The sequence below is a fragment of the Labrus mixtus genome, chromosome 8, assembly GCF_963584025.1.
Source record: "Labrus mixtus chromosome 8, fLabMix1.1, whole genome shotgun sequence".
Taxonomy (NCBI): domain Eukaryota; kingdom Metazoa; phylum Chordata; class Actinopteri; order Labriformes; family Labridae; genus Labrus; species Labrus mixtus.
In genome coordinates this window covers 21,179,007-21,323,185 of record NC_083619.1, presented here as the reverse complement: position 1 = coordinate 21,323,185, position 144,179 = coordinate 21,179,007, and the positions used below count along the sequence as shown (strand labels likewise).

Below are 144,179 nucleotides of genomic sequence, written 5' to 3'. Positions count from 1 at the left end.
CTCAGATCTAATTTATAAACTTATTTGTAATGATTTTGAGGGCACGAAGTAAAGATACCAAAATATGCATAGTGTTCATTTTTGTGACTCTTCTGTTGATTTGAAGCGTACGCTCCCAGTTGCGGAAAGTTCAATGACTCTTGCGTAATAGTCTGTTATGTTCCCCCTCACCATTCCTCGATTACTCTACTGATATGATGTATACAGCTCTGCAGGCTACGCAATTCCCCACAGAGCTGTCAATCATGGCTTTTTAAATGTTTTTATAACCTCAAATCACTTATCAGAACTAAGTTTCTCAGAAAAATGAACACTTGAACATAAACGAGCATGATAACACTTTTTAAGACAGAAACCATGTTTGAGAAAAACTTAACATCCTTTTCTATCTTCATAATTGACCCATGCCTCATCTGTTAACATATTGGAGGCAGAAGTTATGACCTATCAAAGCCAATCATTTGGGGGAGCTCCAGATGTTTTGCCTTCACCTTTGGGGAGCTGTCATGTCATCCTGTTTTTTTATAGTCTTTGTTTCAAATTAGATTTATGTCCACTCTGGCTCCAAATGATGTCACCAGCTAGTTTGTCAGTGTCACTGCCTCAGGGGGTATTTTGGCTGAGATGAGTCGCCCAATCTTTATATACAGTCAATGTTTGCAGTTACTGAAGCCATTAAATTGTTTAATATTTGCTTCATCAATTTCTCCACACCATTCCACAGACGCTGTCACATCTCACACGGTGTCAGCACTGCTATAAAAATCTCCAGTTCTTTTTGGAGATAGATTTGAACATTTGCATCCTTCACATGAAACACTCCCAATTCCACAACACTGCAGGCTACTTTGTTGTGCTGTTGTAGCCAGAAAAATGCTTTGGCACGGTTCACATTTTCTGAGTCAGTTTGGGTCGCAGTGAACTCAGTGGGAGCAGGTGAATAACACAGTCTCATGTTGCTCAAAATAAGAACTGTTATTGGATCAGAATTCATGCATGTCATGTTAGAAAGAGGCTTGAATTACTGTTAACTTTAGACACAATGATCCTCCAGAGGCTCTTCCTCTCCTGTGAGATTATTCGTGCTCCAAACAGTGCTGTGAGAAATCTGTACCATTGAGCAAACAGCAGAGTTTGGGTACCCATATTGGGTTCTTCACTTGTATTCTCTTGTGCTACTTTGTTCTTCTTCTCTGGTACATTTCAGGGGGTAACATTGTATTTTTTAATCTATAAGTAGCTGCACGCTATTGGAAAAAATTGCAATATCTTTTCTATCCAGGATTTGAAAAAAAAATACAGAAATGACAGAAAACCAAACCAGAAATGTAAAATAAAACTATGCACTTATCTACATTTCAATAATAAAATAAAAAGTATGCATATTAGCTATAACTCTGTTTCCGTGCCTATATCTGCTGCAATGTTACAATCTCTGTGTTGGTCACTTCTGTCAAATAAATCCAAAAAGCAGTTTGCAATCTGTTGTACCGCAAGTATGTACGAGTTACTGGATGGTTTTTTGCATTCATTTTCAGCTAAAACTGATCTTTTATTTATTTTAATTTATAAATGACATACATAATACTTTAGTATATTAAGCACACTTTTAGATAGCGAATAAGTCCTGAAACAAAGATGTAAACAAAAACAAAAAAAACAGTCAATATGAGCCACAATTAAAAGGGGGAGAAAAAGTGAGTCCAGGAGTGGATACAATTCAGCAATTGGACTCAACGCCCCACGTATACAGTCTAGTTCTCATCGCAGCGGACGTGGGTTCGACTTCGGTGAATCGGCCCTTTGCTGCACGTCCTCCCCCACTCTCTCCTCCCTACATTTCCTCTCTCTTCAGCAGTCCTATCCAATGAAGGCAAACAGTTGCCTAAAATATACAAATTAAATAACTTAAGAGCAAGAAAGTTCACCGGCTTGTGCATTTACTGCTTGTTACTTCATCTCCTGCAGCTGAGAGCATGCAGCCCCTAAGAGCACAGATACAGCTGCCTTGAATGGCTGTGGTGGTTGAGACTTTGGCCACTAATGTGGTCATTGTGGCAACATCTCGGATGCTATAGACATGGCTTCAGTTAATGTATTGTGACTACTGTTTACTGCGCCTATTGAAATCAGCCATGAGAGCATTGCTATGCCACAGAGAAACTGAATCCCACAATGTTTCTATAAAATTAAGACCTAAGAAATGTGATCACATAGCTTCTGTTCCAGCATCATTACACTCCTTTATTTTAGGATACACTTTTCTGTTTTTGTCTTATACCTGAGGATTTATTACTTTTCTGTTTTATTTTGCTGCCTTTCTCAAGCCCTTTGTGACGTATGAAAAAAATCCCTTCAAAAAATCTCAATTATTATGTTTTATTATTATATTCTCATATAATGTTGGTGTAAATGCAATTTAGGAATACAGCCGCTAAACACACTGCACAGCAAGTAAAGCCAGGCTACATCACTGCACATGTATTCAGCTTGTGCATTAACAGTGGTCATTGTCAGACGCTTTTTAAACTAATATATCACTGCATGAAGAAACAGCCAACACACAGCTATATGTCTACAGCCACAATCAGCAAGAAAACAACGACAAAGGCTTTTTCCTCCCATAGCTATAATCATTTCAGCAGCTAAGGTGTGTCCGACCGGCCACTGCAGCATCCAGTTACATTATACACACCACCTGAAAAAACAAATCAACCTTTCCCTTATGATCAGAAATGTATTCCAAATAACATTTCACAGGGCCCCTTCATCGGTCCTTTCCAGAAGTATGAAACTACAGCCAAGTGAAGTGCAGGTTTTCTAAGCGTAGCATAGAGTTTTGAAACAGGGAAATGGCTCCTTCCATCTGTAACAAAATCAGCCTACCAGCATCTCTGAAGCTCTGTTTATAAAATATTACATATCTAAGTTATCTAAATATTCATTTTGCATGGGGTATGGGTTTGCATGACCATTTCTTGAACAAGCTAGCACAGTAACTCCCATGAATGTCTGCTGGTAGACACTCCTAAAGGAAAACTACAAATTTGTATTTTTACTTTTACCTTTATTATGCAACTTTAGCAAAGATTATACAACGTGATGACCCCTAAACTTTGGTGCTAGTGGACAGATTTAGGACCTATTGAGAAAGTCAGGTGAGATTTTTCTCATTTGTCTCTAGTTTTAATGAAAAGCTAAAGCTAACTAGCTAATGGCTATCTTTGCTAATAGCCTGAATGATCTCAGGTAACCTTTTGCAAGAATTTGTTTATTTCCAAACTTTTCACCTGATTCAGACTTAATACTCGTACATGTTTTTCTACACTGACATATGATTCTACTCAAGCAAAGGGTGTGAAAAAACATATCCCTTTTCACAGCTTCAAATTTTGATGGACTTTTCAGACTTCTTTTAGAGCTTCATTACTTTTCGAGATAAAAGATTGAATCCTTTAAAATGTGTGTTATTTTACAGTATTAGTGTAGTGGAGGTGAGTTTATAGCAAAGTCTCAGGGTTGACTGAATCTGTGGTGGAGGGACCCAATGTGATATCTCTCATGGGTCCCAGAAATCCTGGAGAGACCCCTGTATAAACATCATCACCCTTACCCAGTCACTGTGAATTTTCTTAAATATTTCCTGCATGCGTTCACACATCAGCACACCCAAACTTCTCACAGAAATGTCACTATGGAGATGGCAGGAAAAGATCCAGATAAAGTCAAAATGTTGATGTTTGCCCTCACACATGCAGCTCACCCAGATAACTGCGGTAAATTTTCAGTTTCGTGCATGAATAAAAAGGGCTCATGAGCACCAGAAATTGGATTCCTTTTCAAGTTATTTTCTCTGGTTATTATTAAAATAAGCCACCTCATTGTCCTGTCTCTACATCGTTTAGAGTGCGGTCACTAACAAATATTACGTTTCATTTAGAGACAACTATGGTTTTGTTTAATTACTTCTAAACTCTGGCCAAAATGAGGGTGTGGATCCCTTCCTCTCACTCCATCATGATTACCTACCTATCCCTCCATCCTCTCCTCCTGGCAGACCCAAACATTTACAAGCAGGTGTGGATCTGTGAGAAACTTTGACTAAGCGCAGATGGCAGGAAATTCCAGTGAAATGACAGTTGCTCGGCCCAAACCACAAGACAGTGTGAGCAGAGCCCATGAAGCCGATACAGCAGGCTTCATGGGCTCTGCTCCTCTATGGACCCGACTTGCACTTTTTGGCCTGCTAGCGTCTTGTAACAGGAGCAGCTTCACAAGACGTCTGTTAAACCTCTTCTGCTATGGCCTGAGTCTGGTGTGGAGGGTACTGACTGACTCCAGTCTTTCCAAACAGATTTTGGGTGGTATATCTGGTCAGTGAAACCTTCATCTAATGCTTTTTTATAGCTTCATGTTTTGTGAAACATTAGTATTCCTGCCAATGTATGGTTGAGCAACATCAAGCTACACTTTTCCAGCTCTTCATGCTGCACTCCTTCTTGCGATGGAAAGTTACTCTCTAAACAACTTGCAGACAAGACGGTGTTAATGAGGGCAATTAAGGATCTGAATACCCAGCGAGGTCCAACACAAACAAAAATGAATTTAAAGATCAATTTATTTTCCATCTTGAAGTGCTGCATATTTTTCTTACATTGTTAACTACAATTGGGGCTGAAAAATGCTTTGACTGACATATCACATCTTAAAAAAACAAGGCAGCTTCACGTGCCTGCCCTCCTCTGCAAGGCGGACATGTAGTTTGTCTTACTACAACTAGCGCTGAAACACAGGGCTTCAGGTTAGCTTCAAGGCATCTAAAGAAAGGGAAATTTAGACTTCCAAGTGAGAAATGGAAGGTGAAAATCATACGGAGGGATTACAGCTGTTTTGAATATTACCAGTTTTTATTCAGAATAGTTTAATACAGCTCTGTATCATTGTTTGTTAGCTATTAGCTAATGTTATCATGTTAGCTTTGCTTATTAAAGGGGCAGTACTGACTCCAGTTTAGGAGACAGCCACAGAGAGTGGACCAGCAGCAGCTCTTTTATTACAATCTGCTCATGTTACTGAAAACGTCAGACGAGATGAAGTCATAAAAACTCTAGTAAAGGTAAGCTATGGTAGTTTACACTTACAGGAGATTTGTACAAACAAGAAGCTGCTGTTAAGATTGTAAAGCTCCTACATTAAACTGGGCTAACACAGGGACAGGCTGAAATAATACATCCTCCGGGACTAGCTGGGCTTCATAGGAATGGGTGTATTTGACGTCTTTTGAGACCTGTGAAGTCAAACATAATTTTATTTGTTTCAACTGACTATAGTTTAAAGATAGAATGAAAAGCTGGTGGTCATAAAAAAGTGATGAAGATGCAATATGGTTTTAAAATGGTCTCTATTTCTTACATAAATGCTGCTTATGGTTTTCATGATGTTAAAAGTGAACTTGGTAAGGCGGCAAAATGAGGGATAGTCGTCTCCTCTTATGTACCAGCACATGAGTGAGTGCAAAAGTAAGTTGAAAAAAAATAAATAAAGAGGATACCAAGAAAGCTATGACTGTTACAATCGTTTCTCCACAACCTGTATTTTCTGCCAAAACATCACTTTTCTCTTTCAGTAGGTCCTCCTTTGTAACCCTATCTTGTATATTTCTCGACTCAAACTTTGAAATGCAAATCTGTTTTCCTCTGGGAGTGTGTGAAACGAAGGGAGCCATTCGTGTGTGTCTCCTTCGTTGATTCTGTGAGGCGTCATTAATCTTGACGGATCCCTTCAGCTGCTATATTTGTTTGCTTTTATGTGACTTTAAGGCGGCTCCCAGTAATAATATTTAAACTTAGAGCAACAAACTCTCTCTACATTAAGTTGAGTCCTCTTTTAAGTGTCCAACACTAACTCATGCAAAAAGTAACATTTGCTGCTACTGTGACCTCATGCTTATTAAGACATATACTAAAAAAAAAATTAAAAAAAGTTCAGGACTGTTTCTCTCTGTTACTGTGTTAATTAACCAAAATGAATGTTGTAATATTTTGTATTGCTGTTATACTTATTTAATCAGTCTTCTCTTTTCCTGTGTTGCTTCTGCAACTCCAACCTCCCTCTGAAGACCTCATGGGAAATAAACTCATTAGCTATATTGAATTATTCTTAAGAACAAAAAAACCCCAGCATAATGGTTTAACTTTAAAAAAGGGGGACAAAACGAACTACATTTTTCACAATTTCATGACACACAGCTTTCTTTTAATAATATTAACAGTAGAGCCTGAACAATTAATTCAATTCAATTCAATTCAAAAAACTTTATTTGTCCCCGGGGGGCAATTCAAAGGCACACAGAGCAGTAAATTAACAACAGTGCAAGTAAACGGAAAAAAACGAATTAATCGGCTGATATCAAGTGACTATCGGTATCGGCTAATTTAATCGCAGATTTGCGTTGTTATCACTAGATTTATTCACCAGTCAAATATCATTAGTGTGAGAGCTGGCAGCTTTCTTTATTTTTCTTTATTTATTTATTATTCCTCCGTTTTTTGGCTGGTATCTATGCCTATACTAATTGTGCTAGAAACATGGTTCAAACTGGAAATGGTAACGCTTGGTTCAAAGACGTGTGCTATTCATTTTAATGATGCTACAATGTTCCAGTGATTTAATATTAATGTTTTAAACTATTCGCACAGCGTGTTCCTTGGATGGTACTGATCATTTCCCGTGCTGCAACCTTTGGTCAATTCAGAAGTTTGTCACTCTATATTTTTCTAAATATCCATACTACTGTAACTCATCAAGCCTTAACCCAAATCATACCAAAATTGGTACAGCCATTGGTTAGACACTCCACACCCAACATATCAAATTTCGTAAAGATCGGTTAAACGCCTGTAAAGACAGTAAACGTTTCACTGTAATCAGTACTGTAGGCAAAACATTTTCTATTTCGCTTAATGTCAACAGCCCTCAGGAAGGCATCAGGATGTTGCAGGATTTTTTGTAGAATTTTACGATCAAATTTTGAAATCTGAAGCGTTTAAATTTTAAAAGAGTTTTCCCCATGTGATGTCATTGCCTCATATATTGAAAGTGCATGCTGAATCCTTGTCTTTACTGTGGCGCAGAAGATACTGGGTTCAATTCCCGAGATAACACATAAGCTTCTCACTAACACGCAGACTCCAGTTCATGCGTGTTGTGAGGGCTTTTGCTTTTCTCAACACTAAAATGATTGACTGATTTTAAATGAACTTTTTAAATGTTAAATATTAAATGGAGCAGATCTTAAAAGGCCGATATCTCAAAAACTAAAAGTGCTATAGTATTCAAACTTGGGCATATGGTTACTTGTTGTACAATGCTTAACATACTCATAAATTATCCTATAGCGCCACCATCTGGTCAGTCATCAAAAATGTTGTGTTCAAGGCTCATAACTCGTTTGCTGCAAGTTGTATTCAATTTGTAAGTTCACTTTACTATATTTTTTACATTTATGTTCAACATTTTGAAAACAAAAGTGTTTAAAGTCTATGGGTCTAAAAACAAAAGTTTTTCCAGTGTTTTGTCACTGCCCCATAGTGTGGCATTGTTTGGTGGTGTCTTGTCTTCTCTGAAGCCCGGTGGGTAAAACCACTGCCCAGATAATCTGATGATTATGGGTTCGATTCCTGAGAGTTCCAGACTACCTCACTTATTATGGAAACTTGTTCCTGTGGTGACAACAGTCACCAATAGTTGACCTACAGGTGGTCCTGTAAGTGTTAGCTGCTGCTTGGAAGTGGAAAAAGCTGTCAAACAGACTGTGGTAGCGATGGCTGCCAAGGCCACGGCTGTAATCGTATAGTTGCTTCCGCTCCCAGCTCTGCCAGCTCTGCCAGCTCTCACACTGAAATTTCTTCAGGAATTTCCCATTCTAGTTTCATTTGAGTTTCATGGTATAATACTAGCAGTTCTCTTTCACCAGCAGAGGGCGCTATATGGATTAAAACAAGCATTATCACCCGACAGAGTGTCGAGTGTAGATGCACGTACATGCGCAGTTATTTTACAGTTGAGGAACCATCTTGTCTTCATTGTAAATCTTTTCCACTAGTGTGTGATCACTGCATTTAAAGGATCAATACAATTAATGTATGTATCTATCTCTCCAGATCGAAGATTAGTCTAAGAAAGATATTGAGCGATATATCGGTATCAGATTTTATCTCTCCCTAATATCGGTATCCAACCCAAAATTCCCATATCGGTCCTGCCCTAATCAAGAGCAGTGTAGCGGTATGTTTGACCCATAAATCGTACATTCATTAACATTTTATTTGAATTGACTTGTTTCAAATGATGGACCAATTCTGCTTCTACTTAAATGCACAGAATGTAATTTCTGCCAGTAGGGGTCTCTGTTCCATACGGTTAAAACAGATATACTCAGACTGTATACATTGAGGTTGTCTCAGTTACATCACACATCAGTTTCTGAAGAGATGGCGAGCTTTTCAGCCAATCAAGAAGCAGGCGCTAGAGAGATGAGGCAATCTGATCAAATAACTTGGTTGCGGAAACACGCCAATCTAGCTTGTTAAACTAGCATAATCTAAACGGGAAAAATACAAAGCCGACAGTTTCAGATCAGCAATTTGGCTTTGGGATTTGTCTGAAGAGAAGTCTATAGCGTCGTGGGAAACAGCAACAACATACCTACCTGTAAGTCAAATCAACCCCTTGTTATGCCTATTTATAAACTATCCTTGATATAAAAAAAACCCCAAGTGCAGTTTTTACCAATAAAGAATTGAGCTATAGAAATCAGAGCTGTTCTTTTCACCAAGCTGTAAATAAGATTATTCCTGCAATAAAAATAGACATTTTAATGTTGGACCTAATGGGGATTCATTGGCTTTTGGGGCCAGCCTCAAGAGGACACTTGAGGATCTTTCACACTTCAATATTGCCTTCATTTTCCAACAATGAAGGTTGCAGTTTGACAAGATTGTAACCAATAAAGAAGTATTTTTTCCCGAGTCGAAACAGTGTTGGGAACATTAGGAATATCAGTTCACAACGCAACATAACTTACATCACATGTCTATATGTTTTATGTTTGAATCATAGTGAAACTTTTGCGGATCATTTTGCAGTACTTTTGCTTTCCTTTAAACATTTGGCTACATCTCCATTGCTTTTAAATGCTGGACAACAACTTTTTATGTTATGATTCTAGTACTGCTTTATTTGAAGAATGTAAATGATTATCCTCCCAAAAAATAAACAAATCATTCAGACTGATGAACGCTTCAGCCTGCAGCTAACTATAAAATCTAATCAAATCCAAAGGGCCTTCATACATACACAAATGTTTTTAATACATTTGTTTTCTTTCAAGTATTGTTAGAAAAGCCCCGAACAGGAATCTGGAGTTTATAAGCACCATGTAAAGATAAACTACCCCTCAATGTAATAATTGGTGCATTTATAAAACCACTTATTCACTGGACAAAGAAGAAATGCTCTCAGAACTAAGATGATTTTCCAAGTTAATATGATTTAAAAAGACACTGGCCTACAGTTAATACACCCCAGAAACTATGTTGAAACAGTTACCTCTGATACTTGCAGCGGGTCAGATTACCCAGCTGTGTCACCCTTGGGTGTTGCAAAAGAGCACGCACCTCTAGCCAGGAATAATATTTCTGAACCAAACCAAAATGAGCTCTGCTCGTAGGGCAATCACAGTTAATGTCCGTGAAAGGTATGTGGGGACCGGGCAGATGTTTAAAAAAAAAAAAAAAAAAAAAAGACAAAAAAAAACAAGTGACGAAATATTTCATCAGCATGCTATGAACACAGGCAGGGTTGTCATAAATGTGCAGGTCTAACTAGCATGAGATCGGATGTGACAAATTCAGACTGCGGGCTGTTTTTACAAAGACATGGTTACAAATATTTATGTAAGAGAAAGCAAATTTGTTGTTTTTTTTGCCGCACACTAATACGTCCCATATGATCAGAGTTTCTCAGTGACTTTGAACCTTTAATTAAACATTAGGTCATCTTGTTGTACGTAATGTAAACAGGAGTATTAAAGGGGTATTATAGTAAACTGTGACTTTGAATGACCTCGATTGGCCACCAGAGGGATGAGCAATAATAAGATGTGTCTATCCAAATACTGCTTAATTGTTTAAAGCAATTTCCACAAGTTTCCGTCAGCATCTTTAATGCCAATAAAGATGCAACCACAGCTAAAAAGAGACACAATGACTCACCTGCTTCCAAATTGACCTGCTTTAGAAACTCAAGATATGTGTCTGTTTACTGCCGTTTGTGCCTTTCTGGTTCTGGTAGTCTGCCTGTAATAGGGAAGGCTTAATATTTTTGTAAGAAATTTGCTTTCCTTCAAAAGAGATATGAACCAAAAGGCGATCAGTTTACAGCTTAGATTTACACGAAAACTGGACACTTAAGGTAACACATGTCGGTTTCACATTGGGAGTCTGAAACCGTGCAGTAACAAGGCTCCGCTTTCACTCCGTCTTTGTATTTTTTACATTGAATCCACAACATCATAGTATTGGTGTCACAATGTGTTGATTTACTTTGTAGCACAACGTCAGCAGGAGATGCATACAGCGGGGGCTTCACATGCACACACACACACACTCAGATGTGCAAACACAAACACATGGCTGGTCAAAGCATGACAGGGCCATACGATCCCAACTTGAACTGGCAAGGTAGCTTCTGTTGGGAAGCGTTGCTCTGTCCATATAGAACTTTGTACATGGCAGATGTTTCAAACTTTGCAAAGAAGACAAAAAACAAGAGGCACGTTATTTGCTAGTCCTGCTCAGTCTGAGCTCTGGCCTGTCATAACCTTTTTAACACATTTGTTTCTCTTTACTGACTGTACTCAACTGAGACGATGAAATGGAGAGAGGGGAGGACACACTGACTCTTCTTTAATCATAACGCAACAAACAGACATTTTTAGATTTCTTGTAGTGCACAAAATAAACATTCAAGATAAATTGAAGGTAGAATGCATTTTTTAGGGGGCAAAGCCAGGCTATCCCCCCCCCCCTATTTACAGTCTTTGTGCTAAGCTAACTGTCTGCTGGTTGTAGCTTTTAAAATACTTTATAGATGAGACAGTAGTCAAGTAATTCTCACAGCAAAAAGTAAAACTATTTGCAAAAAAATAGTTTTTTTTTTCATTAAAGCTTCTGAGCTTTTTCCGCTTTGTGTTGATTTCAGCGCCCCCTGTGGACAAAACAGTAGGCCTATCTACTTTTTCTCTTTCTATCTGAACTGTACTGAACTCATCGAGAATCTTTCCCATGGAAAATGTAAAAGTAAAGTTTTTGAAGCATGACATTTATCCCTTCCTCTGACACCTACACCACAACCTATGCCACGACAGCTTTAGACATCAAATATAGTTTTATAGAAACAGTCACTCTCAATGCTGAAGGTCTTGTCTGCTTTTTTCAGGCAATATAGAGGCATCAGTATTAATATCAGCGTGTTTCTCAACTAACCAAAAACTCCTCACAGGAGCTTTAAGTGGACTATACCGTGCTACTGAAAGAGCAGCAACTGAAGACTCTCAAACAAACATCTCAACTCAGCAAAATATGACAACACATTATTTTTCTATATAACTTTATCTTGCATTTCTTGTAGTACTGCAAATCCTAATCGACTTTAAAATATTTCTAAAGACATGAGATTACCCATTAAACTGCAGGTTCCAAACAAACACATTTTACCTAAGTGTGTGTGTGTAACTGTTCCTCTACTGAAAAAGCTTTTAATAATGTAAAGACTCGAGCTTTTTGAGTGGTTTTAATCCGCTATTTTCGAGGTCAGTTTTAACAAAATGTCCACTAACTCACCTGTTTGGGATCTGACCTCAACACGCAGCCGCCTCTCTTTCTATCTTACAAACATACTGTAGGGAAACTGTCAAGCTGTAAAGACGAGCATCAAAATCTGAACGTCTAAACTTTGCTTCTCCTAACCATGTAACCTCATCTTACCCAAATGATGCATACATCTGCTTGTCAAAACATATTTAATCCCTAAATGAAAGCCAAGTGATCTGTAAACTGTGTAAACTGTGTTTTTGGGTTCAAAATTTCACTTGTAGTTAAATATTTTGAAACCGTTGTTTACATTTTTATAAAACCCACGAAAACTGAAATGCTTTTGTTATTTTCTTCCCCTGGTGCAAATTCAAGGCGAATGTACACTGCCAGGCCAAACAAATGGTTCTGATGCGAAACAAATCTTGGCTCACTTTTTTTGTCCTTCTGAGCACTTGAGCAAACAATCCGAGCATCTGGTGAAATAATTGCTGACTCACTGGTGTTGATCAACAACCTGATCTGCCTCCCAAAGGCATATTAGTGTCATTTTGAGCTTTAGGAAACAGTACAGATCTTTTTATTACCTCACATATTTAAGATGCAATGAGGTTAAAAATGATCAAGTTTACTGTGATTCAGCACTTTCTGCACACACCTCTGAGCAAAGGGAACGCAGGCCGAGTCTTGTGCATATAAACCATGATTCCCCAGCTCAGGCTCCGTGCCAGTGATACCATGAGACTAATGATTAAAACAAGCCTTCTCATCTGTTTGACTTCCAGAAAGCCAGATTTCCACCCCCTGCGCAGCACTTTTCATTCCAGCAACATTACATAAATCAGTGCACTGCAGAGGAGTGGAAAGGAAGAATCCCCTAAGTAATGAGAGGGGGAAAAAATATCACAAGGAACCATTTGGGTAAAAGTTTACTACAGTTTGGAGAATATCTAGGCTATTAATTGCCTTCCTCAAATACTTATTGCACAATCAAAACAAGTTCTTGTGTAATCCATGATATAGACATAGAATTAGACCTGATTATAACACTAAGCACAAGTGGCCAACCATGTTAAAATATTTTCCTCTAGCTAAGGAGAATTCCCCCCATTTATCATAAAGTACTGACAGTTCAGTGGTTGTAAAGCATTTCTGCACATCCTGAATCCACCAACAATGCTTCATAATTTATGTCTCGGCTGGATTCACTTTTAGGTTTACAGGCAGCTGTTGACATCTGCACTTATATATATTTCTCAATTTTTCCACCATTCTCATTGTCAATAGAAAAATGATGTAGTTCTAGCTGAGTAAGCAAACTTTTAGATGATCTCAGAAAACAGAGCCTGCAAATTAAACGTTGCCTATTTTTACAAACTGAAATCCCATAGCCTCATCCTCGTAGCGTCTGCAAAGTCTGCATGACAACACGTTTTCTACATTTCAAACACATTCAGAGTACAGGCACGTAATATTAAGAGTGATATTCTTACTTTCTTTTGCGTCCAGTCATGCTTCACTCGGCTTGTCGGTACGTCTGTGCCTCGCGCTGGCTGCACGCGGATTGTGCTTCCCCCTGTCATGAGCTCTCTCTAGCTGCGCGAGCTCACTCTCTGCTTTGCTTTGCTGCGCACGCGCACACGCACAAACACTCAGGCAGAAACTTTATACTCTTAATGAACACAAGATGTGATGAAGCTAATTAAATTAACTCAATGTAAGTATTTTTACTACTCAGCGGTGTTTGTTTTTATCAATGCAAACCACGATATTTCACGCTGCATTTATATGTTCTGTCATGTTGCTACAAAGAGTTCACTGTAACCTTAAACCTACTTTTAGGTAAAACTATCATCTGTGACTTTACAGGGAGATTTTCTCACAATATTCCAACAAAGATTTTCCATACAAATCTCATTTTTTTTTTTTTACTTTAGTAAGATTTTTTCATTTGTTTCTTAATGTCATATTTAGCCTTTATTTTTCAGCAGGTTGGTCCCGTTGAGATAAAGAACCTCTTTCCCCAGAGAAACCTGGCCAAGGCAGTCAGCAGCACAAACACACAGTTACAGACAGAGACACAAAGGGAGACAAAGTAGAATTTACAAAACACTCAAATTTGCATTAAAAGACAACCATCTGGGAGTCAAATCTGGGAGTCAGCAGTTCAAGCTGAAAGCATCGACATCTAGAATCTGCTCACAAGTCTTTCATTTTAGATCTACATCAGACATTTAAGGACACCAGCTCCTTGAGTTTCAAGTCAGTCTGTAACAGATTCCAGGCTGAGAGTGCAGAATACCCAAAAGCCCTTTCTTTCCAAGCATTTGGGACAGAGAGCATAAAGAGGTCCTAAAACTCATCGATAGTGTGGGAGCAGACCAAGATTTTCCTCATATGTAAAGGTGTACAGTGTATGAGCCTATAGGGTGGGTTAATGATGTGTAAACAATTTATACAAGTTTGATAAACGTGCTGCTAAAAAAAATAATTTCAATTGCTGAACCTTTTATCATTGACAAAGTAAGACTTTTTATTGTAAATAACAGGCTTACTTTTGCTCTGCATTTGGCCCTACCCTTGAACTTTTGTGCCATTTATAATCTCAAATTTAAGGATTTCTTTCCTTTGATTTATGACTTCCAAATTTAACAACTTCTAATTTCACGGCTTTTTGCAAAGAGGAAAACATAAAAGTCCCTTTACTCGCGACTACTCAACAGAGATTAAGATTACAACATAAAAAAACCCAAATATTTATAATTTATGACTCGTAACTGCTCAGCATTATTACATGATTCATTAAAGATGTTTCAAGACATTAAATATTTTGCTATGGACAGGCTTTGTTTTGACTTTAAAAAAATAATAAAATGAAACAAATAATAAAATCTTAAATTACTTCCTCCTCATAGAAAACCCCAGGTTCTCAGAGTATGCTCAAGTTGTTTATTTTAAGAATTTAACAGCTGGATAAAAGATGACTCTTACTTTACTCCTGTTTAGTTTGTTAGAGGTTTTCAGATCTCTATCATGAAAGTAATGTCATCGATCAGTGTTTGCTTCAAAACTTGATTAGTAACCCTTGAGTAACCCTGCTCATACATTCAGATTTCAGCTCAGTAAACTCAGCAGACATATTTGAAAGCAGTGAAGATTGATTAAACAGGTGAAGAGAGTGAGAGACAGCGATACAGTAGATTTAAATGCTTTTGATATTTAGAGGTTCTGTAACAGCAAACTTTCTCACGTAGCATTTTGATCTCTTGTTATCAGAGTCAGCTTCATTGTTCAAGCATGTAAATACAAGGACTCGGGCTGGTTTTAAGTTGCTCTCCATGTCTTCACAAACAGATCAATTTAAGACTGATGGCTAAAAACAAATATATGTAAAAAACAATATACATATGATAATGAATGATAATATGATGTACATACCAGTGGGTCGAAAACAGGAAAAGGAACAACAAACAAATGTATATTTTTAATAAAAAAGATTGACGACATGACAGCACCCCAAAGGTGAAGCCAAACATTTTGGAGCTCCCCGTACTGACTGGTGACAGGATAGTTATATATAGTGTCTATAAGCAAGTTAAAACACTTCTGTAAATCATAAAGTATCAAAAAAGATATTTACAGGAGGACCGCTCCGGAGATTCTCCCGACCTAGCCGTTCACATATGCTCCTCACAGCTGGGGACTTTCCCTGTCAGACGGGAGGGGGGTCGGGGGATTTCCTGAGGTAAGACGTGACGTAAATAAACAACACTGAAGTAGCGGCCATAGCAACAGAGTCCACTACAAGATGTTATTATGAGCATATTTGCCTTTATATCAATGCTACGTGTAATCTAATGGAATGACAACATCCACAAAAGAGAGGAGAACAACATACTGACGAACAGAAAACATAATGCAGCCGTTTAATTCAGTGCACGGAGATCGTAGTGGTCGCATGCAGACACTTTAGGCAGTCACTGTTTCTAAACGTCATTCTCTTTCCATTGGCTGAAATTGAAATCTCCGGAGTATATGCTGACATGTTCAGACATCAGCTCACTCGGATTTTCTGCGGAAAAAATACTAGGGGTCTGGCCGGATAAACTCCGGGTAAAGTCTGCGCGAAAAATGCGGCTGTTTGCGTTCACACATAGCCTAAAGTCCCTCCAGGTAGCCAAATCTCCGGAGTTTTTCAGGAGATTTCCGTATGTGTGAAAAAGGTTTATGATGTTGATTCAGGTTCAATAGTTCAATGACTATTCAAACTGGAGTCCTGATAGAGGCATTCAACCCTTACACCTTTACTGTGTTTAGAGTAAATTAATATATATAATGTGTCGTTTTTATAAGGATTAGCTGTGGTGTAGTTGTGCCTGAGCAGTGGGTATACACTTAATTTTTATCCAGAATGTGTTTTTGAGGTGGCCCGTCCAGCAGAGGATAAAAGGCCTCTGTTATAAACAGTGACATGTAACACTCCTCTTACATATTTAGTTAGTGCGCACTAGCCAATTAGAGACAGGGAGTAGGGAGGATCTTCCATTTACCATCACAAAAAAAAAAAAATAGCAGCAAACTACTGAACATTGTCAATTAATCAACATTGTGTACCATAGGGGTTAGAAGTGAGTATACCCTAAGCAGACTTAAAAATAAGTGGGTATACAACATACACCTGTGTATACCCTGCACTACACCATTACCCGTCAGATCATCCTAAATAAATAAGAGAAAATAAAAATGCAAGCCCAACTCTACAGGTTAAATCAAATTCTATTGGGGACTCCACTGAGTGATGTCTCAAAAGGTACATCTCTAATTCGTATCATAATTTTGTTATCGAAATAAAGTATGATGATGTCATCTGTCCTCAGGCGTCTACCTGAAAGTTGTTACTTTTTCTAACAGCACCAAAGTAATCTAAGTAGCCCACAAATGTGTTGCTTAAGTTCTTATGATGTTTGGGTTGATTATATTGGTTGGATTCTTTTTGGTATTGCAGTTTATCTAACTTTAAAGTTTTTATGTTGTTCTTGTTATTTTGGTGTTGTTTGGCTTGTTTTATATTTGGGTTCTTATGCTTTGTCCTTCTGTTTGTTTTGTAAACCTTTGCTTTCTAAAGGTGCTGAATTAAAGTTATCTATCTGTCTGTCAGTCTGTCCACCTACCTACCAACCTACCTGTAGTTACCTACCTTCGGCAGGAACCCTGCATGCATCTGCCAACACAAGATAATATAGTTTTTCAAAACTTCTTCTCCCCGCTGTTTTATTAACATTACAGCTGACAGAGCCTGTAAATAACCTCCTCATCACACTCCCGTCACACTCCTTCTGTCCTTGTTTGTACCGATCACATGAAAACGTTGACACACTGTACCGCAGCCTGTCAAACATCTGGCCCTCTGATCTGTGAAGATTGACATAAATACACAAAAGACACAAACAAGCAGAGGAACCTTTTATCTGTGTATCTGGTTACACAATGCAACTGCAAGTCCGAGTCGTATTTCTGATTCCCGAGATTCTGCACAGGGCTGTAAACAAGTCCTCTGGGATGGTGCTAAAAACCAAACCAGATGGGTGAAAACAATTCACAAAAGAACATATTCTCCATGTGAAATTGGGACATTGTTTGGGGTTTCATCTCCTATAACTGAATACAGAAAACAGCTGGTTTTGGTCTCTGTTGCTTGCCATCCTTTATGTTTATTCTTTGTATTTCTCCTCAGGTGCAATAAAATCATTCAGAAATATATAGGGGTCTTTTTCCACAGTTGTGTTTTTTGCCTTTTGGGCTGAACTTACCATAAAAGAAGAGGCACAGGTATTTCTAAAATCATTAATAGTGATTAAATTAGTTTTATTCTGTTTTATTAAGTACACATGATTTCCACATTTTTCACTTCGATGCTTTAATGTACATATTTTTGAATTAGGACTTTTTACAATAGAAATTGCAGACGTTTTGAGTTTATAATAACACTGTGGTTAGGTTTGAATCCAAAACAATCTGAGGAGCCGCAGTTGATCTAACCAGTTAGGAAATGTTCAGTGTTTTCTCAATTTTATAGTCAAGCACTGAACATTTGGCTTTTCGAGGCCTCATAAAAAAATCTTTCATATGAAATAATCTGAGCAGGAAACTTGATGCTTTGCTGAAGATGTACAATTTGTGAGGATTTATTTTTAATGGCTCTGTGGAAACTAACACAACTGTTGTTCATCACCTGTGCACTAGATGTCCTCAGCGAGTTTCCCACCTCTTTGGATCATCTGACTTTCTTTGCCATCAGCCACCTGCGTGCACACCTGTTGGTGGTTTTCTCCTTTTCTTCCTGTGTGTGGTAAATGTGTAAGTGGATTATTCTGCTGTATCTGCTAGGTTTGTGTTAGCAAGTTCTCAAAATGTTCCTTTATCTTAGCAGCAACACACAGTTTGTTTAATGTAAGATTAGAGCATATCAGAAACACTGGCATTGTATGAAGTTCAACCACACCTTTGCACACATGTGTTTAAAATGAGTCTGATTAGGCCTGTGTGTCACTTGAAATGAACAGAGTGATTATTTATTATGTGAAAATCAGACTCAGTGTCTTAATAGAGTTGTTTGTTATCCCACCATTACAGCTTTCATAGAAGGGAAAGGATCAAATCAGGGGAAATACATGAACAAAACCAGTGTATAGAGGCTGAGAAAAACTTGAATGTCTGTTTAAATAGTTTGTATTCATCTTACGAGATGAGAAGAGCGCCACATGTCCATACAGCAGTTTTGTAAATCATTCACTGGACTTTAAAATTCTTGTTTAGTAAAGGTGGAATTAATCAGTGTCTCTATTCTTTTATTTTCTACACAGCAGTGCCACCTTGTGTTCAGAAGTGGTAATTCATAATTGAAGCGCATTAATTTAGTTTATTTTTAGAGTATAATATTTACAATTAATAGGAATACAAATGTAATCATGTGTATGAATGGTACACAGATTTTGGAGGAGAGTGAGACTTAAATAAAATAACTTAAACACTGTCACAAAATAAAATGATCATGTAAAGGTTGTAGTTTTGATGAATACATTTGCTGTAATCTGCCCTTTTTTTAAACTACTTTTACCATGTAAATGACGTTTCTAGTTTATCTTAGTTGTTTCTTGGACTGGTGGTTTTGTGTAACATTAGCGCCCTCTGTTGGGGCCCTTTAGACTTGGCCTGTGCAACCTGTGTGTCACTGCTAATCTGCACTCCTGTCCCTCCTTGACTTCTAATAAAATCCACCTGATGCTCTGAAATGAGTTTGTTTTTTCTTGGTAAAAGTGTTATTTATCCATGTGTTATGGTTCAAAGTACTTCTGATATCAGTATCTAACCCTTGTGTGATGGTATTGATTTAAGCTCGACCTGTAGTTATGCTTTGCCAGCTAAATCTTGGCTTCATCGTTATTCTGTCTTCTAGCTATTATGCTAATAAAAAATCTTTGTGGAAGTAACATAATAATATTAACTGTTCTCTTTGATCAAATGAGCCCATTGATTGGTTTTGTGTGAAATGTTTTACAAAGAGGAGGGCAGATGATGGAAAATTCTCATAATGTTGATCAGAAAATCATTTTGAGGTAAAACGCTCTAAAAAGAAATGCTGATGTTCTAAATCATATAGTCTGACCAAATGGTAAATCCCTTCTTTTTTTAGTAATTTCAAAAGTGTGTGTGTATGAATGTGTGTGTGTGTGTGTGTGTGTATGTATGAATGTGTGTGTGTGTGTGTGTATGTTTTACAACTTATTTCATAATTGCTGCTGACAAGAGATTATTTATGATGCATTATCAAATACAAATCAATACACAGCATTTGAAAAAGAATACAAATACAACATGTAAAAGAAACATGTGTTTAAAGAAAAGGTATTTACTTTAAAACATATTTTCTCATGACCTCTGATGTGTTACGCTGATAATAAAAGCCGTAGTAGACATTTACTGTTAACTATTCAACATTTTGCCATATTTAGAATATTTCACTACTTTCAAATATATCTATCGCTGCTGATTTGTTTTGTCTACTGCTGCTTAGCAACAACATGTGACAGTTTCTAGAAATAAGGTAGTGGTTTTATTCCGCAATGATTTCCCCAATAACATTTGAGCATACCTGTTACATAACTGCAATGTCCAAACCTGAAGTGCTGTCGTCTTCATTGGTCTGCTTACTGAACATCTGCAACAAAACATGCAAACATTTGAGATTAATGGGTGTTGCATGCAGCAAATGTGAGTCAGGGTCAGAAATCTCAAAAACACGAAGCATACAAACCTGTAATGTCATACAATGTGGACAAAAGAGATGGATAACCTAATCATTTTATCATTTCTCATAGAGAATTATCAGTCATTTTTGAATGTTAACCTAATGGAGCATCCTCTTTGATTGAATCACTTATATTTGTTAGAGTATAACATGCTACTGAGTGGAACATTTGACATATAAAGTTAAACCTCAAATTTAAAAACACAACAAAGACAAAACAGCTGAACATTTAAGAACGTAAACATTAGGAGAATTTCAAAGGTTTGCAAAGACGAAGAGGAAAATTTAAATGAAAGATTGTGGAGGATGAGACAGAGAGGTTAGCTAACAGAAGGTAGAGAAGGTGTTGAAGAAGGATGTGTCAGGGTGTTTCATTTTTACTTACATCTTGTTGTTGTTGTTTTGATATTTCTTGATGTTTCCTCATTACTGATTGGTTATGAAATAACTCTGATGCCAACAACCGTACATGTGGTCAAATCCCTGCAAAAGTGCAGACAAATGTAGTAACGGTTGACGTCAGACCACACTTACTGTCAAAGAAGTTTAGAGCTTACAACATCCTTTACTTCACAGACATTACCCAAGTCCAGACCATTTTATTTATACAGCCACATATAAAAAAAAACAAGGTCAAAAATGTTAACAAGTTTTAGTAACACATTTTTGATGAACCATAAACCAAACAAAAATCAAAAACCCAGAGTAAACATACACACATATCCACACACATTTACACCTGGAGAAGTTTCTCTCAACAGCTTGCCAAGGACACAAAAGCATACAAACCATTACACATCATCCACCTATGATTTTTAAATGTAGGCAGTCCATAATGGGAAAATGGTGACAAAAAAATCGAATGTTGCTTTCAAAGTGTCCATCAGTATTAACTACTCCAATCATACACTTTCAAACGCTGCCGACAAAGCAGCGAGAGCAACTTGGGGTTTAGTGTCTTGCCCAATGTAAAAACATTTATTTTAAGTTTGAATGTAGAGTCAGACTGTCTGATATCAGCAGGCATGTTTAATAAGAGGCAGAGAGAATAAAGAAAGAACCTGCAGCAGCCCTCTGACTTCTGTTGAACTCTTGGGAAAGGAGCTGTTGGGGTTGTATCAAGTCAACTTTGGCTATATTCTTTAATAATTATATTTAATTATTAATAATATAAATAAAATATCATTAAACTATGTTTAATCTTGTTTTGGGGTTAGTCTCCAGATGTACGTCTACACGGGAATATGTGTGTGTGTCTGTTAGTAAAAGGGGGAGAAAAGAGGATAAAAGAGGAGAGTAGAGGAGAGTAGAAATGCGTGCCTGAAGAAACCAGATCACAGTCCGAATCCCGCGCCACAACTCGGAGTAATTCCCTTCATTCACAGAAACAAACCAATGGCCGAATTCAAGTTAATATGGCTTAAACTGACCTTTCTGATCAGAGTAAGAGTAATACCCGGTTATAACGCTGTTACGCTAAACACATATAGGACGCAGCGGTCCGAAACAACACAAGAGTTTTAAACAGGTAAAACTCAGGACGCAGCGGTCCAACAAAGAGAAAAATTACAGTTTCTGCATCAATCAAACAATTGTTAAAAACACTCTCTAAAGCTAATTCTGCCCAGACCTAATTAAGCCTCACTTGTGAATCGCTTTGCCCGCGATTGGTGAAGGAAAAAGGAGTCCGGCGATAAAACAGATCTTGTGTCCGTCTTGGTGCAGAGGCGTCTGATGGCGGCGAGGGTCCCTTACGGCAAGAACGGCTTCGTTGGTTCTCTGTCGAGTGGAAAGATGTCCGTTTATGTCCTTTCATTGCAGGACGGAATAAGACCGTTATATTTCTGATAATCTGTTATAGTCTGACGCTCTCCGAGAAACTGAGATGCGTTCACTGGACAATCCGAGCTCGGGATTCAGAACACTGCCAGTCGCGGATTACCTGCGCGCCAAAACTTAAAACAAAGGAAGATGGTTGCAGAAAACAGGAGGTGAGCTTGTGTCTCCGAACACTTGAAGTCAGCGCGTGGAAAGAGAGAGAGCAATGGAAGTCTTGAAGCTTTGTAGCCTGGCCTGCAGAGGATTCTGGGATAAAGAGTCCTTTTAGGCCTCTTTGTGATCTCAGTGAATAGCTCAAATGAGGTGCAGGCCCAAGTCCATTGTTTGACTGTCCTAAGCCTGCGTGGCCCAACAGAGCCCTGTGGGAGTGTAAGATGGAAAACAAGGTTGAAAGTGTTCAGCGGACAACGAGACCCTTACCATATATACTTATCTATGCTTTATTAAGGCTAATGGTCATGGCTTTCTTTCATCTTTACATTTATTTATTATTCTTCGACAATATTTTTCAAACCTTGTTGCTGCTGCTCTTAGCTGTTGTGTGTATTTCTGTGTTGGACAACTGAGAGCAATTCAATGATTCAATGTGATTGAACACCTTTGCAAATGTGACATATTCTGGTCAAAGAAAGGCAATAACAAGGGGCTGTCTATCAGTTTAGGACAGATAAGAGATCATCTTTAAGACTTATTTAATGCACAGATCACAAGATTAAAAACAACTAAATTACTGCCTGTCATTTTGGAGTTCTTGTTACTTGACCAAACTGGAGTTTATGTTGAGCAACTGATAATCAGCATTAGCTTTAGCATCAGGTGTGATCTCAGTATCTGTCCCCACAGTCTGACCCTTTGATTTACACATTTGTGCTTGGTAGTTAACAATAAGGCATTATTTCATAAAACATGTCATTTCTGACATTATTACAAAGGTAAGGCTTGAAAACTTTCCACCAGATGTCTCTCTGATGATGTAAAGTTGTGGTATCCTGTTGTTGCTTCCTCTTTAAATACACGCACGTGTAAAGCAGAAAGAATATAAAGACCTGCATGTGTTTCCAACTCTTCACTTTATCCATCATGGACAAAACTGTGCTGCTGATTGTGTTGAGTCTGCAGACTCTGCTGCTCATCTCAGCCTTCACTTCTACTGATGCAGCCGCTGTGGTGACAGATGATCAACAAAAACAAGTTCTGCAGCTGGTAAGAGGATCCACAGCCAGTCATTGAGTGTGGGGAGTTTCTTGTGGTTGTTTACTGATAGGGCTGTTTAAGTTAAAATGATAACTTAATAGAGATGTGAAACAAGCATTTTAGGTTATGTTTTAATTTGTATTTAAAATATTTGTATGAGTTTGGAAAATAAACAATAGTGGAGGTCGTTTTCTATGTTCAATCACGATTTGTTTACTCTCTTTTTTAGAAGGAAATTGGAAAAAAGCAAGTAAAGCCCAAATTTCGGTTCAGGGGAGGATGTTTCAGAAAAATAGGAGGATGCAGCTCTTTCAGAGTGGTAAGCCTGATTTCCCTTAAATTAAATGTTCAAATGTCAATGTGCTGATCACCGGAAAAAGAGAGGATGATTGTTGCATTATGACCCTTTCACACATACGCTGCACTCCTGAAAATTCCCCGTAGTTTTCAGGGTGGGATGCATTTGTGAATATAAATATCAATATTTTTCACCCCAGCTTTATCCAGACTTTTCATGCCAGACCCCTAGTAAAAAATGTCAATGAGAAGTTGGGTTGAGCTGTGTACAACAGGTAATACTCAGGAAAAATCACTGAGCGAAGGAATGATGTGTCTGTAATGCTACTGGTGCAAATCAGGTGGGATTTTCATGCATGTAATGAGGCATCTTCATACTCTTTTCTGCTTGCCAACATGTTCTCCTCCACTTGTTTGCTGACACTGTGAATAGGTTTAAATACATGTAGCATTGATATAAAGGAATTAACTGTCATTATTGTGGCTGACTCTAATTGCTTCGTCCGCCATCCTGAATATGTTCAAAATATAACACTGATCTCTGTGTCATCCTTTTTATGTCATATCTTGCCTCTTGATACCCCCCAAACCTGTCCGACAATGAAAATCTCAGGAGAATGTGAAAGGGGTTTTAGCTTCTTATTTTAAATTCGATGCATCTTACTCTCTTTCTCTGTTTAGAAACTTAGTGCCCCAACTCGTAGTGCTCCCGACATCAGCCAGCTTCTTCAGAAGAGACACAGAGCTTAGACATGATGGAAGCAGACAACTTCACTCCTGTTTCCAACGAGCAGAAGTTTAAAAACAAGCTTTTAAGGATCTGCTGTGCTAATTTGAAGATTGGAAATATTACACATTACTGTATGTTGCGTTCAATAAATGTTGGATTATGCTAACTGTGAAAATGTGTATTAAAACAAAAGCTTTGCGATCAGATGTTGTTTTGGGTCGCTTTCTTTCCAATTACAAACACTTGTTTATCCTTTTGTGTGTAGGTATTCTTGACTCTCTTTTATCCTATTTTAAGGTTTATATAAATCCACCAGGATTAAATTATAGCTGCTGCTAAAATATAACAAGATTCATAATATCACAAAGGTCATTGGTGTAAAATCTGAATTCAGAATTTAGACTTGGCCTGTGCAACCTGTGTGTCACTGCTAATCTGCACTCCTGTCCCTCCTTGACTTCTAATAAAATCCACCTGATGCTCTGAAATGAGTTTGTTTTTTCTTGGTAAAAGTGTTATTTATCCATGTGTTATGGTTCAAAGTACTTCTGATATCAGTATCTAACCCTTGTGTGATGGTATTGATTTAAGCTCGACCTGTGGCTATGCTTTGCCAGCTAAATCTTGGCTTCATCGTTATTCTGTCTTCTAGCTATTATGCTAATAAAAAAATCTTTGTGGAAGTAACATAATAGTATTAACTGTTCTCTTTGATCCAATGAGCCCATTGATTGGTTTTGTGTGAAATGTTTTACAAAGAGGAGGGCAGATGATGGAAAATTCTCATAATGTTGATCAGAAAATCATTTTGAGGTAAAACGCTATAAAAAGAAATGCTGATGTTCTAAATCATATAGTCTGACCAAATGGAAAATCACCCTTCTTTTTTTAGTAATTTCAAAAGTGTGTGTGTGTATGAATGTGTGTGTGTGTGTGTGTGTGTGTTTGTGTGTGTGTGACAACTTATTTAATAATTGCTGCTGACAAGAGATTATTTATGATGCATTATCAAATACAAATCAATACACAGCACAGCAAAAGAATACAAATACAACATGTAAAAGAAACATGTACTTCAAGAAAAGGTATTTACTTTAAAACATATTTTCTCATGACCTCTGATGTGTTACGCTGATAATAAAAGCCGTAGTAGACATTTACTGTTAACTATTCAACATTTTGCCATATTTAGAATATTTCACTACTTTCAAATATATCTATCGCTGCTGATTTGTTTTGTCTACTGCTGCTTAGCAACAACATGTGACAGTTTCTAGAAATAAAGTAGTGGTTTTATTCCGCAATGATTTCCCCAATAACATTTGAGCATCCTGTGATGATCAGGTGCTATTACAGTTGACCACAAGGTGGTGATAGTGGTTAATCATAAAAGCTATGAGACAGAGTTAAGTTGGCTAGCCGAGGTAGAAGATGTATGCTAACTACATGTTACCTGCAATAAACAAGAGATTCGTAAACTGACAAAGGACTAATATTCTTTTGCAAACGACGAACAAAACACATACCTGTTACATAACTGCAATGTCCAAACCTGAAGTGCTGTCGTCTTCATTGGTCTGCTTACTGAACATCTGCAACAAAACATGCAAACGTTTGAGATTAATGGGTGTTGCATGCAGCAAATGTGAGTCAGGGTCAGAAATGTCAAAAAGACGAAGCATACAAACCTGTAATGTCATACAATGTGAACAAAAGGGATGGATAACCTAATAATTTTATCATTTCTCATAGAGAATTATCAGTCATTTTTGAATGTTAACCTAATGGAGCATCCTCTTTGATTGAATCACTTATATTTGTTAAAGAGTATGTCTAGTCAAACCGGAGTTTGCTATGTTAGAAAATAAATGAATTTTGATTATTAAGTTTGATTATTTCAAGGAAGGAAAATATAAGATTTGAATCAAAACCAGAAGGGGAAGATTAAATTAGCAGCATAAACATTTAGATTAATTTAATAAATAGGTTATGTTATTGAAAGGTATTGTTTGCTAAAATTGGAAATAAACGGGTAGTAGAGAGTAGAGTTCAGTTGATAAATAAGTTTTAAAGAATCAGACCTAACCGGAAGGGATCAATCCTCACGGCACCGGAGTCATTAGAGCAAACGCACAGACAGCATGAGAAGGGAGGAGAGGCAGACCGACAGGTAGCTCGTGGAAACTAAAAGAAAACCAGCCCGAAGAACTGAAGTGTGCGAAATTGATCATCTACGACAAAACCAAGGAGGCAGCCGGTAAGGTGCTGTAACATTCCATATATTCAAAGTTCCATTCAGTATATTCAAAGTTCCATTCCATATATTCAAAGTTCCATTCCATATATTCAAAGTTCCATTCCATATATTCAAAGTTCCATTCAGTATATTCAAAGTTCCATTCCATATATTCAAAGTTCCATTCCATATATTCAAAGTTCCATTCAGTATATTCAAAGTTCCATTCCATATATTCAAAGTTCCATTCAGTATATTCAAAGTTCCATTCCATATATTCAAAGTTCCATTCAATATATTAATTTCCTGAACGGCTTGCCATACCTGCCTGTTTATGTTTAATGATTTGATTGTTTGTTATTCTCTACTGTGAGATAAATTTAATTGATTAAGGGGATGTTTATAAACTGTCGCGGAAGCACAGGGTGAGGAAAGGCTTTTTGAATTGATTGATTGGGCATATCCTCACGAGTGGGTATGTTAGAATAAGGTGAGGGGTTTGTTAAAAAGACACGAGTTTGCACGAGTGTAAATTGATATATTAAAATGGAGAAAGATGAAAATGTGTTTAAAATACAAAATAAATGTTAAAATACAGAAATATTAAAATGTGTTTCAAATACAAAATAAATGTTAAAATACAGAAATATTAAAATGTGTTTCAAATACAAAATAAATGTTAAGATGCAGAGAGATTAAAATGTGTTTAAAACACAAAATAAATGTTAAGATGCAGAAATATTAAAATGTGTTTAAAACACAAAATAAGTTAAAGAGTGGGCCGAAGGCATTCATTTAATTTAGCGTGTATTCTGCTTGAATGATGGAGGTGCATGGTTTAAATTAAGCACATATTAACTTGCATTTGTTTGGTTGTTTTATTTATTCTTTTCAATAGGTTTTTCACCTTAGCAGCTAAAGCTGACAGCTAAATTGAAAGCCTAAAAATGAAAGGAACTGAAAAAGGAATAGTTTGAGTGGAGTCCAGTCCTTTTTGTGTAGAAGATCATTCCTCTCAAGTTGAGAAGCAGAACGTAAACATTAGGAGAATTTCTATGGTTTGCAAAGACGAAGAGGAACATTTAAATGAAAGATGTAAATCTTAGCGGGAATGTGGAGGATGAGACAGAGAGGTTAGCTAACAGAAGGTAGAGAAGGTGTTGAAGAAAGATGTGTCAGGGTGTTTAATTTTTACTTACATCTTGTTGTTGTGATATTTCTTGATGTTTCCTCATTACTGATTGGTTATGAAATAACTCTGATGCCACACTTTCTGTCAAAGAAGATTAGAGCTTACAACATCCTTTACTTCACCGACATTACCCAAGTCCAGACCATTTTATTTATACAGCCACATATTAAAAAAAAAACAAGGTCAAAAATGTTAACAAGTTTTAGTAACACATTTTTGATGAACCATAAACCAAACAAAAATCAAAAACCCAGAGTAAACATACACACATATCCACACACATTTACACCTGGAGAAGTTTCTCTCAACAGCTTGCCAAGGACACAAAAGCATACAAACCATTACACATCATCCACCTATGATTTTTAAATGTAAACAGTCCATAATGGGAAAATGGTGACAAAAAAATCGAATGTTGCTTTCAAAGTGTCCATCAGTATTAACTACTCCAATCATACACTTTCAAACGCTGCCGACAAAGCAGCGAGAGCAACTTGGGGTTTAGTGTCTTGCCCAATGTAAAAACATTTATTTTAAGTTTGAATGTAAAGTCCTCAGCGGAGTCAGACTGTCTGATATCAGCAGGCATGTTTAATAAGAGGCAGAGAGAATAAAGAAAGAACCTGCAGCAGCCCTCTGACTTCTGTTGAACTCTTGGGAAAGGAGCCCTGTGGGAGTGTAGGATGGAAAACAAGGTTGAAAGTGTTCAGTGGACCAACGAGACCCTTACCATATATACTTATCTATGCTTTATTAAGGCTAATGGTCATGGCTTTCTTTCATCTTTACATTTATTTATTATTCTTCGACAATATTTCTCAAGCCTTGTTGCTGCTGCTCTTAGCTGTTGTGTCTATTTCTGTGTTGGACAACTGAGAGCAATTCAATGATTCAATGTGATTGAACACCTTTGCAAATGTGACATATTCTGGTCAAAGAAAGGCAATAACAAGGGGCTGTCTATCAGTTTAGGACAGATATGAGATCATCTTTAAGACTTATTTAATGCACAGATCACAAGATTAAAAACAACTAAATTACTGCCTGTCATTTTGGAGTTCTTGTTACTTGACCAAACTGGAGTTTATGTTGAGCAACTGATAATCAGCATTAGCTTTAGCATCAGGTGTGATCTCAGTATCTGTCCCCACAGTCTGACCCTTTGATTTACACATTTGTGCTTGGTAGTTAACAATAAGGAATTATTTCATAAAACATGTCATTTCTGACATTATTACAAAGGTAAGGCTTGAAAACTGTCCACCAGATGTCTCTCTGATGATGTAAAGTTGTGGTATCCTGTTGTTGCTTCCTCTTTAAATACACGCACGTGTAAAGCAGAAAGCATATAAAGACCTGCATGTGTTTCCAACTCTTCACTTTATCCATCATGGACAAAACTGTGCTGCTGATTGTGTTGAGTCTGCAGACTCTGCTGCTCATCTCAGCCTTCACTTCTACTGATGCAGCCGCTGTGGTGACAGATGATCAACAAAAACAAGTTCTGCAGCTGGTAAGAGGATCCACAGCCAGTCATTGAGTGTGGGGAGTTTCTTGTGGTTGTTTACTGATAGGGCTGTTTAAGTTAAAATGATAACTTAATAGAGAAGTGAAACAAGCATTTTAGGTTATGTTTTAATTTGTATTTAAAATATTTGTATGAGTTTGGAAAATAAACAATAGTGGAGGTCGTTTTCTGTGTTCAATCTTGTGAACACAGAAAAAATCTATTTATAGTTGATTTATGTTTTGTATGGGAATCATTTGACGAAGACAGTATTGTAGGAAGTTGATCCGTACTTCAGACACATTTTTTTCCACAATGTAATTTCCCCAAATAAAGTTTTATAATGATATAATATTTTTTAAACCAGAAGAAATTTCATTACAAATTAAAAATGTATTGTTACAGCATGTAACGAGAGATTCTGAATGTATTTTTATTTTTTTTGAAGATGGAGGGAAGAGTAAAACACATCAGCAGGAAATCCAGACCCTCATCTAACTGTAGCTGGAGACCAGGAGGGTGTTCACCTTTCAGGCGTGTGAGTAAGAGATCATTCCTCATGCAAATTCAAAGATAACTAACATCATGTAGAGACATTATATACATTAAAACAATGAAAAGAGTCTGTAGAAAAATAAAAAAAACAAGGTTTGATGATTTAAAAAACAAGGGAGATAAAAGGGAGATCTACGACGGAGGATTAGGGCCATGTTAAAAAAATAAAATAAAAATTAGAGATTAAAGCCGTAAATTAACGAGTTCGAGACCAGCCTGCGCAAAATGATGAAAGTAGAACTCTTTGAGTTTGGAAAATAAACAATAGTGGAGGTCGTTTTCTTTGTTCAATCATGATTTGTTTACTCTCTTTTTAGAAGGAAATTGGAAAAAAGCAAGTAAAGCCTAAATTTCGGTTCAGGGGAGGATGTTTCAGAAAAATAGGAGGATGCAGCCCTTTCATAGTGGTAAGCCTGATTTCCCTTAAATTAAATGTTCAAATGTCAATGTGCTCATCACTGGAAAAAGAGAGGATGATTGTTGCATTATGACCCTTTCACACATACGCTGCACTCCTGAAAATTCCCCGTAGTTTTCAGGGTGGGATGCATTTGTGAATATAAATATCAATATTTTTCACCCCAGCTTTATCCAGACTTTTCATGCCAGACCCCTAGTAAAGAATGTCAATGAGAAGTTGGGTTGAGCTGTGTACAACAGGTAATAATCAGGAAAAATCACTGAGCGAAGGAATGATGTGTCTGTAATGCTACTGGTGCAAATCAGGTGGGATTTTCATGCATGTAATGAGGCATCTTCATACTCTTTTCTGCTTGCCAACATGTTCTCCTCCACTTGTTTGATGACACTGTGAATAGGTTTAAATACACGTAGCATTGATATAAAGGAATTAACTGTCATTATTGTGGCTGACTCTAATTGCTTCGTCCGCCATCCTGAATATGTTGAAAATATAACACTGATCTCTGTGTCATCCTTTTTATGTCATATCTTGCCTCTTGATACCCCCCGAACCTGTCCGACAATGAAAATCTCAGGAGAATGTGAAAGGGGTTTTAGCTTCTTATTTTAAATTCAGTGCATCTTACTCTCTTTCTCTGTTTAGAAACCCACTCCGAGTGCTCCCGACTTCAGCCAGCTTCTTCAGAAGAGACACAGAGCTTAGACATGATGGAAGCAGACAACTTCACTCCTGTTTCCAACGAGCAGAAGTTTAAAAAACAAGCTTTTAAGGATCTGCTGTGCTAATTTGAAGATTGGAAATATTACACATTACTGTATGTTGCATTCAATAAATGTTGGATTATGCTAACTGTGAAAATGTGTATTAAAATAAAAGCTTTGCGATCAGATGTTGTTTTGGGTCGCTTTCTTTCCAATTACAAACACTTGTTTATCCTTTTGTGTGTAGGCCTGTGCAACCTGTGTGTCACTGCTAATCTGCACTCCTGTCCCTCCTTGACTTCTAATAAAATCTACCTGTCATTTTTGTGGCTGACTCTAATTGCTTCGTCCTTCATCCTGAATATGGTCAAAATATAACACTGATCTCTGTGTCATCCTTTTTATGTCATATCTTGCCTCTTGATACCCCCCCCCCCCCCCCCCCACGATCGAATACAAATCAATACACAGCACAGCAAAAGAATACAAATACAACATGTAAAAGAAACATGTACTTCAAGAAAAGGTATTTACTTTAAAACATATTTTCTCATGACCTCTGATGTGTTACGATGATAATAAAAGCCGTAGTAGACATTTACTGTTAACTAGTCAACATTTTGCCATATTTAGAATATTTCACTACTTTCGAATATATCTATCGCTGCTGATTTGTTTTGTCTACTGCTGCTTAGCAACAACATGTGACAGTTTCTAGAAATAAGGTAGTGGTTTTATTCTGCAATGATTTCCCCAATAACATTTGAGCATACCTGTTACATAACTGCAATGTCCAAACCTGAAGTGCTGTCGTCTTCATTGGTCTGCTTACTGAACATCTGCAACAAAACATGCACACGTTTGAGATTAATGGGTGTTGCATGCAGCAAATGTGAGTCAGGGTCAGAAATGTCAAAAACACGAAGCATACAAACCTGTAATGTCATACAATGTGGACAAAAGAGATGGATAACCTAATCATTTTATCATTTCTCATAGAGAATTATCAGTCATTTTTGAATGTTAACCTAATGGAGCATCCTCTTTGATTTAATCACTTATATTTGTTAGAGTATAACATGCTACTGAGTGGAACATTTGACATATAAAGTTAAACCTCAAATTTAAAAACACAACAAAGACAAAACAGCTGAACATTTAAGACCGTAAACATTAGGAGAATTTCAAAGGTTTGCAAAGACGAAGAAGAACATTTAAATGAAAGATGTAAATCTTAGCGGGAATGTGGAGGATGAGACAGAGAGGTTAGCTAACAGAAGGTAGAGAAGGTGTTGAAGAAAGATGTGTCAGGGTGTTTAATTTTTACTTACATCTTGTTGTTGTGATATTTCTTGATGTTTCCTCATTACTGATTGGTTATGAAATAACTCTGATGCCACACTTTCTGTCAAAGAAGATTAGAGCTTACAACATCCTTTACTTCACCGACATTACCCAAGTCCAGACCATTTTATTTATACAGCCACATATAAAAAAAAAACAAGGTCAAAAATGTTAATAAGTTTTAGTAACACATTTTTGATGAACCATAAACCAAACAAAAATCAAAAACCCAGAGTAAACATACACACATATCCACACACATTTACACCTGGAGAAGTTTCTCTCAACAGCTTGCCAAGGACACAAAAGCATACAAACCATTACACATCATCCACCTATGATTTTTAAATGTAGGCAGTCCATAATGGGAAGATCTGAATTCATATTCTACTCCTTGATTAAAAAAAACATACTGACTTGCACCTTCCTGTTTGTCTCTTGTCTCTTCTCACAAACCTGCAGGGCTCTAAAATCATTCGATTCTCAGAATCAAAAAACCTGTTAGAGTCTCTCACCCCTCCTAAGTGTTCACATCCAAAGACATCACATTGAAGAAACTGGGGAAGTTGACTCGTAAGACAGTGATCTCACATAGATTTTACTTCACTTTGTTTTCTGAGCTCCAGAAGAAGTTGATGTGTCTCAAAAGATAGAAGTCGAGGATACAAAACATTTCTCAAATCCTGTTCACAAATACGATGTAATAAGACTCTGATGCCTTTTGTCAAATATTCAATTCAATATTGTCTAACTGCAAAGTGCATGAAAACAAAATCACACCGTGAATCTACCGAGAGCTAGAAAGTGAAGTTATGTAATGTATCTGTAAATCTCAGAGGAGGGACTGCAGCAGAGGAAGCAGATTTATCAGTTTAACATACCAGAAGTCAACATTATTGGTTTAATTTGTCCGTGATTGAACAAACATTCTCTAATTTTTCTTGTGCGTGCAGTATCTTGCATCTGCATCCACCCTTTTAATTGCCTTTCCTCCATGTGATTGTTGTGTATGGCTGTGAGAGTATAAAGAACCTGTGTGTTTCTCGGCTGTATCAGTCTTCAGGTCTTCAGTCATGAACAGAACTGTGCTGCTGGTCGTGTTGTGTCTGCAGGTTTTCCTGCTCATCTCAGACTTCACTTCTACTGATGCAGAAACACTGAGGACTGATGCTGAACAGAATCCTGATCCGGTAAGAAAGTCCTCTAAATGTGACGAGCTGCTGATATTTATAAAGTGAAGATCTTTTACAGTTTGCCCAAAATATCAAACATGTTGATAAGAGAATTGAATAGGAGACGATGGCTGGTCATGCTTCAAGATAATAGATTCAGATGATTTACTGTACAACAGGATTATTGGATGACATGATGACTACAGGAAGATGTGCAGGGGGAAGCTGGGTAAGACATTTGTAATGAAATGTTAAGGTAAATTACAAAGTACAGATATTAGGGGTATTGAAATTAATCATTTCACATCGGGATGTGGACGTAGACGATTCTGCATCGCTGCAGTGACAGAACATTATCGATTGTTGAAGACGTTGCTTGTAGATTTCCCGGCTGCGGCTCGACCCAAAATGATTTATTTTGGTTTACAATGTGAAGACATTTATGTTGACGTTGATAAATTCATGTTCATCCGACTGCTTTTCTTCATTGATGAAAAAGTAGCCATGTGCAGTATTGGTTTCATTGTGATTGATGTCAAATCAAATCTTGAGACCAGGGAAGACGGACAGCCCTGACATTGACATGGTTAAGACTTCATAAAAACCTCTAAACAATGTTAAAATTGGAGGTATGATCTTCTGATCATCATGAAATAAATGAAGCCATATTCACATATATCACATTTTGACTGTTAAATATAAACATATAATGCTGTCCTTCTTAAACACATATTTGTTTCTCACTTGACAGGTGGAGAGAGGACATAAGCGCAATGACAGATTTGGAAAGAGACGCAGATTTTGGGGTCAGTGCAGGAGAGACGGTACATGTGTAAGGCCAGGAGCAGAAAATCTGGCTGCTATGCCTCCTCCTCCTCCGCCTCCCAGGTAAGAGATTATTCTCTTACTTTATTCTCAAAGTAACTGTAAAAAGCAAATGGTAACCAATAACTCATTTTTGTAACATAACTCTGTGTTTTTCTTCTCTCTCTATCTCTATCTCTCCTGCTCTCCATCTCCAGACCAGAGTTCAGGTCTGCTGAATGGATGGATGGAGTAAGTGATGGATTTACTTGTCAGTGATAAATATTCTGCTTAGTGAGCTTCAGCCGCAGAAGGGATCACTGGTGACATAGAACTGACCTGCTGCACCACAAAGAAACAACTCTTTTTAAAATCTTCTCTGATGTGTCATCTTGTCCTTTCTCAGACTTCGGCCTCTCGGCGTCCATAGTTTACAATAATTTAACACAATCTTAATCATTGCTACCTCAGCATATCTTTGAGAAAGTTCTATTATGTTTATCAACTACGATGTAGAAGATGACATTTGGGCAAATACCATGTAGAATAAGGTAGTGATTATTTAATGGTATACTTTTATCAGATTACATTACAAATGATGTTAAACTTAATGTAACCCCGGTGGAACTGATTCAAAATAAAAATCTATTTATAGTTGATTTATGTTTTGTATGGGAATCATTTGACGAAGACAGTATTGTCGGAAGTTGATCCGCACTTCAGACACATTTTTTTCCACAATGTAATTTCCCCAAATAAAGTTTTATAATGATATAATCATTTTTAAACCAATTAAACCAGAAGAAATTTCATTACAAATTAAAAATGTATTGTTACAGCATGTAACAAGACATCAATTTGTTTGGAGATTCTGAATGTAATTTAATTTTTTTTTTGAAGATGGAGGGAAGAGTACAACACATCAGCAGAAAATCCAGACCCTCATCTAACTGTAGCTGGAGACCAGGAGGGTGTTCATCTTTAAGGGTTGGGGATCAAGGGGTGCCAGCACCTGTGTTTACTACTCCTCCCCCTCCTCCACCTTATGAGTAAGAGATCATTCCTTATGGCAATTCAAAGATACCTAACATTCACGAGATTAAAGTCGTAAATTTACGAATTTAATCTTGAAATTATTATTTTTTTTTAACGTGGCCCTAATCCTCCATCGTGGAGATCCAACATTTCCTCCTGCATAAGCTTTATTGTTTCAGTGAACGTTTTGTCATCTTTTATGTGAAAGCTACATTATTTGACATTGAATGAAATCATTAACAGTATGTAACTATCAAGAGCAGGTTAAGGACTCTGTTTACAATAAAATCATTTGAAAGAAAGTCACCTGGAAACATTAGTCCCCCCAGAGATACAATTTTGACCTGTCTGATGGGAGCTAATGTTAGCGTCATGTGCTAATGACAGTCAGTGAAGTTGAGAGTCAAAACAAAAGCACAGCTTCTATGTAGGGGTGAGACAAAATATTGACTCGACAATATATCGCTGTCCTGACTTGTGTGATACAAATATTGAATAGAAGGTGCCAAATATGGATATTGTAATTTAAAAAAAAATGCAAATGCAGCACCCTAAACAGATGTCCCTGTTAATTTGACCTATACTGTGTCACCACATGACTCCACACGATGGCACTTATGTCATTAATGAGGGTAACGTGAAGGGAAGTAAACGAGCCTAAAAAGAAGTGGACAGCAGGTAAATGTATGACAGTGTTAAAAAGAAGTTAAGAGATAATGCATGATAAGAGGTGAAACTCGTACCCTATTTTTTTTACTTTTAAGATTCATTTTTGGGCTTTTTAAACCTTTATTGAGAGATAGGACAGTGTATGGAGTCGGAACTCAGGGAGAGAAAATGGGGAATTATATGCGGCAAAGGAGCCACAGGTCGGTCAGATTCGAACCCGGGCTGCCTGCTTTGACTGTAGCCTCTGTTCATGGGGCACACAAACTAACCACTAGACCACCAGCCCATTAAATTTGTACATATTGTTGCTTTAAAAGAAAACATTATGAACAATTTTCACTGCAAAATGCAAAAGAGCAAATATGAAAGGAAGCAACAGTCGATGTAGATGTTTGTTTTTCTTTCTGTAACTTTCTGTTTTTCTTCTCTCTCTCCTTTTTTCCAGAGAAGACTTCATGCCACAGCCGATGTGGTAGATCAGATCCTTATTGATCCACACAGCACTTATGGAGCTACTTTATAAGAAATGAAATGTATTGATTATGTAACGGCTCCGTCATAACCAACGTACTGATCTTATTTTTCTATCTCGTCCATGTAACCTCCAGTATTTGTTATCTTGACCTTCTCTCTGCTAATTAAATGACTCAAAAAAATGACTCTCACTGCTGTGCTGAACAAAGTCAATGTAACAGTGTTTGTCTTCCACCTGCCCACAGATCACAATCAAATGTGCTACTGAATAAAAACAAACATTTGAAGACTTAATTCTGTTTTGCTTGGTTCATGTTTTCTTTGTCCCTGTTCTCCACAGTAAGTGGTGATGAACAACTTACTCCTCTAATATGAGGAAAGATTTTTTGTTTTATTTGTCCTTTTTTTTTTGCATGGTCACCCTGTTTTCACAAGCCGTTTTCACGTAGCCTATGCACTGCTGAAAATATCTAGATCATTTCAGGATATTCTCCTGACCTGACTGTTCATGTATGGATCTCACATCTGAAGACTATCCCTGTCAGACGAGAGGGGGGGGGAGAGGGGGGGTGTCTCCAAGGTCACTTAAAAAACAACGCGGAGTAACAACTGCTATACCATGCTGTAATGACAATATTTGCATTTATATCAATGCTACAATCACAATATGAACAATGGAGCAAACATTTGAGAAAACGTTTTTCTTTTTGTATAAAAAGTAATGATAATTATTTGATGTAGCCTATTTCTCATATTTAGTGGATAAAGGATCATCAGGGGCCTTATTTTGAAGGCGTAAAGTGTGCTGTCAAAAGTGTGTGCAAAGCGATATGAGGTGTGTCCGGCTACATTTTTGCCAACTTATATCTTTGGGCTCTATTGTCAATGGCACTGCTAGTGATGTGTAAGTATTATAAATCAAACTCTCATGAGGGCCTGTGCTGCTGCGTGTGTATCGGATGAACACACAGGAGCGAGCGCACATGGAGGAGAGCTTGGTGTCGTCTTTATTCTGAATACAATGCTTCAGTTTGCAAAGTGGAACAAGATTTTGTGAACAACTTGTTTCAAACGAGCAACAGTGAAACATTTAGCCCCTAAACTAGATTTGCTGATGCAGATGAAGAAGTCAAGTTGGAGGTTTGAAGTCTGATGAACACCATTTGTCTTACTCGTATATGTTATGTCTCTGTAAATCTGCTGGCTTATTTTTATTGATATGATCTGCCAATGGGAAGATCCGAAGAGGGAGTGCCGGGGAGAAAGCAGATATATCTGTTTAACATACCAGAAGGCTATAAGAGTTATCTCGTATCTGAATACACCCTTTTAATAGTTTCCTGTTTCTCCACATATTAAAGTAGTCATTATGTAAAGAGCTTTGTGATTCTCAGCCGTATCAAAGTCTTCAGATCAGTCATGGACAGAACTGTGCTGCTCGTCTTGTTGTGTCTGCAGCTCTTCCTGCTCATCTCAACCTTCACTTCTACTGATAGAGCCAAACTAAGGACAGATTCCGGATCTGGCAAGAAAATCCTCCTCACTTCACGCCTTATTAATATAATAATAATAATAATAATAATAATAATAATAATAATAATAATACATTTATTTTATATAGCTTTTCTAAATACTCAAAGACACTTATTTTGTGTCTTATGAAATGAATCACCATGAGAGCAGATTGTATAACACATTTCAAATTATTTGCAGAAACAACAAATTGACAGTGAACATTTCACCAATTCAACAATATATTTAATAAAATAAGTCTTTAGGCTAATTTATTCTTGCAAATACTTTGTTCTTGAGTGCCTTTTATTTGGAAGATGGGATTGGGCAAGACAGGCAGCAGCAAGAACACAAAGTTTCAGATGGAAATACAAAGAGAGACAAAGTACAATTTACAAAACACTCCATTTTGGATTAAAATAAATGTACAGAGCGATGAGTTTATCATGCTCCTCCTGCTGCTCCTAACTCCTCCTCCTGCTCCTCCTCCTCCTCTTGCTCCTCCTCACTCCTCCTCCTCACTCCTCCTCCTCACTCCTCACTCCTCCTCCTCTTGCTCCTCCTCCTCCTCTTGCTCCTCCTCACTCCTCCTCCTCACTCCTCACTCCTCCTCCTCTTGCTCCTCCTCCCTCCTCCTCCTCCTCTTGCTCCTCCTCCCTCCTCCTCCTCCTGCTCCTCCTCACTCCTCCTCCTCCTCTTGCTCCTCCTCACTCCTCCTGCTCTTCCTCATTCCTCCTCCTCCTCACTCCTCATCCTCACTCCTCCTCCTCCTCCTCCTCCTCCTCCTCACTACAGCGAGGATATAATTCCCCATTTCCCTTCATGTTAATAGAGGAGAAGATTTCTTAGGAGGTCATATTAGGTTCATGGTTCTTTCTTTGGAAATGGTTGATGGTGCAACTACAAGGATTTTAACACAGAAAGATGATCTAATCACTGTCAAAGTGCAGACACATCGAGTTATCATTTCACACTTAGAGCTGTGCGGTTCAATCAGTTTTTCACTGGCAGGTGCCAGGCTGACGACGGCCTCTACAATAAATGAAATAAATTACAGTGAAAAGTAAACAAGAAAAGAAATATCAAAGAAATGTATAAAGCATTTCAATTAAAATACCTAATTCTTCTGAAATGTGAGTAAGATAAGATAAAACAATATTTTTTTGATCCCCAGAGGAGACATTATGGCGTTGCAGCAGCACAAAGACTGAAAAGTAGGCAATACAAATAAAAATAGAAAATAGATCAAATATGGAAAAGGTGAGCCAGAGTTGCTGCAACAGGTTGCCGACTGGTGGTGATGGATACTGTGATATTAAAACCAAGTCCATTGAAACTTTGTTTTTCTTAAAACAGTTCAAAATACACAAGTGTGTTGTTATTGGATAAAAAAAAGGCATGTTTCTGCGGTGTTATTAAGAAATATTACACGTAGAAAATACTTTTAAATATTTGCTGCAGATTGAAAACAATGCTTCCTCAATGAGGGATGTGTTGAGTTTTTTGAGGAACACACTTTAAGAACTCAATTAATTACTAAAATGACTAAATTTACTAAATTTAGTAAATAAGTAGTGTGGCATGTTTTATTAACTGAATATTTATTTTATTGGTGAAATTATAATTAACAAATCCACTTCATCCTCATAGTAAAAAAAATGTAAAGCAGTTAAAACAACAATATTTCTCTAGAATATATTTCAGGAGGAAGTTTCAAATACAAGGGAAATTCAACTGACAACATTTCTCAAAATCTTTGCTAATCCTGGTTTTGCTTCCTCTTTCTCAACATTTAAGTAGTTTGTTGGCAGTCAGTACGTCCGAGTACGAGTTGTGTGTTTGACAGCTTTATCAGTCGTCAGGTCTTCAGTCATGGACAGAACTGTGCTCATGGTCGTGTTGTGTCTGCAGGTTTTCCTGCTCGTATCAACCTTCACTTCATTTGATGCAGCCGCACTGAGGACTGATGCTGAACTGAATCTGGTGAGTAAATCCTTTGACTGTAAGAATCTCAATGTGCTGGAAGGAGTCCTTGGTTTTGTTTTAAGAATCTGCCTGTCCGTCCATCTTTCCATCTATTTACCAAGATAACTGGTCCCCAAGGATCTGTTTCTGGACCACCTTTGTTTTAATCTATGTCCTGATTGCAACATACAAATGAAAAGACAACTCTCTGTGGCTAGGTCTCAGGGCTCGAACTCAACCAGGATAAACAAACTATTGAAGTCATGACTTTTAAAATGTATGAAGAATGAAATGAAATACCCTCAGACTTTTCTGGAATCATCAAACACGAACCCTTAGTGTCATTTCTTACTCGCATCTCAGAATTCTGCGAAATCTGTTTTTCACCTCAAAGACCCCCAAACGACTCAAAAGAAGGCCTGTCTTTACTCTGGCCTGGCTTCAATCGACCCAGAAATCAGCACCTTTCTGCCCCTGTATTTGATAAAAGTCAGAATGACCGCATTCTGGAGGTAAAAGAGGAATTCAATGAATGTGTCTTTGCAGTATGACATTGATTTCTAAAAAAGAAAAAACATCTTTAAGCTCAGAGATTTTTGGTGTAAACTATTATCCTTTCTTCTTTAAGTCAGTGGCTGACTACCTTTATGAAACCCAATGGTGGGTGGCATGCACACGTCACCATTTAAACAGAAGTGACATTTGCTTTTCAACTCCCTCCACTTCCACATAGAATGAACAGTAACTTTTATAAGAGGAGCTATTCAATAAGAACTTGATGGATTTACTGAGTGGTCACTCTCACTTGTGAATTGATTGATTCCTTAGCTGGCTTATCTCTTCCTCCTTACACTTACACCCCCTAATTATTCCCACTGTGTCAGCTAACATCTAAAGACATATCTCAAGATGTATGTATGTTTATTGTTGGAATTGAGAGTTTTGAGTTCAATCATTTGTTGGAAGATAACAATTTTTTTTTTTTTGTAGAACAACACGAGAAATGGCAGCAGTTTGAGAAAATCAAGATCAAACTGCAGGAGAATTCCAGGAGCATGTAGCTTGGTAAGTCTCTGTTTAGTTTTTTTCCTCTTGGGTAGTTTTTAGGGGGAGGTGCCGAGAGCGCGGTTGGCTCAGCACCTTCCCATCTTTTGTTCTTTTTGGCCGGGGTCTCCAGCCCCTTTTGTTTCATTCGTTTTATTATTCATCTTCGGTTATTTACAACAAAAAAAAAAAGCTTGTGGTTTTAAACCTTTAATAAAACTGTGTGGCGTCCTGTATGTTTTCTGGTCTCCTTCCTCTTGAACCTTGTGTTTAATTGTGGCAGTAAGGAGTCTGTAACAGGTTGCCGGCAGCTTTATTATTTGGTTCATCTGGTGAAAAGACCTTTAAAAGTTGTAAAATTACCCACAACTCCTGGAAGTAGCAGGTGCAATAAATGCATCTAATGTACCAACAGTAGTTTTACCTGTTAATACTTTTTTCCTGTTTGTCCTCCTCTCTAGATTAATAGAAAGCTTCAAGTGTCACCACTGATGAAAACACCCTGAGCTCTCCACTTGTTGCTGCTCATCAATGATCACCCAAGAATCATCAAAACATACCTTTGTGAAATACTAAAACTGACTTAATCAGTCAGGGTTTAAAGTGGTTCAATTATTTATTTGACAGTCAAGTCTTCAGGAGAAATAAATGTATGCTACATATTTAGTCATGTTCCTGGTTCAGTGTTTGTTGAATGGATGTCACGGTGGCAGCTCCTGTTTATGTGGATGTAGAGTGACATTCTCCATAAAGTTAGGATAATATGTTGGACCTGAGTTTTTTTTTTTTTTTTTTAATAGTTATTAATAAAATAAGCAGATTAAGACATTTGGAGAGTCATAATAGTTTAACTACACCCTACATTGAGATGGCCTGTCTCTGCATCAAGGTGAAAACTTCTAACGCTCAATGTTTAACACTTTCAATCTCATTTGATTTATTTGTTCAGAGTGTAAAAAAAGAAATAAAGCCGCTTACATTTTGTTTGCTTTAGCCTTGGTTGATGTTGTAGCTTTGTTTGTTTTGCTGTGGTTAAATAAAAAGCTAACATGGAGTGAAACATCTCTTGGGTGCTCTGTTGCTTTGTCGTCAGCTCTCACTTTATTTCTTACATTTGCAAATCAAACCCAGAGGAGGTCTGGTTGGCCCTGTGTTGAACTGAATGTAATAACAGGAAATATCTAAAGGGAGAGAAACAGATGCTATCGCTCTGATCACATCCACCGTCTCCTGGTGTGGTATTAAGATCCACTTGTTGTGTCATAAACATTTTGTTCTGGTGGGGCTGTTTTTATATAAATCATGTTATCCAGAAGGAGTCCTAACAAAACAACTAAGTTGTGTTTGAATTTGCACTTCAGGCCAAACAAACAGTGAAACAGTGAAGAAAGCTGTTTTTTTAAAAATATTTCATCATACATCCTGATTCTTTCAAATGTGATCTGCAGGGCGACCAGACAATAGAAAAGGGAATAACAATTAAACAATTTTAAAAATGAACAGTAACACTTTATGCCCTTGAGCAAGGTCCCGAACTCCACTTAATGTTTCATAAGAGGGATCGTTTCTATGATTCTTAAATGAAAGAATGTCTTCTTGATACAACATGCTATAGCATGACTTTGGGCACTTTAAGTAAAGTGACTGTATGAGGTTATTAACAATTATATGATCCTATTACACCTTTATAAGAATTTACAAGCAGTATTTGGTGGCTGTAAGTAACGTGTAAGACAAAACTACTTCACAGCCATGAACCTTTATAACAAGTTGTAGTAATAATGGTTCTCTCACCTTTACTAGGGGCCAAAGATCCACGCCACAATGTTCACAGATCATCAATCCAAGAACAACATATCTCATCTTCATGAGGGTAGAAGGGTTGAGATAAGAGCGAGGAGGAATACGATTTAATTCTGTTATATTATCCAAATGCAGGTAACTAAATGAAGGCAATCACTTTGCTTTTGTACGTTAACTTAAGAAGAAGGTTTATGGTATACATACGAGAAGTAGTCCAGATAAATTACAACACATATCAAAGTCACCTTAAGAAAGGCCATATGGTCACAGAAAATAGGTTACTCCAGCTGTGAGCAGAAAGGACTGTAGTACTGTGAGAGCTAACACTGTGAAAATAATTTAGAGAATTATCAAAAACGAATATGGATACAGCTGACGATACTCCTGACAGCCGATCGCCCTTCAGGGACATATACAGTTGAAGTTGAGTTTATGGCTAGCTTCAACTTGTCACATCTAACTACGTTAGCCTGAGGCATACAGCTAATGAAAGAATTATCATATGTCAAGATAAGCACACAAACAGCATTAATTCAGATTACTCAGACTGTCCTCTTCCATGTCCGCTTTATTTTAAATCTCTGCTAAATGTCGTCACCACTTCAGCAGATATCTTCTCAATTATCTGTGTTTTCAACCATCCTCATCCTCTCCCTTGTTGCATAGCAAGAACAAAAGTCTTTTAAATATGAATTAAATATATGTATTCAACACAGACAGAAGACGTTTTCATGATATCTGCTTGAGTTTTGATGAGTTGTACATACAGTCTTGAGCTGCACTTTGGGGCCACTAGATGGAGTCAGTCACATTTTTTTAACAGCAGTGTGTCATTTTTGTACTTGCATGCAAAGAATGGTGTTAAAACACAACAGTGCTGTTCAGTGTGTTCAGAGTTAAGTTCATACGGACCTCTTCAAACTTACTAAAGGAAAGAACGTTTTACCTCTCTGTGTATTGAGTGGTTGAACACTGAGTGAAATGTACAGCAGGATGATATTGTTGAGAGAATAAACATATTAAACATCTTATTATCGATGCATCGATATGTTACTACAGTTAAGTGGGAAACAAGGACACATACAAAATACTTCTGTACTCGTTCTGATGGATTTTGAATCCCATGAAGGTAAACTCTATTTTTTACACTGTTGTTGAGACACGCCAGACACACACAGGCTGAAATACAAACACATGCACAAACAGGATCCTATGGACATGCGCTTATCGATGCAGAGTATTACTACTTTTGTTCAATAACATTGAACAACATCTGATTAGATCGTTGAAAAACATACACAGAGCTGGTGGCTCGATTGTTTTTCAAAGGTGTGAGTTGTTGTCTGAAGAATCATTTTCCTTCTAAACCTATCATATGTTTTAATTTAAATCATGTTCAAGATACGTTTATTCCTTTTTTCTAGGCTACGTTAAAAAAAAAAAGCAGAAAAACAACTACTGCCCGTCTTTTTAGCAGAACTATTCTATGATAATTGTATTTTGAATAATAACTTGGATGTAAATGAAGTATTTATATATTTTTGAGTCGGAAGTTTAACTTAAAAAATAACGATCACTGTTCTTTTCATTGCGTGGCAAAAAAAAACTTGAAGCTATTTGCAGTAATTGAATGTCACTGACGTCTTGTCAGTGTGATGTCATCAGTCACACCTAAACATGTAGCCTACAAAAGTGTCCTTGTTGTGACTTTATATCGTATTGGTTATATTCAGGATGTGATTTGGAACATATTCTGCCAGAGGATCAATAAATGTTCTTTTCGATCAAGCCACTGTCACACTGTTTGTTTTTACCGGTCATGGCCGGGAAGTACCTGGAATGATTTCAAACAGGAGGTCAATATGGTAAGAACATTTTGTTTAGAAAAGAAACCATTTAGGAATGTGTTATTTTGCTGCCTTACACTCTCTAATCCCTCCTCTTAACCCACATAAAAGTGAGTCTATAAAGACGTGTGTGTTTGTATCAAAGTCTTCAGGTCTTCAGTCATGGAAAGAACTGTGCTGCTGGTCGTGTTGTGTCTGCAGGTTCTCCTGCTCATCTCAGACTTCACTTCTTCTGATGCAGCCGCTCTTAAGTCAGATGATCAACAACATAAGTCTCTTAATCTGGTAAATACAGGAGATTTTCTTGTGTTGTAAGAGTTTTGATTTATATTTGAATCTTCTCAAAGACGTGTGGAAGTCTAAATGTCAAACATGTTGTAGAGAGACAGAGCTGTGAACATATGTGACATAGTGATTTGGTTCTGTGTTTGATTCGCAGTCTGGGCTCTCTGTGTAGTGTTACTTTGAAATGTGTTACTGCTAAAAAAATATATGATGGTTCTCAGTTAAAAATAACACCTGTCTTTGTTCATATTTTGTCACAGATTAGATACAGAGATCGACGGTATGTGTCCAACTGCATGAGGAGGACTGGTGCATGTTCTGCTTTCGCAAAGGTTAAATTGTTTACAGTATTTTAAGTGCAAAAGCCTTAAATAGAGAACTACTAAAGCTCTTAAGCTGATTTGGAATTGAACACAGTCCTTCTATCTTAGAAATAATATGTGTTTTTATTCACAGGTACACCCTGACTTGAAAAACAACACAAAGACCGCACAGGTAAACTAGATGATAACAAAATAGACAACAAATAAGTGAGGTCAAGTGTGTAATACCAGTCATGTGCAGTTAATTATTTTAAAGATAAACATTAAAATAAGATGATCCCACCTGCTCTGGATTTTACCGAGTCCTTGTGTGTCCCATGCTGCTGGTTGTGCTGCCTTCAGGTACCAAATCTGTAGACAGAAAAAAATACCAATAACCAATCAGACGGTGAAGTTACTGTTGTGTTTTTTGTTTTCTTGTTTTTAAAATGTGCTGAATAAACTCTTTTTGAAACTCTCCCTTTCTCTGTGGGTTTCAGAGTCTACATGTCATAGACCTTGAAGTGTTAAAGGTTTGTGTTTTCGCTTTTGGAAATGTTAAATGTTTTTTTAAATAACTGATAATCAAAATGAAAACACGTAATGAACGGCTCCATTGATTTCTTGACTGATTAACTTCGAGCATCATGTGTGAGAATTGTTTTTTCAGCTTTTAATTTCCCTGATTTGTGTTTTTCTGTTTTCAGCATCAGTGATCAGCTCAATAACTTTCATGCAAGACTGGAGATCAAAGATTCAAGACGCCAGGCAGCACTAATTATATCTCCTCTTCAAGAAAACTAAAAGCTATTCCTGCTTTATTCTCAACTCTAGCTTGCATTACTCTAGCACATCATGATATATAATATATTGTGTCATATAGAAATGTGTTTTTGCAGCTTTGTAGCAACCTCGTCATGAGTTTTTAACTGAATGAGAAATGAGAAGAAAAATAAACTACATTGAAGCTACTGTGAGGAGTTTTTAATTGATTATGAAACAAACTGTCATTAATAAGTCTCTTTATGACCTAAACAAGAAAAAGATACCGTCGGCCACAAAATTGACTATTTCTATACAAAAATTTTTTAAAGGTCACATTTTATGCAAAATACTCTTCACCATGGTTTTCAAACACTCCTGTCTTCATGACATCATAAAGGGCAGTAACCCCTTCCCCAGGTGGAGGACACTCCCACAGCTAGGTGTTTGTTCTACCCTCTGAGTCTGCCTTTCCACTGTAAGCAATCAAGCATGGAGTGAAAAAACCTGAGCCACCCAATCCCTTCCAGAGAGGGGCGCTGTCACACAGCTCATTAAATTTAAAGCTACAGACACAGAAACAGCCTGTACTGAGCAGGGCTGAAATAGAGGGGTTTATAGGCATGATCAAATACAGGATCAGAGTGGATTTTTGGCAGGAAACTTCAAAGACATGTTTTGGGGAGCTCTGAGACTTATTTAAACTGGTTGAAAAGGAAGATAATATGGGACCTTTAATGTCTGAAGGTAGATGTCAGATGAAGGGTTAAGCTGTCACAGCAAAGATTCTGGAAGAGTGATATATTTGACAGAAAACAAAAATAATTAACAGATGAATATTTTCATAAACTAAAAGTTCCTCACTGGAGCTTTTACAATATCCAGAAAACATGTTCTCAAAGATAGTTAGTCTTCTTTAAAGCTAAATACTGTTTTTTAAATGTTTGCTAAAACAAGCTAACAAGCTAACCCAGATTTATTTTTTTACAACAAAGTTTCTGTCAAATATCTGCTTTTTGGAGGACGATGAAATAATCATTCATTTTATGTGCTGTTGATGTCTTTACACGAAAAGCTGCCTTTGTGAACTTTTTTTGTGAAATAATGGGTTTGAAATATGAACAGGGGGATAACATTTCTTTTAGGCCTCTGTCATGTAATGATGGAAACGAGTGGTGGGTTCTGGAGCCGTTGTCAACCAAGGCACTAGTCAGGCTACACAATATGCAAACACAAACTCATAATGTACACAACATGCTTTTACCATTATTACCATGAAATAGTATGTTGTACTTTAAAGATGTGTTGCTTTGTATAATCTGTATAATCTACACAACAGTCTCCAGTTACTTATGCCCACATGAGTTTAACTGCTAACAAATACATTGATAAAATAAATAAGTCTTAAAAAGAAAAAGTGCTATCCCATCCATCCATCTATATTCTTCCGCTTATCTGAGGTCGGGTCGCGGTGGTAGCAGGCGCAGCAAGTCAACCCAGACTTCACTCTCCCCAGCAACGTTTTCCAGCTCCTCCTGGAGGATTCCAAGGCTTTCCCAGGCTAGACGGGATATATAATCCCTCCAGCGCATTCTGGGTATGCCCGGGGGTCTCCTCGCAGTTGGCCGTGCCTGGAAAACCTCTAAAGGGAGGCGTCCAGGAGGCATCCTTAACAGATGCCCAAACCACCTCAACTGGCTCCTTTCGACATGGAGGAGCAGCGGCTCTACTCCGAGCTCCCCCCGAATGTCAGAGCTCCTCACCCTATCTCTAAGGCTGAGCCCAGCCACCATCCGGAGGAAGCTCATTTCGGCCGCTTGTATCCGCGATCTTATTCTTTCTGTCACTACCCATAGCTCATGACCATAGGTGAGGTTGGAACAAAGATCGACCGGTAAATCGAGAGCTTTGCCTTCAGCCTCAGCTCCCGCTTCGCCACAACGGTCCGGCACAACGCCTGCATTACTGCTGACGCCGCGCCAATCCGTCTGTCGATCTCACGCTCCATCCTACCCTCACTCGTGAACAAGACCCCGAGATATTTGAACTCCTCCACTTGGGGCAAGGACTCACTCCCCACCAGGAGTGAGCAATCCACCTTTTTCTGGCAGAGAACCATGGCCTCTGACTTGGAGGTGCTAACCCTCATCCCAGCAGCTTCGCACTTGGCTTCAAACCGCCCTAATGCCTGCTGGAGGTCCCAGCATTTGGAGGCCAACAAAACCACGTCATCTGCAAAAAGCAGATATTAAATTTTGAGGCCGCCGAACTGGAAACCCTCCTCCCCCCGGCTGCTCCTTGAGATCCTGTCCATGAATATCACAAACAGGACCGGTGACAAGGGGCAACCCTGGCGGTGGCCAACACTCACTGGGAACGTGTCTGACTTTGTGCCGAGGATGCGGACACAGCTCCCACTTTGGTCATACAGGGACCGGATGGCTTGTACCAACGGCCCCGGGCCCCATAGTCCCGCAGTGCCCCCCACATGAACCCCAGAGGGACACGGTCAAAAGCCTTCTCCAAATCCACAAAACACATGTAGACTGGATGGGCAAATTCCCATGCTCCCCCAAGAAGCCCTGCGGGGTAAAGAGCTGGTCCACTGTCCCACGGCCAGGACGGAATCCACATTGTTCCCCCTGTATCCGAGGTTCGACAATCGGCCGGAGCCTCCTTTCCAGCACCCTAGAGTAAGCTTTCCCCGGAAGGCTGAGAAGTGTGATACCCCGATAATTGGAGCACACCCCCATTTGAAAATGGGTCCCACCACACCAGTCTGCCACTCCCCAGGCACTGTCCCAGATTTCCACGCGACACTGTAAAGGCGCATCAGCCAAGACATTCCTGTGGTTTTAATTGCAGTGAGGTTATTAACATGGGTGTGGATGTAAACTTAGAAACATGTCCAAGCTTCTTCAAAATCTTGAATATTGGCTAAAGCCTTCAGTCGGTTCATGTTTCTTTTGTAAACTGCTGCACTCAAACGTCTCCTATAACACCAAAGTTTGACAAAGTTCTGATTTCACTTGCAGGAGGTTTGATGTTTGGTTTAAAGTGTCTTGTTGCTCTGCTGGTGAAGTGTTTTTGTGTCAGTGTAGACATGCTCATGCTTGTATAAAAAGCAACATATTTTCCTCAATAAACACATTAGCAAATGGTTTTGTTCTGTCAGTCTGTGTTTTTTTTCTTCTTCCTCCTTCTATGTTTTCTTTCTGAGTCATCTTTCTCAGAAGTGTGTTTAAAATATCTCTGTGTGTGCAGCTACAAAACTCAGCTGGAGTTAAACAGTCAGACTCTCAGACCGAAGAGGAACAGCCGTGATTGAAGGTAGGACTGACTGCTGGAGGGATTATTTTGGTGTATTCACACTACAGTCAATCCTGTAGTTTATATACTGGTTTACTACAGTAACATTTACATGTACATGTGATTTTAGATGGGATTAAATCTGACTTTTGGACAACTGCCAATGTACATTTTTTAACTTTGGGTAAAGGAGACTCCTCGACTAACTAGATCAATGTGAGAACAGGTTGGAGCACTTTTTTTTAGCATTTCTGTTTTGCTTTATCTGATGCATGGGATAGTAAGCAGGACAGTTAACAAACTGATGAAAATAGTAAAGACCTTGAATTCAGTAGTTTTACAAAAGTAGGATAAAGGATCATTTGATGATTGTATGCACATGTTTCTCTGCTGATCGCTACTGATTTGTTGATTGATATAATATTTGTTGATTGTCTGTCTTTTGGTCTCTGTCTGAAACTTTAATGCTGCTGTCATGGCCAGGACTCTCTTGAAAAAGAGATCTTGTATATCATTGAGAATATTGTCCTGGTAAAAAAAAAAAGGTTACAAAATTAAATGTTTATAGTAGAGAAACATGTCCAGTAATTAATAAACATGTAAAAAATATACTGTAGAATCAATGACTACAAATATAAATAAGGTATGTTGTCGAGTGTTTTCAGGTGTTGCAGTTCCTTAGAGAACTATTCTGTATGGGCACGTTTTTTTTATCTAAACAACAACTTCAACTTTTTGTGGTTGTTAATTCCTGCAGAGGATACATATCTAACAGAAAAGGAACAGTTCAGGTCAGGACATGATGTCTACATGCCAACACAGGAAGTAGACACTGACGTTATCACAGAACAATAATTGGCCGATAGTCACAAAATGTCTTGCAGATGTCAGTGGTTCAGCACAGTTAAGAGATATCCTGCTTGTTTTGTGCAATTCAGGGAACGACCCATGAGGGAAGAGGAGGGTTGGTGGTTAAGAAAAGTGGGTTTGAGCTGGTCAATACTTTGTGTTGTTATTTTGTTTTCTACATAATCGTATTAACAATGATTCCACTGCATGTATTGTTACTGGCAGTCGTTACTCGTGGATGTTCTTCTGCAATTCTTGCCAAAATAAAGAGAAAAAAAAAGAAAAAAGGAAATGTGTTAAACTAGAAAAACTAAAGATGGTTTAATTACAATTTAATCATAACTATAAGCACATTCATTGAGAAAATGTACTTCCTTTCTTTAAACCAGACTACTGTAGTTTTGTGTTGTAAGGTTGTGAATCTTTAAAGGTGACAGACAACTAATTCCATATTTCTTCCTTCACAGTTTCATCTCATGACAATGGAAGTCTCGGAGGACTTTGACTACTATGACCACGAAAACATCAGTTTCAACTTCAGCTATGAAGACTACCCCGCCCTCTGTAGGAAGGGTGACATCCGTTCCTTTGCCGGCATCTTTCTCCCCATCATGTACACTGTGTGTCTGGTGGTTGGCGTGGCAGGAAACGCTTTAGTCGTTGGCGTCTACGCCTACCACAAACACCTCAAGACTATGACAGACACCTTCCTGACCCACTTGGCTGTGGCTGACCTGCTACTGCTCTTCACACTGCCATTCTGGGCTGTTGATGCGGCAAGGGGCTGGGATCTGGGCGAGGTCGTTTGTAAGATTGTGTCTGCCTGCTACACAGTCAACTTCACCTGCTGCATGCTGCTGCTGGCTTGCATTAGCCTGGATCGCTACTTCGCATTAGCTAGAGCGCAAGGGAATGACCAAAGAGGGCGGCTGGAGAGGATGTTCAGCAGGAGACACTGCTGGAAGGTGTGTTTGGTTGTTTGGATGACAGCTGTCTTCCTCGGTCTTCCTGATTTGATCCTCTCAGAAGTAAGATGGTCGTCCGGTAGGAGCATCTGCCTGGCTGTCTACCCTCCGTCAATGGCAGGAGGCGGGAAAGCTGCTGTGGAGATGGTAGAGGTGATGCTGGGATTCCTGCTTCCACTCACCATCATGATGATCTGTTACTGCAGAGTGGGCTGGGCGCTTAAAGACCTCCCCGTTGAGAGCAGAGGAAAGAAGTGGAAAGCTCTGCGTGTTCTCCTGATAGTCGTCGGGATGTTTGTGGTCACCCAGCTTCCGTATAACGTGTTGAAGGCGTATCGAGCGATGGACTCGGTCTACATCTTAGTGACCCACTGTGGGACGAGTAAAGTGTTGGATCAGGCGGCGCAGGTGACAGAGAGCTTGGCCCTCACTCACTGCTGCCTCAACCCCATCCTCTACGCCTTCATGGGATCGTCCTTCAGGCAGCACATGATGAAAGTGGCCAAGAAAATTGGAGAGAGGAGGAGGAAGAGGAGGAAGGAAAATCCTAAAGTGGAGGAAGGAGTGGAGATGTCATTTAACTCCCATAGCGCATCCCAAGAGACAAACACCTTCTCAATATGAGATAGGTATAGGATGTGTCCTTGAATCACTTTTTATAGCAGCATGAGTAGAAATCATTTAGCTGTAGTTATTTTTCACAAGTGTTAACGATCCCACCACATCTAAAACAGAACAATTTGACTGTTTTCTCCTCCCAGTTTATTAAAAAAGACACTGAGCGAAGTTCGGTGTCAATCAATCAGTCCATCAGGCAACTTTATCAATCCCTCTAGGGGCATCTTTGGAACAGATGGAGCATAGATGGCACAAATAAAACACAGCAGTGGACAAAAGAATTGACTCATAAGAGGTAAAATATGAAATAAAATCTAAAATAAATACTGAAATTGAGCAGACAGATTGGGGCTGATAAAGATAAAAGGACCAGTCTTGAAAAGGATAAGAAGCACATAAAAAATCTATTAAAAAATCTGATTGTGGAGGGGAATAATTTGAACAATTAAAAAGTTTAACAAGCAGGTCAAACATAACAATGTCCTGTTTGCAACAGAGAAAACTAATTTAAAAGGGACACGGATTATTGGACTGACTCTCTCCCCTCACCCCACAATAACCTCACTTTCACATTAAATCTGAGTTGAATTTGTCATAGACTGACCGCAGGCTGTTGATGATATCCTGATCCAGAAGAAACATGGCATTTATCTTCTGCAAGCAAAAAATTAAATAAATTAAATGTTTTTCTTAAAAGTTTAATTTCAAGAAGCCACAGTATCATTGCAGGATTGTTAACTAGCTCAAATCCCCCCCCCCCCCCCCCCCCACCCCCTGCCCCACCACCCCCCTGCCCCACCCCCACCAGACCTAATAACAACAGCCATTCCTCTATGATGTGTGCTTGTGTTCAGATGTTTATTATGTTCCAAGCCAAAGGTTGGAATGAAGAAATGTCCCACATACTGTCCAAAATCAGAGCAGGTAATTTAGACTCACTGCAGAATGAGTTTAATGGCTCTGCAGAAACAGACATCACCACCACATCTATTGGGCTTTCAGTGTAAGCATGCATATTTTTGTACAAGTCTTTGAAATAATTTTTAAGATGCTACTACTCGTACTTGTTAAAATTCAAAGTTTGTTTTGGTTAATCCTGGAGAAAACTGGATCTTTCCAGGATTTCACAAGAAACATTTGAAACTTTCCAGCTGTCCACACAGTACAAAGTACAAAGAAACTGGAACTTGATACCTTGCAAAGACAAACAAGTATAGTCTATTTGTAAAGCTGTGAAAGAGTACTTGCTCTTTAGCAAACATTTTAGTTACTGTATCTATAAACTATGCTGCTAATCCAGCCTGTTCTTATCCTCAAGTTTATGAATAAATACTTCTTATCAACTGCACCAGCTTAAACCAGACGTACTACACATGCCTACACCCACACCTTAAAGTGAGGATGCAGGATTTATTTTATAGGATCCAGAAATAATTCTCCAAATAAACATGTATTTGCTGTCAGCTGGAGGACCTTTTTATTTCCCTAAAATTAAGAGACAACTGAATTACATGAAACATTTTGGTCTAAATGTGGTGTCATTTTCAGTCTTGTGCCTAATCTTTTAAGATAAGATTTATCTCCCTTTCGTGAGGGAAAGTCAGGGTTTTGTTGTATTCCAAAATCCTCTGAACATCTGAGACAAATTTCCTGCATACGTACTTCACAGTTCACATCTGAGCACACAGTAAAGCCTGCAAAACAGACTTCAAAACAACATTTCAAGAGGTGATAAGGGACTATTGACAAAAAACTTCTCTTTAGTAGTTGCATTTATCATATGTATTACTTCATTACTTCATTCTATGTCACAATATGTGCAGCACTGTGACACCTGGTAGAAGATCATGCATTCCTGAGTCTCTGCTAGGACTGCAGCATTGATAAGGATGTTTCACCATCAATGAAAGTGCAGTTTCATTGTAAGTGGTAACCTCACTGAATGGTTCCCAGTGGAATCTGGTTTCCCCATTTTCTTCCTCATCACCATTGACTAGATTATGTGAAAAGATCACCTCATACAAGCCCAGAGGGCCCATTTTTATTTGGTTGCTTCTGTTGTTTTCCTGTCTCCCAGCTGGTACAGATCAAGTGATTCATAAAGTGTTGCTGCAGGTCAGGATCTGGAACTTCAGTCTCATGTGGAAACCGTTTGAAGTTTTCCATCTGTTAACTGAACATTTTAGTCTGCCAAAAAGAAAAAGGTGTTTCAACTTAGAGATAAACTGTAAGGTATTGTTTAGTGAAACAAGTCTTCTGTGTATGTAGAAGTCATTCTCTAAATCACTTATTTGTCAGAAATGAATAGTTTCAAATCAAGACCAATGTTTTTATTGAAAAACCTTCAAGAAATTTGCAAATTAAAAGTACAGAAAAAAGTAATTTCTTGTGTGAAATACTATACCTATACAAAAATGGCACTTATGGTTCTCGACTTTGGATTTTTCAGATCAAAAACATATTCAATTTTAGATAATAAATTAAGGCAGTCAACTAGCATCAGCTTAAACAAACTAGAACAAACAAAAAATTGTTTTAAATTAAGTAAAAAATATTTCCCAATCAAATGTATACCTTTCATTATAAGATATATGGATAAAAAAAACTCAACGAGGCCAAGAACAGCAGTGCCACAATAATTTAAAAAAGAAAACTTTCCGGCATTTCACGAGAGAACAAATTTACAAAATGTAAACAAAATATTCACCTTTAAATACAATACACCTCTTTTATAAAAATGTAATTAACTCTCAATGTAAAGAAAGTGACATATGTACATAACCTTGTACATGTTGTGAATTATTGTCAAAATAAACTCAAGCACGACAGTCACAAGCTGTTCATTAACAACAGAAAATAAAAACGGTCCAAATCTCTGGTTTCCAACCGATACAAAACAATATAAAAGGTATTTACATGTATAACAGAAGTAGGAGACTAAGGGATTTGTGCTGGCTGCCTTCCACTCAGGCATCTAATCCCTCACGAACAATGTAGATATCCACTCAGGAAACCATAAAAGAAAATACTAAACATAAGGAATCTGGCCTGCATGAATGTCTCGATCTTCTTTTTTCAGGCACTTTGTTTGATGTTGGCTCAGGGGAAAAAGGCCAGTACATTAAAATAAAGTTGTATGGCAAATAGTTTTAGATGGATTTTAGAGATGATAATTTAATGTATGATTTATCATCTGTGAAACTGGAACAGAAAAGGGCTTGGAGTGTGTCGTATTAGCATACAGTACAGGCTCTGTTTGACATCAGTAATCGAGGATCTGCACATCAAAAAGGTCACACACTCCCTCGTTGTCATCCAGGTTGAAGTTGTAGTACATACCTGTTTGAGGATACAGGAGAAACAATGTGGAAATAGACCTTGAAAACATGTTTAAGGCAAAGACAGACAGAAAGACTGTAGGTAAAGTTTTTAGACAAGCCTGCAACAGAGCTCCAGGGAAGACAACAATGGTCAACCAGTTTGGTTGACAAACTGTTGATTGGATTGCATTTAAATTTTACATATAGAACATTTGATCCTTGACTTTTCTGAAAGTGTCAGAAAAACTGTGAAATGTTTGACCTTTAGGGCCACCATAGTTTAGAAATCCAATATTAAACCTCCAAATCAGCTTGCAGATTAATCGTTGCTGTAATAGAAATATAGTTGTTGTTGATATTTCAGACTTGAAATCTGAGTTAACTAAGTCAGTACTTTTAAATCTTGAGCATAAAAGCCAAAAAGACTGAGCAGGAGATAAAGTGAAGGTAAGCTAAAGCAGGTTTAGACGCTCACCATCAGTAGACATTAGCTCATCAATCAGGTCAACAGCTCCTACAAGACAGAAAAAAGTAAGTCATATTATTGTGAAACTTTAACTTTTAAAACCTATGTAACATAAACTCAAATTAAGTAGTATATAGAGGGATTTGATTATTAATCAGCAGTAATATTCACAGCTCCAAGTACTGAAGCTAACCTTAAACAAGCTGAGAGTATAGAATAAACTCTGCTTTTTGTTTTGTGGAACTGTGTTTATGTCCCTGTGCCATACCTTCTCTGTCATCCTTCATGTGGTCTCCGGCAGCGCTAAGCTTCAGCAGGCTGCTCACTTCCAGAACAGGTTGGAAATCCGGGTCCTCCAGGTCCAGCTGATGCTGCTCAAATATGATTGATGACCGACTGTGACACTCTGCAGTGAGCATGGGACATCAATGAGAGCACTAAGATATACAGTAAAGCAAGCTGAACAAAACGTACCCGTACACACAGGGTCTGATTAGTGTGAGGATTTAAGTTTGCCTTTGCACGATTAATAACTCAACTACTGTATTCACACTGAAGCATCAGCTCAATACCTGTGAACCAATAATTGTCCAACAAATGTTCACCTTTGACCAGACTTAAGCTATAGCCTCTTGGCCAAACCCCTTTGTGAAGAGTCATCTGTACCATAATTGTGATACATAACAGTCAATAATCCACCAGTTTATATTCACTGTGCTGCTGCTGTGTTATTTCCTCATTTTCTTCAGGAAGACAATATGACTTCATGTTTCACAGCATCTTATCCAGTTTTATATTTGCTTGCGTATATACTGAGAATAACAGTGACTAATTTATTTCTTATAAACCTAAAACCAGATTAGGAAGTGGTGAGTTTGTCAAAGATACTGGAAGACTATTATGTAGATTTGTAAGGCTTATCCATGTTAAACAGATAACTACAGTGTTTCCCCTACCATTATATTAGGGGGGCGGCCCGCCCCCCTTATATAATGGTATTGCACAGACTATGTAAACTCTGATGACTGACACAGCGCTCTACCTTTGCTTCAAGCAACATGATAGTCACATGCAAGCTGGAAGGTTTTTTTTTTACATTTCCTTGATTGCAGGAAAGGCGAACATCTGACATTTTTTAGTCAGCTGATAGACGGCAAGCTTCTCAAATAAATACTCAACTAATTCATGTGATTTATTCAATGACAGCAGTTTTTTTTTAACAATGTATCCTCAGGTTTAATTTCCTGATTTCCAATTCTAGGTTACTGGATTTTTCTTAATACAATGTTATGTTAATGTATCTCTGCTTATAAGTGTACTTCTTTTTTATCCTATATATTCGTAAAGAATGCTTGTTCTGGGTGGGGTGTCTCCATTAGCGTGTTGTGAGTTTGTCTGCCATCTCTCCTCTCATTTAAGTAAAACATGCAGTGTGTGTTTACCGAAAAACTTCACTGTGGACTCCTGACTCTTATGGTACACAAACTAAAAGTAATAAATGTCAGCTATAAGTGGGAGCAATATCCTGTGACTCATTGGGTGGAGGATGTTAGTCAGCATGATTCTTGCAGAAGCTTTGAGGAACGAAAATGAAAGCGTCTCAGCGTGACAGAGCTGGGGTTAGTGTAGGACAAGGTTTCTTGCTGTTTATTTAACATAAAAGGGATTATTTTTTAATTGGGGCCTATTTTTGGTTGTTATTTTTAACCATTTTTGGAAAAAAAGATAAAACCAATTTTTTATTTATTTTCACAAGTTTAACAAGCTCCCACAGGGTTACCGTAAATACTTCTATTCTTTCTGATATTGTGGCGTATTTTCCTGTTTGTAGAAAACATTTGAATGATACTTCAGACTTCAGTAGTTTATTATGATTTTTTTCCCCAAAAAGATTTGTTTTGCGCTTTGTTGTTTGTTTGTTTTTTGCTAATATTTGCATTTTATAAAATATTTCTACATTTGTGAAATGTTTATTTGGTTGCATTGTGATGAATGGTTTTGCTTTTCCTGAAAGTGTATTTTTCAAATTTGTGAAATGTTTTAATTTAATTTATTTCTCATTTAATGACATGTTCTTTATGTTTCATTAAATGTTCTTGTGTTTTGTGAATATTTTCGCGTTTCCTTTTATTTTTGGTTTGATTAAATATTTTAACATTTTCTTCTATTCTTCTGTGATTTGTGATTTTTTTTTGCGTTTTGTAAAATGTGTTTAATGAAATGTTTGCTTGGTATGATATGTTTCAGCATTTCCTGTAACATTCTTTGGTGAAATGTTATGGTGTTTCATGAAATTACTTTTTTACTTTTTTAAAAGATTTCGCATTTCATTCAATATGTTTGGCCTTTAGGGCCACCATAGTTTAGAAATCCAATATTAAACAGCCAAACCAGCTAGCAGACTAATCGGAGCTGCCACCAATATATTGTTGTTGTTGATATTTCAGTATTTAAATCTGAATTAATTAAGTGAGTATTTTTAAATCTTGACCACACTAGCCAACAAGACTGAGAAGGAGAAAAGGTGAAAGAGCCATTGATTGTGTTACCAAGCAACAAAATAATTTAGGCTAGCAAGCTACTTTTTAGCATAAACAAACACTTTCAATAGACATCTCTATAAACTAAGTCTCCACAGCATTTCCTCATCCAGACTTGTTAAGCATTCAACTCCTGTTTTCTTCTCAGTGCCCAGCATAACTAACAAGTCTGTTGTCCTCCTCTCTTCTTATGTTTTTTACATCTGCTTGTTCATGAGATCAAGTGAAATCATATGAGATCATATAAGTTTGTACATTGCTTCCTCTGGCACACAGGATGATCTTACCATCCTGCAGTGTGAGTTCACTAGTCAGTCACTTTGAAGTACCTTACAGAGGAACAAAAATCTCAACGTTTGTTTCCTTACCCATCTGTACATCTGGAGGGCTGGACGATGGCGTCAACACTTCATCGTGTTCTGGCAGCACCATCTGGTGGTCTGAGCAGAGAGAGTCCTGGCTGCAGTAGGAAGAGGTGGTGTTGGAGGTAGAGTACTGTGATGAGGTGAGAGGGAACCTTTGCAGGCTGGCGGGGGTACTGGGTGGAGTTGGCATTGGACAGATGTCGTCAGTGGGGGGCACAGAGAAGACCACAGGTACTGCAGAGTCTGAATCTTTGTTGATGAGCATGACCTGGATCGGAGCCGAGTGACTGCGAAGGTTCACCTGGTACTTCTTCTGACCACTATGACCCTAAGGAGAAAGATTAAGGACATAGGTTTATCATTATTACACCAGCTAGAACTTCACATGTTCATATGCACAATGAATCACATGAAGCAACAAATCGCAACAAATCACAACAAAAATATCAGTCAATGTTACAATAAACAAAAGCACAACTGATTATTTTAGACATATTTAAACATATTTGGCCTACAACTGCAATCTTTTGGTTCAAATTCACTGCTCTCATGGAATCATTCCCAGCCTTTGCATAAAAAAAAACTCTGTTGTTGTGTTCACACCATGTTTGTACTGCCCTCAACTGGTTGCAGGTTTTATGTCTTCAAATAAAAAAAGATCCATTAATTTAGTCTGGGATCTCGGCCCAAGTCTGTATCAAAAGCTTGGCCCGAAACCACTGAGCCACTGTTTTTAAAGCACATAACCAACAGCCTGTACAGAATAAGCAAAAGCATCTCAATTAACTTTGAAGAATTGACCCACCATTTCAGGTAGGGGTACTTCCAGCTGAGTCCCAGCAGGAGCCACCACCGCAAGAAGAGTGTCTCCGCTGAAGGCACTGCAGATGTCTTCATGAGTCACAAATTTATAAGTGGAGAAGAGTTAAGGAAACAGGGAGCAAGTTTTCTTAAAGGTAGTGAAATGGAGACAACAAAGTAGAAAAACAAGAATGAGTATTATGGAAGTCAGGATTAACCTGGCTGCTACAGCACAATGGAGACTGACAATAGCAATTATATTCATAATCCTCCCTTTGTAGGGTTTTCTCTGTTCAACAAGCAAAGACTGTGAAAGGGGATAAAGGAGGGATTTTTTCCCAGGTCTGTAAGAATGAATGAGGCCCAAATTGGACTCGAGTAACAAACTGTTGTAAGAAACAAGATCCAATTTTTTTTTTTAACTCTAACTTCATGACATGTTACATAAACGTACAAATAGTTCACTCCAATTTAAAGATAAGTAAAGAAGTAAAAAGAGATTAAACTAAAACAGTACACTGAACAAATATTGTTAAATTAATACAAGAAAAAAAATCTCTGTTTGATCCCAGTTGTCATAAAAAGGATATGTACTAGTGAGGGGCTCGTGGTTCAGTTGCTTGATGTTCTCCTCCAGCCATGCCTTCTGGTTGTCGAGTTCTTTCTCTTGGGCATCCAGCTCAGAAATTTGGCCCTTCAAAACCTTCACCTGCTCCTGCACCTCCTGAGTTTGGCTGCCTGAGTTCTCTCCCCTGGGAAGGTTACACATGAAAAGGCGAAAATGTGAGGTGTCAATTCAGGTATAAACTAGTCATGTTTTGTTCTCCTCAACACAATTTGCTCTATATTTGCCATTTTGGCAAGTCAACGGCCAAATTTAAGATTTCTGCATGAATTCTTCAGCTGATGAGCTTAATGTTGGGGAAAAAGTTGTTTTTTGTGTCATAGCAAGTGAGAAATTCACAACTTTCAAAACAATACTGAAGGCATTTTAATGTCAAAAAGTTGAAAAAAAATAGAAAATAATTTTTCAAACCTCCACTGGATTATGTTCTTGTTTTTCTTTTCAATCAACCCCACTCCTTCCAGCACGTTGGTGATGTCGTATATCCTCCTTTTCTGCCTCACTGCTAAGCTGTCTGCAGCCTGTTGATTCACACAGACATTAAGTGGCCCACTCAGTTGCAGCTTTATATGAACTCTTGTTGACAAGATGAATCACTTTTAATAGGAAACCTAATTTTTTTTTTTTGCAAACATGTTGTGAGGTGGAATAAAAAAAGAGACTTGAAATCAAGGATTAGGCAAATTAAGCTGCACAAACAGAAAATCAGAGCCTTTGGCAGAAGGGGACAGTTACACAATAGCAGAGGAGGAAGGAGGTTGGAAGAGGGTGTAAGGAGCCTGCTGTGTAAACATTACCCAGCTTTAGCGCGCAAGGAGAGAGGGAAAACTACTTATCAGACAGTGAGATGAAAAGAAGGTAAATTTGTGGAGGACACTTCATGTAGGTCTAGCAAAGTCACATCGAGAGGTCAAAACATTAGAGCTCAGTAAGAGCTGTTTACAGAAAGCTATTTGAACTCATGGCAGGATGTAAACTTACATAAGTCCACAATTAAGATTAACAAAGACAAGTAAATTATCTGTCAGCGTCTTCACCATGTTTTTCTCCAACCTGACACTGTAAAACATTTCCATCAAGCCCTAGTAAGCTCCAAAGGGATCAGGACCCTCTTTGCTTGTCAGCCAGACTGGTGTCAAACTGAACAGAGATAAAATGTTGTGGTTTCCCATCTTACACGGCCTCTGGGGATCTCCCAGGTCATTAAAAGAGGGTATCAAGGGACTTGGCAATTCAATTCACTGTGATTATATTAGGCTAATACTCTTTTAATTATCTTTAAAGAGGCTCAATAATATATGCTCAAAACACTCAATTATAATTATGTTGCAGTTTAGGCCACATGCCTTTTGACATTTTTTTTTTTTACTACCTAAAATCTTTAAATAGGAGATAATTCAGAAATAATGTATCCGGGAACACTCACATCACTTTAAATCCACAGTATGAGTTTAATTAATGTGTAAAACCTAACAGCGGCAAGCTACATTAGACTCTGACAACTAGTAAAGCTCCTTCACTGCTTGTAAGTTGATGTTTTTAACCCACAAACGAGGAGGCTAGGGGGTAATGGCGGCCAGCTAGTCCACCTGTTCAGAAGATCAATGCACCTGACTGGCTCCCTGGCAGTCCTTTGTTCACTTTCTTGAAGGAACCCGTTCAAATGTGCCCCCACAGTAAAACCCCACACACATCAACACGACGCCTGCCAACGTTGTTTCACTGACCACTTTCAAATCAAGGACGCCATCCTTCGCTTCTTGAAGCAGACTGACGAACTTCATTGTCAGGAGACCCAAACTTTTCTCATGGCGACTCGGTGTTGAGCGTACAGTCTCCGTCGTCTCACACTCCATCTTCTTTCTGTGAAAGATATTAGTACTTCTTTTTTTTTTTAAACTAGCTTTCTGTGTTCACCTACTATAACAGACTTTCCCTTAACTTTCACATAACTTCTCTCGTGTCCTCAGAAGCACGACGGCGGTACCTGTAGGGTAAATCAACGGACGTTACGTTAGGGTACAGTTGCCACGGCAACTCTTTTTCCTAACGTGCCCTGACTGTCAGCGATGCCCCTCCTCAACCCGAAATTGACCCCGCCCTCCCCTCTTTAACCGGACTCAGTAAACAATCATCTATTTACCGGTAGAATCTTAATCGTATATTCAGATCAATAAATCTTATCATGTGATATAGTGATTCTGTTGTAATATTCTGTTTAAATTAGTATCTCATACTGTTGACAAATTTGGTCAAATTCTGTTGTCTTGAGACAAAAAATAGCTGACTTTATGTAAAAAACAAAAAATAAAAATAAAAAATAGTTGAAAAATGTAGTTGAGATCGATGTGTATCGAAGTGGAAAGGAATACACTGCATTTACTCCAATAATGTAAAAAAGTTGTACTCCACTGGTAATTCAATGCTTCTGTGCACTTTTTTCCTCTAAGTTTTAGAAAGGGATTATCACTCTTTGATCAATTGTTATCCTTTCCGATATAGATTATCTCTTTCCAATTTTTCGTATGAAATGTCACTGTTGTAGATTAAGAAAAAGTAGGGTATTCATACTTGTAATTAGTTATTTAAATAATAAAAGTATTACCTTGAATAGAGGCATTTTCCACAAGCACTTTTTTGTAGTTTGTCTTTTGTTTATTTTAAGTATTGTTTTGAATTAGTAACAGTATTTTTTCATTGCAATACTGTTACTTTAGCAAAGGCGATTTTTTAAACCCCTCTTATGGTAAAATTTGCAGTGTCAAGAGTTAATTCATTGTTATCACATCACTTGTTATGTACTACTCGCTCCTCATTTGAATGAGAGATTGTAATGTAATTTTTAAGATGGATTTATCTAGAAATGCAGGTGACTGCAAAAAAGTGAAAAAAAAACTGAGGTAGATGTTTCCATTTTGTTTCTACATCCTTCAGCTTTTCAAAAAACGTTTTGTTTTTAAGATCTCTTATATTTAAAAAAAAATGTTGATACCTTTTTATATTGCTTCGTTTATCAAATCAAGTTTTTTGATTACTAGTTCCAACAAACCCCAGATTCTAATCCTGAATTTGTGATAACACAATTTTATAGATAACATTTAAAAAAAATACTCTTCAAAGAATTTATTAGAAAAATCATGATATATTAAAATAAATATAATTAACAAAAAAGACTTTGTACAACCATTATGGGTTGCTTATATCTTTACTTTGCCGTAGCTCCTTGAAGAAACATATCTCGTGTTAGAAGTCTTTTAGTACACTTGTAAGACGTTTCATTTTCTCTTCCATAATCCTCTTGTTAATTTCTGTCTCCTCCAGTAGCTGACGCATTTCCCTCTCCACTTCAAAAACCTGAAGAGGAGACATAAAAACAGATCAATATAGTAATCAGTACAGAGTCCTTGAACTAGTTTGTTTTCATATTTGAGCTGTTTAAGACGTTTAAAGCTTTAAGGATAAAAAAAAAAGAAGACTAGGAAAGATGATGGATGTAAGACAAGTTAAAGCACAGTTTCAGACAGGAAATTTTCAAACTGAAAATTAGCATGACAGGTTTTTTATTTCCTCACATTCACCTTTTTCATTTTAAAGAAATATCTTAGTTATATACAGATTTTGGGAGATTAACAGAGGACCATGGGAGATCAATGATCAGCTGTGTCAAAAGTATTTTTAATGACAAATCTTTGAGAAGTCAAAAAGCTCCAACAACACTTGTAGTATGAAGATCAACTTTATTAACAAATTAGACATGCGTTTCGGCTTGTTGCCTTCATCAGGGTCATCCAGTGTTGCTGGAGCTTTTTGAACTCTTCAAGTCATTCACTCTTCATGCACCTTGGTAGTTGGTGAAGTTGTGCCAGAAAATCCTCTGCTTCTTCAATGACAAATCTTTGTCATTATACAAATTAAGAATCTGAGTGTCTTAAACAACAGAGTCCTGAAACCATTAGTAACCACATAAATGTAGTTTTGAGCTCAATGAAGCAACATGACATTAGACTTATGTTCAATATCAGGCACGACTATTTCAATCAGAGTCATGATCTATATTTACTTAAAACAGATTAACACTTCATCCTTTTGAGTGAGAGTCTGTTAGTCTCTGTTACTTGTAGGGAAACCAGGCATTAGTGAAGTGTCTGTGTTTTACCTTCTGATTGGCGTGCTCAATCTGTTTCTGCTTTTCGTTCGCCAGTCGTAGCAGCTCGGCTTGATGAGCAGCTTGGATTGATTCCAATTGTCTTCGAAATGCATCATCAACACATCGTAACTTCTCCGATGCAGTTCTGCCAGACAGACGACAAAAAACAAACATCTAGTAAAGCATCTTGAAGATGTTGTCGGTGTTTATATGACAAGCATGTGCATATGAGGTCAGCCCCATTCTTCACATCTATTTGATTTCATTTATTTATATATTAGCACTCACTACTGCTTCTGTTTTAACTCACACATATGGGTCATGATTTGAACCAAATTACATAGGTATTATTTCATTACAGCTATTAGTCTTTCAAGTTATTTCTCTTCTTGGATGGAAATGGAATAGTTTTTATTTTATTTTGTTAGCTTTTACAGACCCAAACTTCTCAAGGATTTGGAAACGAAGTATTGTATTATCTTTCTTGACCAAGATTATAACTTCTGCTGGGTAAGGGAGAGCTGCAGAGCTGTTCTAAACTGTTTCCAGGAGGTGAACAGTGACAGGACAAGCATGTGTTCACATACTCCCATACACATTAAGATAAAGAATGAAAAAAAAACACTTTATTTAAAGTACCAACACATTTCTATGTACTTTTTGTAAAAAGATAAAATACCACTCAATGTTTTTTAATGCTCCACTAGTGTATGCCCTCGTCTCTATTGGGTTATGTAAACATTATCATTTCATTCTTGATCAAATGGTGAGAATACTGTACTTTTGTGCTTCTGTTGCTTTATCTCTCTCCTCCAGGAGCAATTGTTCCTTGGAATCAAAGTTCTCCTTCATGCGCTTCACCTGGCTCTCCAGCCGAGTGAGCAGCCCCGCCTTTTCCTGCCACTTCTTACTGGAATCACTAAGCAAAAGACAGAAAAATTCAACTTCAGTAGAGAACTGTGATAAGCAGCATGAATCATGAATGTTTGGGTTTCATTGGAAGCTCTATAGAAGTACAACTTTATTTTATCCTATCAAGTGAAAATCCTGTTTTTATATCAACAACAGTCTTATATATACTAAACATGCAGAATTTTATGCCGGCATGTCTATGTTTCTTATGAAATACTTGCCTGTAAACAGTTTTGACCTCCGCTAACTCTTCCTCTTTATCCTCCAGCTGCTGTTTTAACTCCTCTTTGCGTAGGCTCAGATGCTCCACCTGCTCCCTCAGCTCAGCTTGCCGAGCGGTTTCCTCCTCCAGCTGCTGCTGGAACCTCTTCTGGGCCTTCACTGCCTCCTCACGCAGCCTACGGATCTGATCATCACGCTCCTGTAGGGCCTGAGACAGCAGGAGCGCATACGAGAAATTACTCCAGTGTGAGGCAAATAAAAGCAGGATAAGATCGAAATGTTACCAAATACACATCAACATGCATGTAGAAATCCCATTGAAGAGAACATAAATAGGAACATTTAATTACTAGCTCATAAGAATGATGAGATTGTTGGTTTACTTTACTAAAAACACACACTGACTTTAGTAATCAGTTGTTGAATACCTCTTTGAGTTTGCGGATGGTCTCTGTCTGGTCATCTATGATTTTGGATTTGATTTTTAGGGCATCAATATCTCTCTCGCTGTGTTTCTTCTGAGTGTCCAACTCAGTGCTCAAAAGCTCGATCCTGGCCTCCAGGCGTCCACGATCCTGAGCCAAGGACGCTCCTACAAAAAATATTTATAAAAGTGTAGAATTGGTTTAATTGGCTTAAAATTAAACTATACTATTCCTTAGTATCTTTTCTTGTTCATTTTTTAAATCAATAAAAAATATTTGGTGAAATTCTTCTTTCATGTCTGTTTTGTTTTTCTCTATCTCATTATAAGGCCTTAAGGATCCTGATTTTTTAGTTTGAGTGTGTTTCTTCCAAATAGCCACTAGATGGCAGACTTTACTTGAAACAGCAGCAAGTAAATAATAAAATATTCTTCATGCTAACTCTCAAGTCAAACCATAAAAATGTAAAATGTTGCTATCTTTTCCCACAGCCAATAAGAAGCTTTCCCCTGGTTAATGCATTCTCCAGTTAGATGAATCCAACGGAAGACCTGTGAAAGTGTTTGTTGATTTTTATATGTCTCATGCAGTATGAGGTTAATTTAAAGTAAAGGAAAAGTTTCCCCATGGATGTTTTTCCACCTTGCTGAGCGAGCTCCTGACCCCAGATCCTCCTCTCTGCTCTCAGGCCATCTATCACCGACTCCTGAGCTGTGAGTTGAGACAACAGTCGAGACTTGTCTTTCTTCAGCAACTCCAGCTGCAGGCTGAGACGCCGGTCCTGCTCAACCTCTGCTTCCAAAGAATGCATGCGGCTCTGTCAGAGGGATAGACAGAGAGACAGTATTAATGATCATCGCTCATCTGTCCCAGATGGAAAGGCAGCAGGACAATTGTGCATTCCTGATGAATCCTGCAGGCTGGGTATGAACCTTTTTTTCAAGGGCAAAGAGTAATGCAGTGATTATCTCTACACATCTACCTGATCAGAAAAATCAATCTTAAAGGAGATAAAGGCAGCACTTAAAAAATCAGTTTGATCTTTCTCTCTTAGACTCAACTGTTGTACCTTTAGATCAGTCACAGCGTCTCTCTTGGCTTTGATGAGCTCAGAGATGCGATTCTTCTGTTCTTTGACCATGGCTGTAAGCTCCTGCACCAGAGAGCCTGATTTCTTTTCCCTCTCCTGGGACTTGGCTAGTGTCGCCTTGACCCCGACAAGCTCTGCAGTCATCTGATCACAGGACTCCTTCACCTACAGAGGCAGAGAGAGGATGTGGAGCTGAATGTGGATGAAATATCCGGGATTTTTAGAGTGAAGGACTCCAAACATTTACTGGCTTGACAATTTTATCATTACAGGTCTGACAGAAAATCTTGGAGAGCTATAGGTTTAAATAAAGACATATTACAATGACTTATTGTTTTTGTTTGTCTTGTCGATTTGTGTCTTATTTAAGGTTTCTAAAAGTCAAATGTTACACACAGTACAGTAGAATACTGTGAAAGCTGCAATAATCAAGACTAGATTACATTTCATGCACAGGAAGAAAAAAACCTTTCACCAAAACGAAAAAGTGATTGATAAAAATCCAATCTTTTTGTAAAGCTTTCTTCCTGTGGCAATCACAGACTACTTCTCCAGTGATGATCTTATTCAATCTCAGCTTTCATCATGCTGAAAAAATCCACAGTCTAACTAGATTGGGTTCAATTCCAGTTCAATCATTTCCATTTCCTACAGGACACAGTCATACATTTTGAGATGGTCTGTGTAAAAGTGGAAAGATTTCAAATTTAGGACAAATATGCATTGATTACAGGTCATCTGTATGCCATGTTTCCATGTTTAAAACAGACCTCAGAGAAGCGAGCGGCCTCGATGGTTAGCGCTATGCGGAACTCGTCCTCCAGAGCAGCGTAATGTTTCCTTCCTTCCGCCAGTTTCTCCTGCAGCTCCGCCTCCCTGTGAGCCAGTCTCTGTTCAACTAATGCAACTTCTTTGGACACTGCCTCATGGAAATCTGCCCCACCAGGCTGCAACCGCAACTCCAGCTGTTTTCTGTGAAACAAGGCAAACACGGATGGTGCATTATAATACGTGAATCAAACTATACAAATCCTAACACTAATTTACACTGAATGTTAAAAGAGATTAAAAAACCTTATAAAAACAAAATGGTATGCCAATCAAAAGCTTTGTCTTTCTCATCGACTGAATAAAACATGGCTGAGTCTCAATGATGTCACCCATTGGTTTCTTAAGAGACGTTTTGAGCCCAGCGATGGTGGTCGCCATATTGGAAAAGCTATCTCCGCCTAACTTTTGATCATTCTACCAACAGGCAAAGAGGTGGAGTTGAGGTGGGCCTTTAAGTGACAAGACTTGAATGTATGCACTTATCCTTCATATAATCCATACAGATGAGTCATAAAGAATTCACCCCATTTCAGTTTTTTAACAAATAAAGAAATGTCTCTGGATCAAAATAGTTTTTTATACCATGCTGTAAACATGTTTGATTCTGCTGTTAAAATGGACATTTCAATATGGGCTCTAATGGAGTTTCCTTTGTTTCTGGAGCCAGCCTCAAGTGGAGACTCGAGGAACTACAGTTTTTGCACTCACCTGAGGTTGCTGCTTCGTGTTTCCTGTCATTAATGTTTTAATGTTGAGCTTGTGTGTAGAACAGGTTGACTTGTCTAACTCAGGCTGCTGGGGCTTCAAGTGATAAACCTTGGAATACAATTTCTAGGAAATAAATGTCTCTTCTTACTGAGAGTCTGTTATGAAGAGATGTGTTTGTGATCAGTATGAAAAGGAGAAAGTTTACGGTAGGCAATAAAGTTTCATGGTTCATTTGGGCACGTCTTTTGATTAATCGCATTGCTTGGTAAATTTGCATAGCGGTTTAATACTCAAAACATGGCAATGAAGCTTCACCCGAACTATCTGGTTGTAGTTTCAACAAATTTTTGACAGACAATGCTTGTATCATACACAAACAAGCCTACAAGTGTCACCACGTTTTGATTCTAATACTATTTGGTGCACATAAATACAGCACATCACTATTTTCCTACTAAACCCTTTACACTTAAAACCAGTCTGCTTTACCCAAAATCAAATGTTGTACATGTTTACTCTGTTTGTTTACCCAAAGGCCCAACTAGGGACACAAGTTGGAAATTAGCAATAGCTATATACAGTACTCTTTATGCAGCACATCAGTTTCATGCTTTGTATTGAAACTACGTTAAATTGCATCGTCTTCTATTAAATAAATTCAAATTCAAACCTGTGCTCTTGTTCTCTGCATGCCAGCAGTTCATGCAGCTGCTGTAGTTTGTCTTTATGTTGACACACTGAGGCTCTCTGGATGTCCAACTCTCTCTTCAGAGCGGCTGCCTTGTTCTCCAGCTCCTGCTGTCGCTTCACCTTAAGAAAGAGACAACGTTTTACAGGAGCCTGTCACATACTGTTAGAGCCAAACGACCCTGTTTTGCCTTATATTTCCCTGTCTACATTTATTCATTATGCAGGAAGGTAAACAATATTATGAAAAAATTATGGGTTCACAGGAATTTAATGTGTTCAGTTATAGGTAACAGAGAATGCATATGTTTACCCCTGTATGACTCTATATAAACTAGCTGTACCAATATGGTGAAACGTGTGCTCTCAGGCATACTAAACCAGCTTCTCTACCTCCTCAGCCTGCCTGCGAGCCCTGAGTGCTTCTCCATGGGAGTTGCTTTCCTCCAGTCTGCACAGTGAAGTCTTGTGTTGTTCTTCACTGCTGCGGGCCTTCTCCAGCTGCTGGGTTAGAGACTGACACTTTCCCTCCAGCTCCTCAACACGAGTCTGCAGCTCAGATCGCCCCGATCGCTCCTTTAGCAACATTTCTTTCAGTCTGAATGGGGAGAAAGCATCTTTTTTTATTGTGTATGTAAATTGGTATGTAACCACAGCCAACTATGGGATAACCCTTTATGTTTTATGTCCCACTATTAAAATGTTACAGCTTTTAAAATTGAGTGAGTCTAACATAAGAGATAGTCAAAATGTTATCTCAAGGGCGAGAAAATGGAAATGTGGAGAGAGTGAGAAAGGGGGAACAGCAACACATACAAGGGCATCCTGGGGAGAAGAGAAAAAAAAACAAGCCAGGAGAATTCAGGACGCACATTACAACTCTGAAACCCAAAGAGCGTGAGACCACCTACAGTACGATGAGTCACATCTCTGTAATCTATCTCCTGATTAGCGAGGGAGTTAATAGAAGCAGGCACGTTCTGTGTCATTAGAAAGTGACAGTTAAGATTGATTCATGTAATAATGCTGACATATGCTTGTCACCAGGCTCTAATTACAGCCATAATGCAGATTTATCTAAGCAGGGTGTGACGCAACCAAGAATAATGTGCATTATAGCTGCACATGGCTCTATCTGTGCCGGGCAGGAGGAAGAACCCACACAGAGAAATGCTTTCACACATGTGTAGGGAAAGAGATAGGCATATTTAATTATGGATAATTACAGCCTCTGGAATTTAAATATAAAGCATTAAAAGCAGGAAGGATGCGTAGGCTAATGATCTTTATACTAAGTAGCGTTATTATCACAGACAACTGCAGGCATGCTTTAAGGGTAATGGAGCCAGATGATTTCATGAGACTTTACGGGACCAGTGATAATGATAATTTTTATGGTTGGATGGATACTCATTGTTCAAGAATGAAACAGGCAGTAGGACCGGGTCTCAAGAGAGCCAAAACAAAGGATGAAGAGAGTAGAAAATGGGTGAGAATCCATTATGCATTTGACAACTAAAATCCACAGAGACATGTTCACTTTTTCCTCATAACATCTGCTTCAGAGATACTGAGCTGATTCCTGTGGAGTTTGAGCGTTCAAAGTGGTAACGTATGTGTCCTCTTGCCTGTCAGTGGTGTGCAGGGCCATGCTTTGAAGGTCCTTCTCCTCGCTGACCTTTGTCTGCAGGCATTTGAGATCTTCTGTTAGTTTCCTCACAGCCTGCTCAGCCTTCCAACGCCTCTCCCTCTCCTGGTCTCGCTCCTCCACAATAGTCTGAATGGTACACATATGTTAGCATGGGGATAGATATAGGTGAACTAATTAGCCATCTATGACCTGCTCCTCAGCTCTGCTGGATGCTAGTGGCTAAAGGTTACTTAAGCCACTACAAAAACACATGGGAACAAAGACACAAAGTAGGTCCACTCCCCTCCAGTATGTGAACATGACCTTTTCCATATTAGATTCAATTATTGAAAATAGAAGCTGCCATTCATTCGGCAGGTGACCTATCCATGCAGTACCCTGTAGGTTTCCTCGTCCTCAGTGGATTTTGTTCTCATGTCGCTGGAGGTCTTGGCAGCTTTCAAAGGTACCCTCCTTGTTGGACCCCCTGCACTGCCAGCCTTCTTTGTGGTCCCCATAGCAGACTTTAAACTCCTCTGTTTATGATTCTCCTGATCGCTGCACATAAAACAAAACACAAGTATTGAGCCAGCTGTGAAATTGATTAAAGCCCTCTAGCTAATGTCTGGCTCTATAAAGGTCAAAGCAGATTACTTCTGCAGGTAGGAAAAGTTGGAACAACTTTGAATTGAATTCAGACCTAATATAAGAAAATCACCTTGCTTTAGATAAGGACAGTCTGGAAATTACTTAAGTTAAATTACTGATTCCTGAGAGCGTGTCATCAGCAGCTGATGAAGTAAGATGAGGGGGTTGACCACAAAGGCATGGCCATTAATCACAGGAATGAGTAGACAGTTGTAATTTCTAACAGAGAGTAGGAAAGTTAACGACATGGCTGAGAAAGGAAAATGTAGCACTTTTAACCCTTTAGCTGAAAGGGATAAAGATTTCCGTAAAAACGGTCCTGATATATTATTATGAAGTGTGCTGAATGAAAATAAAAATACCAATTACCACATTGTGCTTTTATTTAAAGCTTTTTCAACTCCCACATTTTAAAAACTTTTTTGTTAGATGACTTTTGCAAGTATATAAATGTGATAGTAACATCTTAAGCTACACTCCGTGCTTGTAATTTAGTATCTTATAGCACCTTAAATCATTAACATTTTGGAAATTTGCTTGGTATGTATTTTAATATTACAGAATTAGGTTGTGTATAAATAACAGTGACATGAAAAAGTTTATTTCCAGAGTCATTAACCTGCCAGATGAAATATCTTTTAGTGCAGAATCACCTGTCTGATCTGCAGCTCTTCGTCTCCTTGGAGTTCGTCTTTGATTTAACGTTGCTATGATGTTTTGGGATCCTGGTGCGTCTCCTGTTTTCCTTCCCGCTGTCGCACTCACTCTCTGATGTGCGATCTGTGTCCCTCTTCGCCTTCCGTACCGTCACCACGGGATGAGCAGGAACACTGGATTTGTCATCTGCAGGAGCCTGGGTAAATATTGCGAAAAAAGTAATAATATTTCACAGGAAAAATACATTTTCATTAGTCTATATGTTGGAAGAAATACAAACAAATGACTAAATATAAAGACTGCAGCTAAATCTTAACATTAACACCTGCAGTAACAAAGGTAAAATTTTGGTTTATACAACAAATACTTAATCTACATAGATTCTTATCGGCACCAATGAAGAAGCTTAAGAATAGTGTTCTCTTAATTGTGGAATTTATGTAACATTACCATTTATATTTTTGTAAGTGGTTTATAAAATATTTAGAGGATCCTTAGCCACTCTAGGCGTAATACTATTAGTACCTGACTAACATGTTCAGTACATATATTTTATATATTATCACACAAAAATACTTCTTCATAAATAAGTTATCGGCTGTATTTGGTGTTGAACATGCACCTGCTGGATGAGCTGGGACACCTGGTGCTCCAGTTTCCTGATGCGTTGTTCATTAACAGGGTCTGCTGGATCAGCCTCAGTGGAACGAAACGGCTGGGAGCTCTGACGATCCGGTTGTGTGACTGGATCTGTGATAGCTTCAGAGGCAATCCTCTGTCGAAACTGGGTCAGCACCTTATCAATGCAGGGCGTGGTGAGAGCAACATCCCCTCTACCCTGCAATGAAAACTTCAATTACCCTTTTTACATTTCACTGGAAACATTTTCTAACATCTGGCTTTTCCACCGTGGCTGTGTTACGCTCCACTGCAGCTGGTTGATTGACTCATAGGAAAAACAGATGGATATTGCCATCTGGTGCAATACATTGATAAACTTATTGATAAACAGATAAGATTTCACTATGATGGTATAATAACCCTAAATTTCAAAATACTCCAGCAATTCAGTTAGAAATGGGAATTTGCTATATACATGAACTACATGGGCTTCAGTGTGATCAATGATCAGCACTATCACAGCAAGAAGGCAAAAAGTAATTCAGTCTTCACTTTCGATGATAAAAGACCCTTCTTTTTCTAATAGCACTTTCAGAAAATGAGAGGATGGCCTTGGCATTGGAAAATGACTCAACTTTTACCCTATGTGACTATGAAATTCTAACATCTAAATGTACAACTGTGGAACAAGACCAGGACTTGTTGGAGTCTCTATAAGACTTTTTTAGATACAAAATACATTTGAACAATAAAGATATAACCATTATTTACCTTCCGTGTCTTTAGCGTTTTCAAGTATTCAAGGAGTACTAAGTCATAATGATTTTCTGCACACTCTCATAGATTCTTCCCAATTTGCTTGGACTACTTTACAAGATTGCCTTTGTATTCCCTTATTAAAACACCGACTTTTAGTAAAGTTTGTCTTTTTAATGCATCTAAAATGCCTTTTTTTTTTTTTTTTTACATATGAAAGTAGTAAATAAGCTGTGTTTGGAATCTTCTTGGAATAAGTGTTCACAGTTTTATGCTGTTGTGTTGGCTAGGCGTCTCTTGCTGAATATTTACTTCATCAAAAGGGACTCCCTGGACAAATAAGAGTTGCTCATTGGTAAATAGGCATCGCTACTTACTGCTTCGTTGTTACTGGTATCTGAGGACAGTAGGAGGTCTACATAGTCCTCCAGTCCTGGGATATCACAGGGACTCCCTAAACCTTGATGGGAAGGATTTCCCAGCCGGTCCAGGCCATCCAGAGCAGAGATCTGTGGCAACGACTGCATAACAATCTCCCTGTAACCTGCAGTGAGACAGACACACACAAAGATTTAAGTGAGTGACTGTCCACAAACACCATTATTCAGTATAATCACATAAGGAGTTTATGACCTGGATAAAACATCTGGTGTTATTGTGGTTATGTTGCATCAAATCAAATAAACAGCCTCTCCTCAGCGCTCAACATCCTCACATGCACTATTGATGCGGCTCATCTGATGAGAAATGAGCACCGCTAATATAGATGTATCCACTCATATTGACAGTGTGGGTTGTAAGAATGCTTTTAAGTATGCCCACATGGATTTAAACACGCACTTTCAACACTTACTGCTGTGCATTAATCATGAACATGAAGATAAGGATAATGAGGGCACAGCAATACTTAAAGGAAAACACTGGACACGTTTTCACATTTATAAAACCTGTCGTCAAGCCAATTATGAAGAGACAAGAACACAAGACCCATAGAGAGATAAATGTACCACGGATAAACGGATGTAATCACTTCTGACTCTTCTGTTAATTGTCAATATTTACAAGAAAAATATGGGTCCTTAAGTTTTAACTGTTCTCAAAGAATCTCCCCTTTTCTTACCTGATGACCTACACACAGGGTTGTCTTTGCCATACTCTCTCAAAGAGACCTCTCTTAAATTTTGCAATCCCAGAAGACACTGCAGGAGGTGGTCGATGCTGTCCACATTGTTGCCATGGAGACTGAGGTGCTTTAACTTAAAGTCCGTGGCATGAAGATACAACAAGCCTAAATGAGACGACTGACATGTCAATCACCAGTTGGGTTATATGAGCATTTTTTTATCTTCAATGTAAAGCACATTGAGCTTACCTGTAATAAAATGTGCTTTATGAATAAACTTTCGATTCTATTCTATATATAAAAATAAAAACTGTTCAGGTGCTATTAAACTCACCTGTGAGGTTGTTTATCTGGTTATAGGACAAGTTTAAACTTGTTAGGTTCACAAGGCCGCTCAGTCCTGAGGTAAAGGGAGGAGACGTAAACAACTGAGTGATTTTAAAGCCCATCATGTCAGCGTAAACACAAAACACAGTAATGAAGAATAATGACTTAGAGAACACCCATTAAGCTGCAGCACTAAGTCTCAAACTATAAGGGTGACTAACGACTCACCTTCAACCTTGTCGATTAAGTTACATGATAAATTTAGAGTCCTCAGGGAAGTGAGGGAACCTAGACCCTCAATCGTAGAAATGCAATTGGAGGAGAGGTCTAAGTGCCGCAGGTGCCAAGCTGAGGTCAGACCCTCGATCCTTGAGATGTGATTGCAGTGCAGATTAAGGGATGTTACAGTGGGACTAATGGGGACTTCCAGCAAACTGAAAAAGAAAACAATGAAGTGAGATGAGAAACTCAACACAAAATGTATTTGTACACAGCCCCGTACACCGCCCCATTACCACTGAAACAAAGTATTTCTTTATCAAAGATTAAGATTTACTTTTATTCATCCTCGCAAGGGGAAATTTCAGTTTTTACACTCTCTAAGTCATGAACACACACACATAGGCTGAAATATACACACACATGCAGAAACAGGATCCTATGGACATGCACTAATGGAGAGAAGCCAGAGTGACGGAGCGTCCCACAGCGGGCGCTCCTGAGCTGATGGCGGGGAGGGGGTTTGGTGCCTTGCTCAAGGGCACCTCGGCAGTGCTCAGGAAGCGATCTGGCACCTCTCCAGCGACCAGACCAACTTCCATATTTGGTCTGCTCCGGTTCCCAACCCAAGTCCCTACAGACTGAGCCACTGCCGCCCAAACAAATCAAATGCCGATCAAAACATCTTTTTGTAAAATAATAAATATTTATGGCAATAATTAAACAATGGACATAATTGTGAAAGTCCCACAAATCGAAAAAAATGCTCTTCAAAACGTTTAAACTTTAGGAAATTAAATATGGATAGATGAGATTTTATGTAGAAAATTGGAAAAAAAATGCTGTATTTGATACAAAATATTAAAGCATGACGTATGTATATGTGTTTGTCATGGGTTGAATTTAATATCTTGTCGGGGTTTTCTTTGCAGATTATTGAGGGGAACGTATACAAAGTGTTCAAATCTCTGTTGGGGAACAGAATTAACAAGATTATTACAAAGGTTTGCTGTGAACAGAAGAAACAGACCTATAGATGTGAACTTTCCTCACACAACACTTAGTGATGGAGCATTTTCGGTTTGCAAATGATTGGATATATTAAAGCATTGAAACAACTCAAGGAACGGAAATGTTATAGTGATGTAAACGAAAACAGCTGTAGTGAGTAATAACAACTTTTACCTTGTTATATTCTTGTCTATAAGACTCAGCTCCTTGTCTCCCATAACGACGACATCCAGCTGACGTTATTTTACTTATCAACTGTTTGTTCTGTAGACTATTTTATTCTCAAGACTCAAAGTTAGCACACACAAGAAAGAGATAAAAATCAAACACGCTGATAAAAACTAAACACCTCTGACATCGCGCTACTAACACTTTGATGCAGCCAGCTAGCATGTTAGCAAGAGTTTATCAGCGTTCAGGCAAACTCAGTCCGAACAGTTAAACGTGCGGCTTTAAAGCAGAATAAGCAAGAGATTACATTATTATTATTTCTAATAGCTAAAACAGGAATCACAAGTTGATAGAAGCATTTGTTGTTGCTGCCTGCGACGAGTTGAATCGACCGCTTCCAGTATCCAAGTTCCTGTTTACATGACGTAGTTAACGGTGACATCCGGGAAAGTTTTACTTCCTGCATCCGGGCTATTAGCGTGTTCATTATACATTTACATTACAGTAGGTCCATAATATAATATAGATACGTGTTTCAGAAGGGGGACGTAAGAAATCGATGTACTCTAACTGCTTATTACCACATTTTTGTATGATTTATTTAGTTTGTTCAAAGTAAAATTTACAATGTATACAAATTATTTCAGAACATGGCATAGGCCTTGGTCAGAAATTGTAAGTCAGATGGGTTGTTTGTATTTTAAAAGGGTCACCCCAGTTATTGAGTATTGCACTTATGTCACTTTAGAAATACATAAACAGTAAATGGTAAAAATAGAAGCATCAGAGGCTGATATTAATATTCAGATCTATTTATGTTCCTGATGTCGAGCAAGCTCCAAAAATGATGGACGTCCGTGGATCCTACATTTTCTGAGATGCCGCTCAAATATGATTTTCAAACACCCTTCCTTCTCTGTAGACTAAATACTCTTCTTGTGAGACAGTTTTATTTTAACATACATGAATCCTTTGGTTCATGTGTGGCACTTGCAAATCTTCAGCTACTTTCTCCTGAGCTCTGTTTTGGTTTAGAAAGCTGACAGATCAATTTTCAGGGCGGTAGTGCCTGATGCTTTCATTGTGTGATCTTTATAAACAGTAGAAGTTACTATCTTGTCTTAGATTAGATTTTTCTTCCCTCCACTGCAGTTTCCAATTTCAAGAGTGAAGTTATCTAACTGGCTTTAAACTACATTTACTGTATATAATTAAGATTACATTTAGAAAAGACAACAAAAACATCCAAATCATACACCATGTTAGCATTTATAGAATACATTAATATTGTTATTGTGTTTATTCAGACACATAATTTGTGTACCAGCTTGTTTGCATCCACTGTTGACTGTGTTGACATTGTCATCATGGCGTTGTGTATGTTTACTTCCCTAAGAAAAGCACATATTTGCTGGCTTTTTTTTTTCTTCAGTTTTTAACATCTTCCTGCTTGATTCCCTTTTAAATCCCAGCTGCTTCTCTCTGCAATCTTATACGAAAATGTGGTAATTACTGAAGTTTGCTGTTTAAGACCAACAAACAAGTTGTAAGGGAAAAACAAGAAATGCCTGTCAAACAAGAGTTTTTGGTTTATGATAGAACGCTGCATTTATCACAAAGAGAACTGAAAATAATTGTCTTCCATTATGAAACCTCTTTTACTTTAAAGTAAACCTCATTATAATACCGTCAACACTTTCCATCTGCTAAAGTGACCAAGAGGAAATGTTCCCACCAAACTTTTAAAAACAAAAACAATGACAATTGGAATTTGCAGCCTCCAATAAAAGTTAGAAAACATGTCACACAAATTTCAGAAACACTTATGCACATCATCAAATATGAGACATATCGTATCTATCCAGTAGTAGTATCCAGGATAAAGGGTGTAAGAAGTTTGAAAATAAAAATCGGGACATTGCTACAATAAAAGTAAAATTGGTTATGAAGAGGTAAAGCCAACAAATCTGCTGACTGAAGACTTTGCAATTTTTGAATTATTCAAAGTGCAACATAATAAGTATAATTATTACTTCTTTTATGTTTTCTTTCCTTATGAGATACAATTCATTAAACTTTTCACATTACCTCAGTCTTTGACTTATGGGCCTGTAAAACGAGTCTTGCTGCAGGTTGTGCGTCTTCACTCGACTGGGGCTAATCACAGATGTATTAGAAAAGATCCTGACCCCTATTATACTCCTAATTTCTCCAGCAGCTACAGGCTCGTGATTGATTTAGTTCATCACAAGTTAAACATTGTCCATATTAGAGGAGCTGAATGACTGATCATAGTACTCACAGGCTTCTAGCCAGCAATTATACCTACAACCCAGCCAGCGACCCTCCTTAACCTGTGCAAATGATGATCTGGTGCTAATGAAGTGAGTGAATTACAAATGCCATCTGCTTCACCACCACTTATCTCTCATAGGCCGGAGTTTTCAAGGGCACTGTGTTAAAAAAGAGATGAATAATCTCACAGCTAATTAGAGCAGGATTAATGTAAAGGAATGCTATAATTAAACTGGAGTGTTACTCTGTCTTTATTTCTGCCTGCTATTCCTCATTTGTTAGGAAAATAATTTAAGGAGAAAAAATCACAGAAGTTAAACTTCAATTTTACTCCTCAGTCTGTTGGATTTAAGTACAATTAGCCTGCCACTGCAGTACAGATTTAAGGTACTTTCAAGTTGAATGAATTAGAACTCCTCTTATATGAACCATCATCCTGGTGGAAACAAACTTCTGCACTGGTAAATAAAGCCTTTAGATCCTTAGCTTTACTTCTTACTAATACCCCATTGTAATTTCCCTTTTTAATGGAAGTTCTGCATAAAACAGTACTGCATTAAAAGTATTATTCCAGACTTCTTAATACATAGTTAAATTATCACTCCTACATTAATGTGGGGTAGCATTTAAGGGTTGGTTGAAACTATATGTTTGGGATTATTTCTTTAGTAAATCAATTGTTGAGATAATACTTCAGATAAAAGCAAAACCTGTAATATCATGTCATCTGAAGCTGTAGTGAAGCAAAGTACAGTGTAAAGATTATGCACCAAATGGCAAAAAAAAAAAACAGAACAAGTACCTCAAATCTGTATCTACTGTAAGCGCAGTACTTTGAAACAGAGACAAAAACGTCTGCACACTGAATGTCCTTCAAATAAATTTTATCAGGAGCAAGAGTAGCGTACAAAACAACAACGGGCGCGTTTCAGCATTAGGCTTTCATCAGCGTTTCAAAAGGGACATTTAGTGTGCTGACTTTTTTGTTTCTGTTTAAGTCTTGCAGTCGTGCACCTGAAACTTTATTCATTGTCGAGTGTGCTCCTTTTTTGCTGCTGTAGTACTTTGAAAACATGTTACATTTTTTGTATCAAATATGATAGCAGTCCATCCAAAAGTTTTTTGAGAAACGTAATTCCAAACAATAAATGACACCCTCATGGTTTCACTCGAGGAAAAGACATAAATCCTGTAAATAAATCAGTATTACTTTTCTGACAACTACAAAGGACGTTACAGAAATTAACCAAAAAATCTGTCCATTAGTTGTTGGAATATGTTGGTCTGGATTAAAGTTCTGGACTGAGTAAATAAAGAAAGACATTTGTATTTATAGAGTAATGTTGCAAGAAAATCCAAATCTGCTTTGAAAGTAGAAGAAAAGTTTAAAGTCAAGTTAGGTGGCAACTTTCAAAATCTGCTGCTCATGCAATGTTACTAATAAAAAGTTCAGTTAGTTTTGATAACTTTCAGTGTAGTAAGGTTGTTGTTTTTAACAGAGAAGAAGACTGAACACTCAGGCAGGCAGGGTGTTTTTTTTTCCTTTTTTGGGAGGAGGAACAGGTTTATTTCAAAATCTGATATCATCCATAGCTGTACAACAGATGTAATGAATACAAATGATCCATAACAGCCACATTTTTTTTAACATGCTGATAATAAAAAATAATCAACTTATTTTAACCATACACAGAGTTTAACACAAGCAACTTATAATGTTTTAACAAATGAAATGCTTACAATACCATGTGGAGGCAATGTGAATAAATTACATACTGTACAAATCAGCCAAATGTACAGATAAAGCAAAAACACATCAATGTGAAAGAAATGGTGTTCCTCTTACATTCATATTTAGCTCTCTGCCGGCTTCACAGCTGGTCACAGTTTTCACAGAAACAAAAAAAAACATTTGCAGTACAACAAAAGAGTTCCTGGTTGATCTGATTGATCATGTTACTGTATTTTTATTCACAATACAGACCTGTTTATATCATATTAAGCACACAATTTATTGTCCATGTTTTTCAAAGAGGCAATACGTTTGAATGGGGGATACTGATTTCTCTGTGCAGTGGATCTTGCAGTAGTCTGGAGATAATTTCCTAACCAGCATTTGGATGAAGAAGTGCCGTGTTCTAATCAGGCAAACTAGCAACACACAAGTTTGAGAAACTCGTCTTCAGCTGCCAGTCGCTCCCGTCATAGCTTTCTTAATTTCAAATACACCCTCTTGATGAAGAAGGTTTTGCTGGTATCAGTACTCCCAACTTCTTGTACAGTAGGTAGGCTTTACCAACTTGAATAAAGAAGAAAAGAACAGAAAGAAGTGGTGAATATTTCTTTTTTTTAAGCCAAGTTTCATTCAAAGTTTAATTTTTAGGTGCTTTATTTGAATGTTCTTCAGACTCCAGTGGAACACAGAAAAGGTGTTGAGGCTGTGACTAACATAAAAAAACAATACTCCATTACCTGCTACCTACAGTTCATTATACCATCATCCTAACGATCTCGTTCAGAGAGGAAGAGAATGATTTCTGTTATCGGGCACTTGAGGACAGCAGGAAAGGAAATGTCAGCCAAGAGGCAAATTAAATCTCAAAGCTATTTGTTCATACAAAGACAAATCACTGAATTTAAATGTTCTTTGATGGAAAGTGCAAATGAGACAAACTCCTATCTCCGCAGCTTGTCAGACTGTCGTCACTGATAACCTGAGAAGCTGCTTTTCCTTACGCTCGCAGATACAGAGAATGACAAGGCATTAAGAGAAGAGGAGTTTCTGGCTCTGCTTGATCGTGGAAAACACTCATTTACTCTTTTAAGCTCATGTTGCTGTGGGGGTATAAAGAGGTGCATCTGTTGCCAGACAGTCTATCCTACAATGTATGATTTATTGACATAAATATATAATGAAGATATGCTGTGACAAGCAGAGATGAATTAGTTACCTTTCTCAGTTGTCAATGTCTGATATGTGGTTCTCTATCTGCAATTCAAAGATAGAAACATCGATGAGATACACATTTGAATCCATTCCTACAACTGGCCACTAAGATAGAGTCCTTTTCCTATTTTAACTTATTTTCCTGTGGCGCTAGTTAGCTGAGGTTAGCATATCGACTTAAAACAGTTAGCATGGCGCTGACCAAGTGAGAAAATCTGCCAATAATGAAAAATTACATGAAAACCTGACTATTTCTTGGATGGGAGTGACTTTTGACTCTGTACCTGACTATTTCGCTTTATATTTGCTGTAGACATGAGAGTGGTATAAATATTGTAATTTTTTCACCCAAAAAGGAAAATTTCACAAATTGTTGGACTACTACATTTGTGCCAAGCATAATGACTTTATTCTTGTCAAATAACACATGCACTAGGTGCTCCGTTTCTGTAAATAAAAGCACTTAAGTGACTGACCACACACCCGTCACACTCAGCGGTGTAATAGGAGGCATGCAATTAAACAAGACTGAGAGACGTTTACACACACTCTGCTCTCTCTGTCAGCCTGCTCACTACTTGTTCTGACTGTAAATGGCTGCTTGGCTTGCTCACCATTTCACTGGTGCCTTCATCTTCATAGTCGTCTTCGCCACCGTCTGTCATCTCCCCCGCCTCCACTTCGGCTGCCCCCTCCACATCCTCTTCACCAGAGTGGTCCACTGCGTTGCCATGGAGACACTCACACACCTCCTCTTGTTTCCTCTGCATATCTGAGGAAAAGAGAGAGGGATGGAGAGAGAACTGGTAGTTAAAGTCTGAGCATTATTCGTCTCTTTTTTGAGGTCATTCATAAAGTTTTCATGTTTTCTGTATCAATCTGCCATGTGTGGGACTTTCATTTCAAAACCCTTCCCCGTGTGTGTGTGTGTGTGTGTGTGTGTGTGTGTGTGTGTGTGTGTGTGTGTGTGTGTGTGTGTGTGTGTGTGTGTGTGTGTGTGTATCTGTTTGCATGCAGACAAATCCTCCCCTCCCCGTGCTGTCAAATCTTACCGCCGTCAGAGCGATGTTGCCTCTCAATCTTCTCCAGCCTTCCAAGCAGCGAGTCGATCTTGGTTTTGATCTGTGACAGCTCCTTTTTGATTGTTAGGAGCTGGTCCGTCTTCACTGGAAGCATACATTAATAAAGAAAGAAAGCATAATTAATGTGATGGCTGACAAGGAGACAGCAGACACCATACTTCTAACGTTGTCTGACAGCAAAGTTCACTGCCAGATATTTGGCTGAGGCACAAAAAGTGAAAGGATTGAGGAGTTGAAGAAGTTTTAGGAATGGATTTTTATTGAATGTTGGGGGTAGAAATTGAGTAGAAACTGTGAATGAAATGAGCAGTGCAAGACAACGGTCTCACAATTTACCAGTTTTACACAACCTTGATTATATATGAGCATCTTTGGCCATCAATCCTATTATTTAAAATAATAAAAATGTGCCCATTTACTTAAAAGGACTACTTAAAAATGTTTTAAATATGCTAATCAATATTGCGGCCTAGAGATAAATGCTGAAAGTGCTAGGAGTTTGTCTTTAAAAGCCACAGACAGAGCCAGGCTAGCTGTTTCCCATTACATCCAGTCTTTGTGCTAAGCTAGGCTAACCAGCAGTGATCATTCAAATAAAAGACAAAGATGAGAAGGAAATCAATCTGAACTTTCTAAAAAGGGGCATATAAGCACATTTCCTAAAATGCTAATGTTGTCCTTTAATTAGCATTGATTCATTTGCTGGGCCACTATGGGACAGCATTTGAAGTCAACATTAAACATTTATCATACTGAAAGATACTGAGCAGCAGGATCAGACTGTTCCCATTCAGCAAAACAAGGAAGGCAGTAAAATTACTAGTTGGAGATGAACCTTGAAATAACATGGTTTGGAAATCTAGATTAAGACCTGCTGTATAATCTGAATTATAAAAGAGAACATAAGATAGATGATAAAAGTAACCTCACAAACAGATTTTACAGAAGTAACCAAGCTAACTAACCAAGCGGACATGCATCTTATTCACTCTGAGCAATGTGTAGTGAATAATTGATCACAAGAACATTCATCAGTCATATTCCAAGACAAAAGGTGATACCGTTTTTTTTTAAATGTGAAGACGTGCTGTGTTTCTTTGATCTCTCAATTTTGGTTAGATTCATTAAAAAAAATATAAATGACTGAATACATTTTTTTTTTATATTGCTACTATAAATCTGGCTGACAGTGTTTATTTGCCCTACTACTGGAAGCCATTTTTCCAGTGATTACAGTACATTACTTAGAATAAAACATATAGGCCCCAATTTAAATTAAACAAGGATAATAAGAAGTCATTAAAAAAAAAAAAACAGAACAGGAAAAAGTGAAGGAACAAAAAGGGATATAGACAACATACGTTTAGGGGCAGCTATTGAACAACCGACGTTCAGCACTCGAGGGGAGGAAGAGGAGGATGAGGAAGAGGATGAACAGGCTCTGACAGGAAAGGAGGATTTGGCTCTGCGTGTTGAAGGGACAACTAGCCGGGAACGTTTGATAGGGATCACAGCCCGGGTCGGAGGCACGACACGACCGTGGTACTCAAAGAGTCTGAAAACACATAAAGGATAAAGCAATTCTAACAAAAAAATGATGCAGTAGGAAAAAAAATAACACATTTTTAAGAAGAAGGAGGAAGTTTTGTTTATTACAGACATTTTGTGTCATCAGGTTGTTTTGTATTTTGTATTTTTAAGGGGGGGGGGGGGGGGGGGGGAGGCTGGCAAAAAGCACTTACAAACCACTTTATAGACAAGCTGCAAAAGATGTTTGAATGAAAGTGGTACATATTGTACAACGCCACAGCCGTTCAATCAAATCTTTTCTCTGTTTCCTATGACACACCAAATTGCCAAAATAGCAATAATGACTCAAAGCTGAGGGATTGGACTCGCAGTGATATTCCAAAGTAGAGGAAGTAAACAAAGCAATGAAAATGTCAGAAGGAAGATCCATTTTTTGCCTCACTGGTGCAAATGACCAGCCGGGGGACTATCTGACATTCTGTACTCGCATATGTGGATAAAAGCATCATTAGTAAGCCCAGCGGAGGGAAATAAAAACCTCCCCAATATGACATTCATTATGCCTATGATAATGTAGTTACTTTGCTTCTGATGGAAATGGGGCCATTCTGCTCTAAACTCATCTTGTGCCAAGTAATAAAAATTAAAGGAGGGTTCATGTGAAGCGCATAATATCAGGAAAAAGCAAGCTTTCTGAGCAATATGGGAAGTTACACATTACAGCCAGTTTGATGTTTTATTTTCCACCTATTGGTTTTACATACCTGCTGTAGAAATCATCTCTGTAGTAGTCATAGTCAAACTCGTAGCCACTGTGAACACAAGAGAGACTTTGTATTAATATTATCTTTCAGTCTTTTATGTGTATTGTTTCAACAAGGAAAGTCCTGACACAATAAAACAGGCAAGAATGAGAGAAAATTAAAACAATAAAAAGCTGCTGACATGAACTAGATTTTACCACTAAAAACTTAAGAATGCTCTTTTATCCATATTGTAAGGCTGCAGCCAGCAGCCAGTTAGCTCGTGTTAGCCAGAAAAAGCTAGCCTGGCTTTTTCCAACAAATACCTATCATCAACTCTAAAGCTTGTTAAACATCTCACTGAATGCTTTTTGTTTATTCTGCTCAAAGCAAATTGTGAAAACAAAACCTTGCAATTAATGGTGAGGCTAGTTTATGAACTGTGGTATTCCCGGGCTAAGAACCGAGAGTTAGCTAAACAGATTTAACGCCTTACCAATAGGCAAAATACATGTATTCAAGGTAATATCCTCAAGCTGGTATGAGTTTACTCTGACACAGACTACAGTATGCCCATTAAACTACAACATCACACTTTTAAACATGCTGTTTAAAAGCAAGGCTAAGCTAACTAGCCTAGCTTCAAAGTTACCATCAAGATATGAGGGTAATATGAATTGATCTAAGTGATAGAGGGTATTTAAAGAAATCTCCTAGTATTGCCTACAATGTAAAGCAGCTATTAGCCAAATAACTAAAAAGCTAAAAATAGAGGCTCTAGTGGGGAATTGTCCGTTTCCCCCCAGAAGAACCAGGTCTACCAGTGAGGACGAGGAGAACATATTTTACAGAAAGCAAGAGCAGCGAGAAAAAGTAGGTCAGCAAAGCAATATTTTGCTGTCATGGTGTGATAACACATGTTTTACACAGACCTGTAGAGGGACGAGAGAGGCCTCTTGGAGCCGATCTTAGGCCTGTATGGTTTTGGCTCTCCTGCCATGTTGATGTCTGGAATCAAAACACAAATCACAGTAATGTTTTGTTACAGAATGACCAAAGTAACACGACAGCTAGAATGAAATTACTTGAAAACATGGATGTAGCAATAATGTTTCTTGAACAACACCTAAACATCATTTTGATATCTAATGGCAAATACCTGGAAGAGCTGTCAGAGTTGTTTAATTGTAGCTTAATAAAAAACACTTGGTCCAAAATTTAATTTTGTTTGGAGGTTAAATCCTGAATTAATTATAAAGATGTTATTTTTTTACTTTGGGTTCAATGAAATATAGACATAGGAATGGATCACATTTGGGTTGAGTGGAAGAATTTTATCTGATACATTTTGTTATCGTTAGTTTATTTGAATAATGCATTGAATGTGTTTTCAGACACATTCAATGCATTATTCAGAGAAAATTTGATTTAGCATAAAAATTGGGAGGGAAATAGTAGATCATAAGTATTTCAGTAAGTTAGCTTTCATTTTTGCATTGTTTGAACTAGAATTTTTGCTAATGAAATAAAACTGTTTGTAGGTATTTGTATGTTATTCAAGTCAGCTTTCAACAGCTGCCTGCACAATCTGGTAGCTCTAACTGGATTTCAGAGTAAATTCTGCTTCCCTTGCAAAGCAACACACAACAACATCAAATCCAAAGTGAAAGAAGTACACCACATCCAAAGAAGTCACTCATCCTCCTATTTGTGTTCCAGCCTCCTCCAGGAGCACTGCAGTGCGGCTTGACAGCATGATTTTTAAGAAGGGGAGGTGCCGGAGCTACATACAGCATGCTTCTGTGTTGGAAAGCAAATCAACTTTTGTTCGACGTTAGTAATGCCTTTTTTACTTTCCAAAGCAACCAGATAGTTTGGTGTTGTCTGGACACAGGACTCCAATGTGAACTTGACTCCACTTGAATTAAATATGGACATGGCTCTTCTGAAAGGTATGATTTGAGGATAAAGTCTGATTGCCTGCGGTCTGATCAAAGCGGAAGTTTATCGATTGACCTCAAATATTTCAACACAAACCCAAGAGAAAGAGAAAGGGGACAGAATGTATCTCTCCCTCTGAATTGAAAACATAAAACTCTACCTCAATTGTCATGTTTTTTCTTTAGACAAAAGAAAAGTATAAAACTCCACATACCAACTTTCGGTGTCACAACTTTTGGGAGTTGAGTGACACCCCCTATTAGAGGATTTTCCTTTGAGGAGGATGAGAGTGCAAGGTGGGATTAGAGGAAGAGCGTTGCTGACAAATGCTTGAGAGCTGATTCCTCTGAACCACTTCGCTGACACAAACACATCAAATAGACTTCATTCAGTCTGTCTAATAAATACCACCTTGGGTAACCTCGCTGGATTTTTTTTTCCACAAATCTTAAGAGGAATGGATTTCACGAGGGAAACTTTTCTTCAGGGCTGAGTCTTTGCAACAAAAGCCTGCAGTCATTGTTCACAGAAGGTGTCTTAATAGGCTATGCAAGAGGAGGCTTAAATTAGGAGTTTTTACATTACCTCATTATTACATTTTCATGAGAACTTCTGCAACAAAACAAAAGTAGCAACAACACATATCTCAAACCAGACTGTCAATTATAGTGACAAAGCAAGTGTCGCCGCCCATTGGTTACAGGGGGCTTCTGAATCCTGTTGGTAGCTGAGAGGCTGAAAATGTTTTAAGAGCCTTTAAACAACAGCGACATCAGTTGCTTAAAACACTGTTCTTAACATTTTCTGTTTAATTAATTCAAGCAGCAAAAAGAAATCCACTTCAAAAGCATTAGCAAACCTCTGTAACTAATCTGCACACAGCACACGGCTCTACACATGATTGACAGTCGGTTCTACCTGCCAAGCTCCACACAGCAATACACCAGTCTGGTATCGCTGCGTTTAGTCTGCCTGCTTTATTTCTCCTCAAACTCAATCAGCCTTGAGTGCTGCTCAAGGTCATACACGAAAAACATAAACAAATATCAAACACTGCCTTCCCATACACATGCACGGACGCTCACACTGACAAAGCAGGATCCCTGTCTGACGGATGAGTCACCCTCGACGGCTTCATAAAGTTGTGTGGATAAAACAGCAGCTTTGAATCAACTGCCTGAGGGATGATGCAGCAGCAAATGTCATGACAGGAGCTCAAGTCAAGTCAGTCACAGGAAGCGTCGCAGCCTGAACCTTTTTTTCCCCCCCTGCCACAACTGGCTATGATGATAAATGTGAAATTGCGTCCAGCTCACCTGATTTGATTAGTTTGAGGTTTTAAAGCTACAGCATGCATGATAGCAGCGTGGTTGCTTTAAGTGACGAGTTGTTGGCTGCCGTCTGTTTGCAAACTCGGCTAATTAGGTCACAGAACGGAACATCTGCTTGTTTTGCTGTGCCTTTAGGGGATTTTTCACAGATCCATAAAATCCACCGGAAGTCTTGATGCACTCATTATCTTATTTATACGGTACCATTCATTTAATAATCAATGGATTGCAATACCTGGCTTGTTAGCTTGCAGTGTTTCTCATTACACGTCGATTTTCTTTGTCAGCCAGGGCAGAGCAAGGATTTACGTTAGCTTGGTTCTTTTAGGAATCACAGCGGACTGAAATGACAAAAAGGTGTTTTTTTTTTTTTTAAATAAGTGTGTCATTCACCCACCACTCTCACAGTAGATTGAAGCGAGTGAACAGCGAGTTTGCCACACTCACACCCTCATAGCTTCTTTACTTTGATAAATTTGCCTGCGAATGAAAAGGGCCCATAGACTGTATAAAAACATGAACGACATGACAGTACACAAAAGTGAAGCCAACACATTTGGACCCCCCCCCCTACTGACTGAAGCTGCACTTTAGGTCATCAGCTCCGCGCCCCTCCATGTTAACAGACAATACGACAAGACAATTTAAAATAGACTTCAAATACTTTATTTTCAGACATATTTCCGTCATAAAAGATAGTCCTTATCATGCTGATATGTCTGAGAGTTCCTTTTTCGGAGAGGTTTAGTTTTTATTAGTCATTTGATACTAAAATAGGAGTAGAACGCCAAGATTGACTGCTGAGAAATTCAGCTCCTGTAGTGCTTTGCAACAGACATGCAGAGTAGAATAGGATGGAGACAGGAAGCATAAAAAAACACCAAAGTCATTGAACTTTCTGTAACCACGAGTGTTAGTTATCTGTGTGTTTTGGTTTGCAGAGTGGCAGAACATCCATACTGCGCCTACTCCAGCTGATTACTGCTGTGCCGCCTCAGTGCATCACCGGTGCAATATGTCAGCGCCAATCACAGGGATCACTTTGGCACAACTTTTGTTCACTGTTGTCATCCGTCTCAATATACAGTCACTGAATGAGGTTGATTGTGTAGCTTCAATCACACGAGCGTCTGCCAAAACTTTTCTCCTCCTAAAGTGCCACCCTCGCGCCCCAAATCTATTCACATCTCGCTCGAGGTAACCAACGCGGCGGCAACAGACATACCAAACTAGAGGATTCAAAAAGGCAGTCGGAGAACGAACATGTGACGGTAAGGTAGCTATGGCTACAGTTTAAATGAATTTATCTCAAGCAGTAAATGCACGATATGTGTCACTGCATTACACAAGACCTCTGATTTTGTCTCTCAGACATTTTCTCACACATGTTCCCACTCAAGCAGCTGCATCTGTATGTGGTTTTTCCAATATTTTGTCCGCAGATTACCCATGTTTATACCTCTCTCCTTTCCCTCCTCAATCCCTCTCTAATGGACTAATGGATCGGAGATATATGGGTAACTCTCAGGTGCACAGGGACAGCTGTGTCATTATCATTATCATTATCAAGAGGCTGCAGGAAGACATGAGGAATATTTCATGTTGGAAAGTGTTCTCTCCTTTGCGTCCCTGCTGGGGTCGTCAAAGAGAGTGGCGCACTAATAAGCACTCTCACACAAACACCCCAAACCCTACATAGTCCTGACAGACACACAGAGTCTCTGATTACAGTTGTTATACAAGTCATATACAAAACAATGCATGAAGATGTGTATGTGTGTGTGTGTGTGTGTGTGTGTGTGTGTGTGTGTGTGTGTGTGTGTGTGTGTGTGTGTGTGTGTGTGTGTGTGTGTGTGTGTGTGGGACTGACTTGTTTGTATGTGTATCTAGGTTGGGGCTGGAGAAAAAAGAGGCTGTGTTGCTAAGCAATAGCCAGTTAGGTCTTGGTTGATATGTAAACTGTGGGCAGCATCACACTGAGGAGGAAGATAAAAAAAGTTACTTTATGCTGGAGCCATTATGAGCATGTTGGCTGCAGAAGAATCACACAGACATATTCACAGAGTAGAGAAAAACAGACAGACACAGGTTACGTTAAAGCACTGCTTCATCCTCTCAGCTCGGAAAAGGCTTCTTTTTTTTTTTTTTTTTTTTCTTATGGACGATTTGAATTCACTGCAGTCAGACAATGTTGTGAGGATGGTCTACTGTGAAGTGCTGGTTGAAATGTAAAAAATCATAATCATAATCTTAGACACAGGATGTAAATTCTGCCTCCAAGGGGGCTCTCAATCAAAACAAGAACATAATATGACGATCATAATATGACGATCATAATATGACGTTGTTGCTAGCCATGATTCCTGGGAGTTCTCTCTGCGACTCCAATCCCACCACCACGGATGAAAACAAACTCCAAATTGACCGGAGTCAAGATGACTGAAACCGACCTGCGGAAGAGAATATGTTTACAGACGAGCTAATGTGTCCAAGTATATTATAATTAACATGAAGGTTTTTTATCACAGCAGTATATACAGCAGCAACAGTACGGCAGCTTGCAGTAGCAGCTCCCGCTCCTTATGCAGCAGATTGATCTTCTATAACATCCGGTGTTTCCATGGCAACAATCAACATGTGTCTGTTACGGCAGCTCCGGCGTGGCGGCTGCCGAGATAAGCCACGTCCCGTTAAAACTAATCTTTTACATTTTCAATTTAAGAAGACAAAATGATAGTTGTTGTTTTGCAATAATTTTGGTTTTCGAATTGATAACAAGCAAATAACGATGACAAAAGTGGACAATTCTGGTTATGAAAGTTATCATTTTTAAGTTCAATGTTAACTCAGCTTCTCTATCGTCTATGCGTCCCTTCAGCTGTAACATTCTCCAGCATGTCCTTTACAACAAAGTTACTAACTTTGTCACTGAGAATCTACTTATCATAGTTTACATCAATAATTGTGTCTGTATGGAAAACAACATTTCCCTGGTTCTCAGAGCTCCCGTTGTTTGTCATCCAACAGATGAGGAGAAATCTGATGATATAATGGCAGGGGAAACACACTGTCCTTCATCAACTTTTATGCACTATGAAACCTTCACCAGTCTTGTTTATGAGTCACACCAGGAGCTCAAGGTGCTGATATCACTCTGTCTCTCCTCATCTGCGTAGCAGATAAAAGCATCAATCTCAGACTTTACTGCATCATTTATTAATTACATTTCCTCCGTGGTAAGGTTGTGGCTGAGTTCAGTTTCAGCTTTATCCATCCACTGCTGGATCCTTTAGAAATACCATCATCCCACCTTAGGTCCTCGGACACAGATTGACTTCATTCATATTAACGTGTGCTAAATTATGCTTTAGCTCATAGCGTCCTTGAGCACTTTGTCCGTGGAGCTGTGCACAAGACATTTCAGCCAGAGCTGGACTTGGATACACAAACACTTTGAATTAGGATTGATAAAGCTGAACAACTGGGTAGCTTGTGTTCAGCTTCATTTTAGCAAGCGCACACTATGTATTTTAGTCCAAGCAACTTTCCATGCAATTTGGCATTTTAACAGTTTCTTACTTGCCTAATGGCTGTTCAGTCAGTGCACTAAAAGTGCAAATAAAAAAGATTCCCATTCAGTATTTAAGAGGGCGCTCTGACTCCATAGTTTGCATTCTTTCAGTAGTCTGCAGCACATGAAGCTGACAGTAATAATGTTACATATTCTTCTTTTAGTAAATGCTTATGAAGCAGGCGAGCAGCCTATGTAATGAAGCAGCCTTCTAAGGAATAAACAGGCCTCCTTTGTTTTGGAGAGTTGTGTTTATTAAAGCTCAGCTGTGTCTCCACTTCAAATCATCTTGTTGATCACGGTCTCCGTAAATATAATTCACCAAATCCAGTTCAATTTAGCTGAAGAAAGAAGATGAACTAATCCCTACACATAATCTTTGGCAGGCAGAGGCTCACTAACTGGCACAGAACAAACTTTGAGAGCACATCCTGAGAGCTGCAGGTGAGCGGTGTTTGATGAAGAGATCATCCAGGCGCCCGTGTGAATACAAATGTGCGACTAAAAAGACATCCTGCGTGACAGTGATCGCAGATTCAATCTAAGCTGTGTACCAGCGCCCTGTAAATCTGACAGGCAGGACTTGAATAATCTGTGATCTCGGCTCAAGGGCACCGCGGACTCTGCTTTTTATTACACCTGAGTGTGTTTTCTCATGCAGTGCAGGGTGAGTGACAGGCCGAGAGGAGACCGTGTGGATATGCATTTTGTGAGTGAAGGTATAAGGATAATGATTTACTGCTCTCCTTATCTTCTGTCAGTGTAATACCAAATATACACAATTCATTTATAGATATGAACTCTTAGAATGAAGTCACAAAGACAGACTTTTACCAAGGCAAACATTTTTGATAAAAGCCTGAATTGATATGCTGCACAAAGATATAGGGGCAAAAGACTAGTATCGAAACAATGACTCATTTTTCACGAGTTCCATTTCAGACTTAACATTTAGCAATCCAGAGAGCAGAGACAGAATGATTTTTTTCCTCTTCTATATCGACATTAGCAGGAAATTAAAACCACAAATTACAAGACAATGTTTTTCCTCTTTTGGGGTAATTTTTGCCACTGCTCAGGAAAGGCCATTGATTTTTCCCTTGGCCTTATACACAGTAAGCCTTGGCTGCTTACACTTGAACATTTTAATCCGTCATCCTTTATATTTGTGGGAAACTGTCAAACTTATATTAGACTGACCTTAATCAAAGTAATAAGGCTAACACCCCCGACTGCTCTCAAAGATCTTTGTGAAACGTTCCTCTGCATAAGCACACCGTGAAAACAGGTGATGAAACTTTGTAGGGCAAAGGGACATTATTGGTATGAGGGGTCTCTTTACTGAACACGTATCCTTTCATTAGGGCACAAGTATCCTGGTTTTATTTCAGATTGTAACTTCATTTTACTCAAATAGGATCATTGCACGTCAGGAACAATATCAAAATAAAATGTTATATCTGTGAGAACCCTGCTTTGTAGCCTAATTAGTGTATTTTTAATTATCAGGTCAATCAAACAACAACATGGGGTCAGCTTGCATATAGCTAGTCGCAGAGACTCTGTAAGGAGAAGGTTGGGTCGCATTGCAGGTTGCAATGACAGTAACAGTCAATTAACAAAGTGGCCTACAACTTGCGTGCGTCGGTGTCTGCGTTGCTCTGCAATACTCCACCTAACGAACGCTCGTTGGCAATGCAATTCTATATGCTAGTTATAGCGCCAGTTTCCAGTTCTGCATCATTCTCTGCTTGTTTGTGGACAGGAAACCATGGCAACTTAAACTGAGTGTATTTTGTTGGAGCTGGAGCTGATAAACATTGAGCAGCAATTTGTTATACTGCAATTATTGCAAAGAGGAAAAGTGAAGAGACTTCGGTGGAGATGAAATGTGCGGCCGCTGAATCAGTTGATGTAGACGACATTGGGATATTTTTGCGCTTGTTTGACCACTGAGAGATTTGGAGTAATGTTGTAAATGCAGGAAATATGATGTCACCCAGCAGACCAATCACAGGGCTTGTGGTCTGTGGGGTTTTGACGCATAGTTAGATCACTTTGTCAACTCTCCATTAGCTTAATGTACTTAAATGTTTAGACGGTGTTTAGAGTAAACCCAGGCCACACAGCGTCTATAGAGTGAAGTATGTTCGACTGATTCCCATCATTAGAGCCTTGAGGCTTTAACAGTTTTGTTATGGTTGAAGGGGACTCTCAGATTAATTACACAGCCGCCTGTCCTTCTTTAATGACTTCCTTGTACTTTGCTCTTTCGCCCTCTTAAGGAAAATGGTAATTTGGCAGAACATAAATTTGGCAGCCGGTCCCCAAGCTCCTAATAAAATGATTTTAATAAGACCTGCCGACTGTGGTCCATTAGGGAGAAGTTGATGTGAGACTGTTAAATCTGGGGGTTGACAATGTTTCATATATCACATTGGGATTGTTAACTATAAAGGAGGTGAATGTTAAGATGCAGAATAGCATTTCAAAAGTGATACATCTTAACATCAAACGTTGATTTTTGCATGAAATCATAATGAGCATATTGCCTGAAGTGACCATCATTTAGTCTTTCATCACTCCTGAGCTGTTAATACATTTTTTATTCCTTTTCCATTTTGGCTTTTTTTTTTTTTTTTTTCTTATGATGAAACTATCTGGCCCTTTAGTGCAACACTTTGAAACATTTTAAGCCCCTCGAGTCGGTTCGTCACTTCAGCCACACCATGAACTGGTTAATCTGGGCGAGCGGCTGGGAAAACCAAACCGAGCAGCCGACACCTGCTTCAAACCACTTGTACCGAACGTCTGGGCTCATAACCTGACCTCACGGTCCCCGAGGTGACTGTGGAAACACTGAGCAGAAAACACAAGAGCTGAGTGACAACTGGGAGCCACAGCACGACACAAACTGCACGGCATTTAGTATCACTGAATGATCGTTTTAAACCTAGGACTTCTAGATGAATGATTGTGAAAACTTAAGGCACTGTTAGACAGGATCTGGAAGGCAGAACAACGGTCTATTTGAAAAAAAATAAACTCTGATCATTTATCAAAACATGGAGATTTAAAAAAAAAAAAAATGTATGATTCATTAGTGTTATACATTTTAATTTAAGACCTCATCCACATCTCCTTCAGTGCCCTCTCATGTCCACAGGTGCACAGCACACCTGCAGCTGCACCACCTACTGAACAGCATCAGTGAAAGCAACCAGACTGTTTTTTTTTTTTTTTTTTTTTAAACTCACTACCACCATTTTCATTTCGTAGACCTCAGCTACCAAGTAGATTGAAATAAATGTTATGTCCATGGGCTGCAATCTCCTGCTTCCAATCAAGTGAGAAAAATCTGTTAAGTAAATGGATTTCTGATTAGGCATGTTATCATGTAAGTCTGGCTGTGAAAATGATTTCCCCCCTGAACGGCCTGCATCAGTAGGCTAACCTACATTTCATTTCGTATTCATGACACAAGCTACGACACAATTTTCCACGGTGAAACAAAACAAAAAAAAAAGTACAATAATTTACAAATGTAGACACAAATCCCATCACGTATAGTGAGAGGCGCAGAGGATCAACGGACAGGCAACACGAATTCACTGCAAAGTTGACAGCATACAAACATATTTCACGTGTATTTTGGACTATAACGAGCAGCAAGTTTCTCAAAAAAAATCATCCCTGTAAAGGAAGACAATTATAGAAAAGCGATAAGAGTTTGAAGTAAATAAAACAGGCCACACAAATGAATCAACTTTAAGTCGGAACTACCGCTTCATTAACTTGTGCGACATAAACACTTTGGTCGTCATCACTGACTGACGGCTCTTTTACTCACATCTGTGGTTTCGACGCCTGCCTTTGAACATGGTCATACCAAGCGGGGAAATAAAAGGATGTCAATTCTTCTGTAGCCGAGACGACTTCGACTTCACTTTCTGCCTTTCTCTCTCTCTCTCCCCAAAAACCAGTCCCACTGCCGGTGAGCACCTCCAGCTCCTGACTCAGAGCAGAGCCGCTTCAGACTGTACCATTAGTCAAACTATTCCAGGGGGAGCTCTCTCTTTAAATTCTCCTCCCAGCTCCAAATACAGGAGCAGAATCTGTAATGAAAATACAATGCTAAAGCTTACGCATGATAGTTTTAAACGAATCTTACTCCAATTAAATAAAAGCATTTGCTCAGCAGTTTAAAGTGGAGCAGGGGAAGCATGAATTAAAAGCTCCTGTGAGAAGTTTTGAGCTGGTTATGAAACACACGGAAATCTATATAGCCAGCTTTTTTTTTTTAAAAAGCAAGCAGGACTATGACCTTCCTTTTTTAGTTTGCCTATTTTATGTTGCTGACATCTCTGCGGTGGGGTTGCTGTCAGACAAAGTGATCAACCAGTGCTGACACATCCTTTGTTCACTTTTTCAATGGCAAGGATTTTCAAAGAGCGTTTCATTTGACTTAAAGAAATGCGGATACGATTTAGTCTGAAATAAACACTACTTAAATTACTACTGAAATGTACAGGATATAATATGCATAGAGATAAAAAGGTGCTGTGTAATCCACAGGGGGCGCCAAAGTCAACACAAACAAAGTAGTGTGTTTGTCACTGGAGCTTTGTATGGATAGGAGAATGCTGCTCACACAATGTGAAGTGTTTGATTTAAATAACTTGATGTTTTCATATCTAAATTGTTCTGTTTCGTATCATCTATATGGTAAAGAAATACAGTCATTATTTCATTCACTGGCCTCAACGTGTATAATGTCAGAAAACCTAAATGAGATAGGCTATATAGAGCTCAAAAAGAGCACATAAAAACCTCATCAGAGTCTTGATTCATTCAGTCATCAGTCCTAAGCCAAGGCAATAATTTATCTCAAAATAGATAAACGTTTTTTTTTTTTATCAACTTGGATATCAATAACGTAATAAATAGACAAATGTTCAAGTATTTTAACAGTAAGTTATTGTTATTCTGCATTAAATACAGACAGAGGATATGACCTCAGTGGCACCCATGGCAGCTGCCATATCTTTATTTGTGTTTTAAATGTTAGTTTCTTAAAACAATAGAAATACACTGTGCTCTATACTTTTAAGTTACAAGTTAACAAACAGTATCTGTCTGATTATTACTATTCACACTTTCATAAAATATGAACTACTAAGTTAGGACGGTAATGGAATAAGTAGAAATAGTTTTGTTTGGACAGTTGTTGAAAGTGAAACCATTTTCATTTGTTACATTTCTTGCACATACACTGGGCTGCATAAAATCCAGATAACTGAAAAGAAAGGAATGTGTCAGATGTGCTCTGAGTGTCAGGAGAGGTGAGGAAGCCACAGGCTGTCAGACTGCTTGTGTAAAGTGGGTTTATCAAAGCTGTAACTGAGAGTGTGCATTGAAATCAATGTGCAAGAACCAAAACATAAACCAGTAAGACTAGAGGACTCTGCACAAGACTTCAGAGGAGAGGAAGAACTAACCTATTCACACATTTCACTTTTTACAAATGTGAAAATGGTTTTATAAGCAACTTTTAAATACAACAAAAATGTAAACATTGAACTGATGGATGGATTTACTACTTACATACATGTAAGTATAACATGTAATATAATATATAATAATATAATAATAATATACACTTGTTGTTTTTTATCCTGAGATTATTTGATCCATTTGTTTATTAAAGTGTTTAACACGGTATTACATAACTTAATATTTTAGAGTTTTTAATTGTAGCCATTAGTTTGATCATATGAAGATAATTCTCCAACGAAAGATTATTTGCATGATTTTTAGGTAAGATAACACAAACAGAGTAAAGCAAATTAATTAATTTGTAAACAGAAATAATTTGGTTCATGGGATTAAATGTGCATTTGCTGAGAAGACATAATGAAAGAGAGAGAGGAAGGAAAGTGCTGTGTATCATACTATTATAAAGTCAAGATGAAAATGTCTCACATTAAAGGCCGTCTTGCTTTATGATCCTCTCACACTCACAAGCACAATCTCTCACTTTTGTATCAAATTAACAACAAAGTGTGAGAGGCGAATGATTCCTGTTTGATATCCATGATTCAGCTTAAAAATACATCCTGCTTTCTATTCGGATAAAACCTGCATAATGTCTAGTTTGACCTCGCATGTCTTTTGTACTTTTTCTTTCATCCAAAGGAAAGGCAAATCAGCTTCTTTTTGTCACCGTCTTTTTTTTAATTAAAAGTGGATGGGCTGTGGATTTAAGAGACGGACTGACATGAAGAGCACTCGAGGGGGAGGGAGAAGCTGCTGATTCCCCAGCTGTTTCAGCGACTGAGCTCTGCTGTGTGAGGCCTTGTAATTGTAATATCTAATTACACTGACACAGGGTTCTCAGCTGTCTCACATTCACTCTGATGTCTTAATCGTCTCTGAGCTTCTTTTCTCTTGGAAATAAAGAAACTGAAAGCTTTTCAAAGATAAAGACTGAGTGTGACACATTCATTATTTCAAGGCCTAGTCGCTGAAATCAAATGCCAGTATCCTCAAACCCCTGTTTCACTTTGACATCTTTGGAGGAATATTAAAAATGCATCTTTAAATATTTGATGTAGGCAGAGAAACGGTCATAAACCATGCTCTATGTACTTGCTCTTTTGGGTTTGGCTTTATCCTCATTTTAACCACCGGCATGAGTGGCAGCGGCAGCTTAATCACCGTCATAACTTTACATAAAACAGCCCAAGTGTCAACAGTTTCCAAGCTGCACAAACAGCACAGCCACACTCTGAATAAAAACAACTTTTAATGCCACATAAACAGAAAAGTGTGATTGAATATTCAGCACAACATGCAGACTATTCCTGCATGAGTTTGACTACTGAGGATATGAATGAATCATACATGCATGTCCCAGTTATGATGGCGCTGCCCCCACTGCTTTCCTTTCAGCACCATCTAGTGTTCATGCAGATGAAAAATTCATGAATGCAGTTAAAAAGAAACCCCCCAAAAAACTGCCTTTAGACAGAGCAGAAATGTGGTAATATTTCAGAGTAATCATTTTTTGGCATTCAATGATTATTAAGTTAATATTTACATAAAGGAAGAAGTGGCAAGAGATAAACTTTAATTCTGCTTTAAGGCTTTACAATTTGAATCCAAACGTGTTCCCACATTTATTTTTATTGATTGGTTAATTTCTATATTTTGAATGTGTTGCTAAAATAAGACGAGATTAGTGAATTCATATGGAAAACAATAAAAACAACTGAACAGTAATATTCACTAAAGTAAATAGCACATGTTTAAAAAGAAGTAAAATAAAGTTAAAACTCCATTTCTTTCTCCTCCCTTATACTCAAACAGATATATAGTTTTCTCTCTTATATTGACGTTTGGAATGACAGACCTGCAAACAGAATATGCTTAACTTGTTCCTACATAAAGGCCTTTCCAAAAAGTTGTCTCTCACTCAGATTTTTCAAACAATTTTTAAGCCTTGTCCTCAATATCCTACGAATAAATCATAGAAGAGATCAGCTTTTGCAGCTTTGAGTATCATCATGCATGGAGACCTTGAATTAATGAGGTGTATTGTCGTAAGATTTTCAAGCAAAGTGACATGAATTATTAGATTAGATTAGATCTGTCCTCCATTGTCACATCCAGGTGAGTTAATCCATTTACTCTTTAAACATCCAGAGAACTCTGTATTAATATGTGTCTGTATTTACCATGTCCACACTTTTAAACACCAATGTGTAGTTCCTCCTCAACAAGGGGGTTCAAGTGTTTTCAATACCTGGTGCTCTGCAGTGAGTGTTTCAGCCACAGAGAGACGCTCAAAGACCAGCAGACAGCACTCACACATGAACGCTCTAACACACTTTGAACAGAAGCCGATTAGGAAGCAGATCACATCACGCTCTGATTGTAAAAAATGACCCTTAAAAATATCAATACATCTTTGTCCAGATTTTATCCATAACAGCAGAAAGTAGAAATGCTGAGTCGGAGAAATAACAAAAATGAAACCCTCCTAATCCCCAGCAGATATCTTCATCAGCATCTAAGTAGCTGCTGTCTGAGGCCAATACCAGACGGATTGAATGTCACTTTTATTTGCATGAACTACTTCTAAGCCATTGTCATCGGCAATCCAGTCATGTCAAAAGGAATTAAACCGAGTAAAGCAATCTCTGGAGCTTCGGTCTGTCGCAGGCGATTCAATCTACTCAGGCGTGAGACGTCCTGGTCGCTCGGCAGGCCGAACTGCATGATGGGTACTTAGGACTTTACAGGTTTACGTCTGACCCTCCTGTCACATGTCGTGCTTTTAAACAACCACAAAGGACCAAAAAGGAGTCATGCTTCCTTTTGTGTGCAATTCAATAAAAAAAAGGACTGTGTTCGAGGAAATATCAAGAATTCATATCCCGCGCAGGCTGCACTCACCTCTGGCGTTATAGTCCCTGAGCCTAATCAAATACAAAGTTCATGTTTAAAAGATGATGACCAAGAGGGTTAAATTTCACCGAGGCAGCAGAATAAAGGCAAAAAAAAGAAGATTACTAAAGCAGAGGGAGATATAACCGTACTGAAGGCAGCTTTCATATACCTCTGACACTTATGGTGCAAATCATTAGACTGGATTTATTGTGTGTGTGTGCATGTGTGTCCACAGACAATATAAGAAGCTAAGCCGTTAGAGATGCAATATGCAATGCCATGCAAAGGAATATTTCATTTGGCTTCTGTATAAGGCAATTCTCTGTGTCTTTAGAGATCTCATTGCTTTTGTTAAAAGACACATGCTCACCTGATACGTCCTTTTCTTTTTCTCTGCAAACCCCGTAGTTGTTGCTGTTGTTGTTGTTATTGTGTTTCTCAGGAATTCAAATATTGTTGTGGTTTTTAGGTGCAGATGAGCCTCTTTAATTGGATGCACTGATGCAGACAGGACATGTGAGATTGTGTAGACAGCAGTGTGAATATTCCTGGTGCTTTGAAATATCAAACACTGCAGTGTTTACGAGCTTTACGTGTCAGTGATCAGGTCCCAGTAATGAGCAGCGTTAACATGCAACCTTACACTAAGGTCATATGTTACCCTGAGTTCCATATCTTAACACTTTTAACTATTAACTCTGTTCACAGTAAGAGCTCATTTTCAAGGATTACAAACATGACCCTGTGGTGCTTACAAATATACAGTACAAAATGTTCTTAATGAAAGTTGGATCAGACCAGTAGTGGTACACTTGTAACCCATGGGGTATACAAAAACATTGTACCGGTAAGTAGCTCAATTTGTAAGAAAAAACTTGGAAATGAGACTGCCTTAACTCAGCTGTTACACCTGCTTACAACATTTCGCCAATGTTTATGAATTCATTGAGACTAGTTTACAAGCCACTGTCACCATAAAAAGATGGACGACATGATAGCTCTGTAAAAGTGAAAATATTCGCTCCCCCTACTGACTGGCTGCAGTGTAAGTCATAAGCTCCGCCTCCTCCATATTAACAGGCGGGACATGGGTCGAACTAGAACATCCTAATGAATGTCTAATCATTTTTTCTGTCTTTAATGTTGGTTCTATATCCTGCCGATTAAAGTGTTCATTTTTCTGAATAGTTTACGTTTAATCTGTAATTTTATGCTTAAAAAGGAATATGACACCATGATTGGCAGCTCTGTTGATAAATGTTCCTCCTGCAACGCTGTGTTACAATTCACTTTACAATTCACTGAGCAGACGCTTTTATCCAAGGCGACGTACATCAGAGAGTACAACACTAATCCATTCATACACCGCCACTGAGGCAGCAATACAGGGTTAAGTGTCTTGCCCAAGGACAGATCAGACATGTTGCTCAGCTGCTGATGGAACCCTCGACCTTCCGGTTGAGAAGTGACGACTCTACCAACTGAGCTACAGCGGCTGTGGGAGCAGTCTAGAAGCAGAGTAGAGGAAGAATAACAAGAGGAAACATAACGAACACTTACACAACAGTCATTGCCTATACTTAGTTTGAACCAACACAACAATCTGTTCTGATGTGGACTGGGCAGAGCAGACAGATCTTTGCCATTTTATTAATAAATTGAAGGTAAGTTTTGGTTAGAAGAAGGGGTGGGATAAACAGTTCACTAACAATGTAAAAGTCAGTTTAACAAAATCTGATTGCTTTAAAACAAAGATCCTCAACTAGTGTGTCTTTTTAAATGAGCAAAAATATGATATGATATGTTTCTTTTGTTTCAAAATGAAACAGCAGAAACTGACAGAAGAAACATAAACCCTGTTTATGTGCTTATGTTTTCAGTTGTATTCAGGAAAGTTATTTCAGTCTCATTGTGAGACAGATTAGGCTGCTTTAAGGTTTTAAAAATGACAGCAGTTTAGCAAGATTAACTTAAATACTGGTACTTTATTTGAAGACATGTGAAATGTGAGTAATTCCCCTATGTCCCTTATTGAGCCGAAATTTGTGAAAGCAAAACCAAACACACTGAGGTTTCAGGTTGAATCTTCGAAGCAGAAGCTCGGCCTGAAATTTGTGATGGATGTTCCCAGTGAAATAAAGTTTCAAACCTCTCTGACAGCGTATCATTCTTGCCACATCTGACGTTTTATCTTGACAGATGTTTCCACATTTTCGGGTTGATGTTATTCTACCTATTTATAGAAATAATTCAATAGTACCAACAATAAGAAAACAAGTTGTAAATCTGTAAGAAACTCGAGGATGAAAAGTTCATTGGTGCAGCTTTTAAAACAAAGCTATACCTTTGTTCAGACCAGCAGCTTCAGTCCAGTTTCACTAAAGATACTGAAAGAGTATCTGTCATCAATTTCTACCATAATAGTGATAATTTAATTATGTATCAAATCAGTGTAAACACAACTCAGCCAAGCAGTCTCACCACTCCCACAGCAAAAATGCATGAACCTGAGCAAACACAAGGTGGAATTACAGATGTGACCCCTGAGAGCTCTGATTCATATTTAATGAGAGAGCAGGGCTCAGGGAAGACTTTTATTTTCTATGAGAGGAGGCTGTGGACTAATCAATAAGTAATATAAGGAAGATTTACAGGGATCCGCTGAAGGCCCTCAGGACCAGACTGTTTCCTCCTAGTTTTTCACTGTCTGTCTAACTTTAAGTATGTCTGTCTGTCTGTCTGTGTGTCTGTGTGTCTGTGTGTGTGTCTGTCTGTGTTTCTGTGTGTGTGTCTGTCTGTCTGTGTTTCTGTGTGTGTGTCTGTCTGTCTGTCTGTCTAACTTTAAGTATGTCTCTCTGTCTGTCTGTGTGTCTGTCTGTGTGTCTGTCTGTCTGTCTGTCTGTCTGTCCGTCTTGTTTTTATGTCCTTGAGCAGCTTTACATCATTTTGGATCGATGTATTTCAGCTACAATTTTCTTGTTTTTTCTGATCAAATGTAACTTTAATTTTGCCCTGAAGATTCTGCTCAGAACTTGAGTCTATAATCACTGAGAACCAGATGGCAGCCTGAGGTCTGCCGGCAATATTGATCAAACTGAGACTTGAACATTTTTCGTTTGAAGCAACACACTTAAAAGTCTCCAACAGATTCTTCTGTGAGTTATTTACAATCTTAAATAAAATGATCTTTTATTAATGATATTGATCCTTCTTTTATGACACCTCCCTGGCTTTAAATGTGTTTCATGTTTAGTTTCTATCGCTTTAAGATTTTATTTTATGTGTTCTATACACAATGCAGTGCTCTCTTTTTTTCCCCCAGAAATAGAATAAAAAACACTACTTCATTTCTAACACTTAAGATTAAAATGAACAAACTACAGTTTAACTATCTGCTGTTATATTGGGTTTTTTCATCCACTTTTAGTTTTTCTCATTAGCATTACTGCAGGGCAGAGAGGGTTGCTTTAATTTATTGATTTAGTGCCTTCGAACTACAGGTTTAAATCTATCTGGAATGAGCAGCATGTATGTCTCCTCTCATCTGTTCCATGGGCTTAAGCAATATGTCAATATGTCACCGCTGTCAGAAGGTGTTTTTATGCACATGTGGAGATTGTAACATGGAACTGCTGCTGTTGTGTCATGTGATGTTGTGCGTATTTTTTAAAGGAGTATGTTTTTTTTTTGTATTACCTGTGTAACTGCAGGATGGAGTCTAAAATAAATATATCTTATCCTATCTTTACATCCAAGTCTGTGCAGACTACAAGTAAGGACTTTAAATAGAGGTAATCACTGATGATTGCATTTAACACGTTGTATCCATAGTCTGTATAAAACACTGATGTAGTCTTAGTGTTGTCACCCATTGGATTCTGAAGAAGCAGGCGCCAGGTTGGGAACGCTCTCTCAAGCTAATATTCAATCAATCTAATTGACAGGCAAAGAGGGGGAGTTACAGCTACAACACGGCCACCTGTCACTCAACTTAGCCATGTCCCTTTCTATGCAATTGTATCTGTAACTATTATTAACCTGAATATCATCCAACAGACAAGAAATTCATCCCTTTTGTCTTTAAGAATAAAGAAATGAGCTATAGAGACAAAAAAGTGTTTTTTGGACCAGGCTGTAAAACTGTATATTTCTGCTGTAAAAAAAAAAGGCATTTTAATATCGCTTTAGGTACCAGACTTAAGTTGACACTGGAGAAACAGCAACTGGCTTCATTTTTCAATGCTGGAGGCTGCCCCCTGGTTGTAACAGAGGAGTACATATAGGACTGACAGTTAGCAAGAACGGGCCACACTTGAGGGTACAGTGACCTTTGACCACAAAAAATGTGATAACTTCATTTTGGAGTCCAAGAGAATATTTTAGCAAATTTGCTGAAATTCTCTCAAGCTGATTCAGAGACATCTTGTTCACCAGAATGAGAGACATACAGACAGACCCAAACACGAAGCCTCTGGCCTCAGCTGCTTCTGGTGTTAAAGCTTAAAAAAGGCACCGGAAAACTGACTCCAGCTTTTCAAGAAGAGGTCTGAAAATTCTCCTATACATTGTTCATCATAAATGACTTTGACGGATTTAAATCCTTGAACGTCATATAACGAACTGATAATCTGCACGAGGTCGATGATGAGCTGTTTCCCTGCAGATCTCTTGCCAGCTTGATCCTCTTCTTATCATTAGTTTATTGTCATTGATGACCTTTTAGTATCCATCTTACAACCTAAACTGATACTAGAGAACAACCCAGAACAATACAGGGGTGTTTCTATCTCTTGTCACATGATTAGAAAACAAGTGACAGAATGTGGGCGGTGTCATATTATAAAAAAAAAGTCCAGTGTGTTGAGGCTGTAAAATAAAGAAGCTCCCTTACTACACTCTTGGTAAACTCTAGTTTCCTTTTTTGGTCCTCTTCTATGCAAATATTACAGCCACATATTCACACTGTCTTCTGCAGCATGATATCAGAGTGAAGAGCACATTTAAACAGGTTTACCCAGTGATTGTCCGGCGATGACCCTGGTGTTCTCCCCTGCCACGGCGGCCCTGGCGTTCCTCTCGCTGGCGTACTGGACGAAGGCGTAACCCTTGTGCACCGAGCAGCCCAAGATCTTGCCGTATTTGGCGAAGAAGGCCTCGATGTCGCCCTTGGTTACCACGGCCGTGTTTAGGTTGCCAATGAAGACTCGGGAGTTGAGGGAGCGCGGGTCATTCTTGTTGGTCACGTTGCTGGTCTGGGTCTTCCCAGTCATCCTAGTCCTGCAGCAATGCCTGCTGGGAGACACAGTTGCACAGTGCTCAGAAAGCCAGGAAGGTTAGACTGTGGAGCTAAAACACAGAAAGACAAACAGAGTGCAGCAGAAGGAGGTAAACACCAGTGTGAGCAAGAAATGGTGGAGATAATAACAAGGTTTTCCACTTATCTTTGTTTTTACTAATCCACTTTAAACCTCACTGGATGGTCAGAACAAAGACAAATGCTTTCTTATCTCTAAAAAGCATTTGTAGACTTTTTTTAACTGCTCCAATGTGCCGCTAACAGGTTTGATTTATGGTTTACAAAAACAGGAGGGCTACAATTTATGTGAAGAACGTGAGGCTGAGGCTAGTCATTTTCTAAAATGGATATCCTCAGTAATTACTTCTAACATGAAAGTCAGAAAACGGTGCAAAACATGTATCACAATTTCTCAGACAGTGCATGGGATGTCTTCAAAATTTAGCTACAGCTAGTGATGTTTTTTTAATTAATTACAATTAATGATTTATATTTATTTCTCTCCAGTAATAGATATTTGCTCAGTCCTAAAAAAAAAAAGGTGAAAATATCCACCATAACAACATATCAGCAATGTTTTCAAATGTACAACCCTAAATTCAGAAAAGTTAAATCCTTGTGTTAAATGTAAATAAAACAGAATGATTTGCATTGTAATCCCATATTTAATATAAAATAACACAAAGATAACATAACAAATGATAATTTAATTGACTCCTTCACACAGACAGAATCCAAAGAAAATACTGGAGCACACTAATCACTGATGGCATTTATTGCATTTATAAGTGATTTGTGTTCTCCAGTATTTTCTTTTTATTCTGCCTGTGTGAAAAAGTCCATTGAAATCTATATAAGGTCCTTCTCTGAGAGCGCCGACCTCCACCTGTGGAGGGGTTGAAGCGCAAGAGTTTCTTTCTACTTTTCCACGTAACATAACATAACACATATTGAAACTGAGAAATGTTATTACTTTTTAAAAATAATACAGAATTTGCACTTTTTTCAATGTGAATATTATTTATATGTGTAAAGACCAAAGGCATCCACTTCATAAGTTGTTGGAAAAGCATGCAAATAATTCAAACATTTGAGAAGTTGGGACTGAATATTTTTTTTAACTTTACAAATCATTCTGTGTGACTCATTAAATTATAAATCCCGACTTTTCTTCTTCTACAACGGACTACCGCCGCCTGCTGGCATGGAGAGTTATTTCCTCTCACGCATGTGCAGAACATACGTGCTGGTTGGCCATCAGCTGTAGTCTTTGCGGTGTGTTCATGTGCAACTTTTTGGCCAAGAAAAAAGGTGACGTAAGGCTACACCACAGGCGGCCTTTGTTGCCACTAGTTCTCTGCTGTCTGCTTGGTGTGTCAGGGCTTTAAACTGCTGGTTCAAGTTGTACACCTAAAAGATCTTTGAGACAAATGCAACAGATCAATATCAATATTTCAACCTTTTGAATCGAACAACATGGGCCGTTTTCTCTTACAAAGGCTTATAATTTGTTTTCTGTATGAAGCTTGATTAATTGATGAAATTACAAACAATGCTATGTGCTGTTATAGATGAAAAAGGCAGCCGAAGTCTACTTTAAAAGAAAAGGATTGTGTCTGCAGGAATGGAAAAACTCTGTCAAGGTGTTTTTGATTCAGAAGTGTCAGTCTCACAATATATGAGAACTGTCTTCTCACATCTGGAAATAGAACCTAACAGCGAGAGGTCACACGGCTCCTCACTCACTGTTACACCTCTTTTCTTCCTTCATGTGCAATTCCTTGCCATGTGGGTCAGACATCTTTCAGGTGTTCTAAGTGTTAACAAGTGTTTGGCAGTAGTCTAAGAGGTCCTATTTGAGTAGTGCATTCTTTTCTATTTTCTCTTAACTACATTTCAGAGCTTATGATTGAACGTTTTTCAGCTCGAGTCAGAATAGTTAATTCACGGATTAATTCTTTTAATGAAACTTTTAAACCAACTTGTTAAGCCCAACTTTTTTTTTTTTACATAAACAGAAGTGCACAAAAATATGACTAAATGAGGTATAATCTTTTTTTTTTATTCACTCATGTACTGTTAATCCTCGCTGAATCCCCTTAGATTCCTCTTCTGGTCCTCTGCTCTGATAACTGTGTATTGGCTAGAATCTGGCAATGCCGAATGTTTTGCGGTAATGGGGTTAAAAATCAATATTCTCTTGAATACAACAGTTAGTTCTGACCAAATAGGCTGATTGATTGGACAAGTAGTATTCCATGAGCAGCCATGAGTGATGATATATTAAACACTCCCCTTTTTATTGATTCAATAAGGAACTATGAACTACTTTAGTTCCTAAAACCCCATTTAGAGGAACATTTAAGCTCCTGCTTCAGAGTAGGTACAGTGTCAGCACCAGACTTGGAGTGACATAAGTGCAAAGTGAATGGTCCATACATCAATGTATGTTGATTGGTCGAACAAATACGACAATCCAGTACCACTAACCGCCATTTTTAATCCCACAGTTAACATGAGCAAATAACAGTAAATAACAGTCATCAAATTTCCTGCCAGCTTGCTCCTGCTACATTGGGTATTCATTTTACAGCGAAGCAGTGCCATGAGAAGATGAAAAATAATAATAATAATAATAATAATGTTGGCTACGTCACTTTAAGGTTCATATCAGCCAGCATCATAGTGGTATGAATGCAGACTGAAAATCAGTTCTGATGGTGTGCAGTGCTCAGGGAACTCCCAAGTGGATAGTTCCTCTTCAAAAAGTCCCCAGAACTGTTTGTGGGGCTGCACACACACAGGCGCCCCGAGCAATTGGAGGTACTGAACCTTCCTCAAGGGCACCTTGGCAGCAACCAATCCCAACTTCCATAGCTGATCCATAATGGTAATGGACCTGAAGACCTTCTAGTTTCTAGCCAAACCTCTACAGACTGGGCAATTGCCGTCTCCTTCTTAATTTGCATTTAGGTCAAGATTCAGAATATTTCTTTCACCTCTGTTACAGCATCATCACAAATTACAAAAACCTCAGGTTGAAGCTCCTTAACTGTTATAAAAAAAAACAGGTAAACAGAAAAAAGAAAAGGCCAGACACTCAAGCAGGCACTCAATCACTCAAACCAATTTCCAGACCTCCTGCACTGTTTGTTGTTTGTGTAACAGTCCTCTGGAGGGGGATCAGGAAGTGTCACCATGGCGATGCGTCCACTCACAGAAGGAAGGATGTATCTTTCAGTTTGTTGCGCCTTCAAACTCCCTGCAGGTGTGTGTGTGTGTGTGTGTGTGTGTGTGTGTGTGTGTGTGTGTGTGTCAAAGTGTATCTGTGTGTCTGTGTGTATTTTCCCACTGAGGGGCTTTTAAATTTAGATTCAACAAACTGTTCACACATTACTACCTCAGGAGGATCTCTCATGAGGCCGGCGGAGAAGAAATCTGTAAAAATGTTCAGCAGCAGTCTCAGTGGTGTTAAACCCTGTCACCTTAAAGAAAAATATTGTGCTGTATGTTTGAGCTGAAAAAGGTTTTTACATTCCAGTTATAATCAAATGCAACGTGTTAGACCACCTGTGTTTGTCTATTTCCATCATAATTAAATCAAGTCATTGATGAAATGAAGATAAACATATTTTCTTCCAGGGTATTTGCAGCATTTTCAGTTTGTTTTCTTTGCTATTGAGTTATTTATATTAATGTTAATCTGACCAAACACATGTTGGACATTTCCCCTTTTTTTAATGATTTCATTAGGATTCATATTTTCTTACCAAGTCCTCAAACATTTTTTTTACATGTTCTATAGATAAAGGCTTCTGCTAATAATTAGTTTTTTTATCAGTTAATCTGCTGGTTGATTGTTTTGCCTACAAAATGTCAGAAAACAGTATAAATGTTGTTTGTTATTTCCCAGAGCTCAAGGTTAATCTAGGCACAGGCAAAGAGGTCGCGTTGAGGTAAGCAAAGTGAATGTCTTGGTTGTTGGAACGCGACTATCTAGCTTGCTATTCCAAACAATGCAATAAACTGGACAAAGCCAACAGTTACAGTAAAGCCTGGCTCACACTGTGGGATAATCAGGCCGAATTTCAGCTCCGATTCTTCCTTCCCGACAATCGCAGGGTTTTTACTTTTCTGTACAGATCATCAGTGCAGCACTTTTCTGAAACTTGCATCCATCTACAATTGTATCAACTTTTCTACATCCTACAACAAGTTCCACTTCCTTCTCTTTCACCAACCGTCGTTCTTTTTTTTTTTTTTTTTAAATGAAACTTTATCAATAATTGTCAACGCTCCGTCCCGATTTCACTCGTAGGCTACAGTGTGAGCTCTCCGGCCGACCGTGCCCGACAATCGGGTCGTACAGTGTGAGCACGTCAATCGCAAGGTCTGCTCGGGCGTCGTAAACAATTCAGTTGTACAGTGTGAGCTGACATGCCACCCCGACTTTTACACGATCGGGGGGAGAAATCGCACAGTGTGAGCCAGGCTTAAGGGTCCATAACGGGCTTTAGCCAAAATGAAGCTTAGCCTCTTAGCTAACAGCTTCAATGCAGCCGCCTGTCAGTCAAGTCAGCCACGTCCCTCATTATGTCTAATGAGGCATAAGTCTTACCTTATTTCAATCAGGAGAGACAAGTGAATTAATAAAATGATTTATTACAATGAATAACATGGAAATGTGTCTTGCCAGAATGACTTGTGCTCTTGGACTCCATGGGGTGATGTGTTTGGAGACAGACAATCCTGAGCGTCGACAGATCAAATCCCCCCATTGAGTCCAGACACTGGTGGTGGTGAAGCTGATGACCTGTAGAGACGGGATGTGTGAAGATTTGATGGAAGATGATTCTGCGAAGACTGGCGGTGGAGGGGAGGTGGAGGGGCGCAGCGAAACATCAGCATGAAGGAACTAAGGCAGAAAAAGAATAATATTGAAAAAGGCGAGCAGAGCGATGATAGGTTGAAAATGAGGGAGGAACGCCGTGCCATTGGTTAGATGGGTACCGCTCACGAGACAGCTGATTATCCAATGACAGCCCAAGACAATGACAGCTCGAGGATGACAGCGGAAACGTGAGTGAGCGTGCGAAAAGGGATGAATGAGAAAGACCCGATCGTGAAGGCGGTTATAGAGTCTTCCTGACTTAACGCTAGAGCTTCATATAATGAAAACAGAAAAGTTATAAAATATGTCATCCCCTGTAAAGTGTGTACCAATAAAGAAGTGAGCTATTGAAACCTATAATTTTTTTTTTGTACCAGGCTGTAAAAATTATTATTTGTGCTCGAAAAAACTCATTGCATGTGTGTTTGGAAACAGCTTGTTTAATTGACAAAAGGTTTCATTTTAAATCAAGGTGGCTCTAAACATGTGAATGTATTTTAATCTGAGAAAGTTCTTTATGGCTCAGGCTTAAACCCATCAAATAAGTAAGTGCACAAAAATAAAGGAAAATCCTATAATGTGTACAGGTATTTTCTAAATATATTTCACCCACACTCACAAACAAAAATACACTAACTCATTCACAGTGGATCCTCTCTTAGGCAAACTTCCAATCACAATTTTCCCCATCCTACCTGATCTTCACTTCCATTCGTTGCCTCCACCTCCACATTATTCGGTCTAAATCTTCCCTGCTGTTCTTTAAAAAAAAAATCATTTTCTCCTCACAGACGGAAAGTTAATCTTACTCTGCTGCAGAGCCCATAATGTGAAGATACCATCATTGAGTTCTTTGCAGCTGATTAACTTAATAAATCAACAGAGCTGCGAACTAAAAAGCCCAACAATCCAATCGCATTCACTCCATCTCCACCTTTGAACGGTCGCACAGTCTCTTCACCCGGCCAGGTAAATGGCAGCTGGATGTGAAGTGCGCTCAATGACCTCTATGCAGCAAATGCACAGAGGTCAGGCCATTAGACGCTTGATTGAGCGAGCAAAGCTACGTTCTTCAATGGTAGAAAATGTGATGCCCATGCTGAGCTGGAAACGATGTGGAAACGTAAATAGGCTTTGGTTGTAGAATATAAGTCCAAATGTATGAATGAAGACCATGAACAATGTTTTGCAACACCGAACACACTTGTCTACATCAGACACATCATTCAAAACTCAAAGCCTGTGTGTATTAACTGCTAAACCATGCCACTGAAACAGCAAACTCAATAAGCAATCACCTGAACTCAGGACGCACATGTGAAGAAACCTGGCTGCAACCAATCAGATTACACAGTTTGCTCTTTAGTGTGCACAATGAGGGAGGAGGATTTTGGAGAAAGAGTGAAGAAGTGGAGGAAGAGGAGAAGAAGCTACAGGAGAATGATAGGAGACAGGATATGTTATTGCAACTTTTGTTTACAGTACAGAATATGTCATCTTTAGTATTTTTCCCTATTGCATTTGTGTTAATGTTAACAACATGCTACAAATGAAAATGCCGAAAACATGCAGTTTAAATAATTTTATATTTAGCATCATTAGAAAAGTAGAAATGTTGGGGCGCCGTTGACCCAGCAGTTAGATCACACCAAATGGAGCTTTAGTCGTCCGAGCGGGCAGCCGGGGTTCAAGTCCAACCTGTGGCTCCTTTCTTGCACTTCATTCTCCAATCACAATTGAGATGAGGGATTTGTTTACTGATCATCATTTTAGCAGAGCTTATATATTTTTGAATGCTTTTGCAATAGATGAAGGATGCTTTGTATGGTTTTCTTTTTCAGTTTTTGTGTGTGAGGAGTTTTGACAAACAGGGCTCTAATTTCAGGAACTGTGTTCATGCAGTCGAGGAATACTATAGCAAGGAACAGTGTGAGCACTCAGGTCGGGCTTTTCGAATGGAACCATATAGTATGAGCACATCATTTGTGAGCTTTGATTGTGCATTGCAAATGCTTCACTTGTAAAGTGTGTGTTGAAATTCCACCACAAACATTTATACAATCGTACAGTGCAGCCTTAAGCAGTTTGAAAAGAGAAAACTTTCCCCAAAGCCGGCAATTTAAGTATCATTATGGAACATTAAGAAACAGTATCTGTGTCAGTTTGAATTTCAAGGCTGCTGCAAACTTACTTGTAGACACAGAACATTAGCTCGGGTAATGGTTCATAGTTTTCTACAAAGTCATTTAACTTGTCAGGCTTGTATTAGAAGCTGACAGCATCAATTGGTCACTGAGCAACCACTGAACTCCTTCTTTAAATAGCCACAGGCTGCAACTGGTTTATAAAACAACTGCAGGCAATCTTTAGCCCATTGAAGCCCTCATAAGCTCTCTGCTTTCTTCCTCCACATACTGTATATCATTGTCAATTATCACCCCAGAGTTGCTCAAGGATTATCTTGTTAATTGCCCTAAATTACATGATTATAATGAAAACGGTCACAAGATAACGTTTTACATTATTCCTCCAGCTCATTCAGAACTGAAAAAAAGAGACTCACAAGGCCACTCTTTTACAATATTCATGAGTCTCTAAGATTCTTGAAGCCTTTATAAAAGAACATGTGGCATAACTGCTTGCAAACGCTGGTGGAAAACGACCCAGACCAGAAAACACACTCGCACAGAATTCAAAGCAGCCTGATAGGAAAAGGCAGGATGAAGACAGCTGAGTTTGGATTCATCTTGGCATTCTTAGTGCTCTGGAAATTTATGCTAAATAACATCTTCATGCATCACTGAGGCCGTGGACGCGTCCCAACTCATCACTGGCATGTTTTTCCATACAAATACTTTTTGTTTTTCCCTTGAAAGTCTTTCCTAAAAAGAGAAGTGAGTGCCTGACAGTGATTTTCTGCAGCTTCCTCCTGCGTTGTAAAGGTTCCAAGTGTAAGTATTTCATGGATCCTCTTTGCTCCTTTCACACCGTCTGTCAGGGGCTTCAGAGTCTGAATTCTCCTGAGATAAAGAAGCGAGGAAGTGGTGAAAGTAATCATTTTAGCACTTCCTCTCTCCCTGATCTCTCCTCGCTGACTTGCACTCAAAAATGAAAACTCCTCATCCAAAGTGACAAATGCATTCGGGATGTGAAGGCTGTATTCAGGCCAAACTAGCTCTCCTCTATTCAAATGTTGCTTTGCAGTAGTTTACCTACAGCACATTGACAGTGTACAACCAAAAGCTGAGAACCTCAGCTGTCTTCAGAAGTGTGAAATATGTCTGAGGGTTCATTTGAAGACGTCTTCACAGCCTGCCTGCGGACACATCGGCACGTCACCATTATCAGGCTCAAGAGACCAACGTCTCCAAACTATGTCTCAACTTTTAGTGCCTCACTGGGAAAAATATGTCTGCTCAGAGAATGAAGTATGGGTCTATAATAAGCCTTTTTTTTCCTCTTTGTGCCTCATTCTTTTTGAATGACAGCCAAACGCATTACAGGGGAATAAATGTGGACTGAAATCTAATTACATTTTTATACAGTCTAAATTTACGAACTGTGCTGCAGTGTAGGTATGTCTTATTTCCCCCCTTTTCTCTTGTTTTGTGAGCTCATATAGAGCATAAAAAGTGAAAATTTATTTTAACACTGCTGTGAATAATATGAAAGTTAATAGTGATAAAAATCACTCACTGACTGACCGAATGGGAGATTTTACAAAAAACAAATTACCTGAATGCTAAAACGTCTTAGTTGTCTGTATGTAAATGGCTTGAGGTTAATAGATGGTGCTAAATCACACTACAATGGTGAAAAACTATTGATTAAAAAACGTTGTATTCTCATTCACATCAGTGTTAATAGATTGCTTACTTGGTTTAAGGTGTAAAGATTGATATTATCCCCTTTTTCAGTGCATGAATAAGAAACTTTTGACAGATTTAGCTTAGCAAATAAATGAAGTAGGGAAAGTTAATAACATGAAGCTCTGTTCATAGTTAAAACATCAGCCAACATGGACCTCCTTATATCTAGAATCAACACTTTTGATCGCGTTTGTTAAAAAACAAGTTTTTGTTTAATGGAGAGCCAGAGAGCCATGCTAACTGCTGAACACCTGGACTCTTTATGCCAACAACAAAGGCACCGAACTAAAAACTAAGCCTGCTCCATGGTAACCCCTCTCTCTAATATCTGCTAAGCACGTGTGAAGCTTAAAAAACTGATATATCAAAACTGTGCAGTGAATAATATAAAAACTGAAAATAGTAATACAATGACTAACTGACAGCACAAGTGGCAGATTTAATGGAAGAATAAGTGATTGTTGCCGATTTGAAACACATTTCCATTTTCTTTCATAAAGAAGAAGCCATCATAGATGTTTAATCATATACTGTTTAAAAAAATAATTTATTCAAATTGCTCGAGGAGCTTAGAAGCTAATTGTAAGCTAAATGGCTAAATGATTTTTAATTACATAACAACTATGAATCTAAATCAAATGATAAAAGTTAATTGTTTTGCTCTACTTACTGCACAGAGATGAAAATATTAAGACTGAGAGCAGTCAGGAGCAGTTTAGCTTATAGCTACACTAAAAACAGTATGAAAATTCTAATTTACATATAGCTCTGTCGTAAGGTAACCGACTAAAACACTCACTCCTTATGCACTCTGATCACATTTTTCTCCAAACGTTAATCCCTAAGAACACTGTGTAAAACAAGTCCTTGTTTGCCTAAACTGTCATGCTAGGCTAACTGCGAGGCTAACTGTAGTCTTGATGCTATCGCTAAGCTAGAGCAACACACTATACCTCTGGCTTTAGCTTTGTATAACACAGGAGCACCGTGGTGTTGTCAATCTTTACATCAAGCATTTTTCCATTTTGTCATATTCTTTATAACTACTGATAAATATTAATACAGAATAAATTTAGATAATAAACCTTTTTACATTTCTAAACAGTGAACACTTTAGAGCTGTGCTGCAGCCCAGGGATGCGTTATTTTCTCTCTTTCTGTATTTTTGTGGGCACGAGTGCAGCATAAAAGTGAGGGCATATCAAAATACTACAGTGAATAATAATAAAGCAGAAAAGCCCTCAATGAAGGAGCCACTGGGACATTTTACAGCAGGAAATAATGATTGTAGCTGGCCTGGCTGCTGTAGCCTTCCAATTGTCATTTTGTAACAAGAAAACAAATCTTTAAAAAAACAAAAAAGGTAGACCATACACCAGGACAAAGAACCAACCATAAAATATCCAGTTAATAATGCATGAGGGCTGAAGAGTCAAACAACTACAGCTAACTGGCAGGATATGTCATCACTGAATCAATGAACTAAAGTCAAGTCATCACAGACAAATAGTAAAAGATTTGCTATAAAAAGGCATTGCACAGACATCCAAGGGTTAACACGAGGTGGTGCGTTAATAACAATGCTGTGCAGGCACCAATGTCCTCTTTAATAACAGTTTCTCGCCCTTGTTCATTTTTGTTGCCTGCTCCCATGCAGCCATAAATTACTCAGCTAATGCCCCAACAGCGGCAGCTATTGCTGAATCATTCAAAGACCTCAATTAGCAATTAAGGGCTTAATGAATAGAGGTCCTGGCTGGGCCATTCTGCTCCCCACCCAGAGCAGCCCAGCGGAATCTAATCTCTCCTGTAGGACTTGTACAGTAAATACCAGCTAACGGTGCAGAGAGAATAGAGAATAGTCTATTTCTGCACACATATAACGAGCCTAGCGGTGGTGAGGCCTGTTTACCGCATTGTAATGTTCCTGGAATTTCTCTAAAGAATGTTTGCTGCGGATCTCAACGAGGAAGAATGACCGCCAAGCACTCTATTCTCATTTTCCCCCTCTGTTCCCGCACCCCATTACCTTCTGCATAATACCTGTCCTGAGTTTAAATTGGAGAAAGAGAGAAGAGAATGGCAACAAAAGGACAGAGACAGAGAAGCAGAGAGGGAAATAAAGGGGTGAGATGGAAGGAGGGAATGAGAGAAGTTCAAAAAAGAAAGAGAGAGACATTTGCAATGCCAATCATCTTCAAGGAGCTCAGAGCTGGTCCTCGGACCAGAATATCAAAGATGGGAAACGCAGACATACATCATGTGGTAGGTAGGCAGGTAGGTAGAGCTGCTTTATAAATTATTACTATGAATCCATCCTTTTATATTTCCGTGCTATCAGCCTTTTATCATTTATATATTTTTCATACCTTTAATGAAGCCACTTTTTGAACTGGAAGGCTGTGCTCCCCCTGTGTGAGCTGTGTGGTTATACAGAGCTCCTGTATGGAGAACACATTCCAATTTCCATCAGCTTTATCTCTCCTCTTCCCTCCCCCCTTCAAAGTGAATTTATGGGCGATTCTGTGAAGCGTTGCGACTGAGGGCAGACGACCAACGGGCTTAAAATGAGTTGTACCGTAATCTGATTTGAAGCAACCTATAGCCCAGACCGTTGATGACAGCAGGCAGATAAAAGCACAATGTGACCTATACAGTGAGACGGGAAGATGCCGTATCTCTGCAATACATTTAAGATTGCATCTTGCAAAAGCAGAAGGGCTGATTATCTCTGAAATCAAAGCGTGCTATGTGCGTGCTTTCATACACCTAATCTTTGAGGTCAGTGTGCATCATTTGTGCAACTTACAGCTGTGTTCTCTGCTTTTGTGAACAGTTACTAAAGTGATACACAGAACAACTTACTGAGTTTGGATTCATCTATGCTTTGAAGGCAAACAGCTCCTTAGATGTTGCTTTGTTGGTTCCACGGGGACATATTGTTTAAAGTGAACATTTTTAACCCTGTTTTCTCTCTGCCAGCAGCCTGTGCCAGCGATTTTGCCTCAGAAATCCCTTGTTGCATCATCATGCATCACGTTGTTGCCTTTTGAGCGTTCTTAAAGTTTATTTATTTTATTTCATCTGGATGCTTTCCCTGTTTCCCACTATGAGCAGGGATTACTCCTGCATCAATATGTGCCTTCGAAGGAAAAAAAAAGAGAGAAGAAGACTCCACCTGCTGTTGTAGCAGGGGAGTCCACAGCAATGCTCGGGGGCATACGTATGAACATGTGCCATGCTTTCTCATATCTCCTGGCACTGACAAATTTCTCCATTTCCTTAATTCTCCTCTTGTGTGACTGCCAAATATAGCATTCGCTCCACTAGGCTAAAGTAAGTGGGTCACTAGAGCTGCGAGCAATTAGCTGGTTTCCTGCTTTAAAGCACGAGCAGGCTGTAGAGTGACATGCAGAGTCATATGGCGCCGATGGTTTGAAGGGTCAAAGGTGAAAATGGGCGAGAGAGTTTAATATGCATGAAACTTAATGAGTTCAACATGGAGAATTTCAAAAACAACACAGCTAAGAATTGATTATGCTTTCATTTTGTGAACAATTTGCAATTCAAATGGTTAAATCTGCTCTGCTCTGCTTTTAAACATTGAACGCTGGTAGTGCTTTCAGTTTCTAGTATTACAGAAACTGATTCAGTAAACATAGTGACAGTAGAGTGAATCCATGTTACATCAAGACGGATAAACAACGCACATTTGAAACCAACATTGACTGTATAGGACCTAGAAAGATCCAGACAAAGATAAAAGGTTTCTAGTCTCACAGATCCATTGTCTCCCTTGTATCTTTTCACACATTTCATAGCAGTTACACCTGACAATATAACGCAATCCAAACCAATATCCATGCAACACACGTGACATTGTTAAAGCTCACAGTGTCTTATTTAAGCTGGGACTGTGTCAGAGAGTAAGTGTATGGTACATTTGAGTCAATATGTTACATTGTTGTTTAGAAAACAATGCAACAGCTGCTACAGTACATACTGTACTTCCGAGCCTTCTGTGTAAGCTAGATTGCAGGTTTGTTTTTTCTAAAAGAAAAAGATGCTGCACAATTCAAGAAATCTCATGAAAAGACAGACACTTGTTTTTAACTCCCTCTTCGTCATGTTAGTCCAACCTGTCTGTGGTTCAAACCCCTTAGCTCAGGGGTGGGCAACTGGCAACATGCGGCCCCCATCAACCCTCAATGTGGCCCTCAGGTCAATTTTTACATATCAATTAATTGGAAAAATGAAGAAAACATGACAAAATCTGCCATGAAATCATGAAAACCAGAAATATGTCCATAATAATATTTGATCACTGGTATATGTTGAGTTAAATTTGAGACATAATTAACTGTAATCGTTTTTTTGTATGCTACAATTTGGCCCTCTGGCAGTGAGAATTAAATGAATGTGGCTCCTTGCTGTGAACGAAGTTGCACATCCCTGCCTTAGCTCATTGGCTTCCACTAACAGTAAAAGTGTTAAACATATACTGTAGTTAATAGAAAAGGCGGGTAAATAAGTTCCTCAATCTGCAGGACTCTGTAGATTTTGCAAACCTTACTCACATAAAAATAAATAGTGTATTGATTGGGGACTGTTTTCAGCCTTGGATTAATACATGATTGGTGGTCTGATAGTGAGTATTTTAAGTAGCAGTGATGGATGCTTTGGATTGACCAAAAATAGACTGTCAGAGTATTTGTAGTCATTAGAGAAAAGCTTATTATTGTCATTTGACATTTAAATGACATTTAATTTACAACATCAGTTGTCATTTCCCCGTTGTATTTGTTTAGGCCTTAACTGGACTGCAACCCGATTTATGATCTTAAAGCAGATGGTGTACTTTAAAGAGGGACAAAGCTCTTAAGGGAGGAGGTTTGGGTGGAAAAGTGGATCAAACAAACAGACATTGAGAATGTACAAGGGTTTGTGTCCCGTGTGAAACAAAACATTAATTTAATTTTACACAAACCTCAATAATCTATCCATAAATCTGACCAAACTTCTGCGTTTGATTTGACACAGAGCGCAACTAGACCATAAGAGATGCAGAAAGTATACATAAATGTTCATGGATATTAATTGAATATGCACCTTGAATACTTATTTAAACTGACCTGAGACGTGGGAACAGTTCTCTACACTCTGTAAGGTTAACCCATAGTACTACCTTTCTGGAAGGTGGAGAGTCTCTAAGGCTGGCCTAAACAGCCTCTTCCAGATTGTACTGTAAGTAAATGTGTATGCAGATGCATTTGTATTTGAATGAGATATTATACTGCCACGTTGTTCATGCATTCTTTTTTAGGGGCTGCCTTTTAAGTACAGCATATGTTTGAATCTTTTAGAGGTGGTTCTTTTCCTGTTCTCTTTGTCTATTGATTGTGAATCCTTCATCACGTCTGTCTTATCTGTATTTTAGTTTTGTAGTCAATTTGATGTGCTACACAAAAACTTGTGTGACAAAAGAAAGACAGAACTCAAAGAGCAGTCTCCTGCATGAAACGGAAAATATCTTTCTGGCAGGAAGCCCAACAGGCCACCGAACCACCATTGAATTGTGTTGGGAAAATACAATGTAGTAATCAAGTCTAACTTTACAGAGGATTGCACAAACCTGTGTGAGACAACTGTGGGATATCACAAATGACAGCTCTTAAATTAAGTCTGATAATGAAAAACTCCCCGTTAGAAAACTTTAATATCATAAAAAAGGGCTTTGATAGTGTTAAAACAGGGGTGAGAAACTGAGGTTTATTCGGTGCAGCTGGCCCATCACAGCTGGTGGTTTTGTTGTTTAATGAGACAACAAATACACTAAATATCATCAACACCAATTTATAATCCAACTGGTATGTTGAACTATCCTATAAATGCCTCTATTACCGTTTCTGCTGTGTTACTCCACAAGATCGTGGGTTTAAATTCAGTTAGGAAAATATAAACAATAACCAAACTATTCCTGCAAGTTAACAAAAATCCAGCAACCTTAAGTTCATTTTAGGTGTAGCCTGCTACATCTGGGTATTTGTAATCATTATCCTGACTATGTACAATATAAACTCTGTCCAATAATATATTCATGTAATTAAAGCTACATTCAAAGAATACAGTGTTTCATTATTTTTGGTTTGACAGCAATGTGTCCATTCAGCTCTCCTGCTGGTAGTTTATGTAGCTATGTTTGGTATATTTAACTCTTATTTTGTTAAATTACAACACAGCTGTTGTACAAATATATTTCAATATAACATTGAATCCACTTTTGGTTTGAATAAGATTGAGTACATCTTTTTTTTTCCACAACTTTAAATAATACAGGGAGTCCTTCTGTGAAAGTGTTATCATTTAGCTCTTTATCTAGGGTTCAACCTCTGTTTTAACCTCTTGAATAAAGGGAAGCGAGCTTGAAATAGCTCAGAATAAGACGCGTGTGGTGGAGAGGGCAGGGGTTAGTGAGAAGAGACTCTCTAGACTTCCAGGCAAGAATCAGCTCGCTCCAGCTGCCAGAGCAATAAAGCACTGGCAGCTGTCCATGGTGCTGAAATCAGGCACAATCTCTTTGAAGGGAGAATAAAAAAAAAGAGCTGGCCGTGGTGCTGAGATACCGACGCTGCCGGGCTAATGGCAGGCATCACAACGAAACGGAGCATCAGGTGCATGCATAGGCTGTGGCAGTAGTTTATCTAAACTGCTGAAGAAATGACAGAAAATGTTTTGAATACGACTAACGCAGGCGTGGAAGTTCGCCTATGAATCCAAGAATAGAAGATCAAATAAGAAGTGGTGGGTATTGCAAAATACATAATGTAACAAAGAACTTTTCTATGAGAAGTTGCTAACATACATGTGGATGTCTTGCAAGTTTTTCACCCTGGAGAAACACTGTTTTTTACTCTGTGCAGTCTTTTTTTGTCTGCTGCCTCCTGTGTGTGTGTGTGTTTCTCTTTGGTTATCTTCCACATGCAGGGATATAAAAAGAAAACCGAGAGAAGCAGCTCCCCTAATCTGTTCTTTGACCTAAAGTCTGAAAGCTGGAGCAGCTAAAAAATGTTTTTCATCCGTATCTTTCAGAAGATGGACTCTGTGGTGCGTGGCTTTGAGGCGGCCCCCACGTCCTACACCTGCTAAGGGTCAATGATCATCCCAGAGCCCACGGGTGCAGAAGGCTGAGCGGGGACAGATTACTGACCGAACCCAAAATGCTGGAAACTTTATGCCTAACCTTCCTTCCTATGCTCTCCCCTCTGGGCTCATATGTGATTCAATGCATGCACATATAGGCTGGCGTTTCCAGAACCAGTCTCCCACTTCATCCCCCAGCAGAGATAAGTATTGTTTGCGTAGCAGCACATTTCATGCTCGACTTCCCCCACCTGTTCCCTGACCTGCAAAGTCTGAAGGCTGGAGTAGCTGTCAAATGAATTCACTTGTATCTGTTGAGAGTGATTGAAAGGTTTTTTGCTTTTTTTTTAAAAGACCACAAAAACAAACTTTGGAGAAGGATGAACCCAGAGGTGAACCCTGCAGTCTTTTTTGGGAGGAACTGCTAATTTGAGGAGATTTTTTGTGTTTTTTTTAATTTGTCGCCTGTGGGTTTGCGGCTAACTTCTGGCGGCATGTCAAGGTCAAAATATTCATCAAAATCTATCAGCTTGATTTGCATAATGAGCTGCTGCAAAAATTGCCAAGGCCTTAAACAACTCCCTCCCCCAACCCTCTCCTCCCCCCCCCCCCCCCCCCCCCCCCCCACCTTCCTCCCCATTGACTCATTCAGCAGGTTTGAGTTTCCAAGCTTCTGTGTGTGTGTTTGTGGTGTATCCGCCAGTTATCACACTCACATATGATACAAGGTTTGTGTGTGTTTGTGTGTGTGTGTGTGTGTGTAGCAGGAGAAAGAGGGCGGAGGAGCACAGCTGTGTCTGGTTCAATTGGCAGGAATCTGTTGTTGCTCCTGTTTTGTTTTGCACAGCAGTGATTTGCATTCATTATACTTGTTTGAAATGTTTCTAATTTTTGTCTCTGAAAGGCAACTTTGAGGGACAAATATCCTGCTTTCTTTCATCACTTTTAATCAGTCATTAAAAGCAACATGACTATAGATGGTTATTTGTACTTCTGCTGAGTATTAATGACATTTCTACATGTATTGAAAGATCTATAAAACTATTTGAAAATTAAGCACAAATCCAGTTCAGTCCGAGCTGTTCGTTTTGAAAAACAAAAAAAGTTTCCATCGCTCGTTGAGGCTGCATTAAGAAGTACAAAGGAAATGCCAAAACAGACTCCAGGAAAGTTGAATTCCTCACCTATTAGAAAAGCAAAATCCTCAAAGAAGAAAATCAAAACTGTTATTTTTGCGCCCTCGGAGACGCACAGTCTCCAACACCAGAGAAACACTGCAAGATCAGAGAAAAGCACCAAAACAGCTCCAAAACAAGCCATGATAACGGAGAAAAAGCCTGAAAATAAGCAAAAGGTTTGGGATGATTACACCTGAGCTCGCAAAGAGGCTGCTTCGGGTGGAGAAGAGAAAGAGAGAAAGGAAAGGGGGGAAAATATCAAGAGCGTCCACAGGCACGTAGGGAGATTTCTCAGTGGATGTCGCCGGAGCAACAACACTCAGCATCCAAAGATTTAAATCACTGCATGCAGAAAACGAGAAAACAGTTTCCCCATGTCGCAACACCAAGACAAGAAAGCAAGAAAAAGAGGACAAAAATATGCGTGAGAAAATGTCAGTGGAAAATGTACTCACCGAGAGGGAGTAAAAGGTTTCAATTAAAAAGAAATGAGGCGTATAGAGGTGGTGGTTGGTGGTGTGCAGGCTGGTATGCACCGAGGCTCTGCGTCCAAGCTTTTGCGCTCGCAGTCGCTGCCGGTGGTTGGGTCACGTGACTCGGGATTGGCCAGAGTTTCTGAATCAGTCTGAGATTCACAGGCGCAGGCATTCAGCGATGTAATTGATACGAGCTTCTCTTGTAATTTAAACGATTTTTCTTCTCTGTGCTATACGAGTTTCTGAAAATAGTGTCCGGGTACTATCCTGTGAAACTGAATGTATCAGTCATCAGAGGCTCCATAAAGGGTACAACATGGATTATTTGTAATCTTCACTACATAACTAAATTAATAAATGGATTCAATTGGATTTTTGTGTTACTGTAAACACCTCTGTTTGAAATGAAAGGCTCAAATTGACTGTTATTGGAGGATAGGATAACAAAACAGTGAACTTTTTTTCAACCAGAATTCAAATTTATAATATGTGAATTTCACCTCTTCTTTTTTTTTTTTCAAATTTCCTTTTTCGTTTAGATGTTTGTTTAAAAAAAAAAAAAAAAACTATTAAATAAAGTCCAATTCAAAATTCATGAAGAAAATACCTTAAATAACAATAACAAAACAATGCATTTGTCTACACATAATTTATTATTTTGGCATTTTAAAATTGGTTCTAATGGGAATCTTTTTTTGTTTTGCATTGCCAATATCAAGTGGACACTCAAGGAACTGTTTTTTTTTTTTAATGTATTCCTTACAACCTTAGCCCACCAGGTTCTTGGAGCAAGAAGATTTCTCCTGAGGGTCTTCACAGGCTAAAAATAAAAGCAAACACAAGGGGAACAAGAAATTGCAGTTTCCCTGGTGACCATGTGAGTCTTGATCCAAAAGTCAGTCAATTCCCAGAGAGCTCCATGATACAATATCCCAGTTTAGAGTGGACATAAACATGTTTTCATCAGGTTAAAAAACTGGTCTAGTCTATTTAATTTGTTCTCTTTTGAATCACCGGTTAAGATTCAAAGTTTTGTATATAGTCACTGCCGCCTGAGCCACATTTGGCTGCTAGTTTTGAGTCTCTTTATGTGACCTTTCTTCCATCCTTTTGAGAGATTTGTCTGAAAACTAAATTATCCCTTGATTCACAATTCGTTGTTCTTACAGACTAACATTTAATTTTTTTCTTGGTGATTATTACCATACTTTTATTATTATGACTGTTAGCAGGTATCCATGTAAGTGCTCACATATCTGGCTTGTAAGCAGATAAATTAGACTTGGGCCTACTGTGTTCAGTTTGTTAGCACCATCGTATCCTTCATGTATGTTATGGTCACTTCTAACTCCAAAAGAAGATGAAAAAAGAATAGCTAAAATGCAATACAAGTTAGTGAAATGCAGTTATATGATGTGAATGCATGCAGAGAGATAGAGATAGAAAGAGAGAAAGAGAGAGCGAGAGAGAGAGAGAGAGAGAGAAGAGCTCAGGGTGCCAGCAGTCTAAGCCTATAGCATAATAACCATATGAGTCCAAGCCTTAGCCAGCCCTAACATGGGCTTAATCAAAAAAGGAGCGTTCTCTTCTTCTACATCCAAATGCAACAAAAATAAGTTTTGCATCCCTCCAAACTATTACCTCAATTCCATTTTCTTTTTTAGAAATGTGGTTTAAAATGTTGCTCTACTCCAATAATTACATTGGTTCTCATGAGACGGCACTCACCTATGCATTAACTGTCATCAGGGAACATTGGTGTAATGCAAAATAGCTATCTGATCAGATTGTACAGTAGTAAAGCAAATAGTTCAGCTTGGCTCAGTCTGATGTTTCTTATATTGAGTTACAGCCAACTGTAAACAGACTTGAAATGCTGGTAATAATCCCCCTCTGCACTGGAGATGTGAAGTAGGTCAAAGTGAAAGCAGAAGTCAGTAAATTTGTATCTAAAGTGTGTTCACAACAAACCTTTTGAGATACAACTTTGCCTTTTCCTGAGTTTTCTCTCCCAAATAAGTTTGGCTGACCAGGGGTTCATTAAAAACCTCTCTGATGATCTAAAGTCTGTGTTTCTTTTTAGTCTTCATGTTCCCATTTCTCCAAAAATTACTTTGGTAGCTCAGCGAAGTCCCAAATACCAGAAATGACACCCAAAGCTAACTAACAAAATAAAAGGGAATATCGTGTCACAATTAAGTCAAACAGCATTTTTCATCTTATGGCTCCGAGTAGCTCATTATTCTATTTACATAAATTCGGTCCCCTTTGCTAATTATCCTGGTCGCTGAAGGCTGTTATCTCCCACTGAATGATTGAAGAAGGTTTCAATGTATCATCACAACTCAAACGTCTGGGTTCTCTCTCATTAAAAACGACTTAAAGGAAAAATCAACTGAGTTTCTATTGAGCCTTAAAGAACATTGATCCATAGTGAGAATATCAGCACTCAGGGCCGTTTTTAAAAAGAGATTAAAGCTCAGTTAAAGTCAAGCAATGAGTTCAAATAGAGCCCAAAGGTGAAAGGAAATACTGAGTGAGCATTTTTTAAACAAAACACTAAGGTAACTCCAGGATATGAAAGGTGCACTTTTAGTCAGAAATCTTAGACTCCCGCCTGTTGGCTTGTCATCATGTTTCATTTGATCCCGCTCTGTAAGGTTGACAGCCGCAGGGTTCCTGCCTGTTCTTGACGGAAACTCAAATGGTCGTGCTGTCAGGGAGGAGCAGAAGTCTTTGCTGTAGCTGCAGCGTCTGCTGGGCATATGAGCAAAGGGTCTGTACGGATCAATGACTTCTCAAGGGGCTGATAGGCACAGACAGACAGATGCAAGGGCAGCATGCTCCCTACCAGGCCTCTTTGTCTCCTCTTCACAAGGACAAATTGTTTGATAGATTTTGGCAAACATCATGGGATATACGTCAGATGTGTTTTTGTGCTCTGGTGGGTTTATAAGGTGTGACTCTTGATGGTGTTCAAATCCCATGGTGTGTTAAAATGCTGTTGCTTTTTATTTTGCTGTGACAGACAACTTGTCCTTGAACTGGCCGAAGCTGACTGCATTTTAACTTCTTTTTTCCTCCTTTATTGGTGAGATAACAGGAGAAAAAGTGACAAAGGAAAAGAGAAAAACACGATTAAACAACACACAGTGACAGGCATGCTAACAAATACAGTTCCAGTAATGTATTGATCATGTTAGACAAGTTCAATGAGAAAGAGAAAGACAGAAAAAAACAAATATAATAAAATAAATGCAGTTTTTGTAGGAAGTGGAGATGCACTTTAAACTTCAAACCGTGCCTTGTTATGGATTCAGTGTTTGCCAATGATGATTTACTCTACCAGCTTTATTGTTTATGTGTGTAAAGTCCTCTTTTAAATTATACCATTAGAACCTGAAACATCCAGCTAGTTGTTACATAAACATATGTTGTGCCACCTAATTTAATGCTTCCAGTTTATTATGTTTCTCTTTCATTCAGGAGACTGCTAAATGTGCCAAAACAAAACAAAAAACCCTGCTTTGAACGCAATATTTGAGCCTGAACCATTGAGCTGAAAGAAGCACTTTCATGGCCTTAACTTAATCAAGTCTTGTGTTATTTTCAGGCCCTAACCGTTTCCACCAAAAGGTTGTGTCTGGTTTGGCTTATACACCAGAATTTCTTGGTTAGGTTTAAAGTAAAGTCATGTTTGGGCTGACATAATGTCCTCAGTGGGGGCTGACTATAGCAATGTCCCAAAACAGTAGATTGTTGTTATTGGACATAATTATGTTGATGTAAAGTACACTAACTCGTGTTGCCCTTTTTGATCGCCTCGTTGCTGATGACTTATGACAGATTTTGATGAATGGTTCATTTTGTGATTCCTTTATTTATGTAAATTGTTTTATGTTGGAAACCCTGTACTTGTGCTGCTGCCTGTCTTGGCCAGGACACTCTTGTAAAAGAGATTTTTAATCTCAATGAGACTTTTTCCTGGTTAAATAAAGGTTAAAAAAAAAAGAAAAAAAAGAAAACAGTAAAAAGTTATTGCTAAAAAAGAAACAGTGTTTCTACTAAAAAATCTGTAAGACAAACAAGCAAAGCAAAGCAGGTAAACAGTCTCTGATAACAGACATGGTGGTTTACTCAAGAGCTACATTGAACAGAAATGTTTTCATATATAGGCACATTCTCCACCTCACACTTTTCACTAAACACTTCACAGTGTTTTTTTAAACAACAGACACAATACTCAGTGTTATGACACCATTCGAAATAACTGAAAGCCTGTGTGTCGATGGCTTAACATTGTTTATGTGTGGAGCTGAAACAAACAGGACCCTCGTTTCAGGGTCTGTGTGTGTGCAATAGTGAAACACTGTAACTCTGTTAGAGGTCTCTTGACGTTTTATTTTGTGTTAAGGAAGAGATTAGGGTTATAAAAACACTTTTGGTGACGAGAAGACCCACTGGCATCAATCACACAACAGTGTGTGTCACTGAGCCGACAGTCTCCTTTGACAAGTTGTAAATCAAATCATCTTTAATAAAAGTTGTTTTTTCAGGCTGAGAGGAGGGTGCACATTCCCTTTGCTCATGAATGGATGTTTCTGAAACAATATGTGTGTGGAACAAGATACTCTTGATTTGCTTAGTTGATATAAACTGTATGTATGCACTTCTATTATATGTGGGTTTGTTTTGATTTGACTTCTTAAGAGGGGACATTTTTCGATTTGTATTTTTTTGTTAAATCGTGCTCCAGTCTTCTTTATTCCAGGTAATGGGATTGAGTCCATCTGAGGTAAGGTGGCACTGATTACAAAGCTCCTCCCCCAAGTCAGCAGGTAACAAGTGTAGGGAGTCTTTGCTGTTATACCTCAATTCTCAACTGCAATTTGCTCTTGCTTCTCAGGCTGCTAGTCTGACTGTGAGTAAATCAGCGGAACAGAAAAAGGAAGACAAGCTAACCACTGGCTACACCGAGGCACTGGAAAGAGTGCCAACCCCGAGAGGCTATGTCGCTGTCAGATGAAGGCCGATGCTTTCCAAGATTACACTGAACCTAAACTTTGAAATTTAACTTTAAAACAAGTGAGTACTTTCATAGAATTTAAAAATAAGTGATACACACACTAAATGATGGATGATGAGCTGGATCAACTTATGCTGGAGCTTGTTTCAGCGGTGCATGTCGGCCCTGTTAGGGAAATACGTGGCCTGCTATTTCTGCATCAACTCATCACAGTTCTCTGAGATGTCAGTTCAGCTAAATCACAGCAGTTCCCCCTTCTCAGTGTCATGAAAGTCTCTGAGCAGATGCCATAGGACCATGGATTTCTGTATCTATTCATCTCCATCCACCTCCCTCCACCCCAGTGCACATGGTGATTTCTCTGGCTGGTATCCCAACGCTTTGTGTGCAGAGTCCAACGATATCTGGCACACAGCTCATCTTAGCTGATACTCTGGCTGACACTCCCAGCTCCCAGCTCCCAGCCATGCAGGAGAAGGAGGTGATTGCAGACAAGGTGTGTGTATGTGTGTGTGTGTGTGTGTGTGTGTGTGTGTGTGTGTGTGTGTGTGTGTGTGTGTGTGTGTGATTTTCAGGCTGAGTCTCTTTCTCATAACACCTGATACAACAGGATTTATCCTGCGCCTCAGGTCGAGTCATGAGTCTGCACTCTGATGGAGCGAGAGCTGTAATTATAGTGGGGGACGGGACATGTAATGCAACGTTAATGGCAAAGGGACTGCTGCTTCGCCCACAACAGAACCCTTTTCAAACACGGATAGTGCATTAGCAGCAGGGATTCACCGTCCGCACACTGATTGAAGCTATTTAATACAATTTAGGGTATGTAGAAAGAGAAGTGAAAGGAAGTGGTTGAGTGATGTGTATATGTACAACGAATGAGCTTTGTCCTGGTATAATGCTGCCAGTATTATTGAAGACTCTCTCATGGGGATAAAAATGTGCATTTTAATGGTGTCTAAGTTACAGCTCTGAGGAAATTTTGAGTGCTTGTTCTCTCCTGTTTTTTTTCTTCTTCTCTTCCCTGCCCCATATTTTAGGCATTTCTTTGCATGCGCTGCCATTTCCCACAGAAATTACAGAAAACAAAGTAATTTAAATGTCTGCAGGATTCATGAAAACACCATTTGTGCAGCTTATTCAAAAATAATGATTTCGACAAAAGGTCATTCACGGGTGCAGTGGCTGTTTGTGTATTTTGCGTGTTTCCCCGGCAGATCATGTGTTTGTGCATCTGCCGCGTGCGCGCGTCTGATGAAGCGTAACCTTTTAATGTGTGTACACATTGACATTTCCCCAAGATCTGTTGCATTCCTCTGTGAAACTAAAACCCTTGACATTTTTTTTAGGCTCACATTTCCCTGAGCTGCTGGCCCTGTCAGCTCTCACATCACGCAAAGCCGCCGTCAACAACATAATCACATCGGCCTCGCTACCTCAGCTGCTCCCTGTCAGATATGAATTAAACGTTCATGTTTTTTTCAAAACAACAACAAGACAAGTGTCCCACCATGTCTGTGTTCATGTGTTTAATTCTGACATATCTTGAGCTCATTGTCTATGAGTTTTTTACATCCTGGTCAACCTCAGTCAAAGGCTGTGTAGATTTTGAACTAAACCTCAATGATCTGGTCTCTGCATTCATTAATGTTTATGGACAGACTCTGGCTGAAATTTAAAAGCAATTCTGACTTTTTAAAATCACACATCCGGGCTATGGTGCTGACTCTTAAATGAGCCTTAACACCTAATGACTATGTGGGTTTTAGTCCATCTGTTCATTTGGCTCCTCAATATGGCCGCCCATATGCTGTGATTCTTTGTATCATACTGTGAGTTAACCTGGCAAACTTCCCCTCGTGATAGTATTATTCTTTTTGAAAATAAGAGAAAAAGTGAAGCTTCACTCATTTATATGGAAAAGTCTGAAACACAAAATGCTTCTGCTTAATGAATCTTATATTTGTAAAACTGCTCTGTGCTGCAATATTTTAATCTGAAAAATGGATCAAATCACTGCCTGTAAATCAAAAGTCCCTTTTATTGTAACAAACTAACCAAGAAAGTTCACCAGCCTCTGGTTTCCTGAAACTCTTACAGTTTAGCATTTTTCAGCTTATTGTCTTTACTGCATTGATTCAACTTAAAGGCTTTTATCAAAGTGTTTTCCTTTTTCCTGTTTTATTGTTCAGCCAAAACCTGCTGCCCACTGATTGCTCAGCTACAAAAATAATGCTTGTGTAGGGGTATATACACAAGAAAATTAACCTTTCTTTTTAGGAGCTGGTCAAGACCAAAATAGAGCTAAAACAGTAGTGAATGTTGGACTTATTATGCCAGGTCGTGTCATGTATTATCCTTGTATTGTTCACTCACTCATTGATGGAGTTTCTCTCTCTGTGTTGTATTGTGTGGCTGGATGCCCTTGTGGCTCCATAGTTACTGTGTGGTTTGGATTTTAATTATCTGTCAATTCTATCTATGCAGTTTTTAATCACTCGTGACGTTTGCAGTCCTGTTTGTTCAATATTTAAACTTGTATGTGTGAGCTATGGGATACACCTGAATTTCCCCCAGGGGATGAATAAAGTATATATCGATCGATCGATCTAGCTATCTTTTATGTTATAGCTTCTTTTTGGTCTCACCCTTATTTATTTCACCCGTTCCTTCACAAACAAACAAACAAACTGACATCCATAAAGTGTGGTATTGACTCTCAGTCAGAGGGCTCAAAAGCAGTCAGTGACATGGATGTACTGTACAACAAGAAAAGGCCAAACAAAAGGCTTACCTTGATTTAGAGAGTCCATGAAGAGAAGACAGGGATCAAGACATACAGGAAAACAAGGTAAGAAACACTGAGAGCACGACAAGGAAGCAAACATATTTGAAATACGTCTGGAAGACGAAAGTGACCGAGACACTTACACGTAGAGTCATTGCTCTGGAAAGGTGAGGGTAATCAGGCACAGGTGCAATCAAGAGGGCGGGGCTCACAAATCACACGTGCAAGAAGTAAAGCTACACATATGAGAGGGAGAACATATATATATATATATATAATGCACAACTTAACAATACACATCTGATGGTTAAAACCTGAATTTTATTATTATTCTTTTTTTGTTTTTTTGTTTAAAAATGTTTCAACTTCGTATCTTAAGGTTAGTTTCACAATTCTACTTTTTGATTTTGTGAATTTTTTATTCTTCATCATACTGGTACAAAACCAAGCAACCAAAGAGAACTGAAACATATTTGTATTTAAATTTTCACTCTCATTCAGTGACTGTAGTGGCAATCTAACAACAAAAAGTGCCACTGGAGGGAATTGAAGTCATTTCCAACTCATGGTGGAAAAAAAAGGGAATGTCCGCCAGGAATTATGTTTGCAGTATTTATTTTTGGCGACAACACACCGGCCCCTAATTGTTTCTGTATGATAACATAACAATTTAACACAATATAAACAATGGAGCCAATGTCAGCTCCCCGGAGAAAGTGTCCAAATCTCTCCCCCTTTTTTAAAAAAAATAAAGTCAAATTTATTTATAAAGCACATTTAAAAACAGCTACAGCTGACCAAAGTGCTGTACAATACATTAAAAAAGAAAAAACAATTTCAGTCTTCTTTTAAGTCAGTCAGTCACTTTGATGTATTTGTCCTTTAAGAGAATTACAGTCTTTATTCAGCCTCCTGCAGAAGACAGATCTTTGTAATCGGCCTCTCCAGTACGTTGCATTTGGTCTGGACTTTAACAGGTCGCACCAGTCCTTGTCCATCAGGAAAGGTCTGCAGCACCTTCCCCAACAACCAGGATCCACGAGGGGCAGTAGAGTCCGCCACAATGATGATGTCTCCTGTGACAAAGCTTCTCCTGTCCTTTGACCATCGTTGCCGTTCCTGTAACAATGGCAAGTATTCCTGAATCCATCTCCGCCAAAAGAGGTCTGCCCGAAATTGAACTTGCGTCCATCGTCGTTTGGTGTACAAGTCACCTTTTTCAAAAACCCTTGGTGGTAGAGCAGGTTTGCCTTTCAACAATAGAATGCGATTTGGAGTCAAAGGTTCAAGATCATTTGAATCCTCAGAGATCTTTGTAATGGGGCGATCATTTAAAATAGCTTCGACTTCACAAAAGAGTCTGCAATCCCTCATCGTCCACATTTTGTTGATGAAGTACTGAATTCAGCACCTTTCTGACCATGCGAATGATCCTTTCCCATGATCCACCATGATGTGATGCTGCAGGGGTGTTGAAGCTCCACTTCACTCCATAAGAAAGCAAAGAGTCTTGAATTTTCTTTTTGATTCAGGGCAGATAGAGCCTCTCTCAGCTCACGTTCTGCTCCCACAAAGTTAGTTCCGTTATCTGACCTGATGTGTGATACTTGTCCTCTTCTTGAAATGAACCTGCGCAGTGCATGAATGCAAGAACTGGTGTCTAATGAATATGCCATTTCCAAATGTACTGCCCTACTTGACATGCAGGTGAATATGACCCCATAACGTTTGATGAAGCTGCGGCCACGTTTTACCTCAAAAGGGCCAAAATAATCAACACCAACATTTGTAAATGGTGGAATGTCAGGTTGAAGTCAGCCATCTTTTGTTCTCCCATCTTTCCCCTATAACGTCTGCAAACAACACAGGAAGAAAGGATCTCTCTGGCAGCTGCATTTGCACTGGTGATCCAATATCGCTGACGGAGTTTGGAAAGCAGGTGATTTCTTCCACTTGCTCATGAATGTCACGTAAAATGAGAGTAGAAATGTGCTGATCTTTAGCCAGAATGACTGGATGTTTCATGTCAACAGGCATTGCTGCTTTGCTAAGCTGTCCGCCCACTCCCAAGAGCCCCTTTTCCAGCACTGGATCAAGTTTGTAAATGTGACTGCACTTTTCTTCACTCCAGATGTTCCACCTTTCAAAGCAGTTATTTCGTCACTGAACCTTTTCATTTGACAGCACTGAATGATGGCACTTTCAGCAGATTCAATGTCTTCAAGAGCCAGGGTCTGACCACCCAGTGTGGCTTTGAATCGCTGCATCTCCTTTTCCACTTCGCTCTTCTGTTGAGTCTGATCAAGTACAGTTCTGGTCACAGAAGCTTGGATTTCCTTTCTCTTATCACTCAACAACTGCAACAATTTTTTTTAACTGGAGAAACCAAGCAACTGAGGTCTTTAACCTTTTCCATGAGGAGAAATAGGTTATAAGCTGCTCCGTTGAGTTCTGTGCCTCCTCAGTGATTGCATTTGTTGCATCTTTAATGACTATAGCATGAACTGTTGCTTCTCCTTTGACCTCTGGATCGTCACTGCTGATTAAAACAGAGTCCACAATATTAACAGGCCACTCTCTTTCATTTTTAAAAAGAAAGTCGGGGCCATTTATCCACCTGTTGTGGGTGAGAAGGTACTCAGCTTTCACCCCGCGTGAAGCCTCATCAGCTGGGTTCTGCTTTGTGTCAATGTACCTCCATTGTGAAACAGCAGTGGCTTCTCTTACAATAGAAATCCTGTTAGCCACAAAAGGTGTGAAAGCGCTTTGTTTCATTCCTGATGTACTTTAACACCGTTGTACTGTCTGTCCAGAACATTGAACTTTCAATTTGTAATTGCAGCTCTGCTTTGAGCATCCTGTCAACTCGCACTGCAAGCACAGCTGCTGCCAATTCCATCCTTGGGATTGTAACTTTCTTGACAGGAGCAACTCTTGCTTTTCCCAAAACAAAAGCCAGATGAATCTTCTCCTTGTCATTCTGCAGCCTCAGATACGAAACTGTGCCATAACCATCCTCGCTAGCATCGGAGAAGTGATGCAGCTGGGCACTTATGAGCTGTCCAAAATCTTTGGGCTTGATGCATCTTGGCACGTTGAATGTGCTGTGCCGTTTAAGATCTTCTTGCCACTTGATCCACTGCAGCTGGTAGTTTTGGGGAATGTGATCATCCCAATTGAAGCTCAACCTACAGAGGTTTTGCAGCATCAACTTGGCAGGTAATGTAAATGGTGCTAAAAATCCAAAGGGGTCATAGACTGAACTCACCACAGACAAGATACCCCGTCTTGTGAGTGGTTTTTCCTGGACTGCCATCTTGAACCTGAAGGTGTCAGTTTCTGTACACCACTGCAATCCAAGAGTTCTCTCGACAGGGAGGTTGTCTCTGTCAAAGTCAAACTCTTTCACTTCCTTGGCTCTTTTTTCCAAGTCGATTGATTCCAACACTGTCCTGCTGTTGCTGATTCACTTTACCAGCTGAAAGCCTCCCCACTGGCATACAGCCGTCAGATCTTTCTCCAAGGCCAAGGATTTTAAGCAGTCGTCCACATAAAAGTTGTGTTTGCTGCTTTATTGTCCTCTGCAGTTTTTCTAAGGGCAAAACTGGCACAGCTGGGTGACGATATTGCACCAAAAAGATGAACAGTCATTCTGTAGTCAGTGAGAGGTTGTGACAGGTCACCATTTGGCCACCACAGGAAGCGAAGAAAGTCCACATCCTCCTTTGCCACTTTGACTTGATGATACGTTGCTTTTATATCAGCCATCACTGCAATAGGTTCTTGACGAAACCTTGTGAGAACTCCAAGCAAGGAATTTGTCAAATCAGGTCCCTGGAGCAGTTGACTGTTAAGAGAGATCCCTTTGAAACTTGCACCACAGTCGTAAACCACTCTCAAGTTTCCCTTTTTTGGATGGTGAACTCCATGATGTGGGATGTACCAGACTTTTCCTTCTTTTCCTTCCAATTCATGTTCAGGCACCCTCTCTGCATAGCCATTATCGATGACATCACTGAGAAAACTGACATATTCTTCTTTAAATTCAACATTTTTCTTCAATTTCCTTTTCAGGCAGAGGACCCTATGCTCAGCAACACGACGGTTATTGGGCATGATGACATTAGCCTCTCTGAAGGGCGATTTCAAGCAGTAATGTCCGTTGTCGAGCTCTGCTGAACTGTTCATAATCTCCATAAACTTGAGATCCTCTCTGGACATTTCCGTCGTTTTCCTCTGACTTTTCGTTGAAGTCATGGTTGTACTGCTTTATCAACAGTTCCTCTATGTTAGCAATGGATATATGGTTGGCTGTAATGGTGGGACAGCTGCTTCCACTTTCATTGCTTCCTCGTAGTGGTCCATTGATGACCCACCTCAGTAGGGTCCGAACAGCACAAGGTCCTTCACCATTGCTGTTTACCACTTCCCATGGTTCCAGTACCTTTGGAACGTTGGTCCCAATTAAAAGCGCCACGTCAGCGTCAATGACAAGAATTTCCACTGAATTTAAATGTGGCCAAGCACTCAACTCTTCCTGTCTTGGAATATTTTCACGAGTCACTGGCATTTTACACTGTGTGTACACATCAGGCAATTTAAAGTAGGTGTCACTATTGAGTGCAGCTACCTCCAATCCTGAGACAATATGACTGTCAACCAGATTTTCTTGATTTATTGTTCTCAACAGGATTTTGGCATTTCTTCCTCTCACCTTTAGCTCCCTCATGAGTTGCTCAGAGCAAAAGGTGGCTGTACTGCCAGGATCTAAGAAGGCATAGGTCTGAAGCATTCGGCTGCCTTTCATGGCCTTGATTTGTACAGGCACAATTGCCAAGACACCATCTTGTGCTCCGGCCCCTGTATGGCCACATGTCTTAGGAGAAACCACATTATTGCTCCTTGAAGTTTCTTTGTCTGTGTCTTCTGATTTCTCTTTCTCCTTCGAATGAATGTGGAGGACAGTAGGATGTTTCATGTTACACAACTTGCAAAACAAACGACGGCGACAGTCTTTACTCATGTGTCCAACAGACAGACATCCATAACAAACACCTTTCTCCTTTAAAAAGTCAAGTTTTTCTCTGCGCAACATTTTTTCCATCTTGGGACACATCTCCAATCTGTGACCCTCTTCACACAGCAAACACAAAACATTATTTGACCTGTTAGGTGGGTTTGCCTCCTTTTGCAGTTGACTCTTTGTTCCAGAATTCACAGCTGCAACAGATGTAGCAAAACTGCTTCCTTTTCCTTTAACGTGTACCTGTGACACTTTGTTTCCACTTTTATACTTCTGTGGTGAGACAGATGCGTCTTTAATGTCTCCAAAGAGTGGATTAGAGGCAATAGACACTCTGTCTTTCAATGAAATTCACAACATCACTGAAACATGCTTGACGATGATACTTCTCCTGCACCTCATAAACTCTGTTCCTCCATTTGTCCCCGAGTTTATATGGTAGCTTCAGTATAATAGCACGCATGTTTGATGGCATGTTCATCTCTGACATATCCTCGATATCCTCCATTGCATTACAACACACACGTAAAAACAATGAAAAAGCTTGCAACGCCTTGATGTCCTCTGATTTTACAGGCAACCATTCAAAGGCTCTCTTCATGTTTGCATTTGCAATTTTTTGCTCATTTCCAAATCTTTCGCGCAACAGTGTTCTTGCTCTTTGATAACCCCTGTCAGGTGGCATGTGCTGACAAGTTCTCGAGGTTGTCCCTTAGTAAACTGCTCCAAAAAATGTAAGCAATCTACACTGTACCAGTCTTTGCTTCCACCCCATTCTCAAAAGCTCTGATGAATGCATTGTATTCGAGAGAGTCTCCATCAAAAGTTGGTATATTCCTTGGAGGTAATGATAATGAACGCTGTTGTTGCACTAGCAGAACTGTTGCATGATGGTAAGAAGGTTGCCTTGGTCCATATTAGTTTGCACAAAACCAGAACATTGGAAGGGTTCCTATGTTGAATCCATGTTGGGTTTTTGTGAATGATGAGCAGTCTGATTTATTTGCTGAGATCCTTGATACAAGCTTGGTTTGTGATTCTGAACATTTGATTTTGATCCAGTTTCTGAAATGGTTTCCTCAGTTCGTGTCCCCATTGACATGGCAGATCTGATGCCTATTGTAGATGGATTAAACAGCTTGATTTAATTTTTATTTCGTGCCTCTATTTGCACTGAAGCTTTGCTGCCCCCTGTTGGTAGCTGATTGAACTGTTGATTTGAACTTTGTGGAACAAATTCCTTTGCAGAGGGTCTGAGAGACAATTTATGTTTTGAACGTTCCAGATATGAATTCATCCCATCTGAGTGAGCTCTGGCGCTTTGTGCATCAGCAGCTCTGTACTTGAGCACAGTAACTTTTGCTGTGTGAGCAGCAATTTCACTTTGCATTTCAAGCAATTGCTTTTTCCTTCTGATTTGCTCCTCCTGAGCCTCCAGCTCATGCTTTTCCTTGAGGGTAGCTGCTTTAGCAAGAAGAGCAGCTCTTTCAGCCTCTGCTTTGAGACATGCAGAGGTGGCTGATGACCTTGAAGACCTGTGGCTGGAGCGGCCAGCTGATAAGTATGTTTTATCACCAACATTTGAGATGCTGTCACCTGGATCAATATCATCAGTGACCACAGTGCTTGTAGCAGCATAATCATTAACCACAGGTATAGTTTTCAAAGCATTGTCATTCAATTCATAATCATCATCATCATGATCCCCAGCACGTTTGCATCGTTCTTTTTCATCAAGCAACCACTTTTGTATTTTTTGCTGTATTTCTTCATTATTGTGCATTTGCGTTTCAAACCAGTCATTTTGTTTTGACATTTCATTTCTCAGGTATTAATGATTTTAGTGATTTCTGCAGCTCTGTTGCTTCAACACTCAGTTTTAAAATCATTTCATACTTTGCCTCCACTTCAGAAACAGTTTTGATTGAAAGCACCAGTTGTTCCACTTCGTTAAGTTTCTTTACCTTGTAATTTCTTTCCTTTTGATTTGACATTATTTTTTGTCTCCAATGCTTTTACGGTAAGTTTAACCGGTCTTTTCTCCGTTTCACTTTGATTGACAGGTGCGTTCATTTCCGCGTCACTCATTTTGATTACTCTTGTAAACAGCCGAAGTTTTATTAAGAATTGCAGCAGGATTTTCCTGTATCCCGTCTATGAAAAGGCTAATCTTTTCCACAGATTGTAACAATTCTAAATCCATCCTACCGTGAATCTTCGGCGTTTTTGCACAGGCTGTCACTTGCCGGCGTCTTGTTGAGTGGATACAGCTGAAACGGATCAGAGCGCAGCGCTGCCAGTCATCAGCTTCGAAAGGCTCTGTCCATTGAAACCAAGTTTTTCAACAAAATGTAGTGGCAATCTAACAACAGAAAGTGCCACTGGAGGGAATTGAAGTCATTTCCAACTCATGGTGGGTAAAAAAGGGAATGTCCGCCGGGAATTCTGTTTGCAGTATTTATTTATCAACAATCTTAAAAACACCAACAAAAAGACGAGTGTAGGCCTTTTCTGCATCAGACGAAACTAGCTCATAAACATAGATAACGTCTAAACACGCCGGACAACATCTTCACACATTTATGGTTGAAAAACTGTGTGGCTTCCACTAATTCCCTATTCCCATTCACCTGTGTCTCCCCTTTCTACCTACCTGTAATTGTCAACTATGCCCAGGTGACGTTTGCAGCAGAAAACGTCCACACAACCAACCACACACACAAACCACAATAACACATGAAACTGGCGACAACAGTGACCTTTGAATATAAACTAGTGTCTGTTTTGGGTACGTCAGCCGTGTGAACACAATTCCACCATACTTTTTCATACAAACTTGCATTCTTTTGCTCAGCAATTAAACCTTAAAAATAGTCCAAATTCTGTCTCAAAAGTTCCTCAGTCCAACTTCCCTTTGCTTAATGTAAACAAACAATAGCTCAAATGACCATGCCTGATGAGAGACCCTGTTTAAATTGACCGCTGCCTCTCGAGGAAGTGACAGTAAAGTAGCAAAGTCAGCCTTCTCCCACAGCGTTCAATCCAAGGTAACGTCAGTGTTTACCTTCTCAGCTGTCTGTTTGCGGAGAGACGTGTCCCTTGTGTTTCCAATTTGGAAAACATGCTTACTTTCATTTGGACCCCAGTGCTCTTGTCAATGTAAATCAGGTAGGAATCTCGGGCCGATCGATACAGACGTGAGAAAGGATTCGCTCTGTGCACCCTCGGGACCCATCAATGACAGGAGTCTATTACTCCAGAGAGCAAGCAGCAGACGTGCGGGGGGGGGGGGGGGGGGGGAGCTGCTTTGAATTGCAAATGTGAAAATACCAACCTGCTATGCAAACTCCATGATGTATTATGGCACACTTGGGAATATGTGCCTATTGTACGAAAGAAGGCCTTACTGCACAATGAGCACTCGTTCCCTGAAAATGTCCATTCAGTAAGAATAGACTCAAAACACTGCAGCTATACTCTAGAAACAGACGTGATCTGCACACCCAGAGGATTTGTCGAGACTCTCACTCCTGTGGAAATGTCTGATTGCACCTTTAACCCCAGCAGGAACTTGTGTCTTAGTATCCCACAGAGAATTCAGCCTGATCTTTCACTCTGCTGTGTAAAGAGTAATGGGTACACAGTGTTATTTTTGTCTCTTCGCTCCTCGTCTTTCTTAAGTGTTTAAAGTTCAATTAGGGAAATACTGTGCTCAGACGTTCAGTCATTAGCCGTTATGCTAGCCTGCACTCTAAGGAGGACTCTCAGGCTCCTGATTAATTCAGCTGATGGACAAGCTTGATGCTCTTGCTCATTTCCCCCCTCTCTTAAGCTTACTGGGGAATTGTCGCACTTAATGTGTGGATTTCAAAACATGTTCATAACCTGTCAGATACTGCAGTGCATCCTTTTGATCTATTGTAGTAATCAATGCTATCAAGGTTCTGACTTTAATTGTTTGTTAATTTTTTTCGATTTGAAAATGTAAATTAAAGCTGTCTCTGCAGTTTGCTACAAATGATCTTGTCTGATGTCTATCCTGTGGCAGACATTAAAAAATACTGTCTGATTGTCTTGTTTACTTTTGAGTTATCTGTTTAAATTTCAGTCTTTTTCAAAACCATTTATAAACTCCTCAAAGGAGCTTTAAAGATCACACATTATACTCATTTTCAACAAGTTTAAATACGTCTCAGAGGTCTCCAAAACATGTCTGTGAAGTTTCTTGCCAAAAGTCCACTCTGATCCTGTATTTGATCATGTCTATAAACCCCTCTATTTCATCCCTGCTCAGAACAGGCTGTTTCTGTGTCTGTAGCTTTAAATTTAAGTGATCTGTATTTGACCACGCCCCTCTGGAAGGGATTGGGTGGCTTTGTTTTCTTTCACCTTGCCCTATTATTTACAGAGAGGAGGCAGACTCAGAGGGCAGAACAAACACCTAGCTGTGGGAGTATCACCCACCTGGGGGAGGGGTTACTGCCCTTTGTGATGTCATGAAGGGAAAGAAAAACGGCCTGTTTAAGGCACACATTTTACGGAAAAGTGGAGCAGGCAAAAGACGGAGAGGATGGGCTTTTCTCATAATTGGGTGGTTTGTAGGCAGATTAGGGAAACATACTAGTGTTAGAAAAACATGGTGAAGTGAATATTGCATAATATGTGACCTTTAAAACTACTTTTTGGCATGATTTTTTCCCTCTTTATACCTGTTAATAGAGTAAGTGAGTAATAAAAAAGTTTGACATTTTGGGAAATATTTCCACTTATACCAAGAGCCAATGGAAAAAAAACTCTGAAATAGTTACTACCAATACAACAATATGGCAGCTTTGTCCATGACTCCAAGCTTCAAAATAACAAATATCCAGAAGTTTCCACAATGTCTCCTTAGACTGTCAGATTAATGAAATTATAATCAAGCTACATATGGTTAAACGTTTTTTTTTTGTTTTTTTTAGAAAAAACGTTCCCTGAGCGAAATTCTCAGTTTAAAAGGTTAAAAGGGTGTTCTGTGCAGAAAGCTGTTTTTTTGTCTCATCTGCCACAGACCCTGCAGGAGCTGCTTCAGACATATCTATGTAGTAAAAGTCAATATTGTCTCTGACGGTCTCATTTGCTTTTACAGGTCACAAAGAGGCATCAGTATCAATTTCAGTCTGTTTCATAACCAGCTATGCTCCAAACAGGGGCTTGAAGTGACTACAGATTATTGGTTTCACACTGGTATTAGATAGAAACAAGACATTAGATAGATAGATGAAATAGAAATCACACTACCATCCAAAACTGACACAGTCACACTTCATAGTTGTCATTCTTAAGAGTGAGAGCAAGCTGGAAATTGTATGAAAGTTGTCTTCACAACAGCTGCAGCAAGCCACCATTTAGGTTAGCTTAGTTTAGCACAAGGACTGAAACATATCACATTGTTCAAACCAAGATAACAAAATCCATCTGTGAAGCCATTTTCCTCTTTATTCTCTTAAGGGACTCAACGTTATATGACACAGTTAATCCTATATCACAATCAGTCTCTTTCTCGATGCATTGATCAGTTCTTTTTATTTTCTTCTAAAACATGACTGTTAGATAACACAATTGTCCTGATGGCCCTGAACTGGCTCAGTTTCCCAGGAGACCATCTGTCTCTTTCAGGTTTGCATTTGTATGCTAAATGAGTTAGACTTAGGTAGGCTGCATCCTTTTTTAGTCTGGAAAAGAATATGGTTGGACACTTGGAGTAACTTATCGATTTACTAGGGTAAAATACAACCCAAGGGTTGAGTGACATGTCGAAGCATCATTGCTCTATTTGTCTTCTTCAATGTATAAGAAATCTTCCAGATTCCCATCATACCACCAACAAACACCTGTAAACCTCTCTAATTAACACGATGTATTTCACTTGTGTGACAACAGTTGATGTTCTATTGGAGCTGTGGAGCCAAACTATTTCTTGGCTGGGACTGGTGCCAGGTAGCGAGTGTAGACACAGGAAGTAACTGGACTCAGCCAAGAAATAAATTGGCACATATCCCCGGTAAAATTATAACTTTTTTTTTTTTTTTTTACAATTTTGGACATAGCAAACAAAAAAAAATCTTAGCAGTTAAGTTGGGAAGATTTTCTTGTCTGTACATATTATCTTAAAACTGACTTAAGCTAATGCTAAGCTTAATTGCATTTGGATCAACTTCGAATTTAAGGAACTAGTGTGGTGGGATATCAATCTTGTCTTCTGTCAGTAGATAGTTACCACATGTTGAGCTTTATCTCTAAATAATAGAGTACATGATAAACATTAGTTAAGGATAAAGGTGTCATGTTAAACCTACATCTCCTCTGTGTGTGCTCTCCACTTCCACAGCTCTTCATTTATCTCTCTCTGCTCATGTCAGGTCATGAGGCTCATTACCCGTCAGCCGCTGATGGTGAGCTGTAAGCGCCTGGCTGGAGTTTAGTGTCCTGCGCTTCCTCATTGTGTGTGACATGTGGGTCCCAGCCCTGCATTCCAGCGCTTGAATTATTGAACAGGCTCTGTTGGAGTGACCTGACGGTGACCTGGAGCCAGGGCACCATGTGAGAGGTGGACAGTGCTGAGACGTTCCCCCTGCAGGCCTCACGATACACGGGGCATGATTTGAAGCTATTATTGAGAACGTATTAATAAATCAACAGCCGTTACCAGCAGAAGTGAAGCAGGGTTGGCTGAGGATAAGAAGAGAGAAGGATTTGCATTCATACTTATTGAATGCATTGTACACCCAAGGGGCACCCGTTTCCTTGGCTGCTCGTCTCCCATTCAGATTTTTCCCCGCAGCTTATTATCAAATACTCAAAGAGCAAAGCAATTCCCTCTGCGTGTGGCGCGCACCGCTAAGCATCAGGTGGGTAATTTTGCAGCAGGCCTACCATGCTCACTCTTGCCTTTCCACAACAAAGACAAAGCCTTGTCAATTTCCAGGTAGTCGGTTTGTGTTTATGCAAGCGTCAGTGTCAAGCAACACAGGGAACAACAAAAAACGTGAGGAACAGATGAATCACTAAAAGCTTTAAATATGAAGACATGAGGAAGTGTGAACAGAAATTTAAGGATCATTTAACACTCTCCTCCAAATAAGCACTGGCGACTAGTTTGTGCATGTAAGGATAGCTGAGAGCTAATGGTAGTCCTTGAGCTAATGGAAGGGCTGCTGTGCTGAGAAGTTGTCAAAGATGAAAAAGTAGCTGAAGCCTCCCTCCTGTCTCTATAGTACCATACATCTCAAAATGTCACTCACAGCGTCCTCCCAGAGGGACTCAATGATATTGTTTCCGTATAATTACACAGAATATTGATCACTCCCCCCTTTTTTGTCCCTTATAAAAGTCACAGACATCAGTATGCAAATATGTTCTATGTGTGTCAAAATGTTTCGAACAAAGCAGCACGAAGAGTTCAACTTCTCTGAGAAGCGAGAAACCCAAGTGGTTTTCTCGGAGCACTGACAGCTTCAGAAAAGAGATCTGCCTTTTTCTTCGTTCCCTGTTGGGGCTTCTCACCCACATGTAGACCGTGAAAAGATGAGTGCTTGTCCTTTTATAAGTTTCACAAGGCAGCAGGGCTCCGTCATAAGTTTAATCTTGAAAAATGATCGTCTTCGAAGGCAGCCAGCCAATCTGGGCGTGAGCGAGCAGCGAGTGTCGTCTCAATTCATGACTTTGTGTACAAAGTCACAGCTCCCTGTTGAGACCTGCAGGTTCTTCTTTTCATGTCAAAACCTTCAGAGTTTGAGTGGAGAGTTTTGGTTGCGAACACTTACATAGAAGGCTTAAAGTGTCTTTTTGGGTGTTCACTCATTATCAAAATCAACCTGAACACATACACTCACCCTCCCAAACACACACTCTTTCTCACTCTACCCCTTAAAGGCATGTTCACAGCAGCCACTTAAACAGAAAGTGATTTCCTCCAAGCACTTTTTAACCTTGACATCTGCCGAGCATCTGTTTCTTTGCCTCCGCCTCCCGAAGCTGCAGACTGGTCAGCTCCGTGCTGCAGAGACAGACCAAATTAAAAGCACATAAACTGCAAGATAAAACAGCCCTACTACTGCGATAATGATCACTTCTGCAATTTTCCAGGGATGTTTTTTTTTAACATCGCTGTATACCAAAAGACGCTGCAGTACATTCATTTTTAAAAAAAAGAAAAAAAAAAGATGTAAATTATGAGCAACTAAGAGAGAGAACATGAGAATTTGAAAGAAAATAAATTCCAGACTACAGTAGAAAAGCAGTCAAGTTGTTTGTCTCCAGTTAAGAGTTTTCTTGTCATTTCTGTGTTGTCCAAGTTCCATGTGCATTATTAAAGAGTAAAGCAATACTGTAACTCCCTGCTTCCAAAAGTTATGTAAGAAGATCGATACCACTCTGATATCTACTTGTCAAATACGAAGCTTCACCTCAAGGCCTGTTAACTTAGCTTATTCAATTCAATTCACACAACTTTATTAAAACATCTTGGGTAAATTGGTTTGGAGCAGCTTGTATAAAAACACATAAATAAAACACAGGAAGCATAAAGACTAGAAACAAGGAAGGAGCCTTGACTGCGTCCAGCAGTGTTTGGGTTTAGATTCCAGAGCGTGGTTTTTCACCTGCAGATCTTGGCGATTTCCGGACAAAGAGTTCACAACAGT

General features: G+C 38.8%; 6 protein-coding genes across 12 annotated transcripts in view; 2 read left to right on the top strand and 4 right to left on the bottom strand.

The window, feature by feature from the left end:
- LOC132979364 (zinc finger protein GLIS1) overlaps nt 1–13,494 on the bottom strand; it is a 54,941-nt gene extending 41,447 nt beyond the window's left edge. The window contains exon 1 of the mRNA XM_061045097.1: nt 13,367–13,494. The gene's annotated coding sequence lies outside the window, so the exon portion shown is untranslated. The remainder of the gene's footprint in view (nt 1–13,366) is intronic.
- Nucleotides 13,495–33,233: 19,739 nt separating this feature from the next.
- On the top strand, nt 33,234–36,648 carry LOC132979363 (transcription factor HES-7-like). The gene is made up of 5 exons (XM_061045095.1): nt 33,234–33,390; nt 34,124–34,260; nt 34,395–34,428; nt 35,077–35,225; nt 36,326–36,648. Exons 1-5 carry the CDS (start codon nt 33,274–33,276, stop codon nt 36,354–36,356), a joined length of 468 nt encoding a protein of 155 aa, XP_060901078.1. The 5' UTR covers nt 33,234–33,273; the 3' UTR covers nt 36,357–36,648.
- A 12,301-nt stretch (nt 36,649–48,949) lies between these two features.
- Nucleotides 48,950–52,382, top strand: ackr4a (atypical chemokine receptor 4a). Its single transcript, XM_061045093.1, has 2 exons — nt 48,950–49,204; nt 50,500–52,382. Exon 2 carries the CDS (start codon nt 50,509–50,511, stop codon nt 51,619–51,621), a length of 1,113 nt encoding a protein of 370 aa, XP_060901076.1. The 5' UTR covers nt 48,950–49,204; nt 50,500–50,508; the 3' UTR covers nt 51,622–52,382.
- Nucleotides 52,383–53,930: 1,548 nt separating this feature from the next.
- Nucleotides 53,931–59,234, bottom strand: LOC132979361 (transcription factor E2F5-like). The gene is made up of 5 exons (XM_061045094.1): nt 59,112–59,234; nt 58,310–58,634; nt 55,670–55,807; nt 55,411–55,449; nt 53,931–54,954 (listed from the first exon to the last, which is right to left on the bottom strand). The coding sequence occupies exons 1-5, from the start codon at nt 59,112–59,114 to the stop codon at nt 54,878–54,880; spliced, it is 582 nt and encodes a 193-aa protein (XP_060901077.1). The 5' UTR covers nt 59,115–59,234; the 3' UTR covers nt 53,931–54,877.
- A 271-nt stretch (nt 59,235–59,505) lies between these two features.
- lrrcc1 (leucine rich repeat and coiled-coil centrosomal protein 1) lies at nt 59,506–76,346 on the bottom strand. 3 transcript variants are annotated; one of them, XM_061045091.1, is made up of 20 exons: nt 75,921–76,346; nt 74,745–74,950; nt 74,524–74,589; nt 74,187–74,354; nt 73,444–73,610; nt 72,312–72,527; nt 71,686–71,885; nt 70,783–70,942; nt 70,383–70,531; nt 69,148–69,352; nt 68,738–68,877; nt 67,299–67,500; nt 66,508–66,693; nt 66,081–66,255; nt 65,442–65,605; nt 65,013–65,221; nt 64,661–64,798; nt 63,889–64,024; nt 62,942–63,086; nt 61,484–61,595 (listed from the first exon to the last, which is right to left on the bottom strand). In XM_061045091.1, exons 1-19 carry the CDS (start codon nt 75,962–75,964, stop codon nt 62,976–62,978), a joined length of 3,042 nt encoding a protein of 1,013 aa, XP_060901074.1. In that variant the 5' UTR covers nt 75,965–76,346; the 3' UTR covers nt 61,484–61,595; nt 62,942–62,975. The 3 variants fall into 3 exon arrangements, with proteins under 3 accessions (XP_060901075.1, XP_060901074.1, XP_060901073.1); XM_061045090.1 differs by lacking the exon at nt 61,484–61,595 and having other exon boundaries at nt 62,841–63,086; XM_061045092.1 differs by lacking the exons at nt 64,661–64,798; nt 65,013–65,221; nt 65,442–65,605; ... (12 more) ...; nt 74,745–74,950; nt 75,921–76,346 and adding exons at nt 59,506–59,859; nt 60,144–60,253 and having other exon boundaries at nt 61,460–61,595.
- Nucleotides 76,347–79,742: 3,396 nt separating this feature from the next.
- On the bottom strand, nt 79,743–122,786 carry LOC132979358 (RNA-binding Raly-like protein). 5 transcript variants are annotated; one of them, XM_061045089.1, is made up of 9 exons: nt 122,638–122,785; nt 104,823–105,097; nt 85,447–85,522; nt 84,536–84,583; nt 83,603–83,796; nt 82,212–82,325; nt 81,774–81,931; nt 81,164–81,201; nt 79,743–80,511 (listed from the first exon to the last, which is right to left on the bottom strand). In XM_061045089.1, exons 2-8 carry the CDS (start codon nt 105,076–105,078, stop codon nt 81,169–81,171), a joined length of 879 nt encoding a protein of 292 aa, XP_060901072.1. In that variant the 5' UTR covers nt 105,079–105,097; nt 122,638–122,785; the 3' UTR covers nt 79,743–80,511; nt 81,164–81,168. The 5 variants fall into 5 exon arrangements, with proteins under 5 accessions (XP_060901072.1, XP_060901067.1, XP_060901068.1 ...); XM_061045084.1 differs by lacking the exon at nt 81,164–81,201 and having other exon boundaries at nt 122,638–122,786; XM_061045085.1 differs by lacking the exon at nt 81,164–81,201 and having other exon boundaries at nt 104,823–105,100; nt 122,638–122,773.
- Between the last annotated feature and the right edge of the window lie 21,393 nt (nt 122,787–144,179).

Bases quoted from the DNA above. Each gene is read 5' to 3' on its own strand.
- ackr4a (XM_061045093.1), top strand. From the start codon at position 50,509: ATGACAATGGAAGTCTCGGAGGACTTTGACTACTATGACCACGAAAAC.
- LOC132979358 (XM_061045084.1), bottom strand. From the start codon at position 105,078: ATGACTGGGAAGACCCAGACCAGCAACGTGACCAACAAGAATGACCCG. The intron at 83,797-84,535 runs GTATGTAAAACC...ATGTGTTTTCAG, and splicing joins AGAGATGATTTCTACAGCAG to ACTCTTTGAGTACCACGGTC. The intron at 81,932-82,211 runs GTAAGATTTGAC...TCTTTTCCTCAG, and splicing joins GCAACATCGCTCTGACGGCG to ATATGCAGAGGAAACAAGAG.
- LOC132979361 (XM_061045094.1), bottom strand. The intron at 55,450-55,669 runs GTATGGCACAGG...TCTGTCTTGTAG, and splicing joins CATGAAGGATGACAGAGAAG to GAGCTGTTGACCTGATTGAT. The intron at 54,955-55,410 runs GTGAGCGTCTAA...ATCCTCAAACAG, and splicing joins TGAGCTAATGTCTACTGATG to GTATGTACTACAACTTCAAC.
- LOC132979363 (XM_061045095.1), top strand. From the start codon at position 33,274: ATGAACAGAACTGTGCTGCTGGTCGTGTTGTGTCTGCAGGTTTTCCTG. The intron at 34,261-34,394 runs GTAAGAGATTAT...CTCCATCTCCAG, and splicing joins CCTCCTCCTCCGCCTCCCAG to ACCAGAGTTCAGGTCTGCTG. The intron at 35,226-36,325 runs GTAAGAGATCAT...CCTTTTTTCCAG, and splicing joins CCCCCTCCTCCACCTTATGA to AGAAGACTTCATGCCACAGC.
- lrrcc1 (XM_061045091.1), bottom strand. From the start codon at position 75,964: ATGGGAGACAAGGAGCTGAGTCTTATAGACAAGAATATAACAAG. The intron at 73,611-74,186 runs GTAAGAAAAGGG...GTCTCACTGCAG, and splicing joins CCCTGTGTGTAGGTCATCAG to GTTACAGGGAGATTGTTATG. The intron at 65,606-66,080 runs GTGGAAAAACAT...TATTTTTTGTAG, and splicing joins TCAGGAGCTCGCTCAGCAAG to GAGCGTCCTTGGCTCAGGAT.